The sequence below is a fragment of the Dasypus novemcinctus genome, chromosome 1 (genome assembly GCF_030445035.2).
Source record: "Dasypus novemcinctus isolate mDasNov1 chromosome 1, mDasNov1.1.hap2, whole genome shotgun sequence".
In the NCBI taxonomy this organism is placed as follows: Eukaryota; Metazoa; Chordata; class Mammalia; order Cingulata; family Dasypodidae; genus Dasypus; species Dasypus novemcinctus.
In genome coordinates this window covers 103,409,625-103,553,803 of record NC_080673.1, presented here as the reverse complement: position 1 = coordinate 103,553,803, position 144,179 = coordinate 103,409,625, and the positions used below count along the sequence as shown (strand labels likewise).

The window sequence follows — 144,179 nt, the reverse complement described above, 5'->3', positions numbered from 1 at the left end:
ACATAGCAATGGAATAGAATAGGGAACCCAGAAATAGACCCAGACAAATATAATCAACTCATCTTTGACAAAAGAGCAAAGGCAACTCAATGGAGAAAGGATAATCTTATCAATAAATGGTACTGGAACACCTGGACATTGATGTGAAAAGAATGATCTAGACACTGACCTTATTCCTTTCAAAAAATTTAATTCAAAATGGACCATAGATCATTCACCACACCAGGGAGCCAAGAGTGCCTACAACTGCAAACAGGAGAATTGCATTCATCGTCCAAGTGGAGTCAAGGCACCCTCTCAATAGAGGGGTGGAGTGGACATAGCCATCTCAGGATCCACAGAATGGAGGAATAGAGTGTAGATTAGAGTGGACTTACTGATACTCTATTCTGGAACTAATGTGATTAGTAGTGGAAGTAAATGTAACACTCAGATGGAGAAAGTGGACATGGTAGCTGCTGAGGGTGGGAATAGGAAGAAGAGATGTGATGTGGGAGCATTTTCAGGACTTGGAGGTGTCCTGGGTGGTACTGCAGGGACAGTTACTGGATATTGTATGTCCCCCCATGGCTCACTGGGTGGACTGGGCGAGAGTGTAAACTGTAATGTGGACCATTGACCATGTGGTGCAGCAGTGCTCAGAGATGTATTCACCAAGTGCAATGAATGTCCCATGATGATGGAGGAGGTTGTGGTTATGGGAGGAGTGGGGTGAGGGGGGTGGGGGGTATCTGGGGACCTCATATTTTTTAATGTAACATTAAAAATTAATTAATAAAAAATAAAAAAAATCAGTTGAAACCCTTAAGAAAATGGACCATAGACCTACATAAAAACACTAAACTTCTGGAAGATAACACAGGAGAAAATGTAATAACCTTGGATTTGACCCTATTTGGGTACAACATCAAAAGCATGACCAATTAGAGAAAGAGGAGTAAGTTGGATTTCATTAAAATTTTAAAACTTTTACTCTGTGAAAGGCACTGCTAAGAGAATGAAAAGATAAGCATGAAATGGGAGAAAATATTTACAAATGTTAATGGTTTCAGAGGTCATCCACCATGGTAGAGACACTGAACAATCAAAACAAAATGACCTTGCCACTTGATGTCACCCAGTCTCTGTCATTAATTACCTCAGTGCTTATAAAAATGGGTACATGAATGGAATAGCAATGGTGGCAGGAAATGGAGGCTATGCATGAGTCCCAAAATATGGTGTTTTAGATTGCTGGGAAAGCAATATACCAGATATGGGTTGGCTTTTATAGGAAGTTTTTTGACTGGCAAGCTTACAATTCTGAGGCTGACAAAAGTGTCCAAATCAAGGCATCATCAGGCAATACTCTCTCCCTGAAGACTGGCTGTGGGCAATCTTGGACTCCTCTGTCATAGTCTGCCAGTCTCTGCCTTCTTCTCCAGCTTTTCTGCTTTCAGCTTCTGGTTGCTCTGTTTGTGGTTTTCTCTCTCAGGTTCCATGGGTTCCTCTCTGAGCACCTGTGGCCTTTTCTCTCTCTCAGCATCTGGGGCTTCTGTCTGAACTCATGTGGCTCTGTATTCATCCCATTTATAAAGGACTCCAGTAAGAGAATTAAGACCCACCCTGGGTCACAGCTTACTGAAGTAATCTAATCAAAGGCCTTTAACTGAAGTAATTTAATCAAATGGCCCCACTTAAATAGGTTCACACCCATGGAAATGGATTTGCTCTAAGGAAATGATCTTTTCTGGGGTATATACACTCTCAGACTACCACTCACCAAGGCTGATCCAACTTCTGTTACTCCCAAACTCCAACTTAGCAGTCAAGAAGAAGAGTCATCATATGTCAGAGGTGATTGACCCCGATAATCATGAGGCGATAGGACTGCCATTTAATAGTAGGGGCAGGGAGGAATTTGCTTGGTGCCTCTTGGTACCTCTGTGGTAGTTTGAAGCTGTATATAAATTTAATCCATTCCCGTGGATGTGGACTCATTGTAAGTAGGACCTTTTGATAAGGCTACTTCAGTTGGTGTGACCCACTTCATTCAGGATGGGTCTTAATCATCTTACTGGTGTCCTTTATAAAGGGAATGAGAGAAAGAAAACAAAGCCATGGAAGCAAGAAGCTGAGTCACTGAAGAAAGGGAAAGACCAGCAGATACTGCCATGTGCCTTTCCATGTGATAGAATAGCCAAGGGTTGCCAGCTAGCTGGTCTCCAGGAAGAAAGCATCACCTTGACGATGCCTTGATTTGGGGATTTTTTTTCTGGCCTCAAAACCATGAGCAAATAAATTCCCATTCTTTAAACCTGACCCATTTCATGGTATTTGATTTGAGCAGCCTAGGAAACTAAAACAACCTTTTTGCTCAATTTCAATGGCAAATGGAAAAGTACAGAAACCTTGCTCTAAGAAGGGCATCACATTCAGGGAATCATACCCCTCAGTGATAAGGGAATCAGCCAAACCACCAGGCAAGCTACTGAGACTAGCAAAGTGCTCGCTGATGGAGAGGGGAGTCTTGGATAGTGGAGGAGGGATTAATGAGTTTCAGTGGCAGGCCTGAGATCAGCTGCTATGGTGGGGACTATAATTTCTCCTAAAAATCTTCCTTTTCTTTTTTTTTTTTTTTAGTTATTTTTTTTATTAAAATTATTTATTTTTAAAAATTACATTAAAAAAATACGAGGTCCCAATCAACCCCACCGCCCCCACCCCCCAAAATCTTCCTTTTCTAACTTTCTCATAGGAAAACTAGTCCACTGGAATCTTGGAGGAGCTATTCCAAAAGGTATATGAAGAAGTTGATCTGAGTGGCTCTCAGGAGTGAACTGTAGTGGACACTCTGATGAACCACAAAGATTCCCCTTTAATGAATGCCTTGTTGCCCCAAATTCTGTGTCTGAGTCTACTTCCTGGGGAACCCAACCAGCAACAATCAATATACAAAGATAGCATTTTGAAAATTTGAATAGTTGCAATTTGGTGTGTAGGTGTAGGAGAATACCTATGTTTAGTTTACTTTAAAATATACATATATAGTTTTTAAGTTTTATTTATTTACTTTATTTTTCTTTACTTATCTCTCCATCTCCCAGATGGTTCTCTCATCTGTCTGTTCAGTGTTTGTTTGCCTTTTCCAGGAGGCACTGGGATCCAAACCTAAGACCTCCCACATGAGAGGCAAGTGACCAATGGCCTGAGCCATACCTGTTCCCCACACACGGGCTGCGGTATCTGCTGGCTTGGCTTCTAGTTCATTGTGGCAGGAGGCAGCATCTAGCTCATTGCAATGAGAGGCAGCATCTAGCTTGTTGTGGCAGGAGGTGGTGTCTGCTTGTCTTTTTCAGGAGGCCTGGGGACCTGAACCCAGGACCTCCCATGTGGTAGGCAGCTGCCCAACTGGTTGAGCCACATCCGTTTCCCAGAAATATTTTTCAAGATGTACCTGCATTTGACCTGAGCTGGAGAAGTTCATGATTAAATTGTGAATAAATGGGAAAATATATAGTGGCATAATTTATCATAAAACCCTGTGTACATGTATGTGAATATGTGAACCAGAGAGTGAAGGGTATTAGGTCTCAGTGTGACACACATGGTAACTTTAGCTGTGATTTCCATATTTTTTTCTAAATGACTATATCAAGAATTTATATGTTCTGACCCAAAGGATTATTATTGCTATTTAGTATAACATGGTTTGAGAATGTGGCTGAATATTATTATACTTGGATGGCAGTTTGAGATTATTTATGAATTCCAAAAAAAGAGAGAGATTGATTATATTTGTAAACTGGTCTGTTCCTCTGGGCATGATACCCTTTCATTGTATGAAACTCAAAAGTTGTACATTTACTTGGTTAAATCAAGATTAGGGCTTTGATCTGACCATGTCGCTGCAGTGACTCAGGGTTGAGTCCCGCCCCCTTTGTAGGCTATACAAACAGACATTCAATCAAGGAGACAGAAGGAGATGTACAAGAAAAGAGAGAGAGTTCCACAGGCAGAGAAAAGGACTTGGATCTTGCAGCCCAGGGAGAGATGAACCATTCGCCTGATACTTTGTAGTGGAAGAGAACAGAGCAGCTGAGCAGCTAAGGAAGGAGAGACCAGGCCGACCATCTTACTTCAACTGACTTTGTGTAAGAAATCAACCTTGAGTTGGACTCATTAGGGCCTTGTAGCTGTAAGCTTTTACCCTAAATAAAATAAATACCCTTTATTAAAACCAACAGATGTCTGGTTCTTTGCATCAGCACTCCTTTGGCTGCCTAATACAATAGCTTATTCATATCTATATGGGAAACACTAACCTCTTGAAATTATACTCAATATGTTATTTATAATGTCTCTGCTCTTTTTGTTTGGCTTGAGAGCAGATAAAAATTCAGCATTCAGACCAACTGACCCTATTGTCCCCTATCCCCACCACCAATTTCTAGCCCCTGGCTGCTAAGAGAAGACTTTCTCACATGAGTGACATTAAGTGACATTAGAATACCTATCTAAAAATAATATTTGGGAATCACCAACTTAAGGTAGAGTTGGACTCATGCACTGGACTCTTACAAATGGAGGAAGGAAGGAAGGAAAAAGATATTTTAAAGATATGGAAAAAAAGAGACTAATGTAACAAACACTCATGTACCTAGTACCCAGATTTTACTAATGTTACCATTTTGCCGTATTTACTTCAGATTTTTAAATGTTTTATTTTGAAATAATTATAGAGTCACAGGAAGTTGTACAGACATATACAGGGTGGTCTCCTGTACCCTTAACCCAGCCTCCTTATGCTAAATACAGTGTTGTAGCTATTGCTGCAACCGATTTGTATTTCTCCCGGACTATACTTCCTTTCACCTTCACCCGTGGCACTAAAGCATCCTTCCTTAACACTGAAAATTTTAAAACCTTTTTATGTATTATTGGTCATATGTAACTTATAAGAGTTTGTTGTGTTCTCTGACTTAAGATGATTACTGTTTGCCACCTTCAAGAAAATGGTCAAGGAATTAATGTTTGATGCTTTGTCAGAATCTGCCATAGTACAAATTGGAATCACTAGTCTGGATACTAGTAATTAATACGACATGAGACTCATGAAAAGATTGTGAACAGAATTGTTGAAAGATAGGCTTTAAACTATGAAAATTCAACAGTTGTGTAAGAAGAGGGAATTGTTCACATGAATTTTACTTAAATCAGTTTTGGTGATTTCTAGCTCATTAAGCCACTGCATATTGTCACCCATTCACTGATAATGAGGAAAAGGTATCATAGGCTGATATAGCTGATTCTACATAGATATTCCCTGAAGAAATAACATCCCATATTTACAACATTTGAGGGTCCTATTAGTGAAAATAAAGTTGCAAAAGCCTGTGTAGCCTTAATGACCTACCTTAAAATGTTGTAACTACCTGTCTTAGTTTCCTAGGACTCCCGTAAAAAAGTACCACAAATTAGGTGCTTAAATTTGGCATTTTAGGTGCTTAAAATAGTCTTAAAGAAACATTTATTTTCACAGTTCTGGAGGCCAGAAGTCTGAAATCAAGGTGTAGGCAGGGTCATGCTCCTCTGAAACCTGTAGCAGAAAATTCTTCCTTGCCCCCTCCTAGCTTCAGGTGGTTTGCTGGCAATCCTGGCAGTCCTTGGCTCACAGCTGCAGCACTTCAATCTATGCCTCCTTCATCACATGGGATTCTCCCCTTGTGTCTGTCTGTGTCCAAATTTCACTTTCTTATAAAGACACCCATCATATTGGACTAGGGCCCACCCTAATCTGGTTTGTCTTCATTTTAAGTGATCACATCTTCAAAGACAGTATTTCCAAATAAAAGTCATATTCAGCGAAACACAGATTGGGATTTGCGGAGATCTTTTGGGGACACCATTTAACCTATACCACTACCACATAAAGTAATATTTCAGAGGTGGGAGGAATGAAATGGGAGGCTCCTTCAAAAAATTAAAGAGGATGTGTTACTGGGGAACAGCTTAAACAAAAAGAAGGGAATTATTGGAAGACTACTTGTGAATCTCTTTTAACTGGAAGAAGTTGGAAAAGACATGAATGTATTATGAACGTCTTCCAAAGCTCCTCTGTCTCTTTTTCTGCGTGCTGCACGTCTTCCTCATTCTCTCTTACTGACACTTCCTTTCTCCAACTTATAGGAAATATGGCTACCAAATACTCTAAACCTTATTGACATATAACTGACTTTGCCACTATAATGATACTGCTTACATGGCCCTATGTTAGAGTAATCCAGGGAGAAAGAGTCCTGGGTCAGGTGCCCATACTTGATCCAGTCAACAAAGTACAGCAGAATGGTGTATGATGATTGGCCTAACTTGGGTTATATGCTTACTCTTGCACCAGTCAATTATACCTGGGAGATAGCATTTGTAAGAACTTAGTAGCTCTTGTGTGAGTCAGAGAGTTTGGAGGGGAGGAAAAAGCAGTTTCCAGAAAAGGGGTGTGATGTGCTGCCAAAAAACTATTACTATAGAAGAAAGACCAAGACAATAGCTTAAGATCATACATAGATGGATCATTAGCCAGATCGACCAACCTAGACATTAAAAAAGATGATGAACTCTAACAACAATGGAGCACAACCTAAAGCACGTTCTGAAAGAACAGCAATATGAAAACATCCAGAAGGAGGTATCTGTGTTTTAACAATGGTTTAACAATGGTTGACTCAGAGGAGTGTGCAGGAGGAAGGGTCATAGGGATGCTTTCATTTTTTATGTTTCTATAGTCTTTGAAATTTTTATGAGTATATGTACATTTGTAGTATTTCAAAGCTTGTATATAAATAGTAAATATAGCTAGAAAACCCAGGATTCCTTAAAAGTCTTTTAAGAAACTGTATTGGGATTATTATATACAGGAAAACCAATACAGGAATGTCATATGGGATGAAAAAAAAAACCACACTAGAAGCCACAGAACATATTCTGTGAAGTCACAGATTCTGAAGATTTGAATTCTGGGAGAAGAGTATCTGCAAGAAATATAATACTCAAGCTGATGAAATTGATAAAGTATGGATGTAAGGTCATATGTAACCTGTAAGTACATTCGAGTCTAAGGAGATAAGAGAGGAAAATAGATGACTAGAGGAATATGAGGCAAGAGAAAGTTGATTGAAGATTCAGAGAAAGATTAGAGGTTACCAAGGGTTGGGAGGGCAGGGGGATGGGATGGGGATTTATTGCTTAAAGGGTAAAGAAGTTCTGTTTAAGTACTGGAAAAGTTTTAGTAATGGAAGGCAGTGGTAGTAACACAGCATCATATATGTAATTAATGTCACAGAATTAATTACAATTAAGTGAATTATACACTTAAGAATGGCTAAAATGGCTAAAAGTTTTATGCTGTAAATATGACACACTAATTAAAAATATATGTATTTATGTAAAATACTATTTTGATGTCAAAAGTCCCTAGTAATAAATGTCATCAAAAAATAAAAATTGAAAAAGAAATATAGTTGGCTAGAAATAGCAAATATTTCTAATCCGAGGTTATTGAGACCTGTAACAAGAATTTTAAAAATAAGAATGGGAGTGGGGAGGATAAATTTAGTTAAGGTGAATGCAAAGTGATCATTAATGTCTTCCCAGTGAAAATGGCCTGAGGAAGTGTAATGTTAGGTGAAGTGTAATGAAGTTGCCTTGTTAGATAGAACTTGACATTTGTTTTAACAAATTTAAAAATTGCCAGCTGCTAATCTAAAGGGAGACAGAAATTCACAGCAGATCTTAACTCTGAGAATCACTGAGTGACTGCTCTTAGTTATGTAAATTTAAGGGTTACCCTTGCCCTTTATTCTGTGATTTGACAAAGGCTGTCAAATCACAAAAAGGCTAATACTTTTTGGTATGCTCATTTTCATAGGAAGCAAGAGCCTCCTGGGTAGAATGGAGCCAAGACCTTGACCCTTTCTCTTTTGACATTTCAATTTGTTAGAATTGCTCTGATAGGATGAAATGGTCCTAAGTGATGCTTTCTGGCAGAAAAGGCTATCAAAGGCATCAAGAATTCACCATGAGGAAAGGGGTCCTTTGGGGTAATGATCAAGCCCTGTGGGGCATAGAATGCAGCTAATGTGGAAGATTTTCCCACCCCCACCTCACATCTTTCATGTCTTGGAATATTAATATAAGTTAAAATGCTGTTGCTCTGGGATTCCAAACCCAGGGTGATCTGTGCCCCATCTTGACCAACAAAGCTACTGTTGTTGTAGTAGTAGACAAAATCATGTCCTCAAACAGGCTGAAAGTGAACTGGTCCACTTCTCTAATTCTTTCTTCTGCAATTAATCAGTTTAGAATTAGGACAAAAGGATTCCCCTTTGGAATGAATATGTTTCTAGGCTTTTTGATAATTTAGGGGTGTTTTAGTTTGCTAAAATTTCTTGGGAACAGTATTCCAGAAATCAGTTGGCTTTTACAATGGGGAATTATTAGGTTAAAAGCTTACAGTTCTGAGGCTGTGAAAATGTCCAAATTAACGCTTCATCAGGCCATGCTTTTCTCCCCAAGGACTGGCTGCTGGAGGTCCTGGATTCCTCTTACGTGGCAGGGTATAACGGGGGCATCCGCTGGTCTCAGTTTCTGCCGCCTTCTCCAATTCTCATGGCTTTCAGCTTTGGGCTACTCTGTCTGTGGCCTTGCTCTCTCCCAGATTCATTGACTTCAGCTTCTGGAGTCTTCTTTCTGTCTCTGCAGCTTTTCTCTGTGTCTGTGACTTTTTATTCCTCCATTTATAAAGGACTCAAAATGAGAGGATTAAGACCCACCCTGGGTCATGCAATCTAATCAAAGGCCTTTAACTGAAGTAATTTAATCAAAAGATCCCACTTACAATTGTTTAACATGAACAGGAATGAATTAGCTTTAAGAAAAGGATTTTCTGGGGTCCACAAAAACTTAAAACTGCCACAAGGGAAAATTCCAAAATAGAATCGACTCCCCCCAAAATTGGTCAAAATTACCAAAATTCAGTCAAGATGACCTAGCTGTAATCTCGGCAAGGCACAACTGGATTGTTATTTTGGCCAAGAAACTTAAAACTGATTGTAATATATTCTTTTTGAAAAAACAAAATAAAACATGCTTTAACAAAGGGGGATGGGAGCCTCCCTGTCATCTGTAAAAATTCCGGAAAGATAAATTTGCTGTGTGTTTTCTGTATTATTCAGGGCCCTGGAACACAAATAAGGTAATTAACCTGTGGGCCCAGAATCTCCCTATACCTAACTAAAACCTTTGGTGTACTTGTCATTATAAAACTCAAAGACAGCTCTACAGAATTAATTATGATAATTGCTTCCCTTCGAATGCTCATGAAGGTAAATGGAGTCCAAAATAGTTTTAATTTCCCTTCTTACGTGACTAAACATGTCCCTTTTCCTGAATTCCTTACCCTGGTTAATAATAAAATCATCTTTTGGTCACTGTTTTTCTAGGAATCTTGTCATTATCTTCCCAATGACTGTTTCTTTTTCTCTCTCATCCTCCACATGTAGTAAATCAAGTTTTAACAATTCTTTAATCTCAAATAGTCTTCTCTCCTCTTTTTTCTCACTATCTTAGTGTAATAGACATCTATAGAATTTGTATGCCTACCTCAGCTTTCTTTTTCTTCTGGAACAGCAAATCTCTTCTTTTGGGGGATCTGTTCTTCTCCCACCTAACTATGTGGTCCTACTGGCACACTCGCAGAATTCCCTGTACTCCAGCCACAAGTGAACATGACCCAGGGTTTGAAGTTAGAAGGGGAGCTCTAACAGAAAGGATGCACTCTGGACCTTGACCTTGTGCGAGTCAAGGTTACTGTAGAGAGGAAGGTGTAAGATTGCCTAACACCATTCCATCCCCCAAATGATTAGTCTAAGTCAGTAAATCAATACCATTGACATTTTGGGCCAGATAATTCTTGGTTGTATGGTACTATCCGGTGCACTGTAGAATGTTTAGCAGTATCCCTGGCTTCTACCCACTAGATGCCAGTAGCACCTCTCCCCCAAGTTGTGATACCAAAATGTTTCCAGATATTGCCAGATATTCCCTGGGGAGCAAATTCACCCTCCGTGAAGATCCACTTGTCTAAACTATTCATGGTAATCCCATTACCTTCTTCAGTGTAAATTTAGGACTGGGCAAGTCTCCCAAACCCAGCCAAGGTGACGTTAAGGGGTTGTCCACTAGAGGGCTTCTGGGAAGATTTTTCTCACTCCTAGGAAAGTGATCCTGAAGGGAGAAGGCTTTCCCTTGATAGAGGGTATTGTGTCTGCAGATGAGTACTTTAACCACTGCAGCCACCTGGTTACCACAGGGAACAAGCTTTTGGATGCAACTAATACGGAGGGAGAAATGCAGGAAAGCTAAATAGAGAAATGGAGGAAACTTGCAGCCTTCAATATTGAGTTGTTGATTTCCCCGCATAAACCTGCAGGCGATCTTATCTCTGGAATACTAGTTATCTATGATAATAAATGGTCTTATTGTTGAAGACAGATTTAGCAGTGGAGTTCTGTAACCTGCAGCAAAAAGCATCCTAACATAAAGCTATAGAAAAGCAGAGTGTATTAGGTAGCAGAAAGTGTTGGATGTTTACATGTTATAAAGCAACAGTAAAGAAGCTAACCAGAGGCGAAAAGAAATGCATATGTTCAGAAGACACAGACATATAGATATTGGTTATATAAATGGTAGAACAACACCAATGTGGAGGTCCACAAACTAGAGCTTCTGAGGTCACTAGAAGTCCAAAGGGACTCTTCATTGCCCAGGCTTGTTTCTTGTTTTAGACTGTCAGTAAAATTCCATCTCCCTAATTGTTTCTTGCATTTTTATAGTAACAGAGCACTAATTAAATCCAGAAGATTTTTCAGGGCCTTGTAGTTTTTACCATTTGTATAACAGTATATTTATAATAGCTACCTTGGATAATATATAAATTTATATGTATGTGTACACTTACATATGTATAACGTTTAGCTGTTAGCTCTCTTTAAAATAAATTATAATTTTGTTGAATAGATAATCCATACATAGGGTATAAAATTCAAAAAGTACAAATGAATACCCAGTGAAGAATAAGTTTCTCACTATCCCTGTTCTCCAAACATCTGATTCCCTCCTTCTTATATACTAGTATTTTACCCTTCCACAGACCGGCTGTGCCTATACAAATGTAAATTCATATGTGTGTGTGTACTAAAAAAATATACATGTACTCAAATAAAAGCATACTACGTACTGTTGTTCATGTTACTTTTCATATATTTGTAGAAGGTATCTTCATATAACAACACATAGGTCCTTTCACTCTTTTCATTCATTGCAAATTATTCATTTTAGCAATGAAGCATAATTTATTTAAACAGTATCCTGGAGGCATTTATGTTTTTGTTCATGAAAAATCTTTTTCTAAGATAAAGAATGGCTCAATAACTTTCTATACACATAAGTCATTTTCACAAGTGACTATATCTAAGAATAGGTTTCAGAAGAGGGATTGTTAGGTAAAAGTATGTTCATATGTGATTTTGATAGATATTGTAAAAATGTCTTGAAAAGCAGTTGAACTAATTAAAACTCTTATTTGATATGAATAAAATTAGTTACCAAACTTGGTGCTTTGCTACTTTCATGACCTATGGTATTTCACTGTTGTTTTAGTTTGTCCATTATTATTGAAGTTAAGTGTTTCTTCTTATGTTTAAGAACCATATATAATTTCTTATTTTATGGAAGTCAGTTCATATCTATGTTTTCCTATTGGGTTGTTAGATCATTTTTATTATTGATTTTATAAGGTTTTTATATATTAAGGAAATTACCCCTTTTTGATATTAATTGAAAATATTTTCCCCAGTTAATGGCTTGTCATTTTTCATAACATTTGATAGCTTTTTCCATGTAAGAATTTGTAAAAGTTTTATGTGATTAATTTTGTCAGTCTTATCTTTTATGACTTCTGCATTTGCATTATATTTAAGGAGCTCTATCCTATTCTAAGAATGTGGGATTTTTATTCTCCCTCTTATATGGTTTTATGTTTTTATGTCTTCCATTTAAATCTTTGAATTATTTAGATTTTTTTCTGCAATGTATTTATTTTTAAAATGATATTATCTTCTATAATTTTTTTAATGTTGTATTATCCAACCAAAAGGGTGCTTGTGCAAAGTACCAAAATTTCGTTGACTTTTAAAAAGGTTGTTTATTTGGGGTAGAACAGTCACAAGGCCCTATGGAGTCCAACTCCAGGTACCATAGGAGGTACTTTCTCACCCAAAGTCATTGGCCATATGTTGGAGCAAAATGGCAGCCTGTCTCTGTGAGGGTTCAGCCTTCCTCTTTTCCCTAAGGCTCTGTGGTCTCACCTCTTTCCATTCTCAGCTCTACAGCTAAGATAAGCATAAGGCTTGTCTTTCTCCCCAGGGCTTGTGTCTTTCTGGTCTTTCTCAGCTGTTCAGGGCTCTGGTCTCTTCAGCTGCAAACTATTAGGCAAACAGTTTGGCTCTCTCTGGGACTCCAGCATCCAAAATTAAACTGTCTGGGTTCTCCTTCTCAGTGTATTTACTTCCATGTGAGAGTCTGTTTTATTCCCACCAAGGGGGTGGGGACTCAACCCTGCATGACCTAATGATGTGGTCAAATAAAAGCCCTAATCTTGATATAATAAAGTAAAAATGAAACCTCTGAATCTAATTGAATATGCCCAGAGGAACTGACCAGTTTACAAACCCAATCCAATATCTATTTTTGTAATTCATAAACAATGCTACAAATGTTTTCTAGTTTATTTTATTTTTTAAGGAAGTACTGGGGAACCTTGTACATGGGAAGTAGGCACTCATCCACTGAGCTATAGTGCTCCACTTTATGTATTTATTATTGTAGGAGTTTTCCATAGTTGTTTCAATGAGCATTTCTATCCAAGTCTGTTTTTTGCCCAAAAAATATTGTCAGTGAGTTCTCTGTCACTGCCACCCTCTTTAACTGGGAACCGTTAAGCCCTCCCATAATATTAGCCTTGTAGGATGGGTACATTCTTTTTGTCATAATAACCACTATAACATACTATGAGTATGTAGTACATACTATGAGTATGTAGTATTTATGAACCTAGCTTCTGGAGTCAGGATGCCTGGTTGAGTTCTGCTGCTTATGTGCTCTGTGCCCTTGGGCTTTTCTGTGTCTCAGTTTCCTTACCTATAAAATGAGATTATTCTGAGAGTTAAATGTCAATGTTGTTAATATATTTTGTTTTTTTTTTAATTTCTTTCCCATTCCCCCCTCCCCCAGTTGTCTGCTCTCTGTGTGCATTCTCTGTGTGTTCTTCTGTGACCACTTCTATCCTTATCAGTGGCACCGGGAATCTGTGTTTCTTTTTGTTGCATCATCCTGTTGTGTCAGCTCTCCATGTGTGTGGTGCCATTCTTGGGCAGGCTGCACTTTCTTTCGCACTAGGTAGCTCTCCTTATGGGACACACTCCTTGTGCGTAGGGCTCCCCTACACGGGGGACACCCCTGCGTAGCAGGGCACTCCTTGCGCACATCAGCACTGCGCATGTGCCAGCTCCACATGGGTCAAGGAAGCCCGGGATTTGAACCGTGGACCTCCCATGTGGTAGGTCGATGCCCTATCCATTGGGCCAAGTCCACTTCCCTGTTAACATGTTTAAAATGGTGCCTGATACATAGTTAAAACTCTGTAAATATTGGCTATTATGATTACTATCCCTCTGCTTAGGAAAGAGAGAGAGAAGGCTAAGGCCATGGCACCTTGAAGACTTTATATGTCTTGGGCTTCTGAGCAGTGTTTCTCAGAGATTGTGTTCTTAACCTCTAGAATTTAGTGCTTCTCTCTTTAATATTCCTCATTTTAGTCTAAATTCTTCTGTATCTGGAGGACACTTCTCAAATTAAAAAAAAAAACACATTTTAATTTTTGAATATGGGAAGTTCTAAATTCCAAACATATAAAAAGAGGTAAGAATAGCATAAAGACCACCCATTTAGCTGTCACCCAGCTTTACTTATTTTCAGCTCATGGTCTTCAAATTTCTTGGTATGAGGTTAGGAACCCTTTTCTAGTTTCCACTCAGAAATGATGCTTTTTTTTTTTTACACTTTTTTAAAAAATTAAAGTTAAAAGATCACAAAGAATGTTACATTAAAAACAATTTTATGTGTAAATTTCTGTGCAAATATTTATATTTACCTTTTCCAATGTTCTTTCTTTATTATGGTTTTGATTACTATTTATTGTCCTTTTGTTTTTTTAAACAAATCGATTTTATTGATATATATTAATAAAGCATACACTTCATCTGAAGTGTATAATCAAAGGTAAAAAAAAAAACATTAAAAAACCATAAAAAACGTAAGAGGTTAAAAATGAAGCTATTATCTCTTCTCTTTGTTTATACTGGTTAATTCAGGTGGTGGATGATCTGTGGGCCTTTACCTAGACCTAACCCTTCAGATTTCCAGTAGGACTTAAACCCAGTACTTGAGACATCCTGATTTAGCTGCTTTTTCTTACAACTATAGCAGCCTTATTAGGCTGTTTCATCTGTTCTATCCTCTTCATTTCCACTCTAATTACCTTACTTTGACCACCATCAATTTTCATTTAAACTATTGCAAAAGCAGCCTAATTGGTCTTCCTGTAGTCAGATTTTTATATTCAGTCCAACTTTCATGCTGTTGAAAGATTATTCTTCTTATATCGGAAGCCTAATTATGACACTTTCCAGAAGCTCAGCTTGCTCTCAGTTGACTACAGAATAAAATTCAAATTGCCTTTTATCTACAAGGAGTCTGAGATGGGCCTTTTCAGTCTTTCACTATAGTGTATTTCACTTCGTACCATATTTCCTCAATTCTAAGATGCCACTGATTATAAGACATATCATGGATTTAATAATAAGTTTTAGGTCAGGTACCAAGGAGCATGTTAAAACCATATATCATTAAATTCTGGCTTTTAAGACCTCCAACTGATAAGATAAGGAGACTCCCCACATTGCTGAGGGCAATCTCCTTTCTTGATTTTGGACACAATCGACTGATTATAGATATAAATACCATCTCCAAATACCCTCACATTAATGAGCAGGCCATTGCTTGACCAAACAGCTAGACATCATAACCTAGTCAAAGTGACACATAAAATTAACTGTCACACACATACAGTATCAGGGTAACAGCAAGAAATGAATGGCATAATAAACTGGGTAACTGGAGGAGAGTTTAGTAAGAAAATTATTAAAAAAATAATGGGCAAAGTTTGAGGAGCCAATAGGGCATGTACAGTATCCCAAGACTAACTTTGACATAGGGCTAGGAGACTATTACAACCTCTAAGTATGAAAGGGTGTGGGGATTATATTAGGCAGCCAAAAGGATGCTGGTGCAAAACACCAGAAACTGGTTGGTTTTTATAAGGGTATTTATTAGGAGTAGGAGCTAACAGATATCAGGCCATAAAGTGTAAGTTACTTGCCTCACCAAAGTCTATTTCTACATGTTGGAGCAAGATGGCTGCTGACTTCTGACAGGGTTCAGGCTTCCTGGGTTCCTCTCTTCCCAGGGGCTCCAGCCTAAGGCCTTGGTATCAAACTCCAATATCAAAACTGTAACGTCAAAAACCCTCCAACTCTGTCCTTTGCCATGCCTTTTATCTGTGAGTCCCCACCTACCAAAGGGTGGGAACTCAATGCCCTACTGACACAAGAGACTTACATAATTACTTAATCAAATAAACCTATGAATCCAATATAATCTAATATACCCAGAGGAAAAGATCGGTTTATAAACATAATCCAGTATTTCTTTTTTGGAATTCATCGATAATATCAAACTGCTACAGCTTCATAAAATGTCTTAGGTAATTTCCCCTCCTCTTCAATTTTTTGGAAGAGTTTAAGCTGGGTTGGTGTTAATTTTTCTCAAAATGCTTGGTAAAATTCTCCTGTGAGATCATCTGGGCCTGGACTTTTCTTTGTTGGGAGATTTTTGATGACAGATTCAATCTCTTTAAGTGTGATTGATTAGTTAAGCTCTTGCAGTTCTTGTAGCATCAGCATAAGCATTTGTGCATTTCTAGGATTTTGTCCATTTCATCTAGGTTGTCTAGTTTGTTGGTGTATAGTTTCTCATAATATCCTCTTATGATCCTTTTTAATTTCTGCATGGTCAGTCATAACTTCGCCCCTTTCATTTTGTCTTCTCTCTTTTTTTCTTTTTTAATCTAGCTAGGGGTTTGTCAATTATACTGATCTCAAAGAACCAGTTTTGGTTTTGTTTATTTTCTCTATTGTTTTTTTATTCTCAATTTCATTTATTTCTGCTCCAATCTTTATTATTTCTTTCCTTCTGCTTGCTTTAGGAGATGTTTGCTGTTCTTTTTCTAGTTTCTCCAATTGTTCAATTAGATCTTTGATTTTAGCTCTCTCTTCTTTTTAAATATAGGCATTTGGGCTATAAGTTTCCCTCTCAGGACTGCCTTTGCTATATACCATAAGTTTTGTTGAGTTGTATTCTCAATTTCATAAGTCTCAATATATTTACTAATTTCACTTACGATTTCTTCTTTGACCCACTGATTATTTAGGAGTGTGTTGTTCATCCTCCACACATTTGTGAATTTACCTCTTTCTTGTCTGTTATTGATTTCCAGTTTCATTCCATTATGATCTGAGAAGGTGCTTCATGTAATATAATTTCAATCTTTTTCTATTTATTAAGGCTTGCATTGTGACCAAATGTGTGGTCTATCCTGGAACAAGATCCATGAGTACTTGAGAAGAATGTATAATCCGCTGAATTTGGGTGCAATGTTCTGTATATGTCTAGTAAGTCTAACTCATTTATGATATTGTTCAAGTTTTCTGTTTCCTTGTTGATCTTCTGTCTAGTCATTCGATCTAACAATTTGAGTGGTGTTTTGAGGTCTCCACCTATAATTGTAGAGATGTCTATTTCTACCTTCAGTTTTGCCTCTGTATTTTGGGGCATACTGGTTAGATACATAGATATTTATGACTGTTATTTCTTCCTGGTGGATTGTCCCTTTTATTAATATATAATGGCCTTTTCTATCTCATAACTTTTTTGCATTTAAAGTACGTTTTGTCCGATATTATTTTGGCTTCTCCTGCCATTTTTTGGTAACTGTTAGCATGGAGTATCTTTTTTCTACCTTTCACTTTTAGCAGGTTTGTATTCCAGGGTCTAAGGTGAGTGTCTTGTAAGCAGCATATAGATGGCTCATATTTTTTAATCCATTCAGTCAGCCCGTACCTTTTGACTGGGGAGTTTAGCATTCACATTCAGTGATATTTCTTTAAATGCATTTTTTTTAAGATTTTTATTTTTTATTTATTTCTCTTCCCTCCCCCCCCCCCCATTGTCTGCTCTCTGTGTCCATTCGCTGTGTGTGTGTTCTTCTGTGCCCACTTGCTTTCTTGTCAGGTGGCACCGGGAATCTGTGTCTCTTTTGTTGCGTCATCTTGCTGTGTCAGCTCTCCATGTTTTCGGCACCACTTCTGGGCAGGCTGTGCTTTTTTCAAGTGAGGCAGCTCTCCTTGCAGGGTGTACCTCTTAAGCATGGGGCACCCCTACACTGGAGGCACCCCTGCATGGCGTGGCACTCCTTGCACGTGGCAGTGCTGTGCATGGGCCAGCTCACGACACAGGCCAAGAGGCCCTGGGTGTCAAACCCTGGACCTCGTATATGGTAGGCAGATGCTCTATCAGTTGGGCCACATCTGCTTCCCTAAATGCATTATGTTTTTTTTAAGATTTATTCTTTATTTATTTCTCTCCATTCCCCGCGCCTCCCCCCAAGTTGTCTGCTCTCTGTGTCCATTCACTGTGTGTTCTTCTGTGTCCGTTTGTATTCTTTTCAGCGGCACTGTGAATCTGTGTCTCTTTTTGTTGTGTCATCTTGCTGCGTCAGCTCTCCGCATGTGTGGCACCACTCCTGGGCAAGCTGCATTTTTTTCGTGCTGGGCGGCTCTCCTTATGAGGTGCACTCCTTGCGTGTGGGCTCCCCTACACAGGGGACACCCCTGCGTGGGAGGGCACTCCTTGCGTGCATCAGCACTGCGTGTGGGCCAGCTCCACACGGGTCAAGGAGGCCCGGGGTTTGAACCGCGAACCTCCCATGTGGTAGGCGGACACTCCATCTGTTGAGCCAAGTCTGCTTCCCCCTAAATGCATTATTTACTTCCATCATTTTATTCTTTGTTTCTCATATGTCATATCTTATTTTTGCCCCATTTTTCCTCTTTTTTTGTTACCTTTCTGCTATTCTTTCTTCTATGCTCTCCTCCAAGCCTCTCTCCTGTCTTTCACTCCAGCTCTAAGGCTTCCTTTAATATTTCCTGCAAAGATGGATTCTTTTTTAATGAATTCTCTTAGTTTCTGTTTATTTGTGAATGTTTTAAACTCACCTTCATGTTTGAAGGACAATTTTGCTGGATAAAGAATTCTCGGCTGGCAGTTTTTCTCTTTAGTATCCTAATTGTATCATACTTCTGTCTTTTTTCCTCCATGGTTTCTGATGAGAAGTCCATACTGAGTCTTACTGGGTATCCCTTGATGTGATGGTTTGCTTCTTTGTTGCTGCTCTCAGAATTTTCTCTTTATCTTTGACATTTGCAATTCTGAGTAGTATGTATTTTGGAGTAGGTCTATTCACATTTATTCTGATTGGGGTATCCTGTGCTTCTCAGACATGTAAGTTCATTTCTTTCATGATAGTTGAGAAATTTTCAGCTATTGTATCCTCAAATACTCTTTCTGCCCCTTTTCCCTTCTCTTTTTCTTCTGGAACTCCCATGATACATATATTGTTGCATTTCGTGTTGTCATTCAACTCCCTAGCCCCTTCTCAATTTTTTCCATTCTTTCCTCTCTTCAATTTCTACTCTTCTGTCTTCCATATCACTCATTCTTTCTTCTCTCATTTCAAGTCTGCTGTTGTATGTCTCTAATATGGTTTTTCTGTTTTGTTTTGTTTTGTTTTAGGTAGGTACTGGAGATTGAACCCCTGACCTCATACTTGGAAAGCAGGTGCTCAAGGTCTGAGCTATATTGATTCCCCAATGAGAGTTGGATTTTTTTCATTTGTTTATTCCCTTGGGACCTCATATATGGGAATAGGTGCTCAACCACTTGAGATACATCCACTCACCTCTAATGTGTTTTTTTAAAGATTTATTTATTTATTTCTTCTCTTCTCTCTTTCACACACACACACACACCTGTTATCTGCTCTCAGTGTCCATTCACTGTGCATTCTTCTGTGTCTGCTTGTATTCTCATTAGGGGGCTCCAGGAACCAATCCTGGAACCTTCTGGAGTAGGAAGGAGGTACGCATCCTCTTACACCTCCTCAGCTCCTTGTTCTGCTGCATCTCTTATTGTGCCTTCTCTGTGCCTCTTTTAGTTGCATCATCTTGCTGCACTATTTCTCCACATGGGCTGGCATTCCTGTGCAGGCTGGCACTCCTCCATGGGCCAGCACTCATGCATGGGGCAGCACTCCTATGTGGGGCAGCACTCTGCATGGGCCGGCACTCTGAGTGGGCACACTCTCCACTTGGGCCAGCTCACCATGTGGGCCAGCTTGCCTTTACAAGGAGGCCCTGGGTATTGAACCCTGAACCTCCTGTATGGTAGATGGGAGTCCAATTGCTTGAGTCACATCCACCTCCCTCTAATGTATTTTTTTTTTTTAAGATTTATTTTTATCTATTTCTCTACCCTTCCCTATGCCCCCCTCCCCCCGAGTTGTCTGTTCTCTGTGTCCATTTTGCTGTGTGTTCTTCTTTGTCTGCTTCTGTTGTTGTCAGTGGCATGGGAATCTGTGTCTCTCTTTGTTGCGTCATCTTGCTGCGTGAGCTCTCCATGTGTGTGGCACCATTCCTGGGCAGGTTGAACCTTTTTTCATGCTGGGCGGCAATTCCCCATGGGGCGCACTCCCTGAGCGTGGGGCTCCCCCACATGGGGGGCACCCCTGCGTGGCATGGCACTCCCTGTGCACATCACTGTGCGTGGGCCAGCTCTACACCAGTCAAGGAGGTCCGAGGTTTGAACCGCAGACCTCCCATGTGGTAGGCGGACACCCTATCCACTGGGCCAAGTCCGCTTTCCCTTCTAATGTATTTTTTATCTTACCTATCATATCTTTCATTCCCATGAGCTCTGTTACTTTTCTATTCAGGTTTTCAAATTCTTCTTTGTGTTCACTCAATGTCTTCTTGATATTGTTTATTGTTCATGTTAAGCCATATTGTCTTTCAACTCAATTTAATTTTGGAAATTTGTGTGCATCTTATTGATTAGTTGTCTCACATCTTGCGTCTCTCCTGGGGCTTTGATATATTCTTTTTCTTGGGCCATGTGTTCCATTTTTTTAGTATGGTTCGTAATTTTTTTGCTGTTGTCTAGGCATTTGATTAGGATGGTGGGTTTACTCAGATGCTCAATTTCTCTCTTTCATAGGGATTTAGTGGCAGGAGGTTGTGAGTTATTGCTATCCTTCGATTCTTGGTTAAACCCGTTCTAGGTCTTTAGGACTGTCTCTGTTAATTGCTCTAAATGGGGCTCTGAACCCAGTAATGAGTTGCAGACCTGCTTTCTTTTTTTTGTTGTTGTTCTAATTTTCCATTTTATTGTGTTTTTTTCCCCCAGCAAGTAGTATTTCTTCCATTTTTAAGGACTCAGCACCTTACATAGGCTTCGGCGGAGGTTGTGGAGCAGCACCCGCAGGTCTAAATTGAGGTGGGGTGTTTGATCCTTCTGGGCTCCATGAGACTGGTTTCAGACCACCTTGCTGTGAATGGCACAACTCACGCAGTAATGTAGTTTCACATACAGCTTAGGAAGCACATAAACGTCGAAGACACTTGCTTCGGAAATGTCCCTGACGGCTGCGGCCTCTACTATATTTCAAATGACAAACTTCTTAACGGCCTTATCCTTGGACACGCAGCGGGCGCAGTTCGTGCAGCGAATAGCCTGCGTGTGGCCACGGCCCTTTTTGGCATGACCGTTGTTCCTTCTTTTCTTTGTCATCTTGGAAATGAACACGGAAAAGCCAAACCTGCTTTCTAAAGCCTTGGGATAGAGGCTGTAAAGGCCCAAAAAAGTCTTACTTATTTACTTTTCATTTCCTCAAGTGCACTTCCTTGGTATGCCAATAGATGGTGTTCTTTGGCAGCCCTCTCAGTTCAACGCCTGGTCAGAATGTGTTTGCTGCAACACCGACCAGATCAATGTGATAAAGGTTCCTGCTTAGAGGCTAAGACACTTGTATTTCAAACTTTCTCAGGCAGTTCCCCAGTCTTGGCTGGCAGCCCCCTCCCTTTTCCTGAGTAGGAAATAATTCCACTACCCTCTGCATCCTCAACAGTCAGTCCCATTCAGTAGAGGAAGAGATTGACAGGGTCGGATCTCTTTAGTCCTGAGCTGGCTCACAAGGAAAGCAATGCTGTGGCCCCATCTGGCCTGGAGGAGCCTGTGGGACACAGCAGATAAAATTTTGGGGTCAAAAGCTGAGTCACCCTTAGGCTGTATCCTTCTCTCTCCCCTTTCCTGGGGAGGTGAATCCCTGGGGCCTTCTTTGTCTATAGCCCCAACCTCAAACCCTAATAATTTAAAAGTGTCCATAGTGTGAGGGAGGGTGCTGGCAGTAGTAGCTGCTGCTTTTAACTCACAGTTTTGCCATCACAATTCTTTTTTTGTCCCTCTCTCTTCTGGGCTATGTCCAGCCTTCCCCTGGTGTCCTAAACCCTACAAGTTTTTTTGCCAGGCCATTTCTGCTTGTACTCTAGTTATTTTTCTGGGAAAGAAAGAGTCCCTTGTCTTTCTAATCTGGTGTCTTCCCAGGGTCCCTCCAGAAGCAAAATTTTTAAAGCTGGAAGGCATCATAGAAACAACTAATCCAACTTCCTCATTTTATAGATGAATAAACTTGGGCTCAAATAAGTCTTGGAAAGTGCCCAATAAATGCTAGTTGAAGTGAACGAAACAATTCAGCTAAACTGGTCAGTGATATCTCGGGGAGAGGGGTGTTTGAAAAGAAATGGAAAACCTATGGTGCCCTGTCATCTGGAATATTGTCAATGATTTTGATTCTCACTCATGCCTTGCTGCTCTTATCTTATAAAAAAGATGATATATGCTAATGCACATAATGCATCTTAGCAAAGTGTTTGATATATAGTAAACATTAACAAAAATGGCTAGTGGCTCTTGGGGGATTATGGTGAGATAATTTCCAAGAATTTAGATATAAGAAAAATAAGATTATCCTCTGATATTTGACCCTAAAATTAAACACAAATAAATAATGGAACATTTATATAATGTAATAATATATACCTGTTAAAATAACATATGTTTGTAGCTATTGACATGGAAAGATACCTATAGCGTGTTGTTGAGTAAAAAAGTAAATTATAGGGAAGTGGATGTAACTTAAGCAATTGAGCTCCTGCCTACTACATTGGAGGTCCCAGGTTCAGTTCCCAGTGCCTCCTGGAGAAGAAGAGTAAGACAACGAACATGCATGATGGGCAGGTGTGGTGAGCTGATGCAACAAGATGATGCAACAAGGAGACCCAAAGAGGAAAGACAATAAGAGACAACAAAGCAGGAGTGGAGATGGCTCAAGCTATTGAGTGTCTCTCTCCCATGTATAAGGTCCCAGGTCCAGTTCCCAGTGCCTCTTAAAAGAAAAGATGAACAGATACTGAGAGCACATAGCAAATGGACACAGAGAATGCAAACAAAGAGTGTGGGGGGAATAAATAAACAAATTTTTTTAAAAAAAGTAAATTATAAAAAGGCATGAATAATATATATATTTTTTCATTGAGTAATCTGGAAGGATGCTTATTGGATTTCTGGATAATTTTACTTTTTTATGCTGTGCTGAGATATTTAAAAATTTTACAACAATATTGATATTGCAGTTTTTTTGGTCTTTTTTATTATCTTTTTTTGAAAAGATAAATAGATTACACAAAATATTACGTTAAAAAACGTAAGAAAGGAAGTGGATTTGGCTCAACAGATAGAGTGTCTGCCTACCACATGGAAGATCCAGGGTTCAAACCCTGGACCTCCTGTCTCGTGTGATGAGCTGGCCCATGCAGTGCTGATACGTGCAAGGAATGCCCTGCCATGCAGGGGTGTCCCCCATGCAGGGGAGCCCCATGCACAAGGAGTGTACCCTGTAAGGAATGCTGCCCAGCATGAAAAAAGTGCAGCCTGCCCAGGAATGGTGCTGCACACACGGAGAGCTGATGCAGCAAGATGACGCAACAAAAAGAGACACAGATTCCAGGTGTTGCTGACACGAATACCAGCAGACACAGAAGAACATACAGTGAATGGACACAGAGAGCAGACAAATGGGGGAGAGCCGGGAAAGGGAGAGAAATAAAAGAGAAATTTTTAAAAACACAAAAGCAAAAATATAAGAGATTCCCATATACACCACTCCCCACCACCCCTGATATTGTTTTGAAGATCAGAAAATAAATGTAATTTTCATGACAAAAGCAGATCAATAATGGACGATGTCACTTTAAATAGAATGGCCTGGGAAGCAGACATGCCTCAACTGATAGAGCATCCACCTACCATATGGAGGATCTAGGGTTTGATACCCAGGGCCTCCTGACCCGTGTGGTGAGCTGGCCCACGTGCAGTGCTTCTGTGTGCAAGGAGTGCCATGCTGCGCAGGGGCACCCCTGCATAGGGGTGATCCATGCACAAGGAATGTGCCCTGTGAGGAGAGCTGCCCAGCGTGAAAAAAAGTGCAGCCTGCCCAGAAGGGGTGCCCCACACATGGAGAGCTGATGCTGCAAGATGATGCAACAAAAACAGACGCAGTTTCCCAGTTCTGCCTGACAATGCAAGCAGACACAGAACACACAGCAAATGGACACAGAGCGGACAACAGGGGGGAAGGGGAGAGAAATAAATAAAATCTTTAAATAAATCTTTAAAAATAAATAAATAAATAGAGAGGCTTCTAGTCCAAAATGACTGGCCAGTAAAGGATAGAAATTATTAACATATGTAAAGAAAGAATGTGTGAATGTGTTATTAGGGAGACTATTGACATCCTGAATGAGAAGAATCAGAGAAACAAACTGAGCAGTAACCATCTATGCACTGTCCAAGATGGGGAGACTCTTGGCCAGTGGGGAGGTTTCATTGACAAGACCATGCCTACCGTGTAGATGAGTGTCCCAGGCACAATCAGCCTGATGGCCTCAAATTACAACAAAAGAAAGAGAAAAATAAATACCCGAGGCAGAGGACCTGGGAAGGACGTGTGTACATGTAGAAGGCGACGTGCGCATTTCATATCTGCCTGGTCAACATGGTGCACCATCATGCTGGCAGCAAGGTTGTGTGTTGCAGTGCACTGCCTTCGAAGGTTTTCCAGCTTTCACCAAGGCCTTCCCTGGTCTGAAGAATTCCATCACAAATCATCAATGGCTCTTAACACCTAGCAAGGAATATGCCAGCAGGACAAGAATTTGGGTCTGGTGTGGGAAAATTCTCCAAGAACTTAAAAATGCAGCATTGGAGACATTGATAGAAAAATTATTTAAAATTAATCAAATGGGAAGATGGTTTATTGCTGGGGGAGCTGCTGTTGCTCTTGGAGATTATGCTACTGTGGCTTGGGAATGTCTAATGAGCAACTGAAAAGGCTGTAATTTGGCCTCAGTATGTGAAGGATAGAATTCACTCTACCTATACGTACTTAGCAGGAAGTATTGGTTTAACAGCTTTGTTTGCCTTGCAGTGAGTAGATCTCCTGTTCTTAGGAACTTCACGATGAGGCTCTTGGGTGACAATTGGTGCAATCTTTGTAGCCATGATTATAGGGTACAATTAATATCCTGTGACCAGAGTCCTGGCCCACAACATCTTGCTTAGTTGGCCTTTTATTGTTACAATAGTTTAGAATGTTAATCATGGAGAATCCCTGACATTATACATATATATAAAAAAATATATAAATATAACATTGTACACATATATATAAGCTTTGCTTTTAGATTTATAGAACAAAATATTCTTAAAATTATTATCAAGATAAAATATTCAAAGCATGAAGTTTGTTGCATATTTGAGTATTAATAATGTGCTCATAATTATTGATTTTTTTGCCTGTTTATTGAAATATGTAATTGAACACATGCTTACCTTTCTCATCTCTTCAAGAGTTGAAGCCTTTGTCAAAAAAACTAACACTTGGGGACATGGAAGCAGTTTTTCTGCTAAGACAATTGCTTTCTTCTGTTTCCTCTCAGACTAAGCACTAAAAAGCAAAGCAAAACTGGATTATGGGAAGCAGATGTGGCTCAAGCAATTGGGCTTCTGTCTACCATATGGGAGGACCCAGGTTTGATCCCTGGGATCTCCTGGTAAAGCCAAGCCTGGCCTGCACTGCTAGCAGCCCAGCAAGATGATGACACGCCAAAAGAGACGCAGGGGAGAGTCAAGGCGAGATGTGGCAGAAACTAGGAACTGAGGTGGCACAAGCATCAGGTGCCTCTCTCCCACATTGGAGGTCCTTAGGATCAAATCCTGGTGAAGCCTAGAGGAGAAAACAAGAAGAGAAGACAAAAAGAAACAGACATAGGGAAGCCAATTTGGCTCAACTGATAGGGCAACTGCCTACTATATGGGAGGTCCAGGGTCCAAACCCAGGTCCTCCTGGCTCACGTGATGAGCTGGCCCATGTTCAGTGCTGATGTGTGCAAGGAATGCCGTGCCACACAGGGGTGTCCCCTGCATAGGGGAGCCCTACGTGCAAGGAGTGCGCCCCCTAAGGAAAGCTACCCCACGCCAAAAAAGCGCAGTCTGCCCAAGAGTGGCGCCGCACACATGGAGAGCTGACGCAGCAAGATGACGCAATAAAAAGAGACACAGATTCCTGGTGCCACTGACAAGAATGCAAACAGACACAGAAGAACACACAGCAAATGGACACAGAGAGCAGACAACGGGGGGTGGGGGGGACAGATAAATAAAGAAATAAATCTTAAAAAAAAAACAGACACAGGAGATTACACAGCAAATGGGCACAGACAACAAACAGCAAGGGGGGGAGAAAATTTTGAAAAAACACTAGATTATGAACTATATCAATAAAAAGTGGAATGGGGAAGTGGACTTGGCCCAGTGGTTAGGGCGTCCGCCTACCATATGGGAGATCCGGGGTTCAAACTCCAGGCCTCCTTGACCCGTCTAGAGCTGGCCCATGCGCAGTGCTGATAGGTGCAAGGAGTGCCGTGCCACGCAGGGGAGCCCCACATGCAAGGAGTGCACCCTGTAAGGAGGGCCGCCCAGCACAAAAGAAAGTGCAGCCTGCCCAGGAATGGCGCCGCACACACGGAGAGCTGACACAAGATGATGCAACAAAAAGAAACACAGATTCCCGTGCCACTGACAACAACAGAAGTGGACAAAGAAGACTCAGCAAATAGACACAGAGAACAGAAAACGGTGGCAGGGTGGTGGGGGGGAAGAGGAGAGAAATAGATAAATAAAACTTAAAAAAAAAAAAAGTGGAATGAAGAATCTGCTGCCTTAGAGTTTCTCCTAGCAAAATTTTCCTTCTCCTGCATAGACCATTATTTAACTTTCTTGTGACATTTGCAAATTTTTTGATAGAAAGGAGTTATTTTTGGAAGTCTTTAATGAATAAGTCTGTGTGATTCTTGAGATGATTGCTATTTTTGACAAATATTTATTACAGCAATCCAGAAATAACTACTCTAACCATCTCAAATTATATATGATGCTTATTTCTGAAATAAAGTTCTAGCCATGTGGTAAAAAATAGAAGAATAAATATACCATATTAGAAATGAGAAAGGGGATATAACCACAAAACTCTAAGAGGTTTTTTTTTTTTAAAGATTTATTTATTTATTTATTTAATTCCCCCCCTCCCCCGGTTGTCTGTTTTCTGTGTCTATTTGCTGCGTCTTGTTTCTTTGTCTGCTTCTGTTGTCGTCAGCGGCACTGGAAGTGTGGGCGGCGCCATTCCTGGGCAGGCTGCACTTTCTTTCGCGCTGGGTGGCTCTCCTTACGGATGCACTCCTTGCGAGCGGGGGACACCCCTGCGTGGCAGGGCACTCCTTGTGCGCATCAGCACTGCACATGGGCCAGCTCCACATGGGTCAAGAAGGCCCGGGGTTTGAACCGCGGACCTGCCATGTGGTAGACGGACGCCCTAACCACTGGACCAAGTCTGTTTCCCTCTAAGAGGTTTTTTAATCACAGGAAAACTTCACTGTAATCAGTTTGAAAAGGTAAACAATGTGAAATGCTTTTCTAAGAAAACATTAATTGCAAAAATTCTTTTGAAAAATTTAGCCAAGAAGAGTCATATCTAAATAGATTGGAAACAAAAGAAGAAATTGAGGAGATGGTTGAAGAATTAACATTCCAAAAAACATAGAGTCCAAATGGTTTAAGCAATAGATTACATTATATTTCAGGGAACAGAAACTATATATTCTATTAAAAAGATGGGAAATTTCTCAATTCATTTTAAGAGGCTAACATAATTCAGACATTAAAATCATACAAAGACCAAAAAGTAAAGTTAAATGTACAGGAAAAAGTCACTTAAAATTGGAAGAAAAAGAATTTCACAATGAAATGTTAGAAAAATATACCCCGTCTTAAAATAAACCATGGCAAAGTAAGATTTATTCCAGCAATGCAAACTACTGTTTGTATTGAAAACCTATCATATGTGTGTAGTGTTATACATAGAACTGATCCCATTAAAAAGTCACAGGAAAGGCGGATACCGTGTCAGCACCATGAGTACAGGCCCCTATGGCTCCTCTGCTGTCGCCACTGCTTCCCACCCGCCACCCATAGCTCGTCATGGTTTTGACAGGCCGCTCTCACAGGCGACAAGGGCTCAGGCATGTACAAGGCCAGCCTCGCGGGCCACGGTGCACCCTGGGCAGTGTTCCTGTCCTTCGTGGGGCACCCCGGCACCACTACATGATGGTGGGCGGGGACCAGAAGGACTTCAATATGGGTGCTGAGGCCCAGAGCAAGAGGGGCACTCTGACGCTCAAGTACCCATCCAGCCCGTCATAGTCACCTACTGGAAGGACATGGAGAAGATCTGCCACGACACCTTCTGCATGGAGCTGCGCGTGGCCCCCATGAGCACCCCAGGCTGCTGCGCAAGGTGCCCTGAACCCCAAGGCCAACCATGAGAAGATGACGTAGATCATGTTCGAGACTTCAACACCCCCGTGTATACGATGCCATCCAGGCCGTCCTACCCTGTAGCCTCTGGCCACACCACGGGCAGCGTCGTGGACTCGGCGACCAAGTTGCCCTCCACACCGTGCCCATCTGCAAGGGCCACGCCCTCCCCATGCATCTGGGCCTGTGGGGAGGGACCTGATCGGCTACCTGGTGAAAATCCGCCCTGAGCTTGGCTGCAGCTGTACCACCATGCCCAGCACGAGTCCAGCACGACATCAAGGAGAAGCTCTGCTACCTCTCCTGGACTTGGAGTAGGAGATGGCCACCGCAGCATCCTCCTCCTCCCTGGCGGAGAGCTACAAGCTGCCCATGGAGCAGGTCATCACAGTCAGCAATGAGCGGTTCCCCTGCTCAAGGTCCTCTTGCAGCCCTCCTTCCTGGGCATGGAATCCTGTGGCATCGAAACTACCCTTAACTCCATCATGAAGTGTGATGTGGACATTGACAAGGGCCTCCATGCCAACATGGTGCTGTCTAGTGGGACCACATGTACCTTCACATCACCAACAGGATGCAGAAGATCACAGCACTGGCTCCCAGCACAATGAAGATCAAATTGTCAGGTCCCTTGAGCGCAAGTACTCCGTGTAGATGGGTGCCTCTATCCTTGCCTCGCTGTCCACCTTCCAGCAGATGCGGATCAGCAAGCAGGAGTACTATGAGTTCAGCCCCTCCATCGTCCACGACAAATGCTTCTAGTGGACTGTTACTTAGTTGTGTCACACTCTTTCTTGACAAAACCTACCTGGTACAGAAAATGAGATGAGATTGGCATGGCTTTATTTGTTTTTGTCTTTTCCTTTTTTGGCACTTGACTCAGGATTTAAAAACTAGGATGGTGAAGTAGGATGGTGAAGGTGACAGCAGTCAGAGCAAACATCCCCAAAGTTCTACAAATATGGAGAGGAGGTTGATTGTACATTTTCCTTTTTTTTTTCTTTTTCAATGTTTATTCCAAATACATGAGATGCATTATTATAGGAAGTTCCTTGCCTTCCCAAAAGCCTCTCACTTCTCCCTAAGGAGAAGGGCCTTGTCCTGCCCACATTCACACAGGGGAGGGTGAGAGCATTGCTTTCATGTAAATTATGTGTCATCTTTTTTTTTTTTAAAGATTTATTTATTTCTCTCCCCACCCCCCCATCGCCCCGGTTGTCTGATCTCTGTGTCTATTTGCTGCATCTTCTTCTTTGTTGCTTCTGTTGTTGTCAGCAGCATGGGAATCTGTGTTTCTTTTTTTGTTGTGTCATCTTGTTGTGTCAGTTCTCTGTGTGGGTGGCGCCATTCTTAGGCAGGCTGCACTTTCTTTCATGCAGGGCAGCTCTCCTTACAGGGCGCACTCCTTGCACGTGGGGCTCCCCTATGCAAAGGACACCCCTGCGTGGCAGGGCACTCCTTGTGAGCATCAGCACTGAGTGTGGGCCAGCTCCACACAGGTCAAGGAGGCCCGGGGTTTGAACCGCGGACCTCCCATGCAGTAGGTGGATGCCCTAACCACTGGGCCACGTCTGCTCCCCCCCTTTTTTAAAAAAAATCTTCTGCCTTAATACTTGTTCTTTTATTTTTAAATTTTGAATGGTTAGTCATTGTGGCCCCCTTTTTGTCCCATACCTTTAGATGTATGAAAACTTTTGGTCTCTCTGGGAGTAGGCTGCATTGAGGAGGCAGCCAGGGCTTACCTATACACTGACTTGAGACTGGTTCAATAAAAATGCACACCTTAAAGAAACAATAACAATAAAAAAGGTTAGAAGAAAAAGTTCACAAATTCATCTACATAAATACTGAAAATATATTTAGTAAAAATCCAATGTCCACCTTAGATTCAAACTAGAATTGCCAGCTATTCCTTATCATCATAATTATTTACCTGAAGCCAGTAGCCAATGCCATACTTAATGATGAAGTACTATAGGCATTCATCTGATGTAGTCTTGGATGTTTTCATTCTTTAATACTTTTACCAAGGTAATAGTTGGTGTGACAGTTTTTCTCTTTACGAAACCAAAAGAGAAAAAGAGTATGTTCTTGGGAAGCAGATTTGGCCCAATGGATAGGGTGTCCGCCTACCACATGGGAGGTCCAAGGGTCAAACACAGGGACTCCTGACCCATTTGATGAGCTGGTCCACGCACAGTGCTGATGCACACAAGGAGTGCCGTGCCACGCAGTGGTGTTCCCTGTGTAGGGGAGCCCCACACACAAGGAGTGCACCCCATAAGGAGAGCCTCCCAGTGTGAAAAAAGTGCAGCCTGCCCAGGAATGGCGCCACACACACACGGAGAGATGATGTAGCGAGATGACGCAACAAAATGAGACACAGATTCTGGGTGCCGCTGACAAGAATACAAGCAGACACAGAAGAACACACAGTGAGTGGACACAAAAAGCAGACAATTGGTGGGGGGCAGGGAAGGGGAGAGAAATTTAAAAAGAATTAAAAAATGAAGTGTGTTCTTGAACTAACCCATTCCTTGGGGTAGGGGAGAGCTTTTGAATGGACTACTTCGGTGAGGCATGACTCATGTTGAATCTCCACCCTCTTACTGGAGCCTTATATAAATGACACTTAGAAAAAGGAAGTTGCCATTTTGATCCTGCATTGTGTGAGAAAGGAGAGAGAGACAGGACTACAGGATTGCCTATGCTGCAGAAAGGCAGAGAAGCCTGAGAAGCTGAGAGAAGTCCCGGAGTCTGGAATCAACAGAGACTAGAGGCACAAAAAGAGGTCCTCTAGGGCCTGGGTGTAACTGAAGGCTGAGCCACATATGCTTGATAGCCCACAGCTGAACTCAGAAAGAAAGTGGAACAGCCGAGTCTGAGAGAGGAGGCCCAGGAAGACACAAGCTTGTGTCGGTTGCCCATAGCTGGGCTCCAGGAGATGGTGAGCCCAGAAGCTGAAGGCTGGGACCATGGCAGAGATTGGCCACCATCTTATTTCACCAAGTGGCAGGAGGCCAGGATCACCAGTAGGTGACTCGTTGAGAAAGCATCTCTGCTGATGCCTTGATATCAACATTTCATGGCTTTGGAACTATAAGCTTTTATCCCAAATAAATCCCCTTTATAAAAGCTAATACATTTCCAGTACTTTGCATTGGTAGTCCTTTAGCAAACTAAGATAGTTGCCTCACTTGCTTTGTTGTTTGACTTAAGTCAGGTTTCTAAATTTGACCCAGAAACTCAAATACCTACAGGACAAGTCAGGTCACATATATATGTGAATCAGCCAAGGTATAAAAAGCTATTCTTCACAGCAAAAAAAAAAAAAAAAAGAAAAAAAAAGAAAAATGCTGCCTTATTTTTTCTACAAACATATAACATATAGGTAGAAGAAAGATACATTTCTCTGAACTTTACTACAAGAAAGTGCAACAAAATCAGTTTAATGATATTTAGCAATTGACAACAGCATTAATGAGGAAGCCCTGTCAAGTGGTAGCCCCTGTGTGCTTGCTGGCTGAGCAAACATCTCCATTTTCAGGATCTGAAACAAGCAGAACCCACACAGGATACATGTAGTGGGACTCAATCAGTCCAAGTCTGAACATGCATGTAACTCTCCACCAGAGCTGTGTCACGTATCAGAGGTAGGCCTAAGGGATGTGATACAGGCACCATAAGTGTTTGTTCACAGCATCTATTAGAAGAAATGGACCCATAGGAAAAAAAATCTCCAATAGAATGAGTTGATGTCTTTGGTTAAGATCAAGTTCATATGGTGACCTAACCTGCGGCGTGTCAACTAGGAATTTTTTTTTCTTTTTTCTCTTTGTAATTTGGTATTTTTCACCTCTACTTTTTGCCTTGCTCATCAGCAGGTCTTTCACTGTCTCCTGCTACAGAAATTTCCCCCAAATTTCAAAATTCTTTTACCTCATTTTGACAATATCACAGTATTTTTCTCTTCAGCACACACGACATTTTCTAGCCTGAATATTTCTTAAATTTACTCTTTAGCTTATGCAAATCAAATTAATTACAGATAATTTTGAAAGTACAAAATTATGTAATTTTTTAAAAAAACTTAAAATGAAGATTATTCATACGTATGTTAAAGGAACAATAATAGAAATCACTCATTGCTTTTACTATATGCCAGGCAATGTTCTAACAACTTTACATCTGATAGCTCATCTAATTATTACTATAACCCTATGGGATAGGCACAGTTATTATTCTCATTTTCACATGAGGAAACTGTGGTACAGAAATATTAAGTGCACTTTACTGTTCCACACTGCTAACAAATCCGAGTCAGAATCTGGACCCAGATGGTGTTGTTGAGGATTGACTCATGTCCCCCACAAAAGACATATTCAAGTCCTCATCCTCAGTCCTGTGGGTGTGAACCCATTTGTGAATATGATCTTTGAATATGTTATTGATTAAAAAGTGGCCAAACTGAATGATTGTGGGCTTAAATCAAATATTGCTGAACTCCTTATAAACAAAGGAAATTGGACACAAAAGTAGAAACTGGAGTAGGAGACAAAAAGAGACAGATTGTCACGTGATGGTGACACAGACTGAACCACCACCAGAATACTAAGGATTTCAGAGAAAACTTGGTCTGCCAATACCTTGACATTCAACCTCTAGCCTTGAAAATTGTGAGACAATAAATTCTTGTTGTTTAAGCCAACCAGTTTGTGGTATTTGTCCTAGCAGCCCTGGCAAATGAAGACAGTCTGGCTCAAGTCTGTGGTCTTAGCCATTTGCTATGCTGCCTCAAAAACACTGGTTAAAATATTTAAGGAAAACATTCCTTCTTTTATATATACCAATCATTCATTTGCTTATTCTTTTATCATATTATTTTAAAGTGTATACTATGAAAACATATTCTTCTAGAAATGTACAGATGTAAAAAGCAAGCAAGCAAACAATGAACAAGTGTGACAGAAAGCAAGAAATTATAATATAAACTCAATAAAGAAATAGTCTAATCAGCTATATTAGTGATTTATTAGAATCACACTTGCAGGTAACTTTTTTACAGATTTATTTTATTTATTTATTTCTCCCTGCTCTGTCATTGTTTGCATTTGCTTTGTCTGTTTGTTGTGCACTGGTTTTCTCTTTCTAGGAGGCACCAGAGGCAAACCCGGGGACCTCCCATGTGGGAGGGAGGTGCTAATTGCCTGAGCTACCTCCACTCCCTGCTTTGTTGCATCTCATCATGTTTCCTCGTTGTCTCTTGGTTGTGTCATCTCACTTCTCATCTTATTGCATCAGTTCGCCCTCTTTCATGACTTCTCCAAGAGGTATCAGAACTGAACCCAGACCTCCCATGTGGTAGGTGGGAACTCAGTTGCCTGATTCACATCTGCTTCCCTGCAGTTAACTTTTACCTAATTCATGGTAAACCATTCCTGAATCCCCAATAAACACTTTTGACATTTTCTCAACAAAACAAATTCAACACTTTATTTTCTCATTTAATTCTATTCAATTTGGATGAATAAGTTACTCTAAGCAAATCTGATTTTGTCACTTTCCATGGGTTATCATGATAAATTTAGTCTTTATTTTCTTTATTCTTCAGTCCTATGAATTACTAATAACTTTCTAAATTTTCCTAAGATTCTGGATTTCAATGATTTATTACTTGTCAAACAATTTTCTTCAATGTTGCTGAAGTCCTGCAAGTCATATTCAACAAAGCAGTTGGCTCTGACATGATAGAAGTGGGCTTTTTCTCGTAGGTACAGTGATTTCTGTCACTATGTTATCACTATGTTATCATTTGCTATAGGGATGACTCTGTTCTGTTTCTTGGTGAAAAGAGCATATGTATTTGTGCAGCCTTTCTTGAAGACTTCCTTCGAATGTGGTAGGTAGAACTGGGAAGGAACAAAATACCAAACAGTATCAAAGCATAGGTGAGTTTCAGACATGAGCAAGGGTGTGTAGTAAACTGGTAGGATGGGCCCATCAGGAACCATTTATATGAGGACAAAGTTGCCTCTTGGAAGAGATTATTTTGAAGAAAGAACAAGGCTGAAGAAACTATGAACTTGAGTTTTTAAAACAACCTTTGTTGAAAGATTCTGTGGTCAGCCTGATGGCTATCTGTCAGCTTCATTTCATTTATAAGTCTCCTGTGTAAGTCTCTCCCCTAGGGAGAGAATGGGCTGTAAGTAAAAATTGAAAGTGCAGATTCACTGAATGCTGTAAAATACCAGCACCATGGGCTGGGATTCCCCCTCTCAGAATTGAACTAGACAAGGAGAGAATCATCCTTCCTTCAGTGCCTTTGTGGTGGTGCTTGCTAAGAGGAGGTGGTGAAGGCACAGTTTAGCAAGAGATACTGCCAGGGAGAGCAGTGGCCAAGACCAGTAAGAATTGCCATGCCTGGAGAAGTAGACAGACTCTGACATGCCCAGTGGAACAATAGCAATGCCTGGAGGGAACTTGGTGCCTGTGGGAGCCTCATACTGATAAAATGATCCAGAGGTCTCTCAGAAGATCGGTACAACCCAGCAGAAATTGCCATGCCAGCAAGCAAGACCAGATTTTGTTAGGGAAGTACTGAACTGGTGGAAAGGCTATAGGTTCCAGTGAGCTAAACTGACATGTTTCTGATCATATGAAAGATACCATTGGAGATGCCTGAAACACCTCAAGAAAGTGAGACTTTAAAGGAGAACTCATATCTTGTATTATGCTTGTGATGGCATGAGCTAGTGACTTCTGGGTTATTCTCCTTAATGTGACTTTGTATCCACAAGCTAGTGGAAGCTGGACAAGTGGGTATATAAAACAATTTAGTGGTCAGGAAGCTATCATCAGAACTATTGGGGACATTTGAAGGGGGCCAATGGAGAATTTGTGCCATAATAATTTGAAGACAAATAAAAAGTATAATTGCCTTTTATAGTCACAGGCTATGATGACTAAGATGTTTAAGATGAAATAATTCATACTTGGGGAAATGTATCAATTTGAACTCTTTGGCCATTGCTTTATAGAGGTTATGGGGAACAAATCGTGTCTGTATATAAGGGGATGGAGTTTTATCCCTAAATGGAAAGAATATTGTATTAGTCAGCTGAAGGGGTGCTCATGCAAAGTACCAGAAGTTTGCTGGCTTTTAAAAAGGGTATATATTTGGGGTAGACAAGGCCCTAAAGAGTCCAACTCAAGGTACTTTCTCACCAAAGTCATTGGCCACGTGTTGGAGCAAGATGGCTGCTGGTCTCTGTGAGGGTTCAGCTTTCCTCTTCCTCCTAAGGCTCTGTGGCCCCAGCTCCTTCTCTTCTTAGCAGGACGTTAGCATAAGGCTTGTCTCTCCCCCTGAGACTTGTGTCTTTCTGGGCTTTCTTAGCTGTTCAGGGCTCTGGTCCCTTCAACTACAAACTTACAGGCAAACAGCATGCCTCTCTCCCCGGGCTTCCAGCATCCAAAACGAAACTCTGAGTATTTACTTCTGTGTGAGAGTCTGTTTTATCCCCACCAAGGGGGTGGGGACTCCACCCTGCATGCCCTAATGACATGGTCAAATAAAAGTCCTAATCTTGATTTAATAAAGTGAAAGTGAAATCTCTGAATTTAATACAATCTAATATGCCCAGAGGAACAGACCAGTTTACAATATCTATTACCATATCTATTTTTAGAGTTCAAAAACTATCTCAAACTGCTACAAATGTATTCTTATGGTCATTAATCCTAGGAAGAAGTAAATATTAAGGGCAGGAAATAAGGACTTACGGGAGATGCAACTTTGCAGAAAATGGAGGAAAGAACCTCCTTTTTTTCTTGCGTTGAGAGTGTTTCATGTAGACTCCAAGATCCAGAGGGCACTGGTGTGGTTCTGGTTGGGGAAGACAGGTCAGTTGTGAGGCTAGGAATTGGTTCAGTAGGATTCCTAAGTTAGATGTGGTTTGTGTAGTTGTTTTTCTTTTCTTTTTTCAACTTTTTATTTCTCTTATTTTGTGTAGTTGTTTTAAGTTATTTTTCTGCTTGTTTTCTCTGTTCTTTTCTGTTTAGCCCCAACTTTAGTCAAGCCTCTTAAAAATTTTAAACCTGGTTTTAATTAAGATGTGGAAAAATAGAAAAAAAAACAGTATCTGTAACTGGGACAAAGTATTCTATGGAAACCTGTATCCACTTACCCAGTGCCAGAGTGAATTAGCAGCAGCACCTCCAGCAGAGGATAGCAATGCCTAGAACAACCGAAAAAAGAAAAAAAACTAAAGAATCCATCATTTCATCCTTCAAGGCAACAGATGTTAAATTTGTAGTATGTTTTCTTCTAGTCTCAATTCTATGCATTGTTTTCCTTTCTTTCTTTCTTTTTTTTTAAGGATTTATTTTATGAATTTATTTCTCCCCACCACCTTGTTGTTTTTCACTTGCTGAAAACAAGTTCATCTTGCTTCTTTAAGAGGCACTGGAAGCTGAACCTGGGACCTCCAATGTGGGAGAGAGGTGTCTAATTGCTTAAGCTGCCTCCACACCCTGCTTTGTTGTGTCTCTCATTCTGTTTTTCCAGCCCCACATCTCTTGTTGTGACATCTTGTTGCATCAGCTTGCCATGCCTGCCCATTGTGTCAGCTCACTGTCTTCTTTAGGAGACACTGGGAATCTCTGTTTCCTGCTTTGTTGTGTCACCATTATGTTCTTTTCTTCTTGTGTCTCTTGTGTCAGCCTGCCATGCCTGCCTGTTGTGCCAGGTCATTGTCTTCTTTAGGAGGCACCGGGATCTGAATCAGCAACCTCCCATGTGAGGCAGGAGCCCAGTCGCCTGAGCCACATCTGCTTCCCTGCATTGTTTTTCTCACACATTTAAACTCATACTGTAAAGACAATTTGAAACCTGTTTTTCTTTTCGTATGGTGGGAGGGAGTTCAATGATGATATATTACTAAAAGTTACCCCTTAGCATTTTCGTACCTTCACAATTTCATATATCTTAAAAGGTTCATTCCATTTTTAAAAGGTTTTTTTTTCAATGAGGAGTTTCAAATATACAAAGAGACCTGATCGTACAATAAATCCCTATGTACTCATTGCTCAACTCCAACAATTACTAAATCATGATCATTTTTATTGACTCTATCCCCATCTGTTTTCTACAATTCTCATATTATTTCAAAGCAAATCCCACACAAACAGACACCTGCACAACAATGGTCATAGTGGCAATCTTCAAGATTGCCAAAAGTTGGAAACAACTCAGGTGTCCACCAATGGATGAATAGATAAACAAACACAATGGTATATTATGCAGCTATAAGAAGAAATGAGTCATAAAGCATATGACAACATGGATGAACCTGGAAGACATTATGTTGAGTGAAGCAATCCAAACCCAAAAGAACAAATACTATATGATTACTTTACTATGAGCCAAATATATTGTGTAAAATATTGTGATTAAAATTTTTTTAGTATGTATCCAGTACATTTGAGAAGTAGATGTTTTTATTCAACTGTCTTTTCTTTCTAGTTTTTAATTATTTATATTTTCAATGATTAAATGTACAAAATAACGTTTAAAAAAGGCAAATCCCATGCTTCATTTCATTTTATTATTATTTTTTTAGACTTTTTTTTCTCTCCCCTTCCACCCCCCCCCAGTTGTCTGCTTTCTGTGTCCATTTGCTATGTGTTCTTCTGTGTTCACTTGTATTCTTGTCAGCAACACCTGAAATCTGTGTCTCTTTTTCTTTCTTTCTTTTTTTTTTAAAGATTTATTTCTCTCCCCTTCCCCCCCACCCTGGTTGTCTGTTCTCTGTGTCTATTTACTGCGTCTTCTTCGTCCGCTTCCGTTGTTGTGAGCGGCAACGGGAATCTGTGTTTCTTTTTGTTGCGTCATCTTGTTGTGTCAACTCTCCGTGTGTGTGGCACCATTCCTGGGCAGGCTGCACTTTCTTTCGCACTGGGTGGCTCTCCTTTTGGGGTGCACTCCTTGCGCGTGGGGCTCCCCTACACGGGGACACCCCTGCATGGCAGGGCACTCCTTGCGGGCATCAGAACTGCGCATGGGCCAGCTCCACACAGGTCAAGGAAGCCCAGGGTTTGAACTGTGGACCTCCCATGTGGTAGACGGACGCCCTAACCACTGGGCCAAGTCCGCTTCCCAGTGTGTCTCTTTTTTTTGCATCATCTTCCTGCATCAGCTCTCCGTGGGTGTGGCGCCATTCCTGAGCAGGCTGCACTTTTTTTGCACTGGGCGACTCTCCTTATGGGGCGCACTCCTTGTGCATGGGGCTCCCCTATACCAGCGACACCCCTGATCTTGCACACATCAGCTCTGCACATGGGCCAGCTCATCACACGGGTCAGGAGGCCCTGGGTTTGAATCTTGGACCTCCCATGTGGCAGGCGGATGCCCTATCTGTTGGGCCAAATCTGCTTCCCATCATTTTATGCATACATGTTAGTATACATCTGTAAAAGATAAGGGCTTTTTTTGGCACACCTGTGTTTTGAACTGAGGTTCCACCCATATATTCTTAGTCATAGTTTTCTAGGCTGCATGACAAATACATGACATCAGAAGGGGTTGGCTTAAATAATGGAAATTTATTGTCTCATGGTTTTGGAGACTGGAAAGCTTGCTTCCTCTGTGGGTCAGTAGCATTCTGGTGGGCTGGCAATCCTTGGGGTACCTTGGCTTTCCTCTCACATGGCCATATACTTTCCTCTCTCTTTTGGGTTCCTCTGGTTTCTGGCTTCTCCCTGAGGCTTTCTCTGACTTTCAGTTTCTTTCTCTTTATTAACTATAGTAATCCAGATTAAGACCCAACTTATTTCAGTTGGGCCACACCTTAATTTAAAATAACATCTTCAAGACATCTTATTTACAATGGGTTCCCTACAGGAGTGCAGATAAAGATTAAAAACATGCTAAAGTGGGATACATAATTTAATTTGCTACACTTTCATTATCAGAAAAGATAAAAGCACTAAGTTCTTTTCTGAATTTCAAATGAATCACAGTGGCTGTGATGGCAGTTAGGTTGTTTCAAATTACATGCAAAATGCCGTGCTATGGAATCTTAAGTAAAGGGGATATAAAATAAGGAAGACAAATATCTGATTTACAGCCAGCTGTCTCTTTCCCCCATCTGTGCACACACTGGAATGAATCTGGAAGGTCATCTGACATATTAGCAGCTCTCGCCATTGTGTCCTCATGCTGCTGTGTCTTCCAGCTGCAGTCCAGTACCGTTCTGATGACTCAGCTACAAATCTGTAGCTGTTTCTCTGCTACTGAGTAATGTTCTTTGCCATTCATGGCATTTGACTGTGCTTGGCTTTTATTGTCTCATGGCTTCTGATCATTGCCTTTTCCCCAGGAATTTGGTTGTGTTTTATTCTTTAATTTTTTATTCTTTCATTCTAGGGCCACAACAAACTGCTGATATACTCTGTGTGTTATTCATGCAACTCTTGACAGGAGTTATGGCCACCTCTGTTGGGCAGAGCTCTCACACCTGAGTCAGCTGCTTATCCCTGGGCTAAGCTGCAATAAAGATTACAGGTTCTTGAGCCTCTTTGAGCCTACCTCAGGAATTGTAGTTGTAGCAGACTCTGTGAGAGGAATAATAATAATAGCTAACACTTATGGAAAGCTAACCATATGCAAGCTCCAAGTGATTTAAACTGAGTCTGTTCAAACCTCTGAATAATATTATCCCCATTTTACAACTGACGTAGCTAAGTAGCAGAGAGGTTAGAGTTGAGCAGTCTTCCCAGGGTTGCATAGCCAATAAACAGCAGAGCCAGGATTCAAGCCAAACAGTCTTGCTCTTAACAACTGCCTCTCCAATTTAAGAGAATTTAGAGAAACTTACACCAGAGTTGCTAGTAGAGGTGGCTAGTTGACCACCAAAGATTTGAATACCTTTTGATAAATATGGTATTTATTTTGAAATCTATTGATAAATGTGGTTGATATTTTCTTGTCGTATAAATGTTTCGACACCACTATTTAGTGAGATGTCCCAAAACACTGTAACAAAGTCTCTGGGAAGAAAGCATTTAAATCTTTACTGAATATTAATACATTGTGACATTAATTGACTTCTATCCTGCACCTGTGGCCATACATGCAAATATTGTTGTATGCCGGAGCATCTTTGCGTAGACTTCTTAGGATTATTATATATAAAATCAAGATCAGTCATTGGGAAATACTGTGCGCTGCTTCCACATTTCCTGGCACTAGATTCTGATATTAGTAGATCTAGATTCTGATATTAGGATCTAGGTTCTAATATTCAGCCCTTTGTCTTTCAGAATCAACATTCTGTATCTTCAAATCTCTTAAATCATCACAGGTGTAATCTTGCACAGCATGAGCAGGATTCTTTATATATGAACCAATCTCTAATACTGTGAACACAGTTTTTTTTTTACTAATTTCACAGGCAAGAACTCTCTGTATTCTCTGAAATATCTTTATTTTAGAAGCTGCTCTCTTATTTTCTGCATTGAGAGAGATGATCCAACTCTTCAGTTAAGTCAGGAATATCCCCAGTAAGCTACTTATTTCATTTCAATTTTGAATATCACTAATGATAATATTAAGGAAAATTCTTTCAATAATTCCACAAATTCATCACATGCTTTCTTCTAAGGTGGATAGAAAAGAGGGCTCTTATTATGGTTAATATTTTTCCCTCAATATTATTTAACATTTAAGACTATCAGGGGCATTACATGATTTCCTTAAAGTACCTCTATTTTTGCTTATTTTTAAAAAAGAATGGAAAAAAAGAGAGAGAGAATGGAAGCCTTAGAAGAGCAAGTTCACTAATACCAGGTTTTTCAGAGAATCCTCCAAAAGAATTTTATGGTCGTGCCCCATTCAGTTTTTATAATTTACAGAGTCAAGTACTTATAGGTAATATTAATGCTTTAAATAAGGTGAAATGACTTTAGAGATTGGAAGCCTATCCTGTTTATCTTTGTAAAAAATATAGAAATACATGGAGTAAACAGTAATGAATATACAATTATTAGATAATCCTCAGAGATGTATTGCTAATAGTCTTGTTGCAAAGAGCATTATTGAAAAAAATTGCCTAAATGGACCAAGTGTTTTGAGAAGAAAAATGATTTAACTGTAAGATAAGGAGAGAGATCTGTATTATTCAATTGCACTATTCATTCTGATGCTGATGAGACTGGAGTAAAGCAAAGTAGATGGTTTATGCAATCCCAGGTTGCACTTTGCCACTTTTTATCTTACTAAGAGACACTTGACTGAGTAACATCACACAATCACAGTGGTCAATCTCAAAACAGCAGCTGTACTCATTACTAGATGAAGTGGCATTCTCACAAAGGCATTCTGACCTTGGAAGCCTGTCTGACCTTTCCTTTGAGTTTTCTCTACTAGCCTCTGTAGAGCTCACCTCTTGTACTGCTTCCAGACATGCCCAGAATAGAGTTGAAATGGAGTCCTGCCATAAATCAAGGTCCATGAATGCATACCATAAAACTCCTAATTTATATGCAACATGGTGTGTGTTCCTTTGAGAGACATAAAGCTATGCAAATAGAAAGCCCTGTTAGCGAAAGACCGTTTTGCTAAGAAAGGAAGCAAGAGAAATCAGTAGGCTCATTTCAAGTCAGTGTACCACCAAGCAGTGTGGAAGGGCAGCTGTAGAAGAGCTCCTATGGAGCTTGGCTAAGTTAAAAGAAGCTGACAAATTTATAAAACAAATGGATACTCATCTTTCGTTTCCATACTGATTTAGTGTAGTGTAGTTGCTTTTCCTACCATCTACTTGGAACATTTTGCAAACTATTCTGTGTAATTTGAGCCCCATTAGAAACTGAAAAGTATAAAAGAATTCTATTTCCCCTTGCTTCTTTTATGGTCCTCTCTCTTTGCTAAAAGTGTGGCAGTAGACAAAAATAGAATGTCAAAGACTGTTTCCTTACATATAAGTGTTACATTCCTGGGTAATCAGGTCGCCACCATCTTTTAGGTCTGCCTAGCTTATAGATGATTAATTACTTTCACAGCGCCGGTATTTTGCAATGTGGCTTTGGTATTATGTATATAGCAAATATGCCACAATTTATGGATATTTGTAATTTCTAATTACCTGAAGTTTCCACTTCTTTTAAATTTGCCGCAAGTTCTCAAGACGGAAGACCAGAATGATGCTTATTTCATTTTATATTGCCAAACCCACTTTTTAAAAAATGAGATACTGAGGCTTGAACCCAAGATCTCATACATGGGATGCAGGCACTCAACCACTGAGCTGCACCTCTTCCCCCAAACCCACTTTTTAAAATAAAAATCACTTTTAGTTCAGCTTGACTGTGTAAGCAATCTTAGAACAGTTTTGTAATACATTGTAGAATACGTCAGCAAAAATAAATTCAAGCAACTCTTCAGTATCTCCTCCTGCCTCCAAAGAGTTAGCAAATAATGCCACCAGCCATTTCAATTCATTGGATAATATTGAGGGAAATCAGACTGTAATGTGGAATACATGTTTCAAATTAAACACTGTAGGGCTTGGTCATTCTTTATCTGAAGGATTCCATTTTAGATGGCAGTGTTGTATTACCACAGAATTGAAATCAATTAATTCTGAGGCTGAATTGTAGAAGGAAACGTATGTTTTATATGAGAAGTAGAAAAGCAAGTAGTTTGCTAGGCTTATGAGCCTAGACTTCTTTTTAAAATACTATTGTTTGGAAATACATGTTGTAATATTCCCAGTCTTAATAGCTGAACTGAAATCCAGAACTTTTAACCAAAGAAAATGAAATAGGAAATTCTGAAAAAATAATGTGGGTTTCATATTATTATAAATGGCATATAATGTAAGTTAAAGAAATAATGTTTATTCTATTTTAAATAACTTTTCCCCTTATTTTAGGGGAAATATAGAAAAGTATAAAGAAGGAAAAATATTTGTTCTTGTCCTACCATCCAAAGATAGGTATTATCTGTATTTGCATATGCGTCCTTTGTACTTACTTTTATACTTCTTTTTGGGTTGCACTTGCTTTTAGAGCTTTTTTTATCCTCCTCTTTTCACATAACAGTATATAAAAGCATTTTGTTATGTTAAAACATACATATATAAACAATTTTAAGAGTAGCACAGTTTTCCATTGAATTTATGCTCCAAAATTTACTTAACTAATCCCTGATTATTAGATATTTACATTGATCTAAGTTTTTACTTTCATAAAGTATACTACTGTGAATATCTTTGTGCATTAAAAATATTCTGAATTTTGAAGTTTAGATTATTTTATTGGGCTTTTTTTCTTAGAAGGGAAATAAGATTTAAAGAACTTTGGGAATAAGATACTACCATTAGAAATCTATGAGAATTCTTTTTCATGGCAATCTTGACAATATCAAATAGTGTACCTAAATATTATTCAATGAATACCTTCCATAAGATGGGACTACATTTTTGAAACACTCTCAAATTTACAGAAAAATTGCAAGGACAGTATAAAAAATTATTTCTTAAACTGTGTGAGAGTAAATTGCCAACCTGATGTCCCATCACCCCCTAATACTTTTGAGTGTTTCAAAAAACCAGGACATTCTCTTACATAACCACACACTACCATCAAAATCAGAAAATTACTATTGATACATTATTACCATCTAATCTTTAAGTTCAAGTTTTGCCAAATGTTCTAATACTGTCCTTTAGAACAAGAGGAAGCAATTCAGAATCATGAGTTCTTTTAATTGTCATGTCTCTTTAGTCTCCTTTAAGTCAAAACAGATCTTCAATCTGTCCTTTATTTTCATGACCACAACCTTTTTGATAATTAAAAGACAGCTAATTATATGATGTTCTACATTTGGTTTGTCTGATGTTTCCTCACGTTTATGTTCAGGTTATGCATCTTTGGAAGGGATATCACAGAGGTGAGGCTGTGTTTTTCTCATTACATACTAGCAGGTGGTGCACAGTTTACATTTTTCTCTTGCTAATGGCATTTACTTTAATACTTGATTAAGGTGATGTCTGCCAGGCTTGTCAACTCTAACATTAATTTTCTTCCTTTATAATTAATAAACATTTTGTGGGAAGTACTTTGAAAGCATGTAAGTATTCTATTCTCATCAATTGTCAATTTATTCATTTATCAGTTTATATGAATATGACTCATTGTTTCCTATTTTATTCGATGAATTATAATATTACTCATTATTTACTTTAATGCTAAAATTCTCTTTGATTTGACTACTGGGAGCCCCTTCAAGTAGACTTCTTTGGATTTTGTTTTTGTTTTTTTCTTTTCTTGGTATGCCCCCCTCATTCTTGACAAACCTCCCTGCTTTCTGGTATATGACGTTTGAGTCTTTTTTGTGCTTCCCTTGCCCCAGCCGTGGGACCAATCATTTCTTCGAGTTATCCTGGTTCCTTTTAGCAGAGAATGATATTTAGAAACTGAGATCTGGGTACTAAGTATAATCATTGCTATTGAGATGTTGCAGATCTCAGTCTTGGACAAAGCTAGGGAATATGTATATTTTTATACACACATATATCTACCTATATATATTGGAAACCATTGTTTATACCAATTCCTCCAATTCCAATGCAACACCACAGGGTTTTAGTTTTCTACCGTTCCCATTTGTAACTCCCTTCTCCGACAGTGAGAAAGCTGGCTTCAATTATCCTTAATTTGTTCAATCCCTCTGGTATATAGCAAAGCTTCATTACTGCTGCTGACCCCTCTGTACTCAATTGCACTTCCTGACTCCTTCTGGTCTCCTTCGTGTGGATAACTTCCTTACCCTGCTCAGGCTCTGACACCTCATACCCGACCATCCTCTCCCCATGGACACCTACTCACAACACAATACTGAGATTGACTCCTCATGTTGGGTCGCCCCTGGTGGGAGATGCTCTCCTTTCCTTCTCCTATTTTCCATGTCAAGCTGCCCCCTGGTGGACATTGCCCTTACCACATTCAGGGGCTGACTCCCCTCACCAGACTGCCCCTCTGTGCTCATGCCCTTCTCACCCTGCTCAGGTTTTGACACCCTGGCCTAGATCCTCGCTCTGCAAAGATGTCCTCATTGCCCTGCTGGCACTCTGACATCCCACTCCAGACCACTCATCTTGGAAGGACACCCTCTTCATTCTGCTCAGCTCTAATACCCCACACCAGGCAATTCCTCCTCAGGGGCACCATCTTGTTGCTCTGACACCACTCCAAGATGCCTCTCTTCGGAGATTTCCTTTTATTCTTCTCAGCCTCTGACACTGGGCTGAGCTGCCTCCTTATGTGGACCCATCCATATCCTGTTTAGGTTCTGATACCCTCGTCTGAACTGCAAAGACTCCACTCCTGCATGGACCTCTTCTCATCACTCTCCAGCTCTGACACCCTATGCCAGGTGGTTCTTCCCCACAGACCCCCGCTCCCTGTACCCACCCGAGGACGCCTCTTCTCCCTGCGTGGTGCTCAGGACTGAGATTCTCTAGGGGAAAAAAACTAAGTGGGAGATATTGGGGACTGAATTATGCACCCCAGGAAACATGTTCTTATCTTAATCCATTCCTCTAGGTGCAAACTCATTGTAAATACCACCTTTTGAAGATGCTATTTTTAATTAACCTTTCAATGAGAGTGGGCTGTAATTCAATATGGCTGAAGTCCTTATAAGTAAAGGAAATTGAATGGGGAGACAGAAAGTCATGAGAAGCTGGAAGTGAGAAGTCAGAAAGGAGAGGACATAGTCATTTGACAGAAAAGCCAAGGGACCCCAAGGCACACTGGAAGCTAGCCCCAAAATGCCAGTCTTTGGAGAGAAAGCATTGCCTTACTGATGTCTTAATTTTGAACTTCTAGCTTCAAAACCAAGAGCCAATAATTTTTTGTTGTTTAAGCCAACTCATTGTATGGTATTTTTTTTTTTTAGCAGTCAGAAAACTCAGATATCAAACTTACATAAAGCTATAGTAATTAAGACTGTACAATATAGAAGTAGGGGATAGCCAGATAGACCAGTATAATTTAATAGAGCTTTAAGACAGTGATCCACTCATATATGGATACTTGATTTAAGGCAAAGATGGCATTTTATGCCTGGAATAAATGAAGTCACAGTCATTTAGTTTATGAAATTTTTGCTTTCCACAAGGTCATGAAGATATTTGCCAATGTTATCATCTGGAAGCTGTATTGTTTTACCTTCTGGTAAAACATATTTTTGGTATTTATCAATATAGAAAAATAAGAGAGAGAGAAAGAAAATGTGACCCCTACACAAAATCTCAAGAGAAGTCAGCCGTCTTATAGGGTGACTGGTTACCAAGACAGTATTCCAAAGGGGTTAAGGTTGAAGCTTCAGATTTCTTAAGGATTGACCTCAGAAGTTTTAATATTCACTTGACCCACGGGTGATTACCTGTGAAGAAGCTTGAGTGGAGAAGTAAATTCTCAAATGGATCCCTTGTTGCTTCAGAATGGAATAGAAAGGGCCAGTCTCTTGGCCAACAGTTCATACTACTAGCCATCCCAGAGAGATTTTGGAAACAAGATTTCAGAAAAAAATGTTTCTGGTGTTTTTGAAGGATGGTAGGTGTTACTATTGGAAAAAGAGTCTATTATGGGGTAGCAGCAGCATTTGGTAACCAGTCATTTTGAATCCTACCTTGGGAAACTGGAACTCTTGAGAAACTATGGTTCTCAGTGGGATATTAAAGCACACAGATTGAAAATGCTTTAGGCATTTTAGCTGATGCAAATCCGATATTTAAGCATTAGAGTGAAACTTAAAAAATCAAATTCATTTCGTTTCATTTATGCATTCCAGAAATATTTATTGAATGTTGTGGCAAGGACTCACTAGATGCCTGTCACTCATTTCCTCTTCCTGAGGCCACAACTAAACCACATTTTCTAGCATCCCTTGGACTAAAATGTGGCCAGTTACTGAAACCCGACAAATGGAGTAGGGTAGAGTGATATAAACCACTCCCAGGGTTGTTCTGTTAAAAATCACACAAGATCCTCCTCACTCATGTGCCAGCCTGTGTTTGGATGAGGACTCCAAGAATCAGAGGTGGTGGAGTCACAAGAAGGATCTGGAATCTCTGATTGACTGTATGGAACAGAGCTTTCTGGCTGGCGTATGTTTGACTGTGACATGAGAGAAATAAACTTTGATTTTCTTAAGCCATTGAGAGGTTTGGGATTGTTTGTTATAGCTGTTAGCCTTCCCTGATCAATACAATGCAATGCCTATTCTGTGCCAGCCCCCATCTAGGAATACAATAGTGAAAAAACAAGGGAGACAAGGTTCCTACTCATAGGACATATATAAGAGAAGGCAGACAATAAAGAGTGATAATTTCTATCTGTGTGGTGCTTTATATTTTACAAAGTGCTTTCTGAGGCATCATCTTAATTTCATTTTCATAACAATATTTTACAGAGGAGGAAGCAAAAGTTCAAAGTTTTTAAGTGTCTTCACAAGACACTGAGTAAGAGCTCATTGTTTGTACCACTGAACCATGATGCTTCTCAAATATGAGGATATGAGAACAAACAAAGTAAGTGTCGGTCCTTCTCAGAAAATTCCATTGTTGAATTTTATTTTTAAAATAATTTATTATGTAGAAGTATGAGAATCTTTACTGATTGTAAAACAAACAATGGAAAACAAAATAAGTGACTATCAACATGAAAGTGGATATATTGTGGCATTATGGATTGAATTGTATGCCCCAAAATGATATGTTCAAGTCCTAACCCTGGTCCTATGAATGTGATCCTATTTGAAAGAGAATCCTTGAAGACAATACTAATTAAGATGAGGCCAAACTGAATTTGAATGGATCCTAACCCAATATAACCAGGTATCATTAAAAGGAGAGGAACTTTGGTATTTTTTTTTTGACTATTTAATTAATTTTCTGTAGTATTTTATTAAAATACTATTCACAATTCTAGAATCCAATTCTTGTAATCACCAAGGTATAGAATCAGTATATTTCATTCATATGGCATCTAGATCCAAATGTATATGCTTAAAATATATATTTAAGAGTAATATGGGCAAGATATCCAGTAATGCTGGCATAAAGAAACCAGGGAAATCCTCCAGGACATAACAATTTAAAAATAAATCAATTATTTGAAGGCCTTGGAAAATGACCAACGGCAGGCATAGATTACAGAAACATATTCTCTTGACAGATTTCTAGTGCTTTTTTTTTTTCCCTTTCTCTCTCTCTTTTTTTTTTTTTTAAGGAACTTTGGTATTAAGATTGGTATTTTCTTCATATAGTCACTGTGAGTATTAAAAGTAAAATCACTAGTATCATGACGAGAATATCATAAGCCCTAAATCAATGTTACCTAAAATCATTGTTAATTATAACAGTAGCACTTTGTACCTGGTTTAGAGACAGCAGAGTAGTGAATGATTAACTAGAGCTGAGGAGGTCAGCAAATATTCTCTGTGAAGTGTCGCCTGTGCTGGATTTTGAAGGAAGAATAGTTTCTCCAGGGAAATCACTGGGGAAGAACAGTCTAGACAGAGAGAACAGCATACATAAGAACGTGGAAGAACGAAATAGTGTTTTGTGTTCAGGAAGCCACAGTTTGCCAGTTCTGGGGGTCGAGGCCAAGGCATGAAGAATCCTGAGTTGAGCAGTGAGGTTAATGAATTCAGCAAGGGTGTACACGAAATGCCTGGATTTGAAGTGACCCTGCGGGTGACAAGCATGTAAGAAGGGTTTTTAAAACATCTTTGTTTTGAAGTAATTTCAACCTTATGGAAAAGTTGCAAGAATGTACCAAGAATTCTAGTATACCCAGGTCCCCCAATTATTAACATTCTACTGATTGTTTTTTATCATTTATTTTCCCTCTTTCTGTCTTTCTGTATTTATATATATTCTGAAGTAATTATATAACTGTATTGCAACTATTAAAACCCCCTGATTCAGGGAAGCAGACTTGGCCCAATGGATGGGGCGTCCTCCTACCACATGGGAGGTCCGCGGTTCAAACCCCAGGCCTCCTTGACCTGTGTGGAGCTGGCCCATGCGCAGTGCTGATGCGCGCAAGGAGTGCCCTGCCACACAGGGGTGTCCCCCGCGTAGGGGAGCCCCACACACAAGGAGTGCGCCTCGTAAGGAGAGCCGCCCAGTGTGAAAGAAAGTGCAGCCTACCCAAGAAAATCGCTGCCCACACGGAGAGCTGATACAACAAGATGACACAACAAAAAGAAACACAGATATCCAGTGCCGCTGATAAGGATAGAAGTGGTCACAGAAGAACACAGAACGAATGGACACAGAGAACAGACAAGTGGGGGGCGGGGGGGAAGGGGAGAGAAATAAATAAAAAAGAAATCTTAAAAAAAAGCAAAACCCTGATTCATAAGGACACAATACTAATGAATTGCCATTATAGCAAATAATTTTCTTCTGGTCTAAAATACAATCCAGGATCATGTGAAGCATTTAGTTATCATGTCTCCTTAATCTCCTTCAGTCTGGAAGAGATCCTCAAATCTTTCCTGGTCTTTTGGGACATTGGTTATTTTGAAGTGTACAGGTCAAATATATTGCAGAGTGTCTTCATTTGGCTGTCTAAAGTTTCCTCATGATTAGAATCAAATATGCATTTTTGGCAGGAACACACAAAAGATAATCTGTGTTGTTCTCAGTGTTTCATTTCAGGAGGTGCACAAAGTCGATTTGTTCCATTATTGCTGATGTGAACTTTGATAACATGGTTAAGAAGGTATCTGCCAGGTTTCTCCACTGTGATGTCTTTTGCCCATTTTTAAATTGGGTTGTTTGTCTTTTTGTTGTTAAGTTGAAGGATTTCTTTATATATTCTGGATATTAAACCTTTTATCGGTGGTGTGGTTTCCAAGTATTTTCTGCGATTGTGTAAGTTGTTGATTACTTTCATGGTAAAGTCCTTTGATGTACAAAAATTTTAAATTTTGATGAGATCGTATTTCTCTATTTTTTCTTTTCTTGCTTGTATTTTGGGTGTAAAGTCTAAGAAAATTTTTTTGGAAGTTGCTTCCCTACATTTTCTTTTAGGAGTTTGATAGTTCTCACTCTTCTATTTGGGTCTTTGATCCATTTTGAGTTGATTTTTTCATAGGATATGAGATCGGGGTCCTCCTTCTGACTTTTTTGCGAATGATGTTCAGTTTTTTCAGCACTATTTGTTGGAGAGACTGTTCTTTTCTAATTTAGTGGTTTTTGTCCCCTAGTCAAAAATCAACTGGTGGGAAGCGGATGTGGCTCCAGTGATAAGGCCTCTGTCTACGATATGGGGGGCTCAGGTACGCTCACTGGGACCTCCTGGTGAAAAAGAAGAAGAGAAAGCATGCCTGTGCAGTGAGCCAGTGCCCACATGGTAAGCTAGTGCCTGCATAGTTAGCTAGTGCCCGCATGGTGATCCAGTGCCTGTGCAAGTTAGTCATGCAGAGAGATGATGATGAAACAAAAGAGAGACGAAGGGGAGAGTCAAAGTGAAGTGCAGCAGAGACCAGGAACTGAGGTGGCACAATTGACAAGTGTATTAGTCAGCCAAAAGGGTGCTGATGCAAAACACCAGAAATTGGTTGGTTTTTATAGAGTACTTATTTGGGGTTGGAGCTTACAAACACCAGGCCATAAGCATAAGTTACTTCTCTCACCAAAGTCTATTTTCACATGTTGGAGCAAGATGGCTGCCGACATCTGCCAGGGTTCAGGCTTCCTGGGTTCCTCCCTTCCAGGGTCTTGCATCTTTCCGGACTCAGGGCTCCTTTCTTCCTGGGGCTTGCTTCTCTTTTTTCTGAATGCTTACTTCCTGGGGCTCCAGCTTAAGGCTTCAGCATCAAACTCCAACACCAAAACTCCAATATTAAGAACCCTTAACTCTGTCCTTTGCCGTGATTTTTATCTGTGAGTCCCCATCAACCCAGGGGCAGGGGTTAAATGCCCTAATGATGTGGCCCAATCAAAGCCCTAATCATAACTCAATCACACCCAGGTACAGACCAGATTACAAACATAATTCAGTATCTAGTTTTGGAATTCATAACCATATCAAACTGCTACAACAGGGAACCTCTCTCCACATCAGAGGTCCCCAGGATCGAATTCCTCTGAATCCTAGAGGAGAAAGATGAGAAGACAAAAAAGAGAAATAGATATATAAGATCACACAGCAAATGCACACAGCAAAAAACAGCAGGGTGAGGGTAGGGGTGGTGGCGGGGGAAAAATAAATCTTAAAAAAAAATCAATTGGCCATAAATATATGGGTTGATATGAGCAGTCTTCATCATTTTTGAGCTCTACTTTTTGTCTGGCACAATGAAATATACCAGATTCATCTTGTACTTTTACCTGTCGCAGCTCTGGAATCAGTTAATTCTCCAAGGAATCCTGCTTCTTTTTAGTGGAGAATGGTATTTAAAATCCAACATCTGCAAATTAGGTGTGCTCATTTCCATTAGCCCCTCTTAGTGACCAGAGCTTTATGTGTGTGTTAACATACACATACATCTATATGACTTATTTATCATCTTATCTACATATTTCTCTCTTATCTATCTAAAACCATGAACGCACACTGATACCTCTAATCTTCTAATTCTAGTCCAACACCAGGATCATTCAAGGATCATTCTGGGATCATCATCTAACACTAGGACCATTCTAGCCCTTTCTTTCCATATTTGTAATTTTCTTCTCTGACAGTGGAAAATTTCTCATTTTCCTAAATATATTCACTTATTTGCTCCTTTCCCTGCACGCAAATCTCCTTATTCCCATTGCTCCCTCCTTGCCCCCATCCTCACAGGTCCCCTTCATCCTGATTATTTGCTTGGCCCCATCCCCATAGGCTCTGGTCACTTTCATAACCCTGACTCCAGCTCTGTAGGGACCACATTAGTGAAGGATTTTAAGCAATGGAAAGGCACAATCAAATTTGTCTCTTAGAACAATCAGTCTGATGGCCGTGTTAATTCAGTGTATTAGAGGAAGTTAAGAGGCTTCAATAATAGTCCAGGCAAAGTATTAAAATGGCCTAAACTTAGGCTGCAGCCACAGGGTTAGAGAAAAGAGGGCATATATTATGAAATATTTAGAAAGAGAAAATCTATAGGACTTTCATGTTGGGGATGAGGAAGTGGACTAACTTTTGACTTGAGAGACAAGGGTAGACAGAGGACGTTAGGGAATTTATGGAAAAAACAGGTTTAAAGTGTATGGAAGAAGTTTAGTAAATAGAAGATAATTGTTGTTCTTTTGGCCATGTTGAATTTAAACTGTGCATGGACACTAGAATTGTAATAAATAGCTGGATAGATTGATTTGGGCTGGTGTTTGGACATTCTTTCGTAGGTGCTTTTCTCTTTGCAAAAGCCCAGGGAAACAGGCACCATCCTAGGCCAAAGGACTCTTTAGAAATGCCACATCCCCACTTGAGATTTAGAAGTCCATTCTTCCTTCTTGAAGTGGGCTGGCTCCACTTCACCCCCAGGAATTAAAACAGAAACATGATGTCCAACAGGGACTTAGATTTAAAATCTCAGAGAGAAGAAAAAAATATATAGTGACTATGACTGATAAAATTTTGTAAAATCTCATGTTTTTCTTTTTTTTTTTTTTAATGTTAAATAAAGGGATCTGAGTATTTCTCAAAGAACAGCCAGAAAGGAGGTCTTAGGAAGTCTATGTATCACTCAAAACCTTGTCTTGTAGGGGGTGAAGAGAACCAAGAAAGAAAGAGCTCATGGAGGGACTAACTTATAATGATAATAACAACTACCACTGACAGGGCCCTGAAATACTGTGCAAATTCTATACAGTGCCATACAATTTACTTATCACAAAACTCTTGAGGTAGGTACTGCGACCTGTATTTTTCAGATATGGAAAATGAAGTTAAACAAGTTGCTCATGGGAACATGACTAAGGGAGGAAAACTGAAGGCAGAGATTTCAACCCAGTTCCCTTTAATTGCCCCACAGCGCTGCGTCATATAGATGCAATGAAGCAGCAGTCTCCAGAGCAGAAGGCCAGGAATAGCGGGAGTTTCCAGCATTACTGTGCCTGAGAAGAAGTTGAACTAGAATTTTCAGAAATTCCTGTTCCTCTATTTGATTAGCTCAATGCTGGAGAGAATGCTTTAGGGGCCAATAAATTGGAATTCCTGCACAGTAGATGGACAAAAATCACAGGGGATCTAAAAGTACTATAAAATAAAAGGGAATGTTGTAAGAACTAAAAAACTATAAGACATGATAGTTATTCTCAAATATGTAAAGTGCTATCACATTGAAGAGGAATAGGACTTAGTTTATTACTTTTTCTAAAGGTATGAGTAACTCATGGCATCCTGTTACGTGAAAATGTAGAATAAAAAGTTCTTTAAATAACTGCAAATATGTAAATATCAAATATACATGTAGAGAAGTATTAGAAGGTAACAAGGACAAATGAAACACTGATGTATTTAAGTAATGGTATGGTGGGCAAGTCATATCTTGGCTTGATTTGTTGTTGTTTTTTTTTTTTTTTTTTGATTTGTTTCTTTAGTATTAGTTTGCAGAAAAGAAACATTAAAAAATAAAAGCCAAACATGAAAGAATACAAGTGCTAACAATAGAGAAAAATGTTCCACCTTGTAATAATCTAATACAAATTTTTAAAAGATACAATTTTCTATTATCGAAATGACAAGAATTAAAAATAGCTAATAGGCTCTTTCTGCCTAAAGGAGTCCACGTGAAATCTTGGTGTGTATTTCTGTCTTTCTCTCCCTTTTCTCAGCAAGTTCTGTTCTTTCCCCCATTTCCCAAATAAACTGTTTTTACTGGCCTAAAAAATAAAAGATAGTAGTAGTGGGTATAGCTCAGTGGTTGAGCGCTTGCTTTGCATGTATGAGGTCATAGGTTCAATCCCTGAGACCTCCTAAAGAAAAAGATAATATACAGGTTTCAAGAAATAAGGTCTTTAGGATACTTCTGTTATGTACTGATTCATGTCCCCTACAAAGACATGTTGAAGTCCTAACTCCTGGTCCTGTGGACAGAACTCATTTGTAAATAGGACCTTTGAAGATATCATTTACGATGAGGCCAAAATGAATTAGAGTGGGCCTTAATCAGGGTGAATTCCTTATAAGCATTGGAATTTTGGACACAGTAGGAGACAGACTAGGGGAAGGATGGCTATGTGATGGATGCAGATTGAGTTATTGATTCCCAGCAAGCTAACTCCAGAATGCTACAGTCTTTGGCGAAAGCATGATTCTGCTGACAACTTGATAATGGACTTCTAGCCTCCAAAACTGTGAGACAATGAACTCTGGTTCTTTAAGCCAACGATTTGTTGTACTTGTTACAGCAGCCCTGGCAAACTTAGACAACTTCTGACAGAATTTAAGTTTGTACACACTTCCTCAAGAAAAATTTGGCAAATTCTATAAAATTAATGAGGGAATACCCTTTGATGCAGCAATTCCACTTTTAAGAATATAAATGGTCACGGTAACTGCTGAGGGTAGGGAGAGGGAAGAAGAGATATGATGTAGGGGCATTTTCAGGACTTGGAGTTGTCCTGGGTGGTACTGCAGGAACAGTTGCTGGACATTGTATGTCCTGCCATGGCCCACTGGGTGGACTGGGGAAGGGTGTAAACTACAATGTAAACCACTATCCATGTGGTGCAGCAGTGCTCCAAAATGTATTCACCAAATGCAATGAATGTGCCATGATGATGAAAGAGGTTGTCGATGAGGAGGAGTTGGGGTGAGGGGGGTGGGGGATATATGGGGACCTCATATTTTTTGAATGTAACATTAAAAAAAATAATAAAGACAAAAAAAATACTTTATATACAACAAATTGTGTCTTAAAAAAAAAATGGCCACAATAATATTCTGGTCGCAAATGGTCTTCTAGAACTTGACACTTCCCCATCAAGGTGTGGAGTCTTTTTCTCTTCCTTCCCCTTTAAATAGTGATGCTGTGTGACTTTCATGCTAAATTGTAAAAGGCAAAATGGTTTCTACCTGTCTGTCTCTGCCTTCATACTAGACTCCTTGGAACCCAGCCACTGTATTGTAAGGAAATTCAAGCTACATGGAGAGGTTATATGTAAGTATTCTGGCTCTGGGTAAGGTCTCTACTAGCAGCCAACATCAACCTCCAGATACATAAATGACCCTTCAGATAATTCCAATCCCTACCCTTCCAGCATCCCCTAGCCTTCTATTAACCTCCAGGGGAGAGGAGACTATCACCCCTGAGCTCCTCCTAAATTGTAAGTTAAGAAATGCTGAGTGGTTTGTTCCATAGCCCTAGATAACTGGAGCAAACACATTTAGAAAACATACTTGAAGGCTACCTAACAGTGTTTTCTTAAGTCTATCACAATCTAGGTGGAACAAGGTTATGTTAAAAAAAATTCTTAGTGCTATGTACTTATTTTAACATGTTTTAGAAAAATATATAACTAGTATGACTTCATAAATAGTGTTGTTTAGAACAAGTTTAAAAAGTGAGTTTATTTTTAGGAGGTACTAGGGAAGCAGGACATGGGAAGCAGGCACTCAATCACTGAGCTACATCTGCTCCCCATAAAAAAAACGTGAGTTGATTTAAATAAAAAATATTAAGAAACAATTGTGGTGAGGGGAGTATACAAAAATTGTGAAGGTAATGGGTGGTTGAAGGTCTGCAGTTGGGGAAACACTAATTAACCTCAAATGTTAACAGAACTTTTCTCTTAAGTGGAGGAATTGTGGGTGATTTTGATTTTATTTCTGTGTATATAATTTTAAAAAAATTTATTACTTGACTTTATTACATTTATTTGTATCGTTTATATAGGAAAGCATTTATTGAAAATAAAATGTTTTTCATCATTAAATACAGATTTAAAAAATATGAATTAGCACAAATTTCACAGCATTCACGATGATCAATAAATATTAGTTTTCTTTTCTTCCATAGTGACAGGAGGTGTCCAGGCACAAGTTAGAAAATGGCAGATCCGGGAGCGGTGATGAGATTTAGGAAACGGGTCAGATTTGCCTCAGACGACTTCTAAAGCGCTTATCACCTGTCACTTCATGACGAACACAATTCTCCTTCATTTACCTTTAAAACCATCAAATGGGATAACACAAAAATTATTTGTATTAAATAGCTGGTAGTGTTAATATTACTAGCATCTTAGATTGTGAAGGAGGGATGAAAAAAAAATAGGGTAGATCCATAATCGCAGCCCACTTCCTCATTGACAGCTCTCTGGCCCCCCTATTTGTGAATGAGCGGTGATCGTCAGTCCCCACAGCAGACACAGTAAGTGAGAAAGAGAACTTAAAAACGGGAATTACTTTCCTAGGAGAGGCCGAGCGAACCAACCCCGAAGAGGAGTGGAGTGCCCTTTCCAACTGTTTGCGGATACGAGGGCAGTCATTCAGGGCCCCCTTGATGCTCGTCAGTCAGTAAGGGGCAACTGAGCACAGGTCTCTGTAGGCACAGGGCGTGAGCGGTGTGAGGGCCTCGCCTCAGGTACCCCACTTGGCTCCGTCGCCGGCGCCCGGGAGTCGCGCTTGCCTGGGGCAACCGCTGGACCGCCGGAGCCGGTGGAAGTCCCAGCTCGGCTTCCGCAGGGTTCCCACGTGTGCTTCGGCCGCCGCCAAGAGGGGGCGGGGCGAAGGGCGCGGGGCTGGGCGGGGCGAGGGGCGCGCGCCAGCACCCCCGGGGCGGAGGCCGCGAGGCGGGGCGAGACCCGGGTGGAGGCGGCACGCGAGCCGAGGGGCGGCGGCTGCGCGCGCGGGGCGGGGCGGGGCGCGCTGCGTGGGCCTCGGCTGGCCGGCGCTCCTCCCCCTTCCGCGCCCAGGCCCGCGGCGGGCCGAGCTCCTCCCCCAGCCGGTTCACTCTCCACTTGCATCCTCTCGTCTCCACTCCGCCGGGCTGTTCCTCCCCCCTCCTCCTTGGTGAGGCGCTCCCTCCCTAAGCAGGCAGGCAGCATGGCGGCCGTGGAGACGCGTGTGTGCGAGACAGACGGCTGCAGCAGCGAGGCCAAGCTCCAGTGTCCCACCTGCATCAAGCTGGGCATCCAGGGCTCGTACTTCTGCTCGCAGGTAGACGCCCACTCCCCGTGCCGCTGCCGCAACCCTCCCCTTGCCCTCGCGGCCGGTCGGAAAGCGCTCCCACTCCCCTGCCCGCGCGCGGGCCGCGCTTGCACACCTCTCCCCCGCCCCCCTCGCAGCTCTGTCGTCCCCTCCGGCTCTCGGGGCCCAAGGGGTCAGGGTCGCTTGGGGCGCCTCGAGGGAGTGGGGGCGCGGTCGGCCGCGGCCATGTGGGCTGGGGAGCGGAAGCAGACTTGCCGCGGAGCTCCCGGCTGCCCTAGGGCGTCGTGTTAGGGGTCGTCACTTCTCGCGCATCCCCTGCGGGTGGGGCTGCCAGGTGTGCGGGCCGGCCGGGACAGGTGGGGACGCCGGGGGAGGGGGCAGCCCCTGCTCTGCGGGTCGCGGAAGCTGCAGCTGTCGGCAGGGCTCCGGCCCGGGGCGCGGGAGGCTGCAGGGCCGGGTGGTTAGTCTTGTCCAGGCTAAATTGGGGGACGGAAGCGACCCCCTGAGTGTTGAAAGATGGACTGTTTGGGGGCGGCGAGAGATGCAAGGAGGAGGAATGCTAACTCTAGCTCACTTTTGTCCTTGTGTTTTACTACCGCGCTTTGACACTTAGGCAACTTCGGGGGTGGAGAAGGAAAGGAAGCTGTGTTAATTCATTCTTTTTATTTGCATCTACAGTTACTAATTTAGACAGCCATAAGTTAACGGGATACTCACCCCTCTGTTACTTAAGTTCCACTGAACGAAAAGACAGCCCCATTGAGGGGTTATGCTTTAAGGCTTTAGAGTATTTTAATAAGTTTTGTGCATTGGAGCACATCCAGCTTTGAACGGGGTCCTGACTGAAGCGTGTGCTCGTGTTTATGTTTACTGAAGAGTACTAGTGTTTCTGTTGCATTTCGATGCCCAGAATATTGCCAGAGCGGCAATAAGCACGGTTCTTAGCTACAGTCCAGGTTTGTTAAAGAAACATGAATAACCAAATATTAAATTGGTAATGTCCTGGGGTGAGAAGAACTAGAACAGAGAGTCAGAAGGCCTGGTCAAGGCCCTGCCCTTGCCAGTTACTGTGCGATCTCGAAGTTGTCACCAGAGGTCGTGGTGATACTTTTCCTTACTATTTCATAATGTAGCTCTGAGACCCAGATTATCCAGTGAACGTGAAAATGCTGATAAAATATGAGGCATTTTTTAAAAGAGTTACAGTACAATTTAATACTGCCATGTATAAAGATTATAAATGAATAAAATGAAAACAAGTATAGAAAAGCAATACAAATAATAAGTATTTTAAAATGTAAAATATTGATAAACATAAAGATGTATATAAAAGTAAATATGTAAATAAAGTCCTTAAGGTCACAACACTTACAGATAAGCCATTGTTAGAGATCTTAGCTGTATTGTAAGTCTGTTTTTAAGGTAACTTGTAATCCTTAACTTTGTTAGTATCATTTGGAAAAAGTTGCACATAAAGAAGTGTTGCTTGATCTTAAAATAGCCCTGGGACTACTCAACATGCCAAACCTGGTACAGGTCCTTCTAATTTTTAAAAATAATTTTCATATTCTAATTTGTTTAGGCCAATGTAGAACCTGAATATAAAACAAAGAACAATGGTTTGCTTATGGACTTTGTGTACCATGTTAGTAGAATAATGTGGTTTATTAGGAGTGTTTACAGTTAGATGGCATTTTGTAATGCTAAATGAATTAATAGGTATTGATTCTTATCTCTTGACATTTTAAACAGGTAATATGAAATGTTGATCAAGCATGGGTACCCATTCTCTTAAGTCCAGTATTAATCCAGTAGAAAAGAACATTGAATCATTGGGGTTTGTGAAAAAAGGCCAGCTGCATTTGTGAAAACATGCAGGGTGTATTCAGTATGGTAGAATTAGGGGTATTCCATATTGGATTCTGCAGGCGTTTTCCTGGCACCACTGCTGGACCTGTAGTCAGACACACCTTAAGTGGCTCTCACAGTGGTCTTTTTCTTCATTTCTATTGCCACTTCCCATTGTTGTTGTTGTTTTTTTTAAATTTTCACTAAGTCAAGAGTAGTGTGGCTTCTTAATTGGTTTTCCAACTGTAGTTCCCCACCTTGCAAACATAGAGCCACAAAAAAAACAGACAAAACCCTTTTGTACAGACATTATTTCGCCCTCAGCACTGTCTGATTGTACTTATCCCACTAGGCATGACAAATGGAACTTCCCGTTGCTTGCAGGATACTAACCCTGCAAGGCAAGGAAGGCAATTGGGGCACCTCTTCTGGGTCCAACCTTACTCTCTTCTTCTTTTAGCTAGAGGCAAAGTTTATATTCTTTCCTTCACCCCAAGTGTCACCCATCTTTTGAAATCACAGCTCTTCTCTCACTCCCAGCTTGGGACATTGCTTAAGTCACATAACTTCTAGTTTTGCCATCTGTGATCTAGTTATGAAATTAGGGTTTCTCCTTGCCAGTTTCTCTGTTCATCTTCATGAGGAGTGGACTGCTGCTTTTTACCTCTTATTTATCCAGTCTCCAGGCTAGCTGTGTGGCCAGCTTGTCTCTGGGAACAAACTTAGAACAAAACTGTAGGGTGCTTTTCCAGAACGTCATAAAAGCAGCAGGCCTTTCCCAGTTACTCTTTCATGCCACCTTGTTTATTTCTTTTATTCACATTTTATACTATTCAGTTATCTCATTTGTTTTTTTGTTTTCTATCTTTTAGTGAGGTAAGCTCTGTGAATAAACTATTTCGTTCAGGGCTCTGTTCTCTTTTCCCAGCACAATGCTATTTATACAGTAGGTGCGGGTGCCCAATCAATGAATAAATGAATCAGAAGGCAGAAAAGAGACTGATCAGTTTGAATCTGGACTCTGAAGTTTATGAGATATTTGACTTTGGGCAAGTTTCTTAAACTCTGTACTTCAGTTACATGATTTTTTTTTTCAGTTAGTAGTGGAGATTGAACCCAAGACCTTGTACATGGGAGGTAGGCACTCAACCACTGAAATACATCCACTCCCCAATGAGTTTTTTTTTTTAAGATTTATTTATTTATTTAATTTCCCCCCCTCCCCTGGTTGTCTGTTCTTGGTGTCTATTTGCTGCGTCTTGTTTCTTTGTCCGCTTCTGTTGTTGTCAGCGGCACAGGAAGTGTGGGCGGCGCCATTCCTGGGCAGGCTGCTCTTTCTTTTCACGCTGGGCGGCTTTCCTCACGGGCGCACTCCTTGCGCGTGGGGCTCCCCCACGCGGGGGACACCCTTGCGTGGCACGGCACTCCTTGCGCGCATCAGCGCTGCGCATGGCCAGCTCCACACGGGTCATGGAGGCCCGGGGTTTGAACCGCGGACCTCCCATATGGTAGACGGACGCCCTAACCACTGGGCCAAAGTGCGTTTCCCTCAATGAGTTTTTTTTCTTTCTTTTTTTTAGGAGGTACTGGAAATCAAACCTGGGACCTCATACATGGGAAGCAGGTGCTCAACCATTTGAGCTATATCCACTCCCGGTTACATGATTTTTTAAGTGGGACCATTAGTAGTAGCTACCTTAGGGTTTTTGGTGCAGATTGCTAAGTGTTTGGAACTTAGCACAAGAGTAAACTTAATGCTAACTCTTTTTATCGTACTGTTTTGTGTTTAAGGAGCAAGAAATATTTTTTCTAAGATGTTTAATTTTAAGGAAAGTTTTGGTCTTTTATAGGAGTAAAACCTCAGTTTTACTTGGAAATCAAGCTACCCAAGATTTTCCGATATTTAATTGTATAGAAGTGGCCCCTCTTATTTAAAAGTAGTTTAAAATGTCTTAAGTTTCCTAAGAGGTTTTTTTGAAGATAGGAACTGTGCTTTACTCATTTTTATATTTTTCTACATTTTTCTACTTGCGCATATTCTGTGCTCAGTTCATTAAAGGAAAGAAAAGAGATTGATGGGCCCGCCATGGTAACCAAAGAAATTCTGCCTTTAAACTCTTAGTGAACAGCACTGGGCAGATCCTATCTTGTTCTGAGTTAAGGAATCAGCTGGGAAGGACCTGAGTCATCTGCTACCGTTTATGTTTATAAGGAATCAGAACTTGAAAGGTAGTATAGTAAAAGTGGAAGGAGACTGATTTGGAGTCAGATCTGGGTTTAAATGTTTGCTATTGTGTCCCTGGGTAAATTTCCTCTTAATTCGTAAGAAGATGCTAATGATATAGTCATTATGGTGTTTAAGGGGAGGCGAATAAGAGAGCAGCAGAGTACCTAGCACAGTGTTTAAAATTACTAAAAATCAGTTCTAAGGAAAGTTTAAAAATGTTTGAGAGTGTCATTTGTTTGAACATGACATGACTGTATTTGTTATCCTGTGTGATGGCATCCTATGTCATGGAGGTACTATCATTTCCTACTCATGTATCATTGAACTAAGTTTCTTTTAAAAATTTTAGCTGCTGTTTATCCTTCAATAAATGTTCCTACAGAATTTGAATCATTTTGATTTATTCAGGGATATAGACTAATAGTAGAACTGGTATATCAGTTCTGGATTGAAACATCCCAAGCTGATTCCATGTTTTTGTCCAGAAACAGTACTCACAGTATAGTCACTGGGTCCTGGTTAGTTTGAGAGCCTTCTAGTAGTTCGTGGGGATTTCCTTTTATTATCACATTTATAGTAGAAATATTTATGTTGGAGTTTCGGTGTAAACTATACTTATATTGTATTAGTACTTGTAAAAAAACTAGCTTTATTTGGTTGAAAGAAAATCAAGAGTTGTACAAGTCTTTCACTTTTCTGGAGAGTGAAAGGATAGGGGAGTAGGTATTATACTGTTCATGTAGTTTGTGGATTGTAAAAGCTTTCATCACAGTCTTTTTTATTTTTTTAGGTGAATCTTTTTCCAGGTTAGGCATACTTGTAAAAATTTTGTTTGGCCTTGGAAATTTTGGTAGGGAAATTTGGTAGAGAATACAGACACATAGCATGTGGCTGGGCACATGCTCTGGATTTAGGAGAGAGACATAATACCATGGTAGCTCCTATATTAATGTGGAACTGTCTTTGGGTAGTTGCTAGTGAGTGCAGTAGAGTCAAAAGCAAGTGTCAAAAAAGATAAAAAACAAAAAAAAGGGAAAAAAAGAGAAAGAAGCAAGTGTCTGGAATTGTCTTTGATATTAACAGCAAATCCATTAAGATAGATGAAATATAGGGGGTAATATTTTATAGAGCCACCATGTGGATTCTTTCCAGTATTAACGTTTTAATATAATGGAGTAAATATTAATTATAACCCTTTCTGTTTGATTCTGAACTTCTCCTAATTTCCCTCTCCCCCCCTCAATGAAACATTGTCTTATACAAGCTTGGGCAGGTAGAGCTCCAGCTCAACACTTATTAAGTCTTTTAGTTTTGTTTTCTTTGATTGGTATCAGACTTGTTTCTGGCTTTGAAAAAAGAACAGCTCTACACACAATGCAAGCCAGGCTTGCCTGTTTGGCAGCTACAGTTAAACCTTGGAGACCCTGTGAAACTTTTTTTCTCATTATACATTGTAAATAAGTTCTCTTTTGCTCTTGTCTCCAGTTTTATTGCCATGCTGAAAACTCTGTCAGCTGTGTCTACTAGTATGACATTTATCTGGGTCATATGCTCAGGCATCTAAAGAGATATTAAAGTGTAAATGAAATTATGACTAGCAAGTTCCCTTCACATCATAGAGTGGGAGGCAACAGAGACTTCTCCATATTATGAATCTGTATTTTATGATTTGTCTTGATAAAAGGGGTAAAAGGGCAATATTTTACATCAGATTCTGAAGGTTACTCTGTCTTACTCATCAAACCAGAAGCTTAAATAGATAGAAGTAAGTGCCATTCAGTTTTAGATATATCATGACTTTTTTTTTCCCAAGCGGGGATTTATTTTATTCCTGATGAGCTTGCTGACTGGTATAGGTAATGTGTTTGACCATTTGAATATTGCTAACTTTGCATTGTTTTCTACTAAACAAATGTAGAGAAAATATATAAATGTAGTTAGTATGTGAATAATTTAGTGTTTTTTTAATAAACGATTTTTTATTTTTAAATTTATTACCCCTATCCCCTTGCCACCTGAGCACACTGTCTGCTCTCTCTGTCTACTAGCTGTGCTTTCTTTGTCTGCTTGTCTTCTCTTCTTGTCTTCTCTTTAGGAGGCAACGGGTATGGATCCTCGGACCTCCCTATGTGGGAGAGAGGCACTCAATCACTTGAGCCACCTTAGTTCCCTGGTTTGTTGTGTCTCTCACTGTCTCTTTTTTTTTGGTCATTGTTGCATCATCTTATTGCACCAACTCTGCGCCACACGGTCTGTTGCAACGCACCGTGCAGGTCAGTTTGCTTTCACTAGGAGGTCCCGGGTACCGAACCTGGGACCCTCCATGTGGTCGATGGAAGCCCAGTTGCTTGATCCACATCTGCTGCCCCCAATATTGCTTTTGAATCAAGGTTTTAAGTGCTTTAAATTCAGGACTCATATGAGGATTTTTTATTAAGTTGTTTTTATTACACATTGAGTAGAATAAAAAAAACTGTTAGTAAAACAAACCTAAGGTTTAAAGAAAGATGGTACAATAAATACTTGTATACCCACAGTGCTCATTTGAGTCTTTTGTGGACCCCAGAAAATTCTGCTCCCGTGCATATAAACCTATTTTAGATGGGACCTTTTAATTAGATTCAATTAAAGGATCTTCATTTTGATTAGATCACATCAGTAGGGCATGACCCTGGATGGGTCTTAATCCTCTTACTGGAGTCCTTTATTAACGGAGGAATAAAAAGCCACAGACACAAAAAAAGCACCAGAGACAGAGAGAAGCCTCCAGAAGTTGAAATCAGTGGACCTGGGACAGAGAAAAGCTACAGACGGAGTATCCTGAAGCTGAAGCAACAAGGCCTGGAAGAGAAGGGAGAGAGGGAGGAGAGGGGAGAGGAGAGAGATGAGCTGACGCCACCCTGTGCCTGATCATCCACAGGTAAGCTTGAGGAGAAAGTGAGGCTGGAGGAGAAGGCAGAGACTGGCAGAGCTGCCATTGTGCCTTGCCACGTGGCAGGAATCCAGGATCGCCAGCAGTCAGCCTTTGGGGAGAGAGCGCCTGATGCCTTGATTTAGACATTTTTCTCAGCCTCAGAACTATAAGCTATATGTTAATCCCATTGTAAAAGCCAACTAATTTCTGGTATATGGTATTGGCAGCATTTAGCAAACTAAAACACCTACCACCTAATTTTTTAAGAAGACTACTACCAGTAAAACAAGTAAAAACAGAAGGCCCCTGTGTGCTTTACCCAAGAGGTACTTCCTATACTGAATTTTGTGTTTCTCTTTCATTTGCTAATATATCACTTTATTCATTTTTTTTTGTTGATAGAATTTGGGTTATTCCAGGGTACTTCTATTATAAATAGTGCTGCTGTGAACATTCTTGTACCTAATACCTGGTACTTGTGTGCAAGTGTTTCTCTTGTTTATATACCTAACCTTGGTTATATACCTTTGTTTTTTGGTAGTACCAAATTGTTTTCCAAAATGGTTGTATGTATACTCCCATCAGCAGACAGTTTATATTGTTCCTTATCATGGCTAGTACTTGACATGAACAGAGATTTTAATTTTTGCTCCTCTGGTCTTCGGTTGTACAGTGTATTTTCCTAAATGGAATCCTGATATTATTACATATGAACAACAGCATTCATTAGGCTATTTCCTATTTGTAGACCTGCAAAAATTCAAAAGGGTTTAACTCTTCTCAGGGGATTATGATCTACTTAATATAGGAAGTACAAAAAGATAAATGACAAGGAAGTACTAAGTGACTGTTATAGCCAGGGAGTTATTTTTTTCCCCACATTTCTTTTTTACAACCTTATTGTCTCCAGCTTTTTAATAAGAGAAATTTCAAACATACAGAAAACTTGAAAGATAGTATAATAACCACATACCCATCACCTAAATTTGCATTTTGCTTTATTTATGTGTGTGCCCTGTTGCGTATGTGCAGTGTATGTGTGTATTTATTGAAACATTTGAAAATAAGTCACAGACAGCTCCGAGGCAGCTTGTGCCTCAGTGGTGGATGGGCACTGGCCTCCGTGGTGTGGAGCGCTCTACCTGAGTCTTCTCTGCAGATGGGCAGTCTTCTCCTTCCATTCCTTCCAGTATGCTGCAGGATGCTCTTCTGATCTCCTGGAGCACCTAAACAAGTGCTTTAGCTAGCTCCAGATAGCTCTGGGTGTTTACTAACTGCCCTGTAGCAGGAGCTGACTTTAGAAGCTCTTACTGTGTGTCATCTTGCTGGTTGTCCTTTTCCCCCATTTTTAATTGGGTTGTCTTTTTGTTGTTTAGTTGTAGCATCTCTTTATATATCATAGATATTAAACCCTTACTGGACATGTGATTTCCAAATATTTTCTCTCTTTGAGTTGGCTGTCTTTTCACCCTTTTTACAAAGTCCTTTGAGGGACAAGATTTTAATATTGGGGATTCACATAATTTTTTCTTTTGTTATGCATACTTTGGGTGTAAGGTCCAAGAAACCATCACCTACTACAAAGACTTGAAGATGTTTCCTTAATGTTTTCTTCTATTAGTCTTTGATTCAATTTGAGTTGATTCTTGTGTAGGTAGTGAGATAGGGGTCCTCGTTCATTCTTTTGGTTATGGATATCCAGTTCTCCTAGCACCATTTCTTGGAGACTGTTTTTTCCCATAAACATGGACTCTCAATTCTGTTCCACTGGTCGATATTTCTATCTTTATGCCAATACCATGTTGTTTTAACCACTCTTGCTTTGTAATGTTTGAAGGTCAGGCAGTGAAATACCTCCCATGTCACTTTTCTTTTTTAGAATGCTTTTGTATTGGGGTGCCCTTTCCTTTCCAAATAAATTTTGTAATTGACCTTTCTGTTTTTGTAAAGTAGTTTGTTGGAATTTTGATAGGTATTGCATTGAATCTATAAATCAGATTGGGTAAGATTGACATCGTCACAATGTTTAGTCTTCCAGTCCTTGAATATGGACTATCTTTCCATTTGTTTAGGCCTTAATATTGATTTCTTTTAGCATTGTTTTGTAGTTTTTTGAATATAGGATTTGTACTTCTTTTGTTAAATTAATCCCCAGGTATTTGAGTCTTTTTGTCGCTATTTTAAATGGAATTTTTCCTCAGATTTCCTCCTCAGATTGTTCAGTACTAGTGTACAAAAACATTCCTGATATTTGTATTTTGATCTTGTATCCTGCTACTTTGCTGAACTCATTAGCTCTAGTAGCTTTGTCATAGATAATTCAGAATTTTCTTAGTACACGATCATGGCATCTGCAAATGGAGCTTAACTTCCTCTTTTCCTTTGTCTTGTCTAATTGTTCTAGCTAGAATTTATAGTACAACATTGAATAAGAATGGTGACAGTGGGCACCCTTGTCTTATTCCCAATTCTAGAGGGAAAACCTTCAGCCTTTCCCCATGGAATACGATGTTGGCTGTGGGTTTTTCATATATGCCTTTTATCATTTTGAGGAATTTTCCTTCTAGTCCTATCTTTTGAATTGTTTTTATCAAAAAAGGTTGCTGGATTTTGTTGAGAGCCTTTTCTGCATCAGTTGAGATGATCATGTGTTTTTTTCCCTTCAATTTGTTAATGTGGCGTATTATGTTGATTGATTTTGTGTTGAGCCATCCTTACATAGCAGGAATAAGTTCCACTTGATGTGATGTATAAGTCTTTTGATATGCTGCAGGAGTCTATTTGCAAGTATTTTGTTGAGATCTTTTGCATGTATATTCATTGGAAAGATTGGTGTGTAATTTTCTTTTTTTGTAGTGTCTTTATCTGGCTTTGGTATTAGGGTGATGTTGGCTTCATAAAATGTGTTGGGTAATTTTCCCTCCTCTTAAATTTTTTGGAAGAGTTTAAACAGTATTGTTGTTAATTCTTTGCAAAATGCTTGATAGAATTCACCTGTAAAGCCATCTGATCCTAGTTTTTTCTTTGTTAGGAGATTTTTGATGATGGATTCAATCTCTTTAAATGTGATTGGTTTGGTAAGGTCTTGTATTTCTTGTAGTGTCAATGTAGGTCGTTTGTGCATTTCAAGGAAATTGCCCTTTCATCTAGATTATCTAGTCTGTTGGCATACAGTTTCTCATAATATCCTCTTACGATCCCATTTATTTCTGTGGAGTCTGTTGTACTCCTCCCCTCCCCCATTCATGGCTGATTATATTTATTTACATCTTCTGTCTTTCTTTTTAGTCTGGCTAGGGGTTTTTCAATTTTATTGATCATGTCAAAGATCTATCTTTTTGGTTGTTTTTGTTGATTTTCCCTGTTGTCTTTTTAATCTCAATTTCATTTATTTCTGCTCTAATATTCTTCTTCTGCTCTTTTTGGGAACAGTTTGCTGCTCTTTAATTTATTTTTTCTAGTTTCTCTAATTATTCAGTTAGGACTTTGATTTTAGCTCTTTTTTCTTTTTTAATATAGGTGTTTATGTCTATAAATTTCCTTCTCAAGCCTGCCTGTACTGTATTATAGGTTTTGTTAAGTTGTCTACTTACTTTCATTCATTTCAATATATTTACTGATTTCATTTGCAATTTCTTCTTTGACTCACTGATTATTTAGGACTGTGTTGTTTAGCCTCCACACATTTGTAAATTTACCTCTTTCCTATCTATTGTTGATTTCCAGTTTCATTCCATTATGATCTGAGAAGGTGCTTTGTATAATTTCAGTCTTTTTATATTTATCGAGAGGTTCATTTTGACCTAACATGTCATCTATCCTGAAGAAAGATCCATGGAAACTTGAGAAGAATGTATACTCTGCTGAGTTTGGGTGTAATGTTCTGTATATATATGTCTGTTAGGTCTAGTTTGTTTATGATACTGTTCATGTTCTCTGTTTCCCTGTTGATCTTTTGTCTAGTTTTATCTAACGATGCGAGTAGTGTGTTAAAGTCTCCAACTATAATTGTAGAGATGTCTATTTCTCCCTTTAGTTTTGCCTGAGATTGCCTAATGTATTTTGGGGCACCCTGGTTAGATGTATAGGTATTTTTGACTGTTATTTCTTCCTGGTAAATTGGATCTTTTATTTTTTTAAATTTTCGTTTATTTATTTATTGTAAAATAAGCTTTAGATTACGTAAATGTTACATAAAAAATATAGGGGATTCCTATATGCTCCAACCCCTTCCCCTCCCACCAATTAATTCTTGTTTTCCTTTATTTTGTACATTTAATAATTGAAAATGTAAACAATTAAAAACTAAAAAGAAAACAGAGTTGAATAAAAACATACATTTCTCATTTAAATGTACTGCATACATAAAAATTTTTTTTTGACTCATACAATATATTATACAGTGTATTTGTTTCATAGTAACACAGTGAAACAGTATTTGTCCTTTGTGTCTGGCTTACTTTCCTCAATATAATGTCTTCCAGGTTCATCCATGTTGTCATGTTATAGCATCTTCTAGCTACTTAATATTCCATTGTGTGAATAGACCACAGTTTGTTTATCCATTCGTCTGTTGATGGACACCTAGGTTGTTTCCAACTTTTGGCAATTGTGAATAATGTCGCTGTGAACATCAGTGTGCAGATGTCTGTTCACGTCACTGCTCTCAGTTCTTCTGGGTATTGCAGTAGTGGTATTGCAGGATCAAGTGGCAAGTCTACATTCAACTTCTTCAGGAACTGCCAAACAGTCCTCCACAGTGGCTGTACTATTCTGCATTCCCACCAACAGTGAATAAGTGTTCCTTTTTCTCCACATCCTCTCCAACACTTGTGCTTCTTTGTCTTTTTAATAGTGGCCATTCTGGTAGGTATGAAATGATATCTGTAGTTTTGATTTGCATTTCCCTAATCATTAGTGAAGTTGAGCATTTCTTCATGTGTTTTTTTGCCATTTGTATTTTTTCTTTGGATAAATGTCAGTTCAAGTCTTTTGTCCATTTTTAAATTGGGTCTTTTGTCTTTTTGTTATTGAGTTGTAACATCTCTTTATATATCCTGGATATTAAACCCTTATCTGACATGTGATTTCCAAATATTTTCTCTCATTGACTAGAATGCCTTTTCACCCTTTTGACCAAGTCCTGGGAGATATGAAAGTTTTTAATTTTGAGGAGGTCCCATTTATCTATTTTTCTTTTGTTGCACGTGCTTTGGGTGAAGGCCCAAGAAATCACTACCTACTGCAAGGTCTTGAAGATGTTTCCGTACATTTTCTTCTAGTAGTTTTATGGTCCTGGCTTTTATATTTAGGCCTTTGATCCATTTTGAATTGATTCTTATATAGGGAGTGAGGTAGTAGTCTTCTTTGATTCCTTTGGTTGTAGATATCCATTTGTCCCAGTACCATTTGTTGAAAAGACTGTTTGGTTCCGTTAACATTGATTTGGTAGATTTGTCAAAAGTCAGTTGACTGTATAAGTGAGGGTTTGTTTCTGGGTTCTCAACTCTGTATGACTGATCAATGTGTCTATCTTTTTTGTGAGTACCATACTGTTTTGACCACTGTAGCTTTGTAATAAGTTTCAAGGTCAGACAATGAAGTTCTTCCCATTTTGTTTTTTTTTTTTTTTTTTTTTAAATGCTATTGGCTATTCGAGTGCACTTTCCCTTCCAAATGAATGGTAATTGCCTTTTGTAATTCTGTAAAGTAAGAGATTGGGGTTTTGATTGATATTGCATTGAAATCTATAAATCAGTTTGGGTAAGATGACATCTTCACTATATTTATTCCAATCCATGAATATGGAAAGTTTTTCCATTTGTTTAGGTCTTTTAAAATTTCTTTTAGCATTGTTTTGTAGTTTTCTGTATATAGGTCCTCTAATTCTTTGATTAAATTATTTCCTAGGTATTTGAGTCTTTTTGCTGCTATTGAAAATGGAATTTTCCCCAATTTCCTTTTCAGATTTTTCCATACTAGAGCATCAAAACATTGATTTTTGTATGTTGATCTCATATCCTGCCACTTTGCTGAACTCAGTTATTAGTTCAGGTAGTTTTGTCATGGATACTTCAGGATATTCTAGGTACAGTATCATGTCATCTGCAAACAGTGAGAGTTTTACTTCTTCTTTTCCTATTTGGATGCCTTTAATTTTTTTTTTCCTTTTGTAATTGCCCTAGCTAGAAATTCTAGTATGGTATTGAATAACAGTGGTCACAGTGGGCGTCCTTGTCTTGTTCCCAATCTTAGAGGGAAAGCTTTCAACTTGTCCCCATTGGGTATAATGTTGACTGTGGGTTTTTCATATATGTCTTTTATCATTTTGAGGAATTTTCCTTCTATTGCTATCTTTTGAAGCGTTTTTATAAAAAAAGGATGCTTGATTTTGTTGAATGACTTTTCTGTACCAATTGAGATGATTGTGTGGTTTTTTCCCTTCAGTTTGTTAGTGTGGTGTATTACGTTGCTTGATATATACCAGGAATAAATCCCACTTGGTCATGATGTATAAGCCTTTTGATATGCTGTTGGATTCAATTTGCAGGTATTTTGTTGACAATTTTTGCATCTATGTTCATTAGAGAGATTGGTGTGTAATTTTCTTTTTTGTAGTGTCTTTATCTGGCTTTGGTATTATAGTGATGTTGGCTTCATAAAATGTGTTGGGTAATTTTTCCTCTTCTTCAGTTTTTTGGAGGAGTTTAAATAGTGTTGGTGTTAAATCTTTTGGAAACGCTTGGTAGAATTCACTTGTGAAGCCATCTGGTCCTGGACTTTGCTTTGGTGGGAGATTTTTGATGTTGGATTCAATCTCCTTAAATGTGATTGGTTTGTTAAGTTCTTGTATTTCTTGTAGCGTTAGTGTAGGTTGTTTGTACATTTCTAGGAATTTGTCCATTTCATTTAGGCTGTCTAGTTTGTTGGCATATGGTTTCTCATAATATCTTCTTATGATTCTTTTTATTTTTGTGGAGTCAGTTGTAACTTTCCCCTTTTCATTTCTGATTGTATTTTTTTTCATCTTCTCTCTTTTTTTCTTTGTTTGTCTAGCTAGGGATTTGTCAATTATATTGATCTTCTCAAAGAACCAGCTTTTGGTTTTGTTGATTGTCTGTTGTTATTTTCTATTTAATTCTAAATTTCATTTATTTATTTTTCCCCTCCCTTCTCCCCCTCCCGCTCTCATTCCCCCACCCTGCTGTTTTGCTGCCTGTGTCCATTCGCCATGTAATCTTCTGTATCTGTTTCTCTTTTTGTCTTCTCATCTTTCTCCTCTAGGACTCACTGGGATTCGATCTTGGGGACCTCTGATGTGGAGAGAGGGTCCCTGTCAATTGTGCCACCTCAGTTGCTGGTCTCTGCTATGCTTCACCTTGACTCTCCCCTTCGTCTCTGCTTTGTTGTGTCATCATCTTGCTGCATGACTCACTCGTGCGGGCACTGGCCTACCATGTGGGCACTGTCTCGTCCGATGGGCACTCGTGCAGGCAACTCGGCTCTCTGTGCTGACACTCATGCAGGCACTGGCTTGCCGTGTGTGCACACTTTTTCTTTTTTCTTTTTTACCAGGAGGCCCCAGGGATCGAACCTTGGTCCTCCCTATCACTTCAGCCACATCCGCTTCCTTGCAATTTCTTCTTTGACCCACTGTTGTTCAGGAGTGTGTTGTACAGCCTCCACACATTTGCCAATTTACTTTTTTCCTGTCTGTATTGATTTCCAGTTTCATTCCATTATGATCAGAGCAGGTGCTTTGTATAGTTTCAATCTCTTTATATTTATTGAGAGCTGCATTGTGCCCTAACGTGGTCTATCCTGGAGAAAGAGGCACTTGAGAAGAATGTATAATCTGCTGAGTTTGTATGCAGTGTTTTATATATGTCTGTTAGGTCTAACTCGTTTATCATATTGTTCAAATTTTCTGTTTCCTTGTTTGCCTTCTGTCTAGTTCTTTCTAATGATGTGAGTGGGGTGTTGAAGTCTCCAGCGATTATTGTAGAGATGCCTGTTTCTCCCTTAGTTTTCTCAGAGTTTGTCTCATGTATTTTGGGGCACCCTGGTTAGGTGCATAGATATTTATGACTGTTACATCTTTATGGTGGATTGTACCTTTTATTAATATATTATGGCCTTCTGTATTTCCTATAACTTTTTTTGCATTTAAAGTCTGTTTTGTCTCATATTAGTGTCGCTAATATCACATGGGGTATCTTTTTCCAAACTTTCACTTTCAGCTGGTTTGTATGCCTGCGTCTAAGGTGAGTTTCTTGTAAGTAGTGTATGGGTGGCTCATGTTTTTTTATCCCTTCTGTCATCCTGTATCTTTTTATTGGGGAGTTTAATCCATTCACATTCAATGATATTAATGTAAATGCACTATTTACTTACTCCATTTTATTTTTTGGATTTCATATGTTGTATCTTATTTTTGTCTGCCTTTTTACTCTTTTGGTTATCCTTTCTGCTAGTCTTTTTATATTATACTCTCCTCCAAGCCTATCTTTCCTGTCCAGCCCTTTCTCTCCTGTTCTTTTTCAGGCTTCATTTAATATTTCCTGCAAAGGTGGTTTCTTTTTAAACTTCACTAATTTCTGTTTGTTTGTCAATATTTTGTGCTCACCTTCATATTTGAAGGAGAATTTTGCTAGATAAAGAATTCTTGGCCAGCAGTTTTTCTTTTTCAGTATCCTAGTTGTATTATACCACTGTCCCCTTGTCTCCATGGTTTCTGATGAGAAATCCGCACTAAGTCTTACTGGGTGTCCCTTGTATGTGATGGCTTGCTTCTCCCTTGCTGCTTTGAGAATTTTCTCTTTATCCTTATCATTTGACATTCTGAGTAGTATGTGTCTTGGAGTAGGTCTATTCACATTTATTCTGATTGGGGTATGCTGCTCTTCTTGGACATGTAAATTCATTTCTTTCTTTAGAGTTGGGCAATTTTCAGCTGTTATTTCCTCAAATACTCTTTCTGCCCTTTCTTCCTTCTCTTCTCCTTTTGGAACTCCCTTGACACACATGTTGTTGCTTTTTGTGTTATCTTCTAACTCCCTGAACCCCTGCCACTTTTTTCCTTTCTTTTCTCTCTCTTGTTTTTTCCCTTCAATTTCAGCTGTTCTGTCTTCTGTATCATTTGTTCTTCTATCCTTTGAGTCTGCTGTTGTATGTCTCTAATGAGTTTTCGATCTCAGCTACCTTATCTTTCATCCCCATTAGCTCTGTTACTTTTCTACTCAGGTTTACAAATTCTTCTTTGTGCACACTCAGTGTCGTCTTGATGTCCTTTATCTCTTTAGCCATACTGTCTTTCAACTAATTAATTTGATTTTCTTTGTCTCAAATTCTGTCTTCTGGGGCTTTGATATATTCCTTTTCTTGGGCCATGTCTTCCATTTTCTTAGTATGGCTTGCAGTTTTTTGCAAAAACATTTTGTCTATGTATCTGATTAGGATGGTGAGTTTACTCAGATGCTCAATTTCTTTCTCTTTTATAGGGACTTAGTGGCAGAAGGCTGTGGGTCATTGTTCTTCTTTGATTCCTGATTCAACCTGTTCTGGGTCGTTAGGCTTTTCCCTCTTAGTTTCTCAAAACTGGGCCCTGGACCCAGTAATAGTTTGCAGACCCACTTCCTAGGTCCTTCTGGAAGGAGGGATAAAGGCTGGAAAATCCTCTCATATTTACTTCTGATTTCTTCACATGTACATTCTTGCTCCACCAGCAGATGGCCTCTTTTGGCAGCCCTCTTCGTTCAACGCCTGCTTGTACTGTGTTTGTTACAACCTGGGCCAGATCAATGTGGTAGTGTATTCTGCCTGGAGGCTAATTCAAAGTTGCTGATAGCCCCCTCCCTTTTCTTTTGTAGGAAACAATTCCACTCCTCTCTGCATCCTCATCGACCAGTCCTGATCAGGAGAGAGGGAGATGGAGATGGAGAGGGTTGGATCTTTTTTGTCTGGGATCTATTTTTTCCTGTCGGCTCCCAAGGCAAACAATGGTATGGTCCCACCTGGCTTGGAAGAGCTCATGGGACAGCAGACCAAATTTGTGCATCAAAAACTGAGTCAGCCTTAGGCTGTGTCCCTCTCTCTCCCCTTTCCTTGGAAGGTGGATCCTTGGAGTCCCCTTGTCTGTAGTCACTGGCCACTAGGCCTGTGAATTCAGAAGTGGCTTTGTATAGAGGATGGGGCTGGCAGTTGCAGCTGCTGCTTTTAACATAGAGTTTTGTGGTTGTGATTCTTTTCGTTTGTCTCTCGGCTGTTTCTAGCCTTCTGCTATCTTAAACCCTAGAAGATTTTTTTCCAGGTAGTTTCTGTCTATCCTCTGTTATTTTTTTTTTTGGAATGGAAGAGAGCCCCATGTGTTTTTCAACCTTTATCTTCTTGGAACGGCTTCAAATAACCAACTTTTGTTTTTTTTCTCTGTACTGGTAGTTTTTCGGTTTTGTTTCTTGGTTGTTTTTGAGGTACTGGGACCAGAGATTGAATCTGGGACCTTGTATGTGCGAGGCCGGCGTTCAACCACTGAACTTCAGGGCCACATTGGCTCCCTTGAGTTGGCTTTTTTGTTTGTTTGCTTTTTTTGTTGTTGTTGTTGATGTTGTGCCTCTCTAGGAGGCACTGGGAACTGAACCAGGAACCTCCCAGATAGGAGGACAGCACTCAACCGCTTGAGCCACATTTACTCCCTGTATTGTTCTTAAATTCTCCATTTCATTTATCTTTGCTCTAATCTTTGTAATTTCCTTCTCTATGCTTTGGGCTTAGTTTGCTCCTCTTTTTCTAGTTCTACAAGTTTTGAGGTTAAATCTCTGATTTGAAATCTCTCTTCTTTTTAAAGTAAGCATTTGGAGCTATAAATTTCCCTTTCATTCTGCCTTTGATGCATCCCACAACTTTTGATATGCTTTATTTTTTTCATTTGCCTCAAGATATTTTCTAATTTCATTTGTGATTTTTCTCTTTAACCCATTTAAAAGGACACTGTTTAATTTCACATACCTGCAAATTTTACTTTTCTCCCTGTATTACTGAGTTCTAGTTTCATTCCATTATGGTTGGAGAAGGTACATTGTATGATTTCAGTACTTTTGAATTAAGACATGCTTTGTTACCTAACATATGGTCTATCCTGGAGAATCACCCATGTGCACTCAACACGAATGTATATTCTGTTGTTGGGTGAAGTGTTCTATATGTCTGTTAGGTCTTGCTGGTTTAGAGTATCATTAAGTCTCGTATTTCCTTACGTCCTTTATCAAAGTGGTGCATTAAAGTCTCCTACTATTAATGTAGAAACTGTTTGTTTCTCCCTTCAAATCTGTCAGTATTTGCTTCATATATTTTGGGGCTCTACTGTTAGGTGCGTATATATTTAAAAATTTTATGTATTCCTGTGGAGGTGACCTCTTATAAGTATATAATAATATGTTTTTGTCTCATAACATTTTTTGACTTAAGGTCTACTTTATTTGATATTGGTATAGCTACACCAGCTCTCCTTTGGTTACTACTTGCATGGTGTATTTTTTTCTGTCCTTTCCTTTCCAACCTACTTGTATTTTTCAATTTATGCTGAGTTAGTCTTTTGTAGACATCATATATTAGGTCATGCATTTTTTACCCCTCCCCCTCTCCTCCCCTCCCCCCCGTTTTTTTTTTTCCTATCTATGTCCATTCGTTATGTGATCTTCTGTATCTGTTTCTCTTTTTTTTCTCTTTTAGGGTTCACCAGGATTTGATCCTGGGGAACTCTGATGTGGAGAGAGTTTCCCTGTCACTTGCGCCACCTCATTTCCTGGTTTCTTTTGTGCCTCACCTTGACTCTACTCTTCGTCTCTCTTTTGTTGTGTCATCATCTGCCTCTGTGACTCACTTGCACAGGCACTGCTTTCTGGGGGCGCATCTTTTTTTTTTTTTTCCCAGGAGGCCCCAGGAATCGAACCTGGGTCTTCCCATATGGTAGGTGGAAGCCCAATCACTTGAGGCACATTTGCTTCCTGGGTCATGTATTTTTTATCCATGCTGCTAATTTCTGCCTTTTGGCCAGAGATTTTAAGCCATTTACATTTAAAGAACTATGGGTAATGCATGAGTTTATCCTGCCATTTTCCTTTTTAGTCTTTGTAACTTCTATACCTTTTTGTCCCTCAATTCTTACCTTAATGCCTTATTTCATATTTATTTAATTTTTTTTATTTTACCATATTGAGTACTTTCTCATTTCTGTCTGGATATATCTATACTTTTCCTTGTGGTTATCATGGGGTTACAATTTAACTTCCTAAATATGCAGTAATCACATTTGATATGATACCAACTTGACTTCAGTAGCATACACATACACTATTCCTATAATCCTCTGCCTTCCCACCTTTTTTAGTACTTCTTACAAATTATATCTTTGTACATTGTATGTGCAGAAGCATGGATTTATCAATACTTTTAATGTATTTGCATTTTAGCACCTTGAGTAAATAAGAAGTGGAGTTAAATACCAAGAACACAATACATTAGTACAGGCATTTATATCTACCCCAAAGGTTATCTTTTCTGGAGCTCTTTATGCCACTTTGAGCCACTGTGTAGTGTCCTTTCCTTTCAATCTGAATACCTCCCTTTGACATTGCTTGTAGGGCAGACTAGTGCTAATGAACTCCCTCAGCTTTTGTTTATCTGGGACTGTAGTAGTCTCTCCCTCAATTCTGAAGGAAAGTCTCATCAGATATAAAATTTGTGGTTTTTGGTTGTTTTCATTTAGCCCTTTAAGTATTTCAAACCACTGCTTTCTTGTCTAGGCTTCTGATGAGAAAGGAGCACTTAATCTAATTGCAGCTTTCAAAACTGTCTCCTTACTCTTTTGCATTCAACAGATGATCAATTGGTGATGGCTGTATTTTCAGGTTTATCCTTTTTGAGTTTTCTGTGCTTCTTGGCTGTGCATATTTATGTCTTTTGTTAATTTTGGGAAGTTTCCTGCCATAATTTCTTTGAATAGTCCTCTGACTCTCTTTTCTTCAGGGACTCACATACTGTATGTATTTGTATGTTTGATTGCTTCCCATAGGTCTCTTAGGCTATTTTCTTTTTTTTTTTTTTAAAGATTTATTTATTTATTTAACTCCCCCCCTCCCCTGGTTGTCTGTTCTTGGTGTCTATTTGCTGCATCTTGTTTCTTTGTCCGCTTCTGTTGTCGTCAGCGGCACGGGAAGTGTGGGCGGCGCCATTCCTGGGCAGGCTGCTCTTTCTTTTCACGCTGGGCGGCTCTCCTCATGGGCTCACTCCTTGCGCGTGGGGCTCCCCCACGCGGGGGACACCCTTGCGTGGCAAGGCACTCCTTGCGCGCATCAGCGCTGCGCATGGCCAGCTCCACACGGGTCAAGGAGGCCCGGGGTTTGAACCGCGGACCTCCCATATGGTAGACGGACGCCCTAACCACTGGGCCAAAGTCCGTTTCCCTAGGCTATTTTCACCTTTTATAATTTTATGGGTTTTTTTTGGCCTCTCAGCCTCATTTCAGTTGTCTTGTTCAGATTTGCTGATTATTTCTTCTGCCAGCTCCAATCTGCTATTGAACCCTCTTGGGAAATTTTTTTTTTCCTGATCCCACTTTTACAGGAGTTTGAATGCCCACTCCACTTCCCAGGAAACTTTTGCCTTTCCTTGGTCTTCCACCGCAGGTCTTAAAGCAGGTAAGCTTTTGCCCAAGTCCGTTTGTCTCAGTTGTTTCTTACATCTCTTTCATTGTCTCAAGCTGCTTTTGTCTGGATGGCAAATTCTGGGAAGGGGATGTGCTTGATAGGAATTTCCCACGTCAGTCCTTCTCAACTGGAACAATGCTAGGGACCCACAGAGGAACACTGGCCAACTCTAAACTGCCCTAGGAGGGAGGGCATCAGGAGCTTCTTCCGTGGCTCCCCAGAATTGTGCTTTCTTGACTCAGCACAGGCTCAGCCGCTGCAGCCCTTTTAACTGTCCTCTGCAAGTGTGAAAAAGTGTACTGTTTTTAAGTGTCCCCTGCTGCGTTTTTCGGGTTGAGTTGGAGTAACAGCCACCCTCAGAACTGGGCCCCCAGTGATTTGAAGTAGTTTAGCAAAAGCAACGATCAGTGATTGACCTGTACCTCCCTACCCTGAATTTTGAGGAGGTGGATTTTTATGTCCTTTTCTGGTACCAGCAAACCACACCATGGGTCGGGCTCCATTATTGCCTGCCATGAGAGCGGAGGATTGGTGATGTAACTGCTACACAGAGAGAACACTTTACTGGTGTTTACTGTAATTGATTAGCCTCTTCCTCCTGATTCTGGATGCTATGCAATGTTTACTGGACTCCAGAGTTTCAAAATAGTTGTTTCAGACAGTTCCTTCCTGTTTAATAGTTGTTCTGGTGGCAGGAGTGTTTCCTGGAGCTTCCTCCTGTACCATCTTCCCACAAACATCTTCCCATTCCAATACTTTTAATAACTATTTAGCATTCACTTGCAAGGTTGAATCATGATGTATGAAACCCATTTTATATTGATGGATATGTAAACTGTCTAATTTTTCACAATTATAAATAATGCTGCAGTGAGCATTATGGTGCATGTATGTTTGGCTTACTTGTTAGGTTATTTCCTTTGGTTAAATTTTTGAAAGTGGGGAGTGGATGTAGCTCAGTGGTTGAGTGCTTGTCCCCCATGTATGAGGTCCCGGGTTCAGTCCCGGGTTCCATCCCTGGTTTTTTGTAAGTGGGATTACTAGATCAAGGTATGATTTGTGTGTGTGTGTGTATGTGCATTCATCTATTAAGCATTTATATACATTGTATTAGCCAAAGGGTGCTGACGCAAAGTACAAGAAATCCGCTGGCTTTTTTTTTCCCCCTAAAGATTAATTTATTTATCTTTGCCCTTCCCTCCTCCCCCCCCCCCATGTCTGCTCTCTGTGTACATTTGCTGTACATTTTGTGTCTGCTTTGTCTTATCTTTAGGCAGCACCGGGAATCAATCCTGGGACCTTCTGGAGTGGGAGAGAGGTGTTCAATCTCTTGAGCCACCTCAGCTCCCTGGTTTGCTGCGTCTCTCCTCTGTGTCTCTTTTTGTTGCATCATCTTGCTGCACCAGCTCTCCATGTGTGCCAGCACTTCTGCGTAGACCAGCACTCCTGCATGGGCCAGCACTTTGTGCAGGCCACCTTGCCTCCACCAGGAGGCCCAGGGAATCGAACTGTGGATATCCCATATAGTAGATGGGAGTCCAATGGCTTGAGCCACATCTGTTTCTCTGTGCTGGCTTTTATAAAGGATATTTATTTGGGGTAAAAATTTACACTTACAAGGTCCTAAAGAATCCAACTCAAGGTACCATAAGAGGTACTTTCTTACCAAAGTTTGTTGCCATGTGTTGAAGCAAGATGGTTGCCAATCTCGGCGAGGGTTCTGCCTTCCTCTTCGTCTTAAGGCTCCATGGGCCCAGCTTCTTCCAATCTCAGCTCTAGGCTGGAGGGCTCATTTCTTTCCAGGCCATCTCAGCTGCTCAGGGCTCTGGTCTCTTCAGTTGCAAACTATCAGGTGAATGGCTCAGCTCTTCTGGTGCTTTACCTGTTTGAGCCTTCTTTCTGTCACATGGCAGGACTGAACTAACCAAGTTCTCTTCAGTGTCTTTTTCTGTGTTTCTTATTCTCTCTTCTTGATTGAGTGTCTTTCTATCAGCCCACCAAGGTGGTGGACACTCAACCCTGAGGCACACCCTACTGACATGGTCGAATCAAAGTCCTAATCTGGATTTAATCAAGTAAACATACAACCTTTGAATTTAATACTATCAAAGGGTGTCACTACCAGAGGAACAGACCAGTTTACAAACATAATCTCTCTTTTCGGAATTTTTAAATAATTTCAAATTGCCACATACATATTATATTTTGATACATAGAGCCTTCTAGGTACAAATTGACCATTGATACTGTAACATTGTACGGTATGCTCATTTGCTCACACCTTCATCAACATTAATTGATTTTAGATTTGAAATGGTGGAAAAGCAAGATAAAATAGGTTATTGAGGGCATAGAAGTGGGTAGGTCGTAACAGGGAAACTACTTAAAGTATGATGGTTTGGAATAGGCAAAGATAAAAGAGAGGTTAGAGACAGAGGTAGAGAGACTATTTGGGAAGCTGTTGTAGTTTGGTAAGTCAGTGGGGCCTAAAGTAAGGAGGTAGTTGTAGGGATTAATTGCATAAGACAGGTAAATAAGGAATGGCTTATTCTAGCTGTGAAATGAAAATGTAAATCTCTCAACTTTGGTGGTACTTCTTTCACTCTCTAGTGGTTTTCAATCCTGAAAATATATTAGAAGCATCTATGATCTATGTAGCCCATCTCTGGGGATTCTAACTTAATTTGAGGTGGGAAGCAGCTTGGGTAGTCTTAAAACCTTTCCAGATGGTTCTCATGAGTAGCCAGGGCTCTCGCTTACTCTCATACCAGCTCCTAAAACTGGTAGATATCTCTTGATTGTAAAGGAAAAGTCGTGTTCCTTGGTGGGAAGGCTCAAATTCTGCATAATAGTTATATTAGTTTGAGATACAGTACACAGTGCATTTTGTGGCATTAAATAGGTGGAAAATAAGGTGGTGTGATAAAGTGCTCTTAAAGGAGGATTTCATTAAATACACATGGCTTGTTAGGTTTAGAGTTAACACTTTGTGGAGAAGTAGCTTTTGAAATGTCCTGGTGAAATAGGTAAGACTTCTGAGGACCCAGCTGTAAAGGTCAGAAAACCTTTTCTGACCAGATTGTGCAAATGGCAGGAGCTTAGGAAGTGTGGTCTTCTTCTGGGGAACTCTAAGTCTACTTTAGTTAGGGCATTGAGTTAATGTATCAGAGATGTGGAGGTAAAGATTGTCCAGCTAAGGGGTTAGAGTTTGATTCTTAAGAGAATGGGTAATCACTCAAGGTTTTGAAGAGTGAAACATATGAATCTGGCCCTAGACTGGTAGCAAATAGGAGGAAGAAAGAGTGAAATTGTGGTTTAGGTATGGAATGCTGTTCAGACTTGGGAAGTTATTGGGAGATATGGGAATGTCCTTGACATCATCAGTGATTTTGAAGACTGTAAACCTTGGCACTTCATGGCCCCAACAAGGAAGAGATGGTGGGGTGTCCTTATGCAAGCAAGAAGTGTTTCTTATGGATATTCGGTTCTTTTATTTTCTTGATGCACCTTTATCTTGAAATAAAAGCCTTTAGCTAATTAAGCTATTTTGAGAAACAGCCCCCATATTTATAAAATGAGAATAATCCTACTAGCCCTCTTATTAAAAAGCTGGGATTTGATAAAAGTTTCACGAACTGAATATAAAGCACTCTGAAACCCTCTGAGGAAAAAATAAGTTTTACTTTTCAGTAATGTACTGGATTTCAAAATGTTAGTTGAGTGCCGTTTTAATAGAATCATAGGTGGGTGGAATAGATTAAATGACCACAATTGGGAACTACAGTGAACACTTTGAGTTTCTTAGAGCCTTGGTGACAGATGTACCAACTGACCGTTTTTTTTCCTGTATGTGTAAATGATAGTGCAATGGCTTTCTTGAACATACAATTGGGAGAACAGTTGGTATGGTACAGAGTTGATCCACTGAATTGTAAATTTCTTCAAAATACCAAATAGTTGGAAAATGTAAAATTTCTTCTGCTTTTCCAGAACTATTCTGAGTCATGAGATGTTCCTGGCATACATGGAAAAATATTTCCATAATCTAAGACGTTTAGAGATGACTGTATATTATATCCCTCTCCTGGAAATTTTTAGCTTTATGAGATGTTCTAGAAATCTTGCAATAAAGAAACCCGTTTAACTTTTATTTGTGCTTTCTGAATTTATTTGAACCTAGTACTTTTTCAACCAGCTAATATACAGGGGACTGGTACGCTGAAGGGCCCCATTTGAGATGCACTGTCTTGTTCATTTATGGATGTTGTTAGGGGAAATTGAGGGACTTGGAGGACCCAGTTCTTATTTTCCAGGATTCATACCATTGGAGAGCCTCTCACCTTGTTCTCACTAAAAGCGTTTTAAGAACATAAATGGGGAAGTGGATTTGGCCCAATGGATAGGGCGTTTCCCTACCACACGGAAGTTTCAGGGTTCAAACCCAGGGCCTCCTGACCTGTGTGGTGAGCTGGCCCAGTGCAGCGCTGGTGCGTGCAAGGAGTGCTGTGCCGTGCAGGGTTGTCCCCTGTGTAGTGGAGCCCCACGTGCAAAGGAGTGCGCCCCATAAGTAGAGCCACCCAGTGCGAAAAAAGTGCAGCCTGCCCAGGAATGGTGCTGCACGAATGGAGAGCTGACGTCGCAAGATGATGCAACAAAACGAGACACATATTCCAGGTGCCGCTGACAAGAAAGTAAATGGTGACTTTGACTCTTTGTGGAATTAAATTTTATTTTCAGTTATACAAGCGATCCCTCATTGTAAAAAGATTTGAGTCGACAGAGAATATAAGTCTCCCTTTGTACTCTGCCCAATCTACTCACTTTTAAGAAACCACTGTTACCAGCCTGAGGTGCATCCTGCCAAACTCTTTTCTGTGAGTTTACAATATAGGAATAATTCTTGTTTTCATAAGAGAGCTCATACTGTATGTAGTTCTGCAACTTGGTTCTTTTACTAAATGTATTTTAGAGGTCTCTCCATGTCAGACCATCTAGGTTTGCTTTCTTTTTTTTTTTTTTTAAAGATTTATTTTTATTTATTTAATTCCCCTCCCCTCCCCCAGTTGTCTGTTTTCTGTGTCTTTTTGCTGCGTCTTGTTTCTCTGTCCGCTTCTGTTGTCGTTAGCCGCACGGGAAGTGTGGGCGGCGCCATTCCTCGGCAGGCTGCTCCCTCCTTCGCGCTGGGCGGCTCTCCTTACGGGGTGCACTCCTTGCGCGTGGGGCTCCCCTACGCGGGGGACACCCCTGTGTGGCACAGCACTCCTTGCGCACATCAGCACTGCGCATGGGCCAGCTCCACACGGGTCAAGGAGGCCCCGGGGCTTGAACCAAGGAGGCCCGGGGCTTGAACCGTGGACCTCCCATGTGGTAGACGGACGCCCTAACCACTGGGCCAAAGTCCGTTTCCCTAGGTTTGCTTTCTATTGTTCAGTGGTACATTGTGTTTGTATGATGGTATTTCTTAAGGTCCTTTGATAGGGAGATAATCATAATGTGGCTATTCTTATTTGAGTATATATAGTTCAGGTAAAATATATAGTAAATGGATGAAAGTTTAAATTTTACAAGAGCTTATTCTTGACTCAGTTTGCTTTGTTTAAACATTTGACACAATAATGGCCAGGGTATTTTAAAGCTGTGTTTGTTTCTTAATGAAATTTTTAGTAGTTGCTTGTTTAGGTAAACTGAAATCCAAATCATACTTCTCTCTGAAGCCAAATTTCAAAATAACTTTGTTCTCTGCTTCTTATAGAATTATCCTACATTATAGATTGTCAGAACTACAGTATGCTTCTTTTTTTAAGTTTTATTTTATTTACCCCCCCACCCCCCATTTTTCTGCTCTCTGTGTCCATTCGCTGTGTGTTTTTCTGTGACCACTTCTATCCTTATCAGTGGCACCGGGAATCTGTGTTTCTTTTTGTTGCGTCATCTTGCTGTGTCAGTTCTCCGTGTGTGTGGTGCCATTCCTGGGCAGGCTGCACTTTTTTCCATGCTGGGCGGCTCTCCTTACGGGATGCATTCCTTGCGTGTGGGGCTCCCCTACGCGGGGGACACCCCTGCATGGCACGGCACTCCTTGCGCACATCAGCACTAGGCATGGGCCACAGTATGCTTCTGGGATCATTTTTCCAAATCATTATCTTGTTGTGCACTTCTTGTTTGTTCTTAGTTTGTTGCAGACCTCAAGCATCTATAATAATTTAGGTGACTTTAATATGTTCATAATTTTAATGAAAATGTTCTCTACTGAAGTAGACTCAAGGAAGATTATTTTTAATTCTTGTAATTATTCCATAGCTTATCCCTTTTCAGACTGGATAAGAAAAGAAAATAATTTTCCATGAATACTTAAGTTGTGTCCCAAATGTTATCTTTATGTATTATCTTGAGTTTTTCTTTTATTCTGTACATTTTGAAGTCAGGAAAAGAGGAAGGAGGGTTCTGGAATATGCTTCTTTTAAAAAAAATTTGCTTCCTCTAGTTCAGATTTTACTCTGAGAATCAAATGAGTGGTAGAGGTCACAGTTGGATGGATTAACTGATAAGTGAGTTATAGAGACAGTAATTGCTAAGGGGTTTAGAAGAAGTAAGAATCATTTCCTACTGGGAGACAGGAGGGGTTTTACAGAGAAGATGGTGTTTAAAATCAGTTATTTATAGTTCTGTATCCTTGAAGGATAGGTAGGGTTTGAGAAGAGGAGAGGAGGGCATGCTTATTATTTAAGCTTAATTGTTTTGGGATAACACATATGGGTTTTGGGGTACAAGTGAGTGGGGCGTCAATTTGCTACCCAGTGTCGGCGCAGCTCTGATTTTAAAAAAATATGTCTACTTGTCTATTTATCTGTTTTACCTGTAGCTCTTTTAAATATGGACGGTTGCATTACACTTTCTACGAAAGATTTCTGTGACTAAAAGGGGTAAAGAAAATGTTTGGGACCCACTCTGACAGGCTTCAGACAGCAAGTATTTGTAATTAAAAGTGAAAAGTCTCTCAGTGAAACGGCGATCTCCCGCAGTGTTATCGCAGTTTCTGTCAGAGTCTGGATGTTGATGTCTTGGTTTTGATTCTGTGAACCTCAGCGAACCCTGGAGGTCTCCTGAGAAATTCCGGTACCTGCTGCTGTAACTTCATCCGACTGCCAAGATGGCGATGTAGGCGGCCAAGAGGACAAGCTTTCGACTTTCCCCTGAAGAAAATTGGAGTTTGTATATAAGAAACTTGTGATACAAAATCACCGCTGAAGAAAAGAAAACCAAACAAATAAAAGAGAGGAAAAAAATGATAAAAAATCACAGCTGAAGAAATATGTATATGGGAAATACAGACCTGTTTATCAGATCAGAGGAGGGAACACACCTGAAACTAAAGGAAGTTTATATGGTCTAGGAAGACATCTTTGAAGCCAGCCAAGAATGCCTGTGTTCACCTATCAGGATTCATTGTTTGTAACAGATACCTCGTGGTTTTGTACTTACAAAGCCAACACAGCATTTCAGAACATGGACATAACAAAGGAGGAGGAACAGTTGAAACTTCTCAGAGAAATATGGCATCAACACAGATCCACCAAAACTAATATTTTCTCCATTTTCATTTTGAACTAAAATCCGTAAATGACCTTTTTGTAAAAAAAATTAATACTGAATATTGTGATTTCTTATTTGAGATTCAGAATTACTGGCTTGGAAATTTGATACATGTTACAATATATTAATGTTAATAAACTTGTAGCTGTTTGTTAAAAAAATGTAAAAAGTCTTTATTAAAAAGTTGGAAGGATTTGGTGATAGTGTTAGATATTTTCATGTTGTAAATAACGTTACCTTCTAGGAGGGAATACTAGGAAAATTCGGTGTTGGCGTTTGGGGGGAGATACTCAGCTGTGAGGTGGAGAATATCTTGACATATCATACTTTGAGCACATAGGTATACATACATTGTATTAAGGCCATGTTAATTGGAATAATGTCTGTATCAAGTGGAAAGATGTCATTTCTCTGAGTAAGAAGCCAGCCTGTCTTTTAGTGTCTTTGTGCAGGTAGAAAATTGTGTTCAACTTACAATATTGGCTATGGGAAATGCTGTGTAACTGTACTTTAAAGATTTATTTATTTATTTTTAAAATTTTATTTATTTCTCTCCCCTTCCTCCCGCAGTTGGCTGCTCTCTGTGTCCATTTGCTGTGTGTTCTTCTGTGACCACTTCTATTCTTATTAGTGGCACTGGGAATCATTGTTTCTTTTTGTTGTATCATCTTGTTGTGTTAGCTCTCCGTGTGTGTGGCACCATTCCTGGGCAGGCTGCACTTTCTTTTGTGCTGGGCTTACAGGGTGCTCTCCTTGTGCGTGGGGCTCCCCTACGCGCGGGACACCCCTGCGTGGCACGTTACTCCTTGCGCGCATCAGCACTGCGCATGGGCCAGCTCCACACGGGTCAAGGAGGCCCGGGGTTTGAACCGCGGACCTCCCATGTGGTGAACGGACACCCTATCCATTGGGCCAAGTCCGCTTCCCTAACTGTATTTTAATACGTTTGCACTGCACACGTATTATTTTATGTTTGCTTAGGTATCAAAAAGACATGTATACACATGTATTAAAGGCTCAGATAATTCTGTAATTTCCATATCCCAGGCTACGTACCCTCTTTATTTTAAATGGATTATTTTGAAATTGATTTCCATATCTCTAAATAGCATGATTATATTGGTATATTGTGATAGTTTGGTTTTAGGCCTTCTCTCTAGATCACCTAGAATGTTAGCGCAAAGCTCTGGGTTCTGGACTTCTAGATTCTTGGCTTATGTCACATAAAAGAATTTGAGAACATGCTATAGGGTAGGCAAGGGAATAAACAGTTTATTAAGAAACAAGAAAAGAATACACAACCTGAGACATAGATTGAGGGTGTGCTACAGGGTGAGTGGCGTGCATGGGGCCCCAGGTTAGGCCTTTTTAAGACTTTTACCTCTCCCCTTCATAATCTTGTGGAGGGGCCCCCCGAGCTGTTTGCTATTCTGATTGGTTGCTCCACCTGTTAGCTGTCAGGGGACCAATGGTGAGGCCTTTTATTTGAAGGTCTCCAGGGCTTCCCCTTGACCCCGGAAAGAGTTCCAAATGGGATCTCATGGCCAGGGTTTTGTGGGATCTTTCTGGCAGCCTTCTCCTCAGGAGGTTTCTGGATGGGGTCTCACGGCCATGTTGTCTGCTAGCCATGCTGTCTGCTGGGCAGAGCTGCCTTCCCTCTTTCCCTATACTAACCTATCTCAGAAGAAGAGGGGTTAGCACTCTTTCACTCCCTTCACACCCCCAATATGCATGTCTTTTGAAAGTGTAAATGGTTTTAACAATAGGGTCATGTAGTCTTCTTGCCACCTAATAATAGCTGTGTGACCTTGGGCATGTTACAAAGCCTCTGTCTCAGTTTTCTCATGTGTAAAATGAATATGTAAATAGTACCTACCTCATAGCATTGAGTCAGTATAGCTAAACTAATTAGACTAGACTCTTCAGCACTATATGTTAGGTATTATCAAATTATGATTGCCTTTTCTGTGCAATTCCTTTACTTAGCTTTCTATGTACTTAACTTTAATTTACAATAAATCTTCCTTCTGTTTTGTGAATCTCTTAGTATATTTAAACACATTCAAGTATTCTGTTATTTAGTTTCACAATTTTGAAGAAGTTTCTTTGAGTCTTCTGAACTCTTCAGACTGGATTAGTTGATCTCTAAATTTGCCGTATAGCTTTTCTCTTTTTTTCCTTTGATCATCTTAATATCATCCTTGTGATTTCCTTTACACCCTCTCGTATAATATTTCTTTTTTTAAAAATTAATTAAATTTTTAAAAATTAGGTTACATAAATGTTACATAAAAAATATAGGGGATTCCCATATGCCCTAGACCTTCCCTTTTTCACATTAACAACATCCTTCATTAGTGTAGTACATTTGTTACAATTGATAAACACATATTGAAGCATTGCCATTAACCGTGGATTATAGTTTACATTAGAGTTTACACTCTATCCTGCGCAATTTTGTAAGTTATAACAAAATACATAATGACCTCTCTCCATCATTTCAGCATCATGCAGGACAATTCCAATGTTCCAAAAATGTCCCCATATTATACCCATTTTTCCTTCTCCCTTCCCTCAGAGCCTCTGATAGTGTATATTTCGTGAAGGTGAATATTTTGAGACCTCCTGTCATATTTAAAAATGTTGTTATTCTGTCTTAATTCATATTTTTAGGCTATTTCTCATGGATAGGTTATGTTGACCAGATAAGTATCTTGCAATCTCCTGCCTGCTGCCAGTATCCTAGGACATTAAAGGGAAAGAAGGGTGGTGTTTGAGAATTCAGAATATAAATTTTAGCTTAATTCCCTCCCCCATTTTCTGTATGCAATCCCTGCCCTTAATTTCTTTCTTTTTTTTTTTTTTTAAGATTTATTTTATTTATTTCTCTCCCCTTCCCTGCCGCCCGGGTTGTCTGTTCTCTGTGTCCATTTGTTTCGTGTTCTGCTTTTTGTCCATTTCTGTTGTCAGCGGCACGGAAATCTGTTTCCTTTTGTTACATCATCTTGCTGCGTCAGCTTTCTATGTATGCGGCGCCATTCCTGGGCAGGCTGCACTTTCTTTTGCTCTGGGCGGCTCTCCTTATGGGGCGCACTCCTTGCGCGTGGGGCTCCCCTACGCGGGGGTGGGGGTGGGGGTGGGGGGCACCCCTGAGTGGCAGGGCACTCCTTGCGTGCATCAGCACTGCTCATGGGCCAGTTTCACACATCTGCCTTTAATTTCTGAGTAAAGTGTCTCTCAGTCCAGAGACCCTCTGTTTTATCCTTTACAGAAAATAAACTTCGAGTCTTCTACTGGAGTTGGAGATTGGCCATTTGCCTAACTGTGCTGTGTGAAAGAGTGGATCTGAGATTTTATCCAGATTTGGGTTTTTTATTAAAGCAGTCTTACTGAGATATATTCACAGACCATACAGTCCATCCAGAGTGTACAGTAAATGGCTTTTAGTATAACCACGGGGTTGTGCATTCATTATCATCAATTTTAGAACATTTTCATTACTCCAGATGCTTTTTAAAAAAATTTTTAAATTTTTGTCTTTATTTATTTTTTTAATATTACATTAAAAATTATGAGGTCCCCATATACCCCCACCCCCCTCCCCTCACTCCTCCCCCATAACAACAATCTCCTCCATCATCATGAGACATTCATTGTGTTTGGTGAATACATCTCTGAGCACCGGTGCACCTTATGGTCAATGGTCCACATCATAGCCCACACTCTCCCACAGTCCAGATGCTTTTTAATAGACTTTAGACATTTATCCAATTTTCTCTTTAAATTCCACCTTCACTCCACCTCCAGAGATACCTTGTGCTACAGCTTCCATGTTGTAAATTAAGCTCTTTAGTTTTCTTCTCTGCCAATTTAGTTAACTAACTTAGATGATCCAACAAAGCTATTGCACATCCTTTTTTTTCTTTCTTTCTTTTTTTTGGAGGTACTGGAGATTGAACCCAGGACATTGTACATGCAAAACATGTGCTCAACCACTGAGCTACATCTGCTCCATGCTTCTCTTTTCTTACTTAAGATTTTATTGCTCTTGTCTCTGCTCCCATTTTATGTATCCATGACTTTCCTCTTGTTTTAGTGGGATCTCATTAGGACGTTGAATACATGCACATATTCAATCCCCATCTTTAATTTGGAGTTTGCCTTGTGTATTAGTCAGCCAAAGGGGTGCTGATGCAAAATACCAGAACTCTGTTGGCTTTTAAAATGGGTAATTTTTTTGGGATAGAAGCTTACAGTTACCAGGCCATAAAGCCTAAGTTACTTCCCTCACCAAAGTCTGTTGCCATGTGTTGCAGCAAGATGGCTGCCAGCATCTGGAAGGGTTCAGGCTTCCTCTTCCTCTTCCTCTTCAGACTCCGTGGTCCCAACTTTTTCCACTATCAGCTGTAGGCTGGGATAAGTCTTGTCTCTCTCCTGGGACTGATTTTTCTCTTGGCTCAGCTGCTCTGCTCCCTCCACAAGGCCAGCTGTAAATCATTAGACGAATGGCTTCTCTCTCTTGCCAGGGCCTCTGCTGTGTCTAATGGAGCCTTCTCTCTTTCCTCACTTATCTGCTTCTCTGTGTATTTACTTCCAGGTCTCCAGCATTAAAACTCCAATTAACTCCTCTGTTGTTTAGTTTTCTCTGTGAGTCCCTGCCCAACAAGGGGGCGGGAACTTGACATCCCAATGACATGACCCAAACAAAACCCTAATCACCACAATCAAGTAAATGTGAAATCTCTGAATGCAATACAGTCTAGGAACAGACCAGTTTACAAACATAATCCAGTGTCTGTTTTTGGAATTCATAAACAATATCAAATTGCTATACTTTGTTAATTCTCAAATCAATGTGGAAAAATGAGTACACACTGTATACTGTATTTTCAGAAATTTACCCTTTTTATAAAAGAGCAACAATTTCAAAACTAAACTTGCATTATTGAAGGAATAGTACTAAAAAGTAAAATTTATTAATATGGACCTGTTTTTAAACATTGAAACATTATGACTGCCTAAATTTAGTAAAGTCAGATTTGTTTATTTCTCTGTTGAGAGATTATAGAAAAGGAAAAATTCTTTTTATTGAAATTTAAGTGTTTTTTTTTTGATAGCTCTTAAAACATCAGAGTTCTAAAGTTGTGCCTTAATCTGAAACACTTAGACCGGGACGTAAAGTTCAGTAAATCAATTCTATTTCAAAAGGATTTATTAAATTCTAAAGTTTTTGGTACTGAAGTGACCATCCTACTCACTCCTTATATATAGAGGGAGATAGTGACTGTGATAGTTTGCAGTTATTTTGTGTGTTTTAATGTCATGAAAATCTTAGGAATCTGTATTTTGTTTTAGTATTATCTTTGTTTATTAGAAAACAAGGTAATATGAGAATGCCAAGAATGTAAAGTGAAGCCCCTTTTATTCCTAACAGTTTGCTGGGTATTCTTGAGGAATTTTCTCGGTACATAGTACATCTCTTAATTGGAATTTTGGATTCAGCAGAGGTGCTTTGTTCCCCAGTCTGTTCTTGATGACATGGACTACTATAGTGTCTAAAAAGAAGTAATTACTACCCGTGAGAGTTAGAATTAGCATAACTTAAAATAATGTAAGCTCTGGATAGAATAGAATGTTTATTAGGAGTAAGTATGATCCTGTTTGATGCTAGTCTTATGTTTTTGACCTTGATTTCATCCTTTTGCCAATTTTTAGCATATACTGAGAAATGTTTGTGTATTTCTCATATTTACGCTTTAAAATTTCTATTTTAGCCTTTTCTCTGTTGCCTTTATCTCATCTGCTTGTCTCTCTCCTCCCGTTTGCTGCTTGCATGTTTTTTAAAGGTCTTAAACAAACAGTGATTCTGAATGTAAAGCTAGCAAAATAATTAATGTTGAGTCCTTCTCATTCCTTCATTTAAGTTCTAAAGTTGAGTTTGAGTTCTAAAATTGGTAGGGAAGTTTCAACTTTGACATTTTTATGTTAACTTTCCTGAGATTGATTTCTCAACCTTTTATTTCAAGTGGTAAAACAATCTATATTTGTTAACTAAGCACCTTTCAACTGTTGAGGAAAGGTGTTGGGTCCTGCTCTTCGTACATGTGCCTAAAGATGTTTATTCACACCAATTGTTATACAGTTATGATTGTAATGCTTATATGATTCTGTGCTTGATTTTTAAAATTATAGCCTTTGTCAGATTGTCCAAAGGGACCTTGATCTCCCTTTACCCACCAAATATCAAAAATCAGCTTCCTTAGCATTTAGCATCTTAGGCAACCTGTGTTTAAGACAAATGCCAAAAAATAGATATGTATATATACACACACTAGAGATATACAAAATAATTAAATAAATTTTGCCCATTGGACATATTTAGAGTACCATTAAATTGAGGAAAAACATTAATAACATCTAAAATATTCCATTTGCTTTTAAATTAGCATACATTTTTCCATTTAGTGTTTGCTTGGTAATGCGTTTTTATATATATATATATATGTATAAACAGATACACACACATGGACACACACCCCTAATTACATGAAGATGTGATGTTCAGTTACATGGTAGATTCTAGACTTACCTTTTTTGCTTTTAAAACAAGCTCTGGCCAGTTTTATTAAAGAAAATTTTTACATGATTTACTTTTCACCAGTCTGTTCTGGCATGCTTCTAATGATATCAGAATCACTTGGATCAATGATAGCCATGTATATGCTCTGTAGAATTTTCCACATGCTGTGCCCAATTCAATAATACTAACACTGTAGCGATGAACACCAGTTTTGGCCAACATGCCATAGTACTCTATTTCACATTTCTTCAAAGCTGGGCAGTTGTTGGTGAGGATCACTATTTTGCTTTGCCTTGCCTGATAACCTTCAGAGTCTGCTTGTATTCCAGCACATACCTTCCACTTTTCATAACAAGTTGGAGTGTAGAGTTGATCGACTCCAGTGACTTTTTCGTCTCCTTTGAGGCCACCATCTTCCTGCCTTAGGTGCGGGAAGGCCCTGATCAAGAGCAGCCACCAAGATCACTTATCTTTTTTTGAGGGAGTCTATCATATCTCTTTTTTTCCTTTCTTTTTTTAAAAATTATACTGTAATTATACTGTAAAGTTGAGTTCTGTTTCCTGATTGATGACCCTTTGATATGACTGGGAATGTAGTCTTTCTCAAAGATTGCACAATCTTATGAATTAAAATTCATAGAAGTGTATGCCCCTCCCCCAAGTCTTATTTTACTGAATTGGGTAGTGTGATTTCTTCAGTTTTATTCTTTTGCAGAACTTGTTTAGCTATTCCAAATTCTTTGCCTTTCCATGTAAATTTTTTAAATAAAGGTTTTTATCTTATTTTTTGTATTTGTTTCTCTCCCCTTCCCCCTCCCCCCCCAGCTCCAGTTGTCTGTTCTCTGTGTCCATTTGTTTCGTGTTCTGCTTTTTGTCCATTTCTGTTGTTGTCAGCGGCACGGAAATCTGTTTCCTTTTGTTATATCATCTTGCTGCGTCAGCTTTCTATGTGTGCGGCGCCATTCCTGGGCAGGCTGCACTTTCTTTTGCTCTGGGCGGCTCTCCTTATGGGGCGCACTCCTTGCGTGTGGGGCTCCCCTACACGGGGACACCCCTTCATGGCACGGGCACTCCTTGTGTGCATCAGCACTGCGCATGGGCCAGCTCCATACGGGTCAAGGAGGCCTGGGGTTTGAATCGCAGACCTCTCATGTGGTAGATGGATGCCCTATCCACTGGGCCAAGTCCGTTTCCCATCCGTGTAAATTTTAGAATCTGCTTTTTCTATATCTGAGAAAAAAAAATCCTTTTGTGATTTTGTGTAAAACTTATAGATAAATGTAGGGGAGAATTAAAATATTTTTTGTTTAGTCTTCCAATCCTTGAACACAGGCCCTTTCTTCATTTTTCTAGGCCATCTTCGATTTCTTTCATCAGTGTTTTTTAGTTTTCAGCATACAGATCCTATACGTGGTTTATTAAATTTATACCTATTTATTTAATTTCTTTGGTAATGATTGTAAATGTTATCATTTTTGTTTAAGATTTTCAATTATAAATTGCTAGTATATAAAAGTAGGATTGTTTTTTGTGTATATGTTACCCTATGTGACCTTGCTAAACATTTTTCTTTTGGATTCCTTTGGATTTCTATAAAGATAATCATGTCATCTTTGAATAGAGGCAGTTTTATTTCTTCCCGTCCAGTCTGTGCCTTTTATAAATTTTTCTTGCCTTGTTGCATTGTTTAAGACTTTCAGTGCAATGTTGAAATAGGAATGTTGGGAATGGACATCTTGGCTTCCTTCTTTATCTTAGGGCAAAAGAATTCAGTGTTTGTTTTTTTTTTAATGTCATGAGTACAGTGAATGTTATTATTCTCTCCATGCCTCTGCTGTTTTGCTGTCTCTGTCCATTTGCTGTGTGATCTTGTGTGTCTGTTTCTTTTTGTCTTCTCTTCTCGTTTTCTCTAGGCTTCACTGGGATTTGATCCTGGGGACCTCCGAAGTGGGAGAAAGGTACCCTGTCACTTGTGCCACCTCAGTTTCTGGTTTCTATGGCGTCTTGCCTTGACTCTCCCCTGCATGTCTCTTTTTGTTGTGTCATCATCCTGTTGCGATGCTTGCTATGCAGGCCTGGCTCACCATGTGGGCGTGGCAAGTTTTTACCAGGAGGCCCCAGGGATTGAATCCAGGTCCTCCCATTTGGTAGATGGAAGCCTAATCACTTGAGCCACATCCACTTCCCAGAATTCAGTCTTTTAACATTAAATATGATGTGATCCTGTAGGCTTTTTGTAAATGCCCTTTATCAAGTTGAGGAAATGCCCTTTTATTCCTAGTTAACTTTTCAAAAAAATATCATGTGTGGATGTTGAATTTTGTCAAGTACTTTTTCTGCATCAGTTGATAGTATGTGTTTTTTCTTCTTAAGATGGTAGATTACATTGATCAATTTTTGATTATTGATTCCACCTTGAATTACTAGGTGAACTGTACTTGGTGATGGTGTGTTCTTTTTAATATATTGTTGGATTCAGTTTGCTAATATTTTGTTAAGGATTTTCTATCTATGTTCATGGACAATATTGAGGTGTAATTTCCTTTTTATGTGCTGTCTGTCTGGTTTTGGTACTAGGACAATGCTGATTCATATAGTGACATGGGAAGTGTTCTTTTATGCTTTCTGGAAGAGATCATATTGAACTGGTGTTATTTCTTTTAAATATTTGGTGGACTGTACTAGTGAAATCATCTTTTTAACTTCAACCTCAATTTTAGAAATAATTTTAAGATAATTCAAGTTACATATTTCATCTATGTTGAGTTTGGGTAGTTTGTGTTGTTCAAGGAATTGGTCCATTCCATCTAAGTTATCCAATTAAATGCATAGAATTGTTTGTAGTAGTAGTCTCATATTTTCATACCTTTGGATTGTGTAGTGTTAGCCTTGCTTTAATTCCTTTTATGTTAATTTGTGCCTTTTATCCTTCTTTACTTTGTGAGTCTTGCTAACGGTTGATCAATTTTATTGATTTCAGAGTCAACTTTTGGTTTTATTTTTCTCTTTCCTTTTTGTTTGTAATTTCAGATTTCTGTTCTTTATTTTTTCCTTCTGTTTTATTTTATTTTGTCCTTTTTCTAATTTTTTAAGATTGTGGCTTAGATTATTGATTTCAGACCTTTTCTAACATAAGCATTTAATTATACAAATATCCCTCTTTGTACTGTTTTAGTTGAATCTCAAACATATTAATATGTTGTATATTCATTTCGTTCAGTTCAAAATATTTTTTAGTTTCCCTTGAGTCTGCCTCTTTGACCCATGTATTATTTTAGAAGTCTGTTGTTTAATTTCCAAGTATTTGGAGATTTTTTTGGTTATCTTTATGTTATTGATTCCAAGTTTAATTCCTTATAGGTCAAAGAACATGGCTTGTAGATTTCAAATCTTTTGACCTTTCTTAAGGTTTTGTTTATGACCCAAGGTATAATCTATTTTGGTGAATGTTTCAAGTGCACTTGAAAATAACTTATAATCTGCTGCTGTTAGGTAAATTGTCTAAGTACAGCTTTGATTCAGTTGTTTCAGGTTGTTCAGTTTTTCTATATCCTTGCTAAGTTACTGTATAGTGTTTTTAAAATTCTTATTCTGTTACCATATATACAACTTAACATTTACCTGTCTGTCTGTTTTTAGGGATTATCAGGGATTGAACCCAGGACCTCATACATGTAGAGCAAGTGCTCAACCATTGGATTATATCTGCTCCCTTATCTAGTATTTTTGAAGATCCTAACTATAATTGTGGGTTTGTCTTTCTGTTTTCACTTATTTCTTGCTTCATGTTTTTTTTAACGTACTTAGGACTGCTGTGTATTTAAAAAGAATTACGCAAATTTTTCCTTTACCCCTGGTAAGTTTCTGTTATATAGTCACATGGATCCAGAGACTGCCCATTAAAAAAAAATCTTTTTTTCTCTGTTCAAGTGGGTTAATTTCTTTTTAAAGTAATTTTTATTAGAGAAGTTGTAGGTTTACAGAAAAATTAAGAAATACGGAGTTCCCGTATACCACCACCTTCCCACGGATTCCCTATTAACACTTTGCGTTAGTATGTGCTTTCGTTACAATTAATGAGACAATATTGTCATTGTTAATACTGCTAAAGTCCACAGTTTACTGTAAAATTCATTGCTTATATTGTGAAGTTCTGTGGTTTTCAAAAGTTTTTATTCCAGTAACATATATATAACCTAAAATTTACCCTTTCAACCACATTCAGTTATATAATTTAGTGGTGTTTAATTACATTCACAATGTTGTGCTACCATCACCACCATCTGTTACCAAAACTTTTCCATTACCCCAAACAGAAGAAGCCCTTTACCAATTAAGTTTTAACTTATCTTTCCCTACTCACACCCTGGTCCCTGATAACTTATATTCTAGTTTCTGAAACTGTGAATTTGCTTATTTTAATTATTTCATATCATTGAGAGCAATACTTGTCCTTTTGTGTCTGGCTTATTTCATTCAACATGATATCTTTAAGGTTTATTTATGTTGTTACCTACATCAAAACAGTTTGACCATGATGTGTCTGGGTGTGGTTCTCTTCAAGTTTATCCTGTTTGGGTTTCTTGAATTTGCTGCATATTTATGTCCTTCAATAAATTTGGGGAGTTTTTTGCCATTTCTTTGAATATTCATTCCTTCTACTTCTTTCTGTCCTTGTTCTTGGACTGTTATCGTATATTTATTGGCATGCTTGATTTTGTCCTAAAGATCTCTTAGCCTCTTTCACTTTTTTCATTCTTTTTCCTTTCTGTACTTCAGCCTTGTTATTTCAAGTGTTATTTCTTTAAGTTCATTGATTTTTTTTCTTTTGGCAGTTACAGTATGCTCTTGTAACTTTTAGGGGAATTTTTCATCTCGGTTATTGTGGTCTTCAGTATTTGTTTACTTTTTAAAACTTTCCTCTCCTTATTAAGACTCTCATATTATTCACGTGTTGTTTTGCTGCTATCCTTTACTTCTGTCTTTGTGTTTTCCTTATCTTCTTGAGCATATTGAAGATATTTTTTCCAAGTCTTTGTCCTGTATGTCTGGTCTTTTTTATTGACGGCCTCTCAACTTCCATATTTTTCCTTTGGATTGGCGAATTCTTGTTTTCTTGTTTTGTAATTTTCTCTTCTGCATTGTACATTTTAATATTTTAATGTAACTCAGGGATTTTGTTCCTCAGCTGCCTGTTCCTTAAGTTTGTATCTTGCCAGTGATATGCCAGAGAACTCAAAACAGAGCAACCCAGAAAACACCTTTGCACATGGTATGAGTTGGCTGACTTTTTCCTTTACAGTTTAGCCTTTCCATTAAGGAGACCAGCCTGAGACAAAAAATGAAATGCAGGGTTTTCTTTTTTTTCTTTTTTTTCTGAACCTGAGTCTTGTCCTGGAATTGGGTTTGCTTGTGCCTTAGGAATTCTTCCACTTACAGGAATTGAAATGTTCCCTCTACTCCCTGTGAAATAGACTTCTCCCATTCTCCAGAGCTCTCTATTGTGTATTTTAAAGTAGTTAGTCCTTTGCCCTAAATTATTGCAATTTAATTGTTCTTATACTGCTTAAGCTGCTTTTGCCTGCAGGGCATTTTCTGGCATGGTGAACCAGAGATAAGTTTTCTGATTCATTTTTTCAGGTGACCACCTGACATCCTGGCACTGAAACACAGACATCCCAGTATGAAAAGAGATGTTATTCTATTCCCTTTAGAACAGGAGCTATATCCTTGCTAATGGGACCCATAATAGGAGCACAGGCCAGCTTCACACTTTACTGAGGGAGGGGATAGAGGGAATGGCCAGCAAGGGTACCAGGAGCTTCTCCTTCCATTTTGAAATTTGTGTTTTCTTGATTTAGCACTCACCGAGATACTGCAACCCTTTAACTGTTTTCTGGAGTTTGAGGAAGATGGCTCTGCCAGTTTTTGATAGTTGTTCAAAGATTCTCTGTGGGAATACTGCTCTGCCGTGTCTTACACTGCCTTCTTGGTCAGGGTACTTTCTTTTGATGTTATGATTCACTAAGTCCTTCTTTGATAGCTATTCTGCTATTTAGCACATCCATTTTTTAAATTCCATTCATTCTATTTTTCAGTTTTAAAATCTTCATTTGATTTTGCTTTGCAAAGTCCTTTGGAGTGACTTGCTATTTTTCCTTTGGTTTCAAAAGTATTGTTGATTGCTTGTTAGAGCATTTTAATAATAGCTAATTTAACCTCTTTGTCAGTTAATTCCATCATCTGTATAATTTATTGTTGGTGTCTGTTGATTTTTTTCCCCCTCCATTTCTTGGTTCTTCATGTGCAGAATAATTTTGGATTGTATCCTGGAGATTTTGAATATTATATTATGAGACCTTGCATCTTTTAAAAAATTCTGTGGAGAATGTTGATATTTTTGTTTAAGCAAATTACTGACCTTCTTATCATTAGGCTGGAAGTACAGTCTTAGTTCAGTTTTAAAAGGCTTTGCAGTGGTATTCAGATCTGTCTCAGTACTTCTAGACCAAGATGATGGTCTGTTTTTTAGTTGTATTGTCAAAACCATCAGTATGCTCAATAAGATCAGACCCACACATGTGCAATTCAGTGCTGAGCCAGGATTTTATGAATAATATCATGGGTCACTTTCTGGAGCTTTTTCCTCTCTGTGATCTCCCTGATACTTTCTAGTTCCTTAGGAGTCCTCCTTTTGGCTCTTTAGCCAGAAAGCTGGGGCTTTTTTACTGTATTTCCTAGCTGCTAAAACAAGTATCATACAGTGGATTGGCTTTAACAATGGAAGTTTTTTGGCTTACCATTTTGAGCCTAGGAGGAATCCAAAATCAAGTCATCAGTCAGGTGATACTTTCTCTCAGAACACTATGTTCTGTGGCTTGCTTTTGGCCATTCTTGGTCGTGGCATGGCAGTATCTTTTCCTTTTTCTGCTCAGTCACATTGACTTCCAGCTTCTGCCTGCTCCCCATGGCTTCTCTCTCCATCTGGGTTTCACTGTTTATAAAGGACTCCATGAATCTGAATTAATGCCCAACCTGGTTCTCTGGAGCCACATTTTACCTGAAGTAACAACTTGAACAGATCTTATTTATAATGGGCCCATACCCACCAGAATGCAGACCAATACTAAGAATATGTTCAAACTGGGGTCCCAGTTCAAACCACCACACCCTACTTTGCTGCCTACTTACATGGCTGTATCATGTTCGTGGTCCGATGGCAAGGGGACAGAGAAAAGAGCGTTTGTGTTTACCCCCACCTTACCTAGATCACAGCTTCACTGATCAGAGAAGAATGATGCCTCTCCCTCAGAATTTTGACTTCTGTAAACACCCACAAGATTACCCTTTGACTGGCATGTGAGGGAACAGGTGAATGAAACAGTGAATTTCTGTGTTCTAAGCCTTAGGAGATCCCTTTTCTTAAGCCAAAAGTAGAGCATTTCTCCTGGAGTTCTCCCTATTTGTACCACTTCTGTGTTGGTTGAGGTATTTTACTGGGAGGAAAAAGGGTAAACTCACCAGAGGTAGTTTGTATTCTAGTTTTGTTCCCTAATTTTCCTGCAACTATTTGCTTTTCAGTATCCTAAAATAGTTGTGCCATATATTCCATTTTTAAAGTAGTTGGTCTAAATCCATGATGTCTGTTCCCTTTGTAGTCTGTGGCCATTGGTGTCTCATTTCAGTGTTTTTTTTTTTGTTTGCTTTTATTTTTAAGCCTAGCTTCCTATGGGTTGCCTTTGTTTCTGCATACCCTAGTGTTCTACTAATGTGCTCAAATACCGTGAGCTAGTAAGTAGTCTTTTGTTTGTTTGCCATGATCTGTGTGTAGGTTGGGGATCACATTCAAACTTCAGAGTCTGCCAGACTCTTGCTTATTCTTTCTGAATATACAGGTTCTGTAGGTCAGGGATGCTTGTCAGATACAAGGTCCACAGTAATCACTAACCATCTAATTACACAAAATTTTAGGTACATCATCTTTTCAAATTTAAAATGTCAATTTCTTTTAGAAATAAAGTACATAGTTGATGGTAATTAGAATTGAGTACTTATTGGCCGCACATTTTTTACAGTTGTTTCGCCTACTTTACAGTAAAGTGGAACTTAGTGACACTAGGATTTTATCCCAGTGTCCTACAAACCCATACTTTTAGCCACTTCCCTAAACTTAGTTTTGAAATTAAATGTGTTTTAGAAAAACTTACGGATTTTGTGTTGTCTTTACTCATAAACCCATTATGGGATTAGGAGTCGTCCCTACTAATTTGTAGGTAGTGTGCTTTTTTACCACTGAAAGCAATTATGTGAAGATACACATATCTTCATATAATGATATGTGATCTCCATCCATCTCTTTGCTTCTTGTTTATTGTTTTTTGCTCATTGTTTGTTTGTTCTTTAGGAAGCATTGGGCACCCAGGACCTCCCATGTGGGAGGCGGCACCCAACTGCTTGAACCACACCCCATCCCTGCATTCTTTTCCCCCTTTATTAGTTTTTGCTTGCTGTCTCCTCATTGTCTTCTTTAGGAGGCACTGAGAACTGAACCCAGGACCTCCCGTGTGGGAGGTAGGCACCCAACTGCCTGAGCCACATCTGCTCCCATCTTTTTTTTTCTTCTAGTTTTTATTATTTTGTTGCTTCCATCTTGTAACATTTTAAATGCTTCTTTATTCCTCCACTCCATCGTTCTTTTTTTCCCCCTCTCTCTATTTAAATTAGTATATGAACTTCTTTTGTTCTCAGAATGAGCCAGTTGGGATAGATATGTTATTTTATTTATGGAAATGTGTATCACCTTCTGTGAGGGTGAAAAAAGATGCTGTGTGATGAATAGCTCCTTCCAAAAGTATTTTGTTCACATTACCTATTTAGAAGAGGTTATAGGTTATAGGAGATTGCTATCTAAGGAAGTCTTTATTTTGTATGGTTTTCATATGCATGAGTTTTAGTTACCATAAATTAGTTAAATAAAACCAGTTCCCCAACAACGCAGTGTGCATTACAGTTACCACAGTATATTAATTTGGAATAATTACATAAAGTACAGACTTCACTGCTAGTTCTTAAGTCCCCGCATCACTACATAAATAACAGGTGTGCATCTTCCTCAGTTACCAATCACAATCTTCTTTCCTAGCCTGTTGGTGATTGGTCATTTCACATCTGTTACTCATTTCAAATTCTGACTGCAAACCACAGAATTGTGTTGCTTTTCTGTCTCCCAGTGATAACTCCACATGATACTTTACAAAAATGTGTAATCAAATATGAAAGTGCAGCAAAGAAACCATAAGTGATAATGCTGGAAGTGAAATCTGACTCAAACAAATGTTATAGAAGAAATAGCTGACAATGGGTGTTTTGAAATTGCTGCCTTTCTAGAGACTGTAGATTTGCAGCCAGAGGAATCCAGTGAAGTTTAATTTATTGACATATATGAGGAAAGTGATTCTAGGGAAAGCGTGAAAATGTCCCAGAAGAAGTGATATCAGCTTAAACTTCACATTAAAGGAACCCCAAAGGCATTAAAAGAGCAAAGCATAAAATTTGGAAGCTGATCCAAATCTAGAAAGAAGTATGACAATTCATCAGGCATAAAATGATGTTAGCTTTATATTGTAAATTATGTGAGGGCAAGCACTGTTCAAACTGCTCTTGATAAGTTTTTTTTACGAAGTAGTGAAACACTTTAATTCTCAGTGTTTTTAAGTTACAGTGTATTAAACAAGTATTAGTTTTACTACTTTTTTTCATTTTCCCTTGCATTTATAATTGACAGTAAGAGAGTTTTTAGTGCTTGCACATTTTAAAGGTTAAACAACAATTACAAACTTTCCCATTGATTGTGAAGATTGCTTTGCATGGTTACAGCTTGCATGATCGTTTTTACAGCCCAACACTATCCTGTGAAGTAATGACTGCCTGTATCAAACACCAGTTTTATGGAATTCTTCAGGGCCATTCTGTATGTTATTTAGAGAAAGGAGTTTTAACTTTGGGTTCATGGATGGAGATCAGGGATGCATGAATCTAGGTCTTTATCAACTTGTTCCTTGGCTTAAAATCCTCCAGTGGCTTTCTTTTGCTAATTAGAAATCCATAACTCCATTGAATCTTACTTCGTAATAAGGTAATTTAGATATTTCTCAATTAGATTAATGTTTCTGTCTAACATAGAGGTAAAATGTGTATAATTAATTAAAATAATAATCTATTGTACCTTTTTAGTTTGTTTCTATCCAAGTTATTTAACATACCTAGTCAAGTGGTTTTAATGAGATCTGATGCAAATCCTTTCCCCCTTAGCTTTCCATTCTTTTTAACAGTTTCCTTTGGTAATTTAGGGGTTCATCCTCAAACTGTTCCACAATTGTATAGAACTCTTTTCAGTACATTTAAATATATTAGGCATTTAATCAGTTTTATCTTGGAAAACCTCGCTCTCAGAACTCTGACCTCCTCCAGTCATAGATTCTTGCTTCATAGCAGTCATCCTGTGGTCTCTTCACCCATCATCCTGTAAATTCCCTTTACCTCCTCTCTTTTCTTGTTTATGTCATGTCTTCCTCTTTCTTGGTTTATTTTCTCGTTTTTGTAGAATATCTCCTCCAATAGTTTCCTTAGAAAGATTGTATGGGAGGTAAAATTTTGAGATTTTGCATATCTGAAAATGTCTTTTTTCCCTGGCACCTGATTTTCAATTTGGCTGGTGTATAAAATTCTATTTCGAGATTGTTTTCTTAGAGTTTCTGTATTCCACTTTCTTTTAGCTTCCAGTGTTGTTGAAAAGTTTGATATAATTGGGATTCTTAATCTTTTGCATTGGTATTCATAATCTTTTTCTCCTTTCTGGAAGTTTGCTGAATCTTCTTTTGTTCCCAATATTATGAAAATTCATGTGTTATCCTTTGGGTAAGTTGATTTTTATCCTTTGTAGATCCTTTCAATAAGGAAAATCCTATCGTTCTGTTATTGGACACTTATTTCTTTAATCTTTCTATCTCTTGTTTTATTTTTTAGATTAGGTGTATTTTCCCTCCATATATCACCGTATTGTTACTTGTATTAGTACTGTGCATTTGTTATGATTCATGAAAGAGCATTTTTGTGCTATTAGCCACAGTCCTTCTACAGTAAAGTTCACTACGTTATACAGTCCTATGTTTTATCTTTTAATTTTTATTATAATATATACACCTTAAAATGTCCTCTTTTAACCATATTCACCTATGCAGTTCAGTGCTGTCGATTATATGCAGTAATGTGCTACCTTCACTGCCATCCATTTCCAAACCTTTATCTATTCTTTAGCCTCAGTCTACCTCCTGGTAGCCTATATTCCAGATTCTACCTCTATGAGTTTACTTATTATAATTATAATTTATAATTGCTAAATCACACAATATTTGGCCTTTTGTACCTGGCTTATTTCACTCAGCATTATATCCTCAAGGTTCATCAATGTTGTCATATGCATCAGGACTTTATTCCTTTTTACAACTGAATTATAGTCCATCATATATATATACCACATTTTGTTTACCCGATCTTGGTTGATGGACACATGGATTGCTTCCGTCTTTTGGCAGTTTGAATAATGCTGCTATGAACATCAGTATGCAAATATTTGTTTGAGTCCCTGCTTTCAGTTCTTCTTGGTTTATGCCTAGTTAGTGGGATTGTAGGATCACATGGTAATTCTGTACTTAGCTTCCTGAGGAACTGCCAAAGTGTCTTCCACAGAGGCTGTACCATTTTACGTTCCTATCAGCAATGAATTAGTGTTCCTGTTTCCTCACATCCTCTCCAACATTTGTAGTTCTCTTTATTATTTTTTATTTTCAATAATGGCCATTCTGCTAGGTGTGAAATGATAGCTCATTGTCATTTTTATTTGCATTTCCTTAATAGCTAAGTGATATTGAGCATCTTTTCATATGCTTTTTAGCCATTTGTATTTCCTCTTTGGAGAAATGTCTACTCATGTCTTTTGCCTGTTTTTATTTTTTTTTATTTTTTTTATTTTTATTTTTTGCTTTAAGCATGTGAAAATATATTTCTCCAAATTTCCCCTCCAATCATTTTCTTTTTTTTTTTATTTTTTTTATTGACTTTGTAATAATATTACATTAAAAATATATATGTGAGGTCCCATTCAACCCCACCCCCCCACCCCCCCTCTCCCCCCCCCAACAACACTCGTTCCCATCATCATGACACATCCATTGGATTTGGTAAGTACATCTTTGGGCACCTCTGCACCTCATAGACAATGGTTCACATCATGGCCCATACTCTCCTCCATTCCATCCAGTGGGCCCTGTGAGGATTTACAATGTCCGGTGATTACCTCTGAAGCACCATCCAGGGCAGCTCCATGTCCCAAAGACGCCTCCACCTCTCATCTCTTCCTGCCTTTCCCCATACCCATCGTCCACCATGTCCACTTTTCCCAATCCAATGCCACCTCTTCTATGTGGACATTGGATTGGTTGTGTCCATTGCTTTTGCCTGTTTTTAAATTGGGTTGTTTATCTTTTTATGGTTGAGTTGTAGTAGTCCTAATTTTTTTTTGAGATATTTGTTTTGCTGTCAAGTTTTTACTTTCTGAGAACTTGCAGTTTCTTCCATAATTACTTGTAAAATGGAATCACAGATTTTGGAGCTGAAGGAAATCAAAAAGTCATATCTGTTAATCCTTCTTTGCCCAGAAATCTCCTCTATAATGTTCCTGACAGATTGTTTCTCAAATTCATGGTCTTCTGCATATCCTAATTTCATTGATGTCAGGAAGGGGGATGGCAAGGGTGAGGGTAAAAGACTGTGTTAGTACTTTTCCTAACACTTGAAGTAGCTTTGGATTTTAGCAGGGTAGAAAGCTACCATATACATGTGATGGACCAAGAATCAGCCCTTAGTTTTTTCAGGAAGAATATTCAGAGAGGTGTTGTAATATAAGCTGTATCAGTACCTAAGAGATATGAAAGCCATTTTAGCCATACATGATTCTCATTGGGCAAACCTTCAGTTCATTTATTCTAAGCTGGTATAATGAAAAAGGAGGAAGAGAAAGAGGTTGAAATTGCTTGACTGAAATTCCATTTCTTAAAATGTTATGTGCCTTTGCCCTCCCCATTTAAAAATTATCATGAATAATTGGGAGATACTCCATTAATAGGTGCATGTAAGTGGAAAAAGCTGTTGAAAGACTATGTAGTCCTGTATTCTGTTTCAATTAAAAATATGTGCCCTGATGTGTTGTTAGTTACTGTGTTTGTCTCCTGTTGTGACTATAATGAATTATCACAAATTGGATGACTTCAAACAGTAGACATTTATTCTTTCTCAGTTCTTGAGGCCAGATGACCAAAATTGGTTTTGCTGACCTGAAATCAAGGTGTTGGTAGGGCTAAGCCACCCTTTGGAGGCTCAAGGGAGAATCCATTCTGTGTTTCTTCTAGCTTCTGGTGACTGCCAACATTCCTTGGCTTGTGGTCGCAGCACTTCAGTGTCTGCCTCTCTGGTCACACTGCCTCCTCTTTTCTCCGGGTGAAATCTACCTTTCCCTCTCTCTTATGAGGACACTTACGATGGAATTTAGGGCCCATCTGGATAATCCACAATGTTCTCCCCATCACAAGCCTTGTTCAATAACCTCTGCAAAGATCCTTTTAGACCCCCTTTCCAAATAAGGACACATTTGCAGGTTACAGGGATTAGGACTGATATCTTTGCATGTCCACTCTTCAACCTACTGTATTTACCATTGCCATCCTGAGATACCACTCCCTGCCCCATCCCCTTTTTGTCTGTTATTAAGCAGGTGAGTAACTGATTAAATGCCATTTTTCTTTGAATTTTTATTTATCACTATCCAATGTGATTGTTAACTAATAGGTCTTCCAAAAATAAAATTGTGGACTTTTTTTCTGCTGTCTTTGATATTTTCTTCTATAATGAAGATTCTGGTGGTAGATAGTTAGGGACTGGAATAGCAGTCACACAGTATCATTAGGGGTTCTGGCCTCTTTTGATGTTCTTACTCTATTCTTAGGTTGCTTTGTGGTCAAGGCTGCTGCTTCACCTTGAGCAGCTCTGGGTTTGAAGCTGGAAGCAAGGAAAGGGCAAAGGGTAGAAAATAGGTGTGGGAAGAATCTTTCTCTATTCCAAGAAGCTTTCCTGGAAACCTCACATAACAACCAGGCTAGAGTAGGTCACATGGACGCCTGTATCATCAAGGTGGCTGGGGGTGTTTTTAGCTGGGTAAGTTACAACACCAGCTATAGCAGGATTCTGTTGCTGGGAGGGAAAGGGGAGTCTAATTGCTAAGTAGATTACAATCTGTCCCAAAAGGTAATAATGAAAATATTTTACATTCCCGAATACAACTAAGAAAAGACTTTTGTGTATATGGTCACATTAATCTGTGTTCATTCTCCAATATATATCGGGGGCTTGATCAATGCCAGGCACAATGATAAGCACTGGGACTTCAATATATCCATATATTGCTAGCTGCTAAGATCCTGCCCTCTGAGACCTTGGGGAAACTTTTAGGAAAAATAGCTTTAGCATCACTGGTGTAATAGGATGGACATAGTGCCAGGGATATTTTTTTCTTCTTATTTTTCTTTTTTCTTGTCCATACTGCTATTATGTTTGCAAATATAAACATTTGATTATTTTGGGAAGAATTGCAAATTTTTCTTCATCTTTTTTCCAGTATAAAATTGATTAATTGGTTAATTCAAGTACTTCAAATAATTTGGTAACATAAAATTGAAATATAAGTATAACTACTATTTAAAATATAGGCTGTTTCTTGCTTACTTGAAGTAACAAAGTTTAGATATCTTTTGAAAGTGAATTTTTGAGTTTCATTTCTTAAGCTGTTCCAAATATTTGATACAGTGAAGTCACAGACTGGTTTTTGCAAATAAAGTTTACAGTATCTATTACATATAACATGCCTTAAAATGTTTCTAATTAGGGAAACCCTCCCACTAATTTTTATGTTTTTTCTTTTAGGAATGTTTTAAAGGAAGTTGGGCTACTCACAAGTTACTACATAAGAAAGCAAGTAAGTAAAATCACTTAGCTCTATACCATTTGGCTTAGAAGTGGCTTTTGTGCAGAAGACAAGATTCTTGCAGTTCTGAAATAGCATCTTTGAATGTTCTGAAAGTGTAATCCTGAAAGCTAGAATTATGATACTTAAAAATAAAATTTTTTATGTGTAGTCATATAAATAAAATGTAGCTGCAAAATGTCTTTATTAGTCTTATATCATGTATTTAGCATGAAAACATGATAGGATGGAGGGATCTTGCTTGAGTAATACCTGATAGTACCCTAATCTTTTGGTGCCCTCCTTTCTTTGATAGAAGTGTTTGCATATTCTAGATGAATGCACATCTGATTCCATTTAGCCAGATGCCTTTCACTTTTTTTTTTTAAGATTTATTTTATTTCTCTCCCCTTCCCACCCATTGTCTGTTCTCTGTGTCCATTCACTGCATGTTCTTCTGTGTCCACTTGCATTCTTGTCATGCGGCACCGGGAAAGTGTGTCGCTATTTTTGTTGTGTCATCTTGCTGCATCAGCTCTCTGTGTGCGGTGCCACTCCTGGGCAGGCTGTGCTTTTTTCGTGTGGGTCGCCTCTCCTTGAGGGATGTACTCCTTGCGCGTGGGGCACCTCTGCGCGGGGGACACCCCTGCATGGCATGGCATTCCTTGTGTGTGGCAGGACTGCGTGTGGGCCAGCTTACCACACAGGTCAGGAAGCCCTGGGTGTCAAACCCTGGACTTCCCCTCCATATGGTAGGCGGATGCTCTATCAGTTGAGCCACAACTGCTTCCCTCTTTTATTTTTGATTAGTTTCAATGTAGATGTTTTTTTCCTGCTCAAAATTATGTTACTTTGCTTTTTTTTTAATTTAATGTTAATACCTGCAGTCTAATATTTTATTTTCTTGTATGAATTTGCTTTGTGAGACACCACAAAGTGTAAGTAGTGGCTGCCTCTTAGCTATTGCTGCCCGACACATTGTTGTATCTCACATTCAAAGAGCTCTCCTGCTCTGGCTATTCAGCCTACAAATTCACGTCATCAGTTTGGCTAGTTTAAGACAACCATCACTCCCCAATTTTGAGGATTTTGGGATGGTGATGCCCACAATTACCAGAAAATTGACAAGGGCTTTCTGTTCCTATACCATTACCATCTCTTGGATGAAAGTGTGGCATATAGCACATGGTCCTTGGCATGAGGTTTCTATTTCAGCTATTGATATTGGTATTTTATATTTATCTGCTTGTATATTTTTTAGGAGTTAGCTGATCAAATGAAGTTTGGTATATTTTTATATAACACCTTAAAATCTCATTGAGGTCAACTAAGTCACCATTGAGGGAAAGGAAGTAAAATTGTGTTTTTACTTGTCTCCCTTTTTTGTTGTGTCACCTTGCTGAGTTGGCTCTCCATGGCGCTTGTGGGCTGGGCAGCGCTCCATGGTGTGCGGGCGAGCCTTCCTTCACAAGGGACGCGAACCCAGGGCCTTCCATATGGTAGATGGGAGCCCAGCTGATTGAGCCACAGCCACTTCCCCAGGGATAGTTTTAAATAGTGCTATTTAATTAATTTTATTTACTGAGGAGTATTAAATATTGTATTTCTTATGCGTTGGGTATTTCCCAGATTCTTTGAGCCAGTAACACTTTATACCCAGAAAGGTAAAGCATAGAGAAGAGAAAGGTTACTTAAGGTTAAACAGTATATTAGTAGAAAAGCTCAGAGTGGGTCTCTGCTCCAGATGTTTTCTAATTCAGTGAAGTATTCCTGTTTCCTTCAATACTGGATTTTCTGAGGGAAGAGCTATTTCATTATGACCTATACAAAGGAATTAAACAGCAAATTTTCCCTAAGTAAAAACAATATTATTACAGCATTGACTTTTTATAGGCTATTTGAATTTCAGTTATTCCTCTAGTTTTTGGTTTGGTGCCATCTTTTAGATGGTACCCTCTTGGATCTTCGGGGGTGATTTTCTTCATGGGTGAACTGTATGTTCTTATTCCCTTTGGGTTGTTTTGGGGAGAGAGCCCTCAACTGACCCAGTCCTATATCTTTCACAGCCTAGGAAATTGACCCACGTATACTGTTGTGGATGACAGTCCTAGAGGGACTGCGTGGAGAAGGGCGTCCTTCAGGTCTAAAAAGTATTCAGAAAGGGAATAGGAGGAAAGAATGTTGGGATAGTAGGAAGGAACCAGGGAGTCTTAGAAGAGAGCATTTTTTTCCCTCAAGAAACAGTTGTGAGATGGCATAAAGCCAAGTTGTTCATGTGCTGAAGGATGATACACTCAGTTTTTTTTTTTTTTTTTTCCCTCTTTTGAATAAATATAATGTGTACTGATCTCTGGCTTAAGACCCCTGATTTGCATCTGTATTTATGTGGGCTCTTTGTCTATAATTTGCTTTTAATATTTTTGCCTGGTTTTGATATTAAAGTAATCCTGATTTCATAAAGTCAGATGTAAATGTCTTTTAAATATTTTGCTTTTTATTTTTCCTAGAAAAGATTGTATAAAATTGGTATTATTTCTTCCTTAAATATTTTTTAGAATTCCTGAATGAAATCATCTGGACCTGGAGTTTTCTTTGCAGAAACTTAATTTTTTTTGTGCAGACCTTAGGAAATTTTCAAGTATGAATTAATAGCTGACTCAATGACAGAGTTTATTTCTTAGGTATCATAATAAAGAAGACCAGTCAAATTGTAAAATCCTTAATTAAAAGCATCTCATCTTAATTAAAAGCACCTCATCTACTGCCAGAGTGTACTTAAGTAGCATTTGCTTTTAGTCTGATCTGTAAAAGTTGTACACTTCACATCTTAAGATTATATTCATTTTATACTCTTTATGTCTATCAGTATCATTCAGTTTTTCTTGTCCCCCATTTTCCTAAAGTGCAAGGTGACAGATATCTTTTGAATAGCTAGAAACAGGATATAGAAACTTCGTCTGAATAAAGAACTCTAAATAATAATTTTCTTCTATTTTTCCACCCCTCCAAACTAATGCGTGGTAGTAGGTTGAGTGCATGATATTTAGGATTGCAGAGAGAAAATGTTTTGCTGTGTTTTAGAACTGGCTCTACTGAATTTTGTGACCATTGATTACTCTAAACCTCACATCCAAAATGCTGAAATCATAGGTTTGTGGTATGGATTAAGAAAGCAAACTCAAGTAAAGTACTTAGGATGTGTGTATAGCATAGTAAGTGATTAACAGCTACTTAATAATCACCTCTGAAAGAATAAGGTTAGAATTTTTATCAGTAAAACCTGTCCCAGGCAAAGCTTAGACATGTGCGTATTTTGTGTAAGCCGACTGGAGGAGTCAGCCTACATAGAACCCTTTGAAGAACCTTTGAAGTGAATGTGATCCGTTTTGGGGTGGACTTTGCACACATCAGGTCCTCCTGACATTACCTGCAGCCTAGCTGGCCCTATTGCATCGTGATGTTTGAAGGACGGCATTAGAGGTACTTTCATGAGACCAGTTAGTATGCAGTTTTGTTATCAACCCCCAGTTCTACTCAGACTTATTATGTGTTGATTATGTGTCTAGTACTTATATTTTAGATTATTTAAATTAGTCCTAAAATGTAAACTAAATTATTTTTCCTGTGTAAAATTTCTAAGTAAATTAGACCTAGAGATGAAAAAAAGAACTTGCCATATTTTAGGTGTTTCTCCAGATAGCTTTTATGTTCTATTATTTGTTTGACCGCTTGCAATTCTATTTTTTTTTTTTCCCAGAGCGGCACCAGGGATTGAACCTGGGACCTTGCACATGGGAAGCAGGCACTCAATCATTGATGTACATCTTTTGTAAAGTGATCATGGAAGGCTAGAATGCAGATTAGCAGGAAGCTTTGAAAGATTTTACACTCCCCCCCCCCTTTCCCCTGCTCCCTTTCCAGGAGTGTGTGAGTGTGTTAAAGCAAAAAGTCTGCATCTTAATTGCTGTTCTTCTCCAGGTTTGAGGTGAAAATTATTCTTGAAATTCATGTTTCAGACAAAATCACTTGATGCAGTTCATAGCTGAAGCAGATTTCAGTTGACTTGCATTTAAAAAATTGTGGTAACATATATACAGCATAAGAATTTCGCATTTTAACCACTTTCAAGCATACAGTTCATTCACATTGTTGTGTTACCGTCACCCCAAACAGAATCTCTGTACCCATTAAGCAATAGCTCCCTATGCCTCTACTCTCCTGCCCCTGGTAATGAATCTACTTTTTGTGTCCATGAATTTGCCTATTCTAATCATTTGAAATAAGTGAAGTCATACAATATCTGTCCTTTTGTGCCTGGCTTATAAAATTCAACATGGTATCTTCAAGGTTCGTCCATGTTGTACCTTGTCACAGAACTTAATTCCTTTTTTCATGGTTGAGTAATATTCCATTGTATGTATATACCATATTTTGATTACCTGGTAATGGTTATGAGTTGTTTCCACCTTTTTGGCTATTGTGAATAATGCTGCTATAAATCTTGGTGTACAAATAGCTGTTTGAGATACTGCTTTCAGTTCTGTTAGGTATATACCTTGAAGTGCAATTTCCAGGTCATATAATTTTATACCAGACTTTCTAGGGAACCACCAAACTGTTTTCCACAGCGGTTATACCATTTTATCTTCCCATCATTAAGGCACCTGATTTCTCCACATCCTTGCAAAACTTATTATTTTCCATTTTTAAATAGCCATTCTAGTGGGTGTGAAGTGGAATCTGTTTGTGGTTTTGATTTATATTTAATGGCTAATGATGTTGATCACCTTTTCTTATGCTTGTTGGCCACTTGTATGTTTTCTTTAGAGAAAATGTCTATTCAAGTCCCTTGTCCTTTGTCCATGTTTTAATTGGGTGGCTTGTCTTGTTGAGTAGTTGGCCTGCATTTTGATCTTTTTTGTTATAATGTTTGACCTTGGTGGCAATGCATAGTCCATTTTTGTCCTGGGATGAGAAACAGTTTTTCTGTTGACATTAACATTCACAGTGGCTTTCTTGAACTTCAGAGGGGGAAGCATTTAAAATTCAGTAGCATAGTAGAGCTTCTCTTATATTCCTCACTTTTTATGTAATATTTAAGTGTGTCCTCTTCAAATGCAGCATGGGTAGATTGGGTATATTTTTGCATTCTTATTAATATCTCAAGCTTCATTCAATCCAAAGTTGACTACATGCAGCTTGGACAGAGTATCAGACTTTGAATTAACATGCCTGCACCAGTCTGCCCAGGCAAACTGGATCTCTCCTCAGTTTCCTTATCTGTAAAATGAGGAAATTAGATTGGATTGTCTTTAAGATCCTTTCTAGTTTAACATAAAATAATTCTGTCTTCTCTTCCTCATTTCTCACTTTAAATAATTGCTTTTAAAGGGGGAATGTTTTTTTTTTTTTCTTGGACACTTCTAAAATTAGTTTGAAGTCTGACTTTTAGAATTTATGGTAGCATGACAGTAATCAGGAAAACCTTTGTGTTCACTGTATGTTTTACAGGTTGATATTTGGTCTACCTGTTACTTGAATTTCTGCTGTCTAAAGTATTATATGTAGGTTTTCCTAGTTGGTAGATAAGAGGTGCAGTCAGTGTGCTGACATCTGACACCGTAAATGATCCTGTTCTGTGGAAACAGGTGCATTTCTGTAATCATAACATTAGGTATTAACAACTAACATGGTAGGGTTTTTGCACGTACATGTGAGATTCTTTTTCAACTTTTCTACCGAGTTTTTAGTAACTTTCAACAAATTGTTCTCTCTCCTTGTCTCTGCCTTTCTCCTGCCTCCTTCTATTATCCTTTTCCTGATGAGACAAATGATGCTCATAACATTTTCAAAGCAATGTGAAATATTGACTTGAAAGACATTCATCAACTAAGGATGAAATTTTTATTTTTGCCTGTAAGTTTATTTTGTGGGGGTACTTAGACTCTGTTCTTTCAGTAGGAGCACAGACTTCATTAGTAGTATCTGTTCTCAGTTGGGAAGATTTTTTTTTTTTGCTGTGGCTCAGATATATTTTTAGATGGGCTTCCTATAAATTGACATTGTCAAGAATGCATTGAGCATTTACTTGAGGAAAGGGTTCTATGAGATATTCCTATTCAATATTGTGTAAAAAACATGGAATATATTTAGATTATACTTTTTCTTCCACGACATTTAGATATTCTAAAAGAAATGGTAAGAGTTGTAGGTATAGCAGTAAGGCAGTAGCTTGATGATTTAGGTTAGAGTGGAAGTTTGCTGCATTTTTGTACCTGGGCTCTCCGGCCTGATTTTTGAACAAGTGATATTAAAGTATGCTGCTGTTCAGAAGCTTGACCACTGAAGAGAGAAATATGCATTCATTTATCTCTCTATCATAATCATTCAATCATCTGTCTCCTAGAAGATGAAAAGGCAAAGCGAGAAGTGTCTTCCTGGACTGTAGAAGGTGATATTAACACTGACCCATGGGCAGGTTATCGATACACTGGTAAACTCAGACCGCATTATCCACTGGTGAGTAAATAAGGTAATAAGAATTTAACATTCTTTGAAACTAATTTTTCATTTTCCTAAAAATGATACTCATAATTCCTATTCTAGAAATGAGTCATAATAATCAGCTTTCAATTTGCAGAGGATCTTGCATCCTTGCTCTTTAACGTTTGAAAGTTAGTAAGGGATAATTGCCAATCATAGAAGGAGTGGAAAATATTTTAGTTGAAAGGACCAAAATTTGTTTAATCTTAAAAAGAGGACAGAATAGATGTTTTCTGGTTGGCAGGATGGTAGTGTATATTTACTATTTTCCTAATTATTTTTTAAACATGATGTATTTCTTCCTTAATATAGAACTGGGTTCTCTGCCACTCCCAACCCTTTTTGTGTTTTTGACAGATGGTCCTCAGATTCTTAACATAGCAGTCCACTTAAATTGAAATGTTTGTCACCCATAACAATTTAAATTCTCTTTAGTGATGTTTTTCATTTTGTAAAAGGAATACATCTTTAATTTTTTAAAAAATTGGGCAAATATCAAAATATCTGCCTTCCAGAGATAATGACTAGAAACATTTTGCTGCTCAAGTCATTAGTTTGTTGTTGACTTGCCACTTTGTTTGGAACATCACAGATATCTTGTCTATATGTAATTTAAAATCCTTATTGGCCTTGGCCATTCTATACTGTTTTTACATGTTCCAAGAGAAGAGGTAGCATTAGCACCAGGAAAGCAAAACTTAATTTTAATCAAATAGAGATCTCTTGGGAAGGGGATGTGGCTTAAGCAGTTGGGCGCCTGCCTACCATGTTGGAGGTCCCAGGTTTGCTTCCTGTTGCCTCCTAAAGATGATGAGCTGACATGATTGGCTGGTGTGGAGAGCCAGTGCAACAAGATGACCTGACAAGATGATGTAACAAGATGATGAAATGAGGAGATGCATGAAAAAAGAACAAGCAGGGAACAGAGGTGGCTTAAGCAATCGGGCACCCCCCCTACCACATGGGAGGTCCCTGGTTTGGTTCCCAGTGTCTTCTGAAGAAAAGAAAATGAGCAGATACAGAGAGTATGCAATGAACAGACAGAGAGAGCAGAAGACAATGAGCACAAACAATGGTGGGGGGGGAGAGGAAGAAAAACCAACAACAACAAAAAGTTGATATCTGTTAAGATATTTAATATAATTTAAAAGTTTTGAATGTACTTTATAGTGTTTTTCCCCAGTTTTATTTTCTTTTAGCAAATTTTAGTAATAAAAATTATTTCCATTTTTTAATCAGTTTTAACTATCCTTTTTGATGTTTTTTAGATGCCAACAAGGCCAGTGCCAAGTTATATTCAAAGACCAGATTATGCTGATCATCCTTTAGGTAAGTTCTGCTATGCTGATTCTTAATTTTTCAATTTGTGGGCTGGGCTGCTGCGAAATAAAAGGAAAGTTTTTCTTGTAGAAATTTTCTAGTTTGTGCCAGACTTCTTTTAAATGTGAATTTGTTTTTTTCAATCCGTGCTAGAACTTTGGAGATAATTAAAGACTCTTCTTCCCCCTTAGAAATCTACCCAATTCCAGAAACATTGTTTATATAGTTGTTAAGTGATGCATTCATATTAATGGTGCTTTTGTATTGTTAGAGCAAATTCTAGAAAAAAAATAGTTTTGATTTTACCATGTCCTCCTCCCTTCATTCAATGTTATTTATTTAGATAAAAGCAAATTGTAGAGAGTTTGAGTGAATGTCTAACTAAAGAGCAAATATAGAAATAGTAGTAGTAAAAGGTAATTATGATGACAATGATATAATAGTAACTGGCATTTAATTTTACTTAACTATGTGCCAGGTACTGTGCTAAGTTTTTAACATGTATTGCTCCATTTAATACTTTCAGCGCTCCTGAGGTAGGTTCTGTTGTCCTCTCCATTTTATATATCATGAAAGTGAGAAAACGGGAGAAGATGGTAGTTTATAACACAGGTTATTGGACCATTTCTGACCTTAGAGCCTGTTCACATTTCTTAAATTGAACTATGTGAAGTTTCTGATTTTGCATGTCAAAAATGGTTACATATTGGCAACTTATTCTCTAAGAAGTGGGAATTGTATTAATTTCTCATGAATATCATTAAAATTTTTTTTTAAGATTTATTTTTTATTTATTTCTCTCTCCTTCCTGCCCCCCTGCCAGTTGTCTGTTCTTTGTGTCCATTCGCTGTGTGTTCTTCTGTGTCCACTTGTATTCTTGTCAGTAGCAGCAGGAATCTGTGTCTCTTTTTGTTGTGTCATCTTCCTGTGTCAGCTCTCCATGTGAGCAGTGCCACTCCTGGGCAGGCTGTGCTTTTTTCGTGCTTGGCGTCTCTCCTTACAGGGTGCACTCCTTGCATGTGGGGCTCCCCTGCATGGAATGGCACTCCTTGTGCACATCAGCACTGTGTGTGGGCCAGCTCACCACATGGGTCAGGAGACCCTGGGTTTGAACTCTGGACCGCCCTTGTGGTAGGTGGATGCTCTGTCCATTGAGCCAAATCTGCTTCCCTCATTTTAAAATTTAGTTAAATCCTACTGTTTCAGATAAAATGAAGGAAAAGACAATCAGAAGATAGAATACTGTTGAAGACATACAATTTCCTTTTTCTCTATTTAATATTGAATGTAGTATTAAATTGTATTTTAAAAATGTATCTGGATTAGGAATTCTAACAGAATGAACAAATACCCAGTGAAAAGTGTTACTTTCCAGAGGTAGCCACCATTACCAGTTTCTTGCACATCTTTCCAGAGAAGTTTTATGTGTGTACACACTCATTAGCTCCCCACTTGCCTCGGACACAAAAGGAAAGAATTATATATCTATTTTTTCACCTTGCTTTAAACTCTTAATATACCTTAGAAATAATTCCACATAACCTCATCTAAAGCCATCTCTTTTCTTTTTAATGACTTCATAGTATTCTATTGTGTGTTGTATCATAATTTGTTAAACCAGGTTCCTAGTAATGGATTATTTAGATTATTTCTAGGGTTTTGCTTCTACCAACTTGACTACAATAACTATTCTTGTTTTTACATCTTTGTGCACATGTGAGAGTATTTCTCTAGGTTAATTTCCTAAAGTAAAATATCTAGATCACAGAATTTATGCATTTTTAAATTTTAGGAGGTATTACAAATTTCAGAGGTTTTGCTAATTGATAATCCCATTAAGAACATGGGAGCCTCTGTGAACATCTTTTCATATCTTAAAAGTCATTTGTGGGAAGCAGGCATGGCTCAGCTGGTAGAGTGTATGCCTACCAGGGTTCGTGACCCAGGATCTCCTGACCTGTGTGGTAAGCTAGAACATACGCAGAGCTACCGCGTGCAAGGAGTGCCGTGCCACACAGGGGTCTCCCCCCCACATAGGGGAGCCCCAAGCGCAAGGAGTGTGCCCTGCAAGGAGAGCTGCCCCATGAGAAAAAAGTGCAGCCTGCCGAGGAGTGGCACTGCACACACAGAGAGCTGATGCATCAAGATGATGCAACAAAAGAGACGCAGTTTCCCAGTGCCACCAAGGGTGCAAGGTGACACAGAGAGCAGACAACAGGGCGGGGGGGATAAATAAAAATAAAATCTTTAAAAAAACAAAGTCATTTGTATGTTCCTTTCTTTTGAACTGTCTATTCACAGTCTTAGCCCTTTTTTTCCCTTTAGGTTACTAAGTTTTTTTATATCAATTAAAAAATTGCTCTTTCTAGATTGAGTAGTAGTGCTTTGATGTATGTGCTATAAATATTTTTTCCTAGTTGACCATTTACATTTTGTCTTTGTTTATAGCATATTCATGACTAACTTCTTATGTAGCATTGTATTCACGGCAAGCATTCATATATAGTAAAATTTCTTATTTTTTTAAAGTATAGTTTTATGATCTAGAAAGAGCTTTTTGCTCAGAAGTTATAAAAATGTTTTCCCATGTTTTCTTCCAGGATTTTTCAGTTATTTTAAAAATCATTCATTTCTTTACTAATTTGAAATGCAGCCTCTATTGTTGTATTAAATTTGTCACTTGGGTCTATTTTTGGGTTCTTTTCTTTTTCATTAACTCATTTAATTGGGTGCCATTGCCAAACTCCTTTTTTTTTTTTTAAGATTTATTTTATTTATTCCTCCTCCCTCGTTATTTGCACTCATTGTCTGCTCACTGTGTCCATTTGCTGTGTGCTCTCTGGTCTGCTTGTCTTCTCTTTAGGAGACCCCGGGAACTGAACCTGGGACCTCCCATGTGGGAGAGAGGCACTCAATGGCTTGAACCACCCCATCTCCCTACTTTGTTGTGTCTGTCATTGTCTTTCCTCTTTGTGTCTCCTTATTGCATCATCTTGTTGCATAAGTTTGCCATGTCTACCCATCACGCCAGCTTACTGTCTTGCTTGTCTTCTCCAGGAGGCACTGGGAACTGAACCCGGGACCTCTCCTGTGGTAGGCAGGAACTCAATCGCTTGAGCCATATCCGCTTCTCTCTTAGTCTTATATCTATACAATGTTTTAATATTTGGAAGACCTTGTTGTCGCCCCCCCATCTTTCCTCCTCTTCAGAATTCTTCTGATTGTTCTTGAATGTTTGTTTTTCCATGTGGAATTTAGAATCAGCTTGTCTGGTTCCCTATAGTATCTTGCTGGCATTTTTTTATTGAGCTATTGTTAAATTCATAGACTAATTTTGGAAGAGCTGACACTTTTACAATATTGAGTCTTCTTATTCAAGGACAGGGTATATTGTGTTATATATATATATATTTTTAAATTTCCATTTGTCTTTTAGTGGTGTTTTCCATTTTTTTGGTATAGGGTTTTATTGTTAAGATTATTCCTGGATGCTTTATCTTTTTATTCCTGTGAATAGAACTTTTTACTGTGTTTTCTACTCATTGTTTATAAATAGAGAAGTTAGTGATTTTGATACGTTTATTTTATAATCTGCCAACTTGCTGAATTCTTATTTCTCATCATTTTCTAGTTGATTCTCTTGTTCTAGGAATAAACAGCCATGTCTAAAATTGATAAAGATTTATCCTTTTCTTTCCAATGTTATTCATCTTATTTCTTTCTCTTATTTTAGTCCATGTGCTAGTACTGCCAAACTGTGTTAAACGTTAGTGGGTATCCCATGATGGTAGTTCTTAGCTTGAGATTTATATTTATCAAATTAAGGTGGTAGTTGGACATGTTATCAGAATTACCTTTCTTTTGAGGTGACATTTATTTTTCCTTCTTTAATCTATGACTGTGATAAATTATATTAATAGACTTGCTAATATCTAACTATCCTTGCTCTCTGGTATGAATCTCATTTAAGTCATGGTGTATTATACTTTTTTGTCTTCTGTTTGGTAATGTTTCATTTAGGATATTTACATCAGTATGTACACATAAGATAAGTTGATTTATTTTTATCAAATTTTGGAATAATTGTTATGCTGACTTTATTACTTTTAAATGTATGAATTACTTGAATTAAGCTAATAATAATCAACAAATATTTTTAGGGCAATATTTTTCAAAAAGGTTTTCACTATGATCCAGAGTGACAAGTATGTTTTATATCATGATATGTGTAAATGTATGTTTATATAAATAAATGTAACAGTCAAAAACTTCACAACATTTGACCCTACTATAGTATGATACAATCAAATATTTTCTGTTTTATTTACTTAAAAAAAACTTTAGTCATAGTCCACTAATAGGTCACAAACCGCAGTTTGAAAGACATTGATTTAGGTTCCTGTTTCTAAAAATAAATGAGTGCAATTGATTGATCAGTTGTTGGTACATAGTTCTTCATGAGATAACAATCATGAAGCCACTTTGTAAATTGTATGATAATATTCAACTGTGGGGGAAGCAGACTTGGCCCAGTGGTTAGGGTGTCCGTCTACCACATGGGAGGTCCGTGGTTCAAACCCTGGGCCTCCTTGACCTGTGTGGAGCTGACCCACATGCAGTGCTGATGCACGCAAGGAGTGCCCTGCCACGCAGGGGTGTCCCGTCTATGCACAAGTAGTGCGCCCCGTAAGGAGAGCCACCTGGCATGAAAAAAATGCATCCTGCCCAGGAATGGCGTCACACACATGGAGAGCTAACACAGCAAGATGACGCAACAAAAAGAAACAGATTCCAGTGCCGCTGACAACAACAGAAGCAGACAAAGAAAAACAAACACGCAGCAAATGGACACAAGAGAACAGACAACTGGGGCAGGGGAAGGGGAGAGAAATAAATAAATAAATAAATCTTTAAAAAATATTCAAATGTGAATCATTTACTGAGCACATAGCCTGGCATATAATAAGTAATCCATAAATATTGGCAGATTTTTAATAGAGCTGAAAATGTCATTATTTAGAATTATTCTTTCCCTTTGTTTAGCACGTTTCCTTTCATGTTGAAAAAAATGAATACTATGCCTTTCCATTAATTAGTTTTACTTACCGATTTTCCATTTCAGGAATGTCTGAATCTGAACAGGCTCTTAAAGGTACTTCTCAAATTAAATTACTCTCAACTGAAGATATAGAAGGGATGCGACTTGTATGTAGGGTGAGTTATTATTTTTTCCCATTTGTAGGCCATGTTGTCATTAGGTGGGAATTCAATGATTTGCTGATTTATAAAGGTATAAAATGTTATATTGTAAGAAGACTATGACTAGACATCATTTTTTCTTAAATTATTATATCATAATTTTATGCAACAGTTTTTAAGTAGCCTGTTAGAAAATTAATATGGCAGGTAATCGTATTTTATTTTTGGATTAAAAAAACAGGTTTTTATGATATTTTGTTATTTTATTTTCATGAGTCGTCATAATAAGACAGTTCAACGGGAAGCGGATTTGGCTCAACTGATAAGAGTATCTGCCTACCATATAGGAGGTCCAGGGTTCAAACCCAGGGCCTCCTGACCTGTTTGCTGAGCTAGCCCACATGCACTGCTGACGTGCGCAAGGAGTGCTGTGCCACGCAGGGGAGTCCCCTGTGTAGGGGAGCCCCACGCGCAAGGAGTGCTCCCTGCAAGGAGAGCCGCCCCGTGTGGGAAAAAAGAAAAAACAGTTCAAGATTGGTATAGGGTTAGGTTAATTTAAGGTTATATTGTAAAATACTTATAAGTTAGTGGCTGCTACTTACCAGGTGAGTTCTCATATTTATATTGAAGAAAAGCAATTGATACATTGAACATTCATTTAGAATGATCCTTAAGGTTTTCGCACAGTAATTTAGAAATGATTTGATGCTAATTTTCTTTGATAAACTTAAGCAGACTTTATATTCCTATTACTTACTTACTGTAGTTCCTTGAGGAAATTCATTCATTTCATTCTACCCTCCTCCATTAAAGAAATACTAGAGAACTCAACCTCAGTTGACTGTCATTTAAATTTCTTAGGATGTATGTCTTCATATAGAAGCAGTCAGACCTACTTATTAAGCTATTTGCCAGTTTAGCATACTCAATTTTATTTTTATTTTGGATGGGTATTAGAAATAAAAATGGCTTTAAAATGAAATGCAGGATTATTAATATGTAAGGGAAGATTCATTTTACCAATCTTGCACAAAGTCTGAGTCAGTACAAATGGTACAGATTCTTCTATAATATTTCTGAATGTATTAAGTATTCCTCTTTTACAGCTTGCTAGAGAAGTATTGGATATTGCTGCTGGGATGATTAAACCAGGTGTAACTACTGAAGAAATAGATCATGCTGTGCACTTAGTAAGATATATTTACTTTGAACTTCATACTTTGAAAAACATTTGCACATTATTAGATGACTTAGACTTCTAAAAAATACAGTACTCTTAAGGTCTGAGTGTCTAAAGTAACTTGGCTAAGCTAATTTGAAAGCAAACATTTTATTATGGTATGATACAGTCTAATATTTTCTATTTTATTTATTTACTTGAAAAAAGTCATAGTCTAATAATGGATCACAAACCCATATCAACACACATTATTCACATATTTAAGTATATGTTATATTGAGATCCAAGGTGAGGTTAAAATATCTTGTTTCTGAGACATCTCATTTCATAAGCATTTTAGTTTACCTTTTATAAATTATTACCAGTATTTTAAATAAATCATGCCATGATCTGTTTGTATATGAAATATTTTGAAATAAAAAAGACTACAACTTTTGAAGCCAGAATAGTAGAAAATAGGCTTCTTTTCATATCCACAATAACAAGGCAAAACCCAGACCAGATAAATATTTGTATTAAATTTGATATAGGGATTTCTTTTTTAAATCAAGATTGTCTAACCATCAAGGAGAGACCTTAAGACTCAAGTAGAAAAGTTTGCACATTTTATGAGTAGATCGTTCATAAAAGAAGACATGTACTCATTAATAAAGTAGTACATGGAAAAATGATTAAACCTGTTCAGATAATTAAAAGAAATTAAAGACTGCCTAACTATTTTAAAGAGTTTCTGTCATTGCTTATATGCGTATTATGAAACTGGTACTCTTTATATACATGGTGATGGTCTTGTAAATTGGGACAGCCCTTTTGAAAGGAAATTTGATAGTTAGGTTTTAGCTATAAAAATCTTTCAGGAATTCTAATTTTGAGGTTGGATGCAAATTATATATAAATTATACAGTATGTAATAATAGCAGTTTGAATGTTTTGTATGTGCCAGGCACTTGTTTAAGTGCTTCTTTTACATTATTTCATTTATGCCCCCAACACCACCATGAGGTAGATATTATTATCTTCATTTTATAGATAAGGAAGCTGAAGCAGAGAGAGGTGAATTAACTTGTCCAAAGTTACACAACTTCGTAGTGATGGACTTGGCATTTTGAATCAGGGCAATCTGATTCTTACTACTCTTTACTCTATGAGACATATAAAAGGATAGACCTAATAAAAGGATAGACCTAATTAAAGGAAAAGCCATACGCATGGAGTTGTTGGTTGCGACTTTTTTTTGTAATAGAGGGAACTCCAAACTAATTATAGTGGAATTGCCAGTAAGATTATGGTGTATTCAACAAATGATATGGTGTGCAGCCATTAAAAATTTATTAGCCTGAATACTGTGGTGATCCATGAAGAGAAATTGTATAATCTGTGATTACCGCTGTTTGTAAAAACATCCAAGTAAATCAGACTGTTATAGAAAGACCATTTTCTCTCTAAGTATTGTTACATACGAATGCAGTGATTAAAATATCTCTGGAAGTACTTTAGCATTTCTTAATTATACTAGTATTCATTTATTTGGATATAGAGACATAGGCTTGTTTTTATATAAGAAATTATAATTACATTGAAGGTACTTATTAATATTTACTTTAAATATAAATTTTTTCCATAAGGAGTAGTTAATTCTAAAGTAGAATCTTCATAATATGTGAATTTTTTTCCTTTGCAATTATCAGTAAACTTCATTTGCATACAGTGTCTCTGACTGGCACAAACCTTTTTGCATACTGTTTAAGATAATAGTTACTGTAATTTCTAAATAATATAATAAATATGTTCTTCTTAGTAGTGTTTGTCCAAAAAATTTTTTACATTTTTCCAGTTTAAAATCTGATTCATCAGAGAGCACCATAAAATTGCACAGATTTTTCTTTTGCATATTCCAAAAATTTTTTCTATATTTTAATTTATTATAGGCATGCATTGCAAGAAATTGTTATCCTTCTCCACTGAATTACTATAATTTCCCAAAGTCTTGTTGTACTTCAGTGAATGAAGTAATCTGTCATGGAATTCCAGACAGACGGCCTTTGCAAGAAGGTGATATTGTTAATGGTAAGAAATATATGTGTGACTTTTCACCACAATCAAAGAAATAACAAGATTTTGGGAGTCTGATAAAGTGACTTGTATTTTCCTAATTTTCTTCCTGTACCAAACTTAGGCTTTTTCATATTTAAAATTTAATATTCCTCAAAAATATATGGAAACCTATTTTATGGTTTTGTGCATGTTGCTTTTAAGATACCTCTTGTATGATCTGCTTGGTATAGTATGTGTTTCTTTAAAGCAAATTATCTCATATGTGATTGATAAATAGGTGAAAGATGTCAGTTTAATGTGAAAGTCATACTGATTCAAGTGTGATACCCCATTCCCACCAAGTGATGGTTTTGAAGGGGTCAGAGCAGGCTTTATTATAGTTGAAGAACCATTAGTAATATATGAAGACTTGAAGAAAAAAAATCTTGAAAACTTTTTTTTTTTAGGTACTGGGGATTAAACTTCATATATGGAAGGGCTTCCCTGAGTTTTTTTTTTTTTTTAATTCTTTTTTGCTTATTGTTTGCTTTTTGTTTTTTGTTTTTTTTTTAGGAGGTACTGGGAACCAAACCCAGGACCTCCCATCTGCGAGGTGGGCATTCAACTGCTTAAGCCACATCTGTTCCCTAGAATTGTAAGAAGTTCAGGAAGTATAAGGCCCATACTAAGGATTTAAAAATAAGTGTAGAACAGTATATGTCTTACTATGTAAATAGTAAATAAGTGAAAGCAGTTTTTTCTCTTTAATGTAAAAAGGTAGCAGAATCCTCAATGTAATGTTTATTGATCTTGCATGATTGCATCCTGAATTCATTTTCTTCTGTCATAATTGATATGATTAATACTAGATAGTGTGAAAACCCATCATTTGACTTGTGCTGTGTGTCTATATCATTGTTTTCCCCAGTGAGTTAAGTTGCATCAGAGGCAAGGAGTTTCTGTTGGGCAATAACTATATATCCATTGGTGTCTAATTTGAAAATGCAGAAGTTATCTTTTTTCATTAAGATGCATACTGCTGTCACCTTGGAAGTACTGATGTTTTATTTTAAAAACAAACAAACAAATGTGGTCTTTATATTTGCACTTTTTTTTTTTTTTTTTTGCAGTGGACATCACTCTTTATCACAGTGGTTATCATGGGGACCTGAATGAGACTTTTTTCGTTGGAGATGTGGATGAGGGAGCACGGAAACTAGTCCAGACCACATATGAGTGTCTGATGCAGGCCATTGATGCAGGTCAGCCTTGGTGCTGGGTACCCCATGGAGGACTGCTCTGTGCTGATGTGCAGTGAATGACAGACACATCACTGCACTGTGTAATTCTTGTACATACCAGCTTAGTTTTATTCTATCTAAGTTAGCATTGGGTTTTAGCCGTTAATAGGTTTAAGGAAGATTTGGTATCCCTTGGTGAGGATCGGCTGGATGATTGCTTAGCATCCTTTGGCTCTCCTGTGATTTACCTTTGTTAGTTGGCTGATTAATGAGGAAGATTATATGGATAATTCTTCAGTGCAATTTTTATTTCTACTTTTTATTCTTTGAAAAACATAAGTGTTATGTTCTCACTATTAAAAAGTAAAGCAAGAGTGAAGATTATGAGAGAAAAATGAAAGATCTTTCTTCACACATCATTTGTTCTTTCCTTTTATGTCTCCCCTCTCCAGAGATAGCCACTATTAACATTTAGGATTTTTCTCCCCTATTCAGTAAAATACACACAAACACATATGTGTTTAATTAGGTTAAATAGGATCAAAATATTTGTAATATTCTGTTACTTGGTATTTTTTTACCTAATAATATCTTAGAGATCTTTTCATATTAGCCTATATACATGCATACATAAATGTACTTCATTCTCTTAACAGCTATAGATGATATTCCCTAGAATCAAAATTTCTGTAACTCTTCCCCTACTGGATTTTGATGCTTTCCAGTTTTTTTTTGCAATTGTGGTGAATAATATCTTTGTTCACAGTGGTATGAGTATTTCAATAGACAATTAGATAGTTTGTCTTTGTCCATATAAGCAATTCACCCATACTTTTTTGTTTATGCTACATCTCTTGGGGATGAAAGAAGGAAAAGAAAGACTTGTAAATGTTAACAGACTTCTAATAAAAGGACACTTTGAGGGCAAATAGCTTTTTGGTTGAAATCTATTGCATTTGAACTTAATTATCCTGTGTATTATCTTACCCCATTCTCCCATCTCCCCCCAAAAAACCCAAATCCCAATACATCATCAACTAAGGTATTGAACACTACAGGCAAACATATAGTTAGCTAATAACATTGATCTGTTATTTTTATTGTTTTTAGTCCATTCTTTAACATAAATGGGAGATGATGAAATTTTTTTCTAATAAGATGGAGGAATGAAAAATGAAAGAAAGCAATATTTTCATTTATATAGAGGTGAGATTTCTCTTTATTCACTTTTGACTATTTAAAAATTTAATATTCTTGGAGGTATTACAAAATGAGAACTTTAGTGTTAAGTCTCTCATTTGTGGAAGCTCCAGTTTTAAATGATTTTTAGGGTTTCTGTCAGATAGTATGGTCAATATTTATATTCTTTTTTTTTCAATTCTGTGAATAGATTTAAATAACCAGACATTGGGAATGTTGTTTTTTTTTTTCGAAGAGACAGGAATAAAACTTGCCAAGAAAGTAGCAGGAATAAACAGTAACCAAGAAAGAACAAAAGTTGCTTGATCTTTGGAAAGCGTTGTTAACACATTACATGCCATTCCTACCCCTTATTTTCCACTGATTTGACTCGTCCCACCCTGGGGCAGAGCACTAGAGAGTTTGGATGACTATTGTCAAAATTAGCCTTTTGGAAAATGATTTCAACCTCTGCTTGATGATATTTTGGGCCTGATCGCTCTTTGTTATAGGGGCTTTTCCTGTGCCTTGTATGCTATTTAGCAGCATTCTTGGCCTCTACCTACTAGATGCCAGTTGCAGTACCATCCTTAGTTCTGACAGCTGAAAATGTCTCCAGATAATAACAGATGCCCTTTTGGGGTCAAAACTGCCCCCAGTTTGAGAATTAGGGAAGCATCCCCCTTATTACACTCCCTCTTTATTATTGACAGGCATTTTAGTTATAATGTGCAACATGGATTAAGCCACCACCCCAACCACCACTCCCTTCCCATTTGACCCCGACTGATAGGAAAGGCTGTGTGGGAATGAAAAAAAATCATCATGAAAGTCAGCATGATTTCTTCCATCAGAACCCCCAACATTACCCCCACTCCTGCCACACACACATACAGAATTAAACTAGAACATATGGTCAAAGAGAAGTGAAAATGTTACTTAAAATGATTTCTTCGACTATTTGCCTAAAATTTGATTGGGTGCGGAAGAAGTGTTGTACTTAATCGGATTAGGAGTCAGATAGGCAGGTGAGGAGACTAGGCAGTTGGAGAACCCCAGAACCATGGCCAGGTCCTCGGGAGTGTGGCAGTGCCGAACTGCTGGGGTCTCTCAGCAAGGAGAGCTACGGCTGCAATGAGAGCCACTTCCTTTGCTTCTTTTTTATTGAAAGGTGGTAAAAGTTATAAAAAATAACCAGGAAGGAAGTGTATTGAGAAAATTATCTTTCTACACCCTCTCCTTAGGTCCTTTTGCAGAGACAACAACTAGGAATATAGTTGGAGAAACATCTTTAGGGGATGAAGGCAAGGAGAAATAATTCTGAAGTTGACCAGGCTGTCAGAACAAGTCAAGTTACTTTTTGGATATTTCTTTTTCTCCTTGGGGTCTTTCTCTCCTATCTGTTATATTCACTTTAATAGAATAAAAGAGAGGAACGTGTGACTTTGAGGGAGAGGAAGAGGAGTGTGTGTTCCAGTCATTGTTTATTTTCTAGTCCTTGAGAAAGCAAAAGGTGCCTCTGTCTAAGCCCTTGATACTGTGGCTCCTCGTTTGAATCTTAGCTTTGCCATTTGCTGATAGAGTGAATTCTGTATTCCTTGGTTTCCTCATCCATAAGTTAAGACATGTCGGCAAATAAAGCATTTAGAAATGTTCTTTGCACATAGATAGCAATTGCTTAGTAAATGTTATTAGCTTAATAATCTTTGTCATGAGTTTTCTTTTTCCTTTCAGTGAAACCTGGTGTTCGATACAGAGAATTGGGAAACATTATTCAGAAGCATGCTCAAGCAAGTGGGTTTTCAGTTGTTCGAAGCTACTGTGGGCATGGAATCCACAAACTTTTTCATACAGCCCCTAATGTACCCCACTATGCCAGTAAGTACTGACCAAACATTTGATATTTACTCACCATTTACTCAACAAATATTTATTGAATAAATATTTAACAGTACCTACTATTTTGTACTCTTTGGAGAATACTATTAGCTGTAACAAATAGACCCCAAAACATATATTGGTTTAAACACAATACAAGTTTATATCACGTTCACATAATAGGACAAGGCAGGTGTGTTTGGTCACTGTGGAGAGGAGGCAGTTATTCTGTGAAACAGGCTCTGTCATTTTCAGTCAATGGCTTTCAAGATCACCTTAAAGGTTGCCTTCTCAGATAACAGATGGGGAGGAAAAAGAATGGAGAAGTGTGGGAGGTTTTAACAAGATGGCCTGGAATTGGCAAAATCACTATATTTACTGTCCATTGGAGGGAATTCAGTCACATAGCCACATCTAACTGCAAGGGAGGCTGGAAATGTAATTAAGTTGAATGCCTAGAAGAAAAGTAAACGAATTATGGTGAACAGTCAGTATTCTCTGCCATATGTCTAGCCTTCACTATTCTTGTTCCTTAGGTGAAATTAGTTCAACTTGGTTTGATTTGAGTTCTCAGTGTATGTGTACTCTAATTGATGGTGTAAATAGAGGGTAATAGACCAAGTACCTTTCCCCAAGTTGAATTCTGCCTGATCAGAATATAAAGGAAATGTGAAACAAATAATGTCTTCCAGAAATTTTTTTTCTGGAGAGATAATATATGTGGTAGAATGAGTTAACATATTTTGAGCCCCTGCCAAGTAGGCACTTCTGTGTAACTCCTTGTGCTGCCTAAGTTTTGTCATCTGTACAAAAGTAGGGAATGGTGTGTATCTTAGATTCGTTATGAGGATTAAGTGAGATGATACATGGACAGCACTTAGAACGATTCATGGACACAGTATTTGAAAAGCACTTAATAATAACTTGTAAAATGACAAGGATGATGATATACATTATCCCATTTGATTATCACAACTCTCTATGAATGATTTCTTAGTCCTATTTTTAAAAGTGGATTCTGTGTTTAAAAAAGTAACCTGCTCAGGGGCACACAAACTAGTAAATTACTAGTAAATTAACTAGTAAATTGGGTTCTGTCTTTCTAGAGTTAATCTTCTTTCCTCTCCTTTGTGCTTCCTAGTAAGCACAGAAGCTGGATGCTGTGGAAGATGTGGAATGTGTGCCTGAGAACTACGGAGTGGTTGAGAATTTGGTTTGGTTGAGAATCCGAGGAAGAACATCTGGGTGGACGGAAGCATGGATAGGTGGTTCATGCTGAGACTGAGCAGAGGCAGGTTGAGCTTGGCTGAGTGTTGAGCACCAGCAGTAGGCAGTAGAGTATTCTAGATGCCAGAATGAAGAAATTCGACTTGATCTGTAGGGATTTGCTGAAACATTTTTTGGGCAGAAGAATGGCATGATGAAGTTGGTATTTTGGGAAGACTAACTTGGTGGTGTCTAAAATGAATTGTAGGTGGGAATTAGTCAAGTCAGTCAGCATAATGGACAGTTTTGCCATAGATTGCATATGAGGTGGTAAAATCCTGCATGTGGATAGTTGTTAAGACAAAGAGAAATGAGTGAGAAATATCTCAACAGTAGAAGCTGGAGAGGTTGTCTAGAATACAGCATCTGACATGATTCAGGCCACATTTTACTAGCAGACCATATAATTCTTTTCATTAAATATTCATATTTCATTGAAATAAAAACTAGCACTGATTCAACTGTGTTTTCTTAATAGTTTTTAATTGTTAATATTTTCAATTATTCAGTGTACAAAATAAAGTAAAAAAAAAAAACAAAAAAACTAGCAGTGGAAAACAAGTAGCTGACTTCATTCCTTACTAATAGGCTCTGTAATCACCTGAATGCTCATACTGTTTCACAGAATAGAAGTAGCTATTCTCATTACAGTGGCATGTGCACGTGTGTATTTATGGGAAAGAGTGTGCAAGGCAGGGAATGGAAAAGTCCCCTTGCTTGCAGAGCAACAATATTCCAGGTTACATACAGGCTAGAGAGAGAGAGAGTCTGAGGACAGTCGAATATATAGGAAAAGGAGATTTGGACCAATGATGATTGGGTCAGCATCTTATACATAAGAAATGCCACCTGAGTTTCATCTTGAACTATTTAATTAAAAATAAAAAATTATGAAAAAAGAGCAAGGAGTAGTTATACTTATTTCATACATTTGATGATTTAAGAAAATTCAATTGTAAGTCAGGCTTATAATAAATCAAAGTATGTTGTGATTACTGTAAGAAGGCGTTAAAGGATACTCCTGTATAGCAGACGTGCTTTTTGAAATGTATATAATCTCTGCTTTGGTTTGTAACTGATATTCCTAACCTTACTGAAGGAGGAATCGGGAAATTGTATAACTTCCCCCATTACCTTCTCCCAACCTTTCATCCAGAATTACAATAGCTTTAAGATCAGCTTATCTTGATTCCTGTTTTCTCAGGCATGGTTTTATTTTGTAAATGTAGTCCCTGTTAGGGTGAGAGTTTATTAGTTTCTTTTCTTTTTTTTTTTTTTTAATAGAAGTTGTGGGTTAATAGAGCGATCATCTTTGGATTCCCATATACCATCTTTATTAATACCTTGTATTGGAATGGTACATTTATTAAAAATGATGAAAGCACATTTTATTAATTGTACTATTAATTATAGGCCGTGGTTTAACTTAGGGTTCCCTGTTTGTGTTATACAAGATTGATTTTTTTGAAAAATTTTTTTTCTAGTAACATATATACAACCTAAAATTTCCGCTTTTTAACTACATTCAAATATATAATTCAGTGTTGTTAATTACATTCACAATGTTCTACTACCAATACCATTATGCATTACCAAAACTTTCCTGTTATCTCAAATAGAAACTATGTTTTAAACCTTAACTCCCTATTTCCTACCCCTACCACTAAGTCATTAGCAGTTGGGAAGTAATGATAATACCCCACATTAAGGCTGCATATTACTTTTTTCAAAAGTGTCTTCACTTGGTGTGTTCAGTTGTTAAAATAACTCTTAGGTAGATAGCAGAGAGGCACATTTTTTAAAAGTCTCTAGCATAGTACTGCAATGATTTAGTACTGCAGTGATACAGTCACTCAGTTTAACGTATGTAGGTTGAGTGAGCTATGTTGAGAAAAACCAGAAGAGTGGAGATGAATGGGAGCTGCTATTTGTTCAAAATAATGAATCATTAGCAAAAGGAAGTGAAACGTGGTTTTTCTATGTCCAGTAGGCATCTAATATGAGCCATATATGTAATTAAAATTTTTCTAGTAACCACAGTAAAAAAAAATAAGAAAAAGGCGAAATTAATTTTAATCATGTATTTCACTTCACCCAATATATCCAAAATATTAGCATTTCAACAAGTAACCAAAATAAAGATTATTGTGATTTATTACTACTGCATGCTTTTTAGTCTTCCAAATCTGGTGTGTTTTTAAAACGATGGCACATCTCAGTTCAGGCTAGCCACATTTCAGGTACTCATAGTCACATGTGCGCAGTGCGCAGTGCTCATGTGCCCAGTGACTAATGTATTGTTCAGCACAACTCTGGATTTCTTTATCCTTTTTTTTTCCTTTCTTGTGATGCCATACTGACACCTCTGACATTTTCTTTTTGATATTCTCATAGAAATTCAGACCAAGTCTATATGTAGCAAATTGAAGGTCATCTTGAGAAAAATTTCATGAGATTAGAAATAGGAAGTAAAAAAAAATTTGCTCTTAAGCTTCTGTAACAGTTTAGAAACTCTAAATTTGGAGTATGCAGTAAATGTATTTTGGAAATATGTAGGATGGTGGAAAGCAGCATGAGAGCTAGTCACAAAGAAATATTGACATGGAGGAATATAAACGTGTAGGTGAGATTAGGTCATCTGTACAAAGAGTGGGATCCCAGGGGACACATTTGTAATTCGTTACTATGATAATGAAGACAGTGCGTTTTCCACCTAGTGGTTAGGCAGAGCTAGTGCAGTCAGTTATTTAGCTAATGCCAGTATCAGCTAAATGTCTACTTAAAAGCTTTTGTTTTTTTAATTTGCAATCCAACCAGGTCTGTACTTTTGTCTGGAATTGTCTAAAAGGGAATATTGCTCCCCCGTCCCCTTTGGCCTTTATTTTGGGAAAGACAAGTCTGCACACTTACTTCATAGTTGTGTTTCTCATAATGGTCCTGAAAAATGCTCTCATATTACTGGACTTGGACAAAAAGGTGAATTGTTCCCCTTCAAGATGGGTAAAAGAAGACAACTCAAAAAACAGTATGAAGGCCATGTAGTTGTTTATTCTATAAACTGTGCATACTCACATGCCCGAAAATGTGTTTTTTTTTAAACTTTCATACTTGGGTGAATAGTGGAACTTTGCTTGGTTAAATGGTTACAATTCTAATTTTGCAGTATATGAGAATATAAACGGCATTGCCTTTTCTTTAATAGCATTGATAATCATATCTGAAATCCAGCCTAAGGATATCTATATTTTCCTAAAGACAACATAAAGAGAATGAAATGTGCTTAGGACACTGTTGGATTTGCTATATTTTGAGATGTTTTTCCTTTAATTTCAGAAAATAAAGCTGTTGGAGTGATGAAGGCAGGCCATGTATTTACAATTGAGCCAATGATTTGTGAAGGTGAGAACGAAGAATACTGTATAGTGTTTATTTATTGCTTTTTGTGGTCACTACTGATCACATTAGTGGTATACTCCGCTTGATTTCTTTTTGCTTTGTTCACACTCTGTCCCATCTTGTACTTGATTCGGTATCATGTAAAGAACTGAAAATTGTAAAGGTTGGAAAGTAAGTAACGCTTTTTACATGCCAGTTCTCCTGTTGTTGGGAAAAGCTGAAGTTCTTGAATCTTGGTCTCTTTTCATAAAGGTCCTGTCAGAGAGAGTGTTGTAGTAATTGGGAGCCTACCTTAAATCTGTGTAGAAGTTATTGCTTGACAGAGTAGTGGAAAGAGAAGGAAAATAGAAGTGCTTGAGCACCTGCCCTGAGACAGGCACAGTTATATAATATAAAGCTCCACAACTTATGAGGTAGGTGTTAGCCCCATTTTATAGAGTAGGAAACCAGTCCTTGGAGAGGCTAAGTAACCCACCCAGGGTCACTTAGTTACATGGCAGAATTGGTGGAGCCCTAAAATCACACCCTTTGTATGATGCTGTACTGCCTCTTCAGGGTTTGCACGCATGGTGTCACATTTATCACACAACTGTTGTGGACAGAGCACAGCACAGACACTTTTAGTCTGGCAGCCTTATGTCCTCTTTGTTACTCCCTGTGACAGGGAGGTGGCAGTGGTAGTGGAATTGGTCTCATGATTAGGCTCTTCACTGAGATTATCTGAGCAATAGAAATAACTGGAGCCTGCTAATGAGGCCTTCACCTTTATTTTTTGTAGACGTGTGTTCTTAACATGGAAGGAGTGATATACCATCACATGTTCTTGTTGGAGCTAGGGGGAGGGAAGTGAGGCAATATTAGTAGGGCCTGTGTGTCCTGGACCATATATTAAATGGTACATTCCCTCCAGATCCTTCCTGGGGCAGGTCCTGCAAGGTTTCCTGGCTCTAATAAAAGGCACGAATCCACTGCTACTCTGGAAGAGGCTATTTGCTGCAGCCCTTGGCACTGTATTGCTGTCTCCCTATCACTCATTGTTCACAAAGCAGCGATTGCAGTCTTTCTGAACTGAAAATCAGTTCTAGTATGTGGAGGAGGATGAACCCTAGAGGAGAAAGTGTGGGCAGGCAAACTGCGTAGGAGATTGTTTTATTTTACAGTCTAGAGTGAGGTGCTGCTGGCTTGGACTAAAAAATTTTTTTTTCTTTTCTTAGTAGCTTCAACACTGTTTTCCACACTTGACTGAATGTTTATTAGCACTAGCCATATTACTGCTCCTGTAAGGTTTGGAAAGGAACAAAACCATTTGTAGATAATTTCATGGTGAATTTTGTTGGGCCAACATTCTGTCAGGTGACTGAGTTCAGAAAAAGTATAGTATGTGGACTTCAGCTCAAGAAGAGTGCCAGGTTTGGTCAGAGAGAAACATTATCTAGTTCCCACAATGTAAAGGCCACACAAGTCAGTCAGAAGACTGATCTGACTTAAAGGACTTAGTAGTTGTGTAGCTTGGGTAATGTATTAGTTATCTCTTATGTAATAAATTACCCCCAAACTTAATGACTTAAAAACACCAATGGTTTATTATCTTACAATTTCTGTGGGTCAGGAATTTTTGAGCACAATTTAGCAAGGTGCCATTGATTTAGAGTCTCTTATGAAATTGTAGTCAAGCTGTCTGTTATGGCCATGGTCTCATGTGAAGACTCTATGAGGAGAGAATGTGCTTTTAGGCTTACACGTGTGTACCTGTTCCTTGTGAGTGGTTGGACTGAGGGCCTCAAGTTTCTTGCTGGCTATTGGCTGAGACCTTCTGTAGTTCTTTACCATGTGGACCTCCACAGGCTATCTTACGTGGCTACTGGCCTCCCCCAGAATGTGTGGACCAAGAGAGAGAGCAGGCACATCCAAGACAGATGAATGACCTAATCCTGGGAGTGACAGCCCAACACTTCTACCATATTCTCTTTCTTAGAATTGGTTTATGTGCAACTAGTTGTAAGGCAGTAAGTATATTAATAGTGAAAGGAGAGATAATGAGAGGAAAGTATCATTAATTTTTTAATTAACTGGTACCTGGTTGATAAGGCATATGGTAGTACTGCTGGGAGTAAGCAAATAATTTTCTATAGAACTAGTTCAGATACTCATCAGATTTTCAGAGCTTTACTTAAGTGTAACTCAACTACACTAAATCTCACTGGAAATCCAGGTTGGAAAATCTCAAGTCGAAAGAGGAATTTCCTCAGAATAGTGGCCAGATAGGTGTACCTTGACATTATTTAAGAACCTGTTTTAGCAGATCAAAATAAAATCAAAGAAGTATTATGTCTTAAATCCATTTTTGAAAAAGGTCATTACATTAAAAAATAACTATATTCTTCTTTAGGTAGTTGAAAAGTAGGAGTTAATTTTCTTTAAGCTGCTGGTTATTTCACTGCAGAGTTCAAGTTCTGGGAGTTTTCTGTGTGAGTTAGTGAGGCATAGAAGTAATGTTTTATCTAAAGATTATTCAAAGTGAAGATGTACTGAAAAAAAATGTTTCACTCTAATTTGGAAATGAGGAAGTCACTGTAAATAATTTTTAGTAGGAGGCTGTTGTATCTATAATTGCTTCAACTTTTTCATTCTACCTCTGCCCAGATTCTCTTGGACCTTATCTTTCAACATTGCTTTCATTGCCTTGTTCCTCCCTACCCCTCCCTCATGTAGAATTTTTGTTCATTGTTTCCCATCTTCTCATTGTCCCTTCACTTCCTTCCTGTTGTTTCAACTCCTCTCTAATCCATTCTGCTTCATTTTTCTTGTCCTCTGTTCAACCTGTTTGCTTCTCTTTGTACTTTGTTAGGGATTGAATCATGCCCCCTACAAAAGGCATGTTTGGGTCCCAAACCCAGGTCTTGTGGGTGTGGACCCATCTGTAAACAGGACCTTTGAACGTGTTATTGTTAATGTGTGCCCAAGCTGAAGGTCTTAAAAGTAGAGGAAATTGGACACAGAAAGGAGTTACAGGGAGGAGCTAGAAGCTGCAAATTAACAGAACCCAGAACAGAAAGAAGATACTGCCAGGTGCATTGCCAGGTGACGGAAAAGCCAAGAACCAAGGATTGCTTGCAGTCAGCCCCAGAACACCACAGTCTTCAGGGAGAAATAATTGACTTGCTGGTGCCTCAAATTTGGACTTTTAGCCTCAAAATTGTCAGCCTGTAAATTCATGGTGTTAAGCCAACCCACAGTATGGTATTTGTTTTAGCAGTTGGGAAGCTGACACATCTCTCTCTCTGGTAACAGGGGTATGGATTATAAAAATTTCACAGTATAAATCTGTTCTCACTATCTACTTATGTGCCTGCCATTTTAAAATTAAATCAGGAGTTATATAATAAAAGTATACCAATATTTACATTATTTCTCAATATATATTGACTTTTTCTTTTTTTTAAGGAGGTACCAGGGGTTGAACCCAGGATCTCATATGTGGGAAGTAGGCACTCAACCACTGAGCTACATCCGCTCCGCAATGGTTTTTTCATTTGTTTGTTTGGTTTTTAGGAGGTACAGGGGATCATACCCAGGACCTTATGGGAAACAGGCATGCAACCACTTGAAATACATCTGCTCCTCTAATTCAAGGTTTTACTTATAGTCCTGTGATACTAGCAGTAATATAATTTCTAGAATACAACCCAGTGCCTTTATTTTAGAAATACCATCTTAATTTGATATTTGGGAAATACAGAAAATATCAAGTCATAACCCACTTGAGGAAATTTAAACATCATCATCATTCATTAGCACTAAAGACCAAAATGAAGTTGGAGAGGCATAGCTAAAGCACACAAGTTTGAAGTGTAAATAAGAATCTTGATAGTGAATTTTCCAACTTGCTTTCTGCTTTTATCCAGGGATATAGAAGTACATGCAGATACACTCACCTAGAGAGTTAATTTAGAAAACTATTGTTTTTTGTTTGTTTAAGGCGGATGGCAGGATGAAACCTGGCCGGATGGATGGACTGCAGTGACGAGAGACGGGAAGCGGTCTGCTCAGTTCGAGCACACTCTGCTGGTCACGGACACTGGCTGTGAAATCCTAACCCGGCGACTTGACAGTGCACGGCCTCACTTCATGTCCCAATTTTAATTTCTCCCAAGATGGCTTCATTCCTTTTGGCTGTACTATGCATTTTTATTAAGAGTACAGAAAGGAAGAGGAAATTTTTATCACTGTTTTGTTTTGACCATAGATAAGAAAGGACTTCAGGATTTGATGCATATCCTCAAGAACTTGTCTTGGGTCTGAGAAAACCTAGAAGAATAAAGGAAGAATTTCTCAACTCCTTTCACTGTCCCTTCCTTCCCCCCCAATGATCTGTACACTCCTGTTTTCTCATTTGCCCTTTGAGCACTTTTACTTAAACCTGCTTCTAGTTGCTTTTACCACTGCCACAAATGGCCGTCAAGAGTTAGCTGCTTTCCAGGTGAATGTTGAAGAGGAGAATCCTTGAAACTTCAGCAACACATGTTGCTCCAGATTTTTAAAATTAAATATATATATATATGAAGAAATATATGTATACATTTTTAATTCCATATACAAAATTACTGAACACTATGTGACCTAGGGTTTGTATTGATTCTTTTCTGACAGGGTTATATGCTGTCATACTGGACCCATAGTTTGCAGTGATTTAATTCTAAATTGGAAACTGTCATCCTGTTCCCCGCTCCCACTAATCATTTACCCTTGTAAATGTACTTAAGTACTCAATGAGACTTTTTCTCTAATATGGACTCTGTGTTTGTGTGTCTATGAATGGATGTGGCAAAATTCACTTTGGAAAATGTTACTAGACTTTAAATCCAGTATGTGGCAAAAATAGCCATACTCCAAGTCGGACTGGCTGTTGCAGGGCATGAGAATTTTGTAATACACTGATACTTCAGACCTCTATTTGATCAGAAATGGGAGGAAAAAGCCTACTTTCTTCCCCTCTCTATTTTACTTCAAGAACATACATTGGATGTACTCAGGAGAGAGTGGAGGCTGTCCTGTGGAGGATGGTGTTCTAGAATCTGTCCAGCTGTGAGCAGACTAAGTCTGGTTCGCTGTTAGGTTCTAACATTTAGTCATTGATATTGATAAGAAAGGAACTACTTTGAAGACTGATACCTTGCAGTAGGGATGCAGCTTCCATTCTTGATGTATTGATGTATTGCCTTTATGTAGTTGGTCCTTATTAGAAATGATCCCAGCTGCCCAATGTGTATGTCCTTTTCAGTATTTCAGTCCAGATAGGAGAGTATCCAGTGAAGACATATCAGGCCATAGAGTCATTGTTATGAGAGTGTACTTGATTACTGGGTATCTGGTGAAGTTCTTGTAAAATAATTTGATACCACTGACACATTATATTTTTAAGAGAACATCTTCTTTCCCAGAGTGCCTCAGACCTTTATTGCTTTAAAAGAATTATGATGTTTTCATTACTTTTATTATTTTAATGATTTAGTAAAGTGACTGAATCTGGTGTTGACTTTTGGGGGTATGTGTGTGAAGTTTTTAACAAATTGTAATATTTGTGAATGGAATGCCTTGCAATATGAATATTAATATAATGTGTAAAGGGAGATTAAAAAGTTTGATTATCCCACCAGTCATTAATTTTGCTGCATTTGTTTGGGATTTCAGGGGGAAGTGGGATGGAAATGGGATGAATGATTTTATAATTTAAACTCGATCATTTGCATAAAAATACCTTTTTTTCAGGTTTAATGCTGCACAAATTGTACCATTATGTTTGGTTCCACAGAGTTTGTCAGCAGCATTTGAAATATAACTATATTTTTGAGAGTTTTTACAATAGAGAATGCTATTTAGGGAAGCATTTTGTGTTGATAATGGAGAAAAGTGTGGGCTTCAAGAGTGTCTCTCATCAGAAAATAAACTCAAGGAAAAAAATGTTGGTGGAATAGTTTTTTTTAAATTAAAAGATAAACACCATATACACCATATTGGTGATATACTTTTCTCAGTTTGGAAGATTTTAAAACATTGTGGGCTCTAGTCTAATTGCATATACCTAATTAAAAATGTTTATTAGATTTATGGGAGAGAACATCTAGTTTCAGCATTCTCCCAACTTTGTTTAAAATAAGCCTATGTGTTACTTTAAAAATAGTCTTTTATCTGCTAGTTCTCCACCCTCTGGAATTACAATTCAGAAGGAAAAAGGTTTGTCGTCTATCTTCATTTTATGTCTTTTGCTGATAAAGTAGTTTAAGGAACATTAGAATCCATTCACTGACACCTTTATACCACTTGGCACCTAAATTAATGGGCAAGAATTTGCCTATTTGTTTAGGGATTTGTTTGCCATCTTACCTTGATTCTTCAGTTTGGATGTTACCACTTTTGGATTTTCATTGGGTTTGGTTAAAATTGAGAACAGGGGAAGTGGACTTGGCTCAACAGATAGAGCATCCGCCTACCACATGGGAGGTCCACGGTTCAAACCCAGGGCCTCCTTGACCCTTGTGGAGCTGGCCCATTCGCAGTGCTGATGCATGCAATGAGTGCTGTGCCACGCAGGAGTGTCCCCCATGTAGGGGAGCCCCACGCGCAAGGAGTGCATCCCGTAAGGAGAGCCGCCCAGTGCGAAAGTTCAGCCTGCCCAGGAGTGGTGCTGCACACACGGAGAGCTGACACAGCAAGATGACGCAACAAAAAGGACACAGATTCCTGGTGCCACTGACAAGAATAGAAGCGGACACAGAGAACAGACAACTAGGGCGGAGTGGGGGGAAGGGAAGAGGAATAAAAATAAATCTTTAAAAAAAAACTTGAGACCAGGATGCTTCATTGCCAAAGTCCTCAAATGCACCCTCCTGGTATTTGTAAGCTATTGCCTTTTTTTCTTCTAACTTTTTGTTTTGAAATTTTCAAATTTACAGAAGTTGAAACTATAGTATATGAAATAATCATATAGCTTTTACCTATATTCAACAATTGTTATTTTGCTACATTTCCTTCTTGGCTCTGTAAGCACTTTTCTTTAGAAATCAGTAGCTTTGTATTTCACGTATTATTATGAAACGTGTCTCCTAAAAATAAGGAAATTCTCCTAAATCTTAATGCAATTATAATATGAATTTAACATTGATATAGAATTATCTAACATGGTTCATACATTAAATTTCTTTGCTTTAAAATGCAGGGTCCAAATCCGTGGCATTTGGTTTTCATGTATCCATAGTCATCTTTACTATAGAACAATCAGTCCTTCAACCTTGTTTCGGTCTTTTATGAAATTGACACTTTTGAAAAATCAGGCCAGTTAGCTAGATTTGTCTGATGATTTTCTTATAACTAGGTTCAGGTGAAAGATTTGACAGAAAGCTACACAGAAGACATGCTGTGCGCCCCATTCATTTCATCACATCAGGAGGCACATAATGTTAGCTTGTCACGTTTCTGATACTAAGTTTGATCACTTGGTGCCTATCAGATCTTTACATTGTAAAAATACCCTTTTTCCAAATAAGTAATTTGGCATGAGATATTTGGAAGCCATTTGGATAGCCTGTTCATGCAATGGTTTTAGCAGTCATGATAATCCTTGCTTGAATCAATTATTTTATTACATTGGTGGCTGCAAATTGGGATTTTCTAGGCCTAACATTCCTTCAGTTATTAGCTGGCATTCTTCCACATTGCAAGAAATGTACTTTCTACCCTCCTCACTCATCCCCCCCCCCTTTTTTTTTTAGTATCAATGTAGATTCTCAATCTTTTTTCATTCTGTTAACTGTCATTATTCCAAATTTGGCTAGCAGGACTTTTAAGCTTGTTCACCCGTCATTCTGACCTGTGTCTATCAATCTTTGAGCACTTCCTTACAAAGTAATGAATTCATGAATCCTTCATAGTAGGATTCTAGGCTTATCATGTACTTACTTTTTTTAAAGATTTATTTTTATTTTTTTCCCTGCCCCCCTCCCCCAACCCCACTCTAGCCCTGCTGTTTATGCTGTCTGTGTCCATTTGCTGTGTGATCTTTTGTATCTATTTCTCTTTTTGTCTTCTCATCTTTCTCTAGGATTCAGAGGGATTCGATCCTGGGGATCTCTGATGTGGAGAGATATTCCCAGTCAGTTGTGCCACCTCAGTTCCTGGTCTCTTCTTTGCTTCACTTTGACTCTCCCCTTTGTCTCTCTTGTTTCATTGTCATCTTGCTTCGTGACTCCTTTGCGCAGGCACTGACTCACCATACAGGCACTCAGGCGGGCACTTAGCTCACAGCACGGGCACTGGCTTGCTGTGCAGGCATGCTTTCTCTTCTTTTCACAAGGAGGTAGGCGGAGGAGGCCTTATCACTTGAGCCACATCTGCTTCCCTTATCATGTACTTCTCATGCCCTGGACTTGGAATTGGTTGCTTCTCCAAGGAGCCCTGGTTTCTTTAGGTGGGGTGGTATTTGGAAATCAAGAACTGGGTACTACTGGGGTGTCATTGCTTCTAGGCCCTGGGAACAAAGCCAGGAAACATTTTTAAATAAATCATGCATTCTCTCTGATACTTTGACTTCACACCCAAGTCTTCCTCACTCTTCCTTGTTCCATATTTTTCTCTTCCTTTTCCCACTGTCAGAACTTTGGTTCCAAAAAGCATTATTAACTCATTTTATTGACCCTACAACACTTGCAAAACAATTTCGGAATTACTGTGCCAGAATTACCACCTACAATAAACTTAAGTGTAGGGAAGTGGATGTGGTTTAATTGATAGAGTGTCCATCTACCATATGGAGGGTCCAGGGTTCAAACCCAGGGCCTGCTGGCCCATGTGGTAAGCTGGCCCACATGCAGTACTGCTGCATGCAAGGATTGTTGTTCAACGCAGGGGCGCACCACGTGCAAGGAGTGCACCCCACAAGGAGAGCCGCCCCTGTGAAAAAAGCACAGCCCACCAAGAGTGGCGCCGCACACATGGAGAGCTGATGCAGTAAGATGACTTGACAAAAGAGATGCAGTTTCCCAGTGCCACCGGATAATGCAAATGGATGCAGAAGAACACACACAGAATGGACAGAGAGCAGACAATGGGGAAGAGAAATGAAAATTTTTAGGAAAAAAACAACAAAAACTTAAGTATAAAATTCCTGCATGATTCTTTTTATTCTCAGGATATATTTTACTAAAGACTTGCAGTCAGTATTGGTTTAAAAGTTGAGATAATAAATTTTTTAATCTTATCAAATTCATAAATCATGAACTACTTTTTAACAATGAATGCAGTGACTCTTGGGAGCAAAGCATAGAGATGGGATGGACAGGATATTTTAGTGGTCTAGAAATATCAGAACTATTTGAGTTAGTGTGATATGGTTATGTCTACATTTGATGTTGGACTTGTACTAAACTTTGTGGCTTACAAAAAGAGTAAATTATACCATTTGTAATGTTCTGGATGTGTGGCCCACTTTTCAAGTTCCTTTTGTGTTAGAAAATAATGTCAGAACATTTATGCTTTAGGAACTTTTATAATGTGGACAATGTGTGCTCTGACAGTATGATTAAAGTTAGTAATTAGTTTAATAGTTCATTTAAAAATGAAGATCTAAGGAGAGGTTAGCTTAACAGCACAGTTTCTATGCATGAAATTTTGGCCCAGCTGTGTTTGAACTTCGGAGAGGCGAGCAGCCTATGGTGGCTGCTGCTTTGTGGCAGGCTCTTCCCTTACCTCATCCTTCTTGGTGTTCAGTATGAAAGACACAATTCTTCTTTGCATTTGGGTGTTTCGCAAAAGAAAACGGGAATAACGTGGCTTTAGCTCCATGTAATCTGCTGCTTTACATTTTGGGACTGGGTGAACAACAGAACTGTTGGTATATGGTAAGTTTGTAGTTATTTTTTAAAATGCCAACACTTACATGTTGTTTTACTAAAATGTGCTAAAAAGTTAGGTGGAGTGCTTAAAGGCTTTCTGGCAAGATTTTCAGCAGTCACTAATGTGTGCATTAGTAGGCTCAAAGTATTTATATATATTTTTCTATTGAAATTCCTATGGTGTCCAGCCTTTTTACTATTGTAAATATTTTAGTAATTGCCCTCATTTCCTGCGTAACTTGAGATTCTCAACCCTATTTACTGTTACTCCAGTCTGCTCACTCTATTCCCAACAACAAACACATCCTAAGGATACTTATTTTCCAAAACCTGGAAGCACATTAACACTGCAGTATCATGAAAATTGCACAAGACTAACAATTAGAACACCATGCTCTAACTTCTACCATTTTATGAACTGGCCAGGGCTAATTATCATACATTTCTGTGGAGATCTATTTGTGGAATGACACCACAACTTAGCAACTATTTTATTCTATATATAATGTGACTATAAAACAAATTTGCTTTACTTCAGTAGTTGAGGCAGGGTTCAACAGAAAATTGAGGCTAGAATTTTTAAACTTAGTTTTTGTGTTTTTTAAGATTTATTTTGTACTTACTTCCCCTCCCTTGTGGCTTGCTTGCTGTCTGCTCTCTGTGTGCATTTGCCGCGCATTCTTCTGTGTTTCCTTGTCTCCCTTTGTTGCGTCATCTTGCTGTGCCAGCTCTCCACGGGTGCAGGCTGTCAGCTCCCTGGGGGCGCGGACCAGCCTGTCTTCATAAGGAAGCCCTGGGATGCAAACTCAGGGCCTCCCAAATGGTAGGCGGGAGCCCAATCGATTGAGCCACAGCCGCTTCCCAAATTTTTAAACTAAGTTTTAAAACCTCATGTTTAAAATACTTAATCAATGAATTTGAGCCTTGGATGCTTCTGATGAAACAAGAGTCAAGGACGAAAACTGTTAGGACCAGGGAGTGAATGTGGCTCAAGCAGTTGAACGCCTGCTTTCCATGATAGGTCCCAGGTGTGGTGGGACCTGGTGCCTCCTAAATTTATGACATTTTTGGCAGTCAAGTGTATTTTAGTACCCATATAAACTGGTGGTAGTTCAATGGTGGATTATCACTACTTTCATGAAAGGAACACAGGCATTTTTACCTCATGCACAAGGAATTCTGTTAAGATGTTCAATTTGATAAGATCAAGCTGCTTAAGGACCCATTACGGGGAAGCAGATGTGCCTCAACTAATAGAGCATCTGCCTACCATATAGGGGTTCCAGGATTCTATACCCAGGGCCTCCTGGCTCATGTGGTGAGCTGGCCCATGTGCAGTGCTGCCGCATGCAAGGAGTACCATGCCACGCAGGGGTGTCCCCGCGAAGAAGAGCCCCACGCCCAAGGAGTGGCAAGGAGAGCCGCCCTCCGTGAAAAAGAGCGCAGCCTACCCACGAACGGCGCCACACACATGGAGAGCTGATGCAGCAAGATGATACAACAAAAAGAGACACAGATTCCAAGTGCTGCAGAGAATGCAAGCAGACACAGAAGAACACACAGCAAATGTATACAAGAGAGCAGACAATGGAGGGGTGGGAAGGGAAGAGGGGGAGAGAGAAATAAAAATCTTAAAAAAAAAAAAAAAAA

General features: G+C 38.7%; 1 protein-coding gene, 1 long non-coding RNA gene and 2 pseudogenes across 2 annotated transcripts; 3 read left to right on the top strand and 1 right to left on the bottom strand.

Annotated features, from left to right (window-relative positions):
• Positions 1-24,151: 24,151 nt before the first annotated feature.
• Positions 24,152-25,002, top strand: LOC101429726 (growth hormone-inducible transmembrane protein pseudogene; annotated as a pseudogene).
• Positions 25,003-28,098: 3,096 nt separating this feature from the next.
• On the top strand, positions 28,099-29,073 carry LOC101423965 (actin, cytoplasmic 2-like; annotated as a pseudogene).
• Positions 29,074-56,312: 27,239 nt separating this feature from the next.
• On the bottom strand, positions 56,313-56,981 carry LOC139439713 (uncharacterized). Its single transcript, XR_011649788.1, has 2 exons — positions 56,725-56,981; positions 56,313-56,485 (listed from the first exon to the last, which is right to left on the bottom strand). It is a non-coding gene; the product is annotated as an uncharacterized lncRNA (long non-coding RNA).
• A 193-nt stretch (positions 56,982-57,174) lies between these two features.
• Positions 57,175-138,297, top strand: LOC101423538 (methionine aminopeptidase 1). Its single transcript, XM_004453704.5, has 11 exons — positions 57,175-57,477; positions 107,367-107,418; positions 113,813-113,925; positions 115,218-115,278; positions 120,392-120,483; positions 121,575-121,658; positions 123,577-123,715; positions 124,813-124,944; positions 127,837-127,980; positions 132,580-132,645; positions 136,622-138,297. The coding sequence occupies exons 1-11, from the start codon at positions 57,364-57,366 to the stop codon at positions 136,783-136,785; spliced, it is 1,161 nt and encodes a 386-aa protein (XP_004453761.1). The 5' UTR covers positions 57,175-57,363; the 3' UTR covers positions 136,786-138,297.
• The last annotated feature ends 5,882 nt before the right edge of the window (positions 138,298-144,179 follow it).

What these genes read in the sequence shown, in the direction of transcription:
- LOC101423538 (XM_004453704.5), top strand. Translation starts at nt 57,364, where the DNA reads ATGGCGGCCGTGGAGACGCGTGTGTGCGAGACAGACGGCTGCAGCAGC. An exon ending in GGATGCGACTTGTATGTAGG is followed by an intron (nt 120,484 to 121,574) that starts GTGAGTTATTAT and finishes CCTCTTTTACAG; the next exon opens with CTTGCTAGAGAAGTATTGGA. An exon ending in AGAAGGTGATATTGTTAATG is followed by an intron (nt 123,716 to 124,812) that starts GTAAGAAATATA and finishes TTTTTTTTGCAG; the next exon opens with TGGACATCACTCTTTATCAC.